This window comes from Telmatherina bonti (assembly GCF_933228915.1).
Source record: "Telmatherina bonti genome assembly, chromosome: 21".
Classification (NCBI taxonomy): domain Eukaryota; kingdom Metazoa; phylum Chordata; class Actinopteri; order Atheriniformes; family Telmatherinidae; genus Telmatherina; species Telmatherina bonti.
Window position 1 is genome coordinate 18175682 of NC_136630.1, and position 128086 is coordinate 18303767.

The 128086-nt window shown below is 39.8% G+C and overlaps 1 protein-coding gene across 1 annotated transcript; it reads left to right on the forward strand.

The window, feature by feature from the left end:
- Positions 1-1441: 1441 nt before the first annotated feature.
- Positions 1442-120547, forward strand: ankfn1b (ankyrin repeat and fibronectin type III domain containing 1b; the record flags this gene model as incomplete). Its single annotated transcript, XM_079260575.1, has 22 exons — positions 1442-1560; positions 9261-9442; positions 15791-16029; positions 71722-71762; positions 88149-88271; positions 102347-102566; positions 102840-103047; positions 107315-107512; positions 108013-108126; positions 108317-108414; positions 109344-109434; positions 113171-113278; positions 115564-115663; positions 115811-115943; positions 116430-116549; positions 116650-116865; positions 117896-118062; positions 118209-118359; positions 118562-118730; positions 118839-119005; positions 119127-120155; positions 120239-120547. The coding sequence occupies 22 exons, from the start codon at positions 1442-1444 to the stop codon at positions 120545-120547; spliced, it is 4302 nt and encodes a 1433-aa protein (XP_079116701.1).
- Between the last annotated feature and the right edge of the window lie 7539 nt (positions 120548-128086).

Genomic DNA, 128086 nt, shown 5'->3' on the forward strand with positions numbered 1-128086 from the left:
ATTTTTACTCAGACGTAACATGTTCATGTTCTGATGAAACCCAGCTTTCCTTATCTTGATCTGCCAACGTAACCAGTGATATAACTAACCAGGAGCCCCAGTATTGTTCCAGGTTAGTCTTAAAATAAACACTGGCAGTGTGATTTGCAGAATAAATAAATAAAAAAAAATGGGTGAAATTCCATGAGAGAGGAGGAAAAAGGGAGGATGGAAGGTAAAGAAAATGGAAGCATGTGTTGGCAGGCTTAGAAGGAGAGGTTGGCAGCTAGAGGGGAATTGGGAAGGAAAGGAGAAAAAAAAAGGGAGATGTGGTCACCTTTTTTGAAATGAAGAAAAAAAAAAGAACCTTGGAGGGCTGAAACAGATGAACATCCTGTATGTGGCTGTATGGATGTGTGGGAAGGAAACACTCATACTCACACACTAATGAATACTTCTCAAAGAGCCCTCCCTCTCCTCCTCTTTTCCTTCTCTTCACTCTTCCCCTCTTTCCCTGTTTCAATAAACATACAAAGCCATAAACTGGGAGGATTTGGGACAAGCCTCTTCACTCCTGTTTCATCGCTGATGAAATTAGAACTAAAGAGTGCATCCTCGCACACATCTGCAGTAAATGCAGGGACAACCAAGCCGTGGGGTGGGAGTTGTGATGGTTGAGCAGGTGCACCTCAGGTTGCATGTGAAAGTGTGTAAGGAAGACAAGACTGAGGTGGAGAGAGACAGAACGATGCGCGCCCGATGTTCTGCTATTGCCACCTGCTCTCCAGCTTTGATTGAAGGTTGTGTGTGTGCTCACGAGGTGATGAGCGGTGGTGTGAAAGAATTCATGCATGAAAGAAAGAGCATGAGTGGGCAACACAGACAATGTGCATTAAAGAAAAAAAAAAAAAAAGAGAGACAGAGAGAGAAAAGGAGCGGTGGTGGGGGGTGGGCTTAGGTACAAGCATCATAGCAGCTCATATTTTTTCCCACAAGCTCCGCTTCCTCCAGCACACGGGAAGAGCGACACTGATCCACACTCCTTTCATTTTCTCCCTCCCTCTCTTCCTCCTCGTCTGCACTCCAGTGGGGGGGCACGGCTCCTGCTGTGTCGATGGGTAGGCAGTTACAAACGTTACTATTTTGAGAGAGTCAGTGTATGTGCTCTGTGCGCAGTGGCAGACCATCGACAAGGGGAAGAGAGACAGAGAAAGGCAGAGCAAGCTAAGGCTCATTCTTCTGCACATTGAATATTGTGCAAAAAAAAAAGCAGATGAGGAGCCTCGGACCTGCAGCTGATACGAAACTCTGCCACTGAAGACCGGTAGTAGTAAAGGAAGGCAGACTGGAAGTCAGGAGGTCGCGCTTGTGAGGAGCTTTACACAGCAGAACCATCACACATATATATCTGAAGGGGAAATAAGGCAGAAGGACGCAGAAAGGTGGAGGCAAGCGGAAAAAAATGGCAAGTTTTGGGAAACTCACAGACTACTTTAATCGACGTAAGTCTCGAGAGGAGCTGCGGGTGGGCAGAAGCTCACGGCGGAGTGGCAGCTACTGCTGCACTGTGGCAGAGGCCAGGTAACCTTTGTGTATGTCTATAGGTTTGTGTGTCTGTGTAAAGGTATGCTTGCCTGTGTAGCTTTGTCCCTGGCTGTACACACTCTCCCCTACCTGTCTTGGTGCATGGATGCACATGCCATGTCTTTACCATTAACCATCACTCCTGACTGGGAGCCACGAGTCACACGTGGATTTGTTGCTTCTATGTTTGAGATAAACAACTATCAATCTTATTTGTAAAACTCAGCCTGCAGGGGTTTTGATGTGTGTTGTGTGTATTCACACAGACACAGCAGTCAGGCTTACAAGTGATTGTTGTGTGTGAGCATGTGTTTGTATGCATGTGTGTGCAAGCATTGTGTTACATAAGTGTGGAGGTGCAGTTGATGCATGCTGTCAGGCATGTTGGTGGGTACTATAGATTCTTCCTACTGACGCACACTTTAATGTAGAGCCTTTTTCTATGGATAGAAATGGAGAGGATACAGTCAATAATTTCTTCTAGAATGGAGGTAGAACAGAAGATGGAAGAAGGAGTCATGCACATCATGGTTTTTCACCTCCATCCTGCCTCTCGTGTGTCTCTAAATATTCTCACTGCATTTTTTTCCAATAGTAACTTTGCGCTGTTTATTTTTTAGATGCATAGAAAATACATGTATCAATCTATTATGCGTAAAAGTCAATCACAAAATTTTAATATCTATCTTTTGAATGAGAAATTTTAATTTTTCATTCATTCCCCACAAAATCAAATGTATTTTGATGGTCAACTGTCTGTCTGATATTAAAAGCCATTATTGTCAATGAAAAAACTTGATTATATTATTTTAGATGGTCTTAAGAAGCATAAAATAACTTTGTTAAATGAATAGTTATAAATTCATTCCTTTAACTGTTTATTTATCTGCACAGTGGGTCATTCTACACCTATCGACCATGAAAAGAAAGAAGGTGGATAAAGAATACTGTTTATGGAGTGATGAAGAAAGTGGTTAAAAAAGGGGTTGTGGGTTCTGTTTTATAAGAATTATGAAGGTGCGTTTGAGAAATGAAAGATCATTCTTATTTCAAAAACAAGGAACAATGTACCTCAATCAATGTCACAATGAGGCAAGGGGAAAAAAAGAAACTTACTGTTTTTTTTCGAAATTAAAATAGCTGGCAAACTCTTAAGTTTTCAGAGTGACACTGAAGTTACTTTTTTTCTCTTTGAGATGTTGCTTAGTTTACCAATAAAAATACAATAGATGTCTACAAAGTGAGTGGATGCAGCCAAATGAGTTGGTTGCTATCTCCAGTCTGACCACTATGTGTCAGTAATGGTTACACTGGGCTCCTTTTAGACCAGTGTTTTGCAATTCCAGTCCTCAGGCCCCCTGCCCTGCATGTTTTATAGACAACCCTACTTTAACACACCTGAATGAAATAAAAGGCTCGTGAACAGGCTGCAAAGAACTTGATGAGGAAGTTCAATAATCTGACTCCGGTGCTTTGGAGGAGGAACATGTCTGAAACATGCAAGGTTTGGGGGGGGGGGGGGGGGGGGGGGGGGCACTGTAGATGAAGCTGTCACAGTGCAAGGAATTGGTCTGGTGTATGACTTCGATTATACATCTTCAATTTGATTTATGTAGATACAGCGCCGATTACATTTTTTTAGAGGAACTTTCTAATTTAACTTTTGCTTGAAATATTTTTTCCTGACCTGAAAGAAAAAAAAAAAAAAAAAAAAAAAAAAAAAAAAATCCAAAACCATTACAAGGTAAGATCTGGGTCTTGTGGTTTGTTTTTGCACTAGTGACCCTCGGTGCCATAAACATTATGTTTAAGGGTCTTTCGTAGTATTTGCTAATAAACTTATCACATCTTTTCAAATAACACACTGTATGAATCTGTTGAAGGAGCTTGTTCGGATTTTGAACAAACTCTCTTGGGTTTCATACACCTCAAATTTAAGTCTAATCCCCCTCACACACACACCCCGCAGATTTTAGTTAAACTGAGATGTGTAAATTTAGATGTGTCTCTATTAGTAAGGTTAAAGATCCATTTGATTCAATTCTGCATTCTAATTCTGATAACTAACTCCTTAACCTGTTAATAAGTTGTTTATCAAAGCTTGTTGTATCTGTTATGTATGCACAGGATGTCATTTTGTGTCTGGAAATAGGTGATGCTAGGAGGGTGCTTGTGTGATTGGAAGAGGAAAAAGTAACATATTTTTGTTTGCAGGGCCTACTGTTTTCACTTCTACCCATCCAGTTATCGGTCAAGTAAAAGGGAACAGGAGTTTAGACAACACTTACTTTTAATTATTTGTTTGATGACAGATTAATATGTTATGTTATATGATCCTCAAATCGCCCACCGTGTCTTCAATGTGACCCAGAGATACATTTTTAGTGTATCTTTGGGTCAGTGTAAAAAAAAAAAAATCATGACAGAGGAGTCAACTTCACTGTAACATGATAACATGATAATGTCTGTCAAGGTCACTCTGTCTACTCAGAAACAAGGAAAGTTGGATGGAAACTGCAAAATTGAGGTCATTTGAGGCATAAAACAACAAGCTTATTATTTTAATGGTTGTCTGGTAATGGTATCCATCAAAAAATAAACCTTTCAAAATTCCAGGCTTGAACTAGAATCACAATAATTTGCATCTGAGTTAATGATGAATTGTATAACTAGGATAAAAGTGCATATTGAAACACTGGCGTAAAAGCCTCCCACCACCGCCACTACTCCAGTCTTTGAAATGATGTCCATCAACGCTCATATCATTCACTCACAGTAGAAGTGTTAACGTGGGTGGACATGGTGTTAAAAAAAAAAAAAAAAAAAAAAAAGACTGGCTGCCATTACGAATCCTGCATATCTCATATCCCCACAGTCTCTTTGTCTCTGTCTTTCCCACTCACTTGTTTTTTCCTCACATATCACCCCTTTCTTACACCCCTCCACATCTTCCAGTCTTCTCTCTCTAACTTTCTGTCTCTACTGCATCTCTGCTTTTATTACTCTGTCTCCCTGACTATTGCCCCTCTGTCATGCCTGTTCTCTGAGAACGTTGACTCCGCAAAAAAAGTAGTCGGATGAGTTTGGGGCTTGCAGGATTGCTATGAGACTTGTTGAACCTGGACCAGCAAAGCTGTGTTCTGCCTTCAATGTCTTAGCTTGAACAAGAAGCGTGCAATAACACAGTGATCAGTTCTAAAAGTTATTAGCATACACACTTGTTTTTTATCATGATGCATATCCAGTATGCATCTACATGTTAGGTAGAAGAGATTAAAAGTGACTGCAGCAGTGCCGGGAGTGTGGTCAGTGTTTGTCAGTGTCACAGTGAATAGATGGAGATGGAACTCATCCCCCCCATTTATCACCTATTTCAAACATTGCGGCAATGTCAAGTTAAACAGTGACAGCACGGTGTGCTTGTCCCCACTGGCTTTTCAGCTGTCTTCATTTTACATCTAATTGAGACATGAAGCTGCTTTAGTTTAAGTTCCCAGTACAACTGGGTTTTGGGACTGATGCACAACAAACCAACAAAACAAAGCAAACAGAAACATGAAACTCCCTCCCAAAAATCAATCAAAATCTAAGCAAAAAAGATGAAAAAACTTTAAATTAAATTGGCATAATTGGAATTCCATATTGGAGAGAGACACACTGTGGACTCAGCAGTCTCATGCAGAGGCCAGACATTCATTGTGGCCTCTTTTGGACAAAGCTGGAATGAATAGCGACAAGACAGACAGTCCATAGTAAAAATGAATGATGCTGAATCAGTCTGTGATGAACAAGTTAATGTCCTTCCTGTAATGTAGACGGATAAGTCTGCAAGTCTACAATTAGTGGCCTTTGCTCCTGCTTATCATTTAAGCTGCTCCACTCAATTTATTTAGTTTATCGACTCCCTGACCAATGTCTGCTGAATGACTCAACGTCATTAATCTGTCCATATCGTGTTGCACTCTTGCTCTCTCAAGCTCCCTGAAAAGCCTTTGCTACTTAGTGCCAAGACACACTGATGTTTGTTTTAGATTTCTTTTTGTAATCCCTGTGCACAGAGGATAAAATCTAAAATGAAAGTGAAATGGAAATGCAAAGTTAGAAAAAATAGTACCCAAAGAAAAAATTAGAAGTAAAAATTAGCATTGCAGTAAAGTTAACATTAATACTGTATAAGAGTTGTAATACATGTCTGTTAATGTTTATAAATGAGTAACCACGTTTTTTTTAACTGCAATAAAAAAAAGGCGAATTCTTTTGTTTACTATACATATAAATGTAATATTTAGTAATTGGAGTTTTGTACCAAAAGGAGATTAATCCTCTGATGAATGGAATCAATGCCACATTTTTTTCCCCACGTACATTGTTTTACTTCTCCAGACATGTACAGAGGTGCTTTTTTTGTCTTTAATTTTATTTGACTTTTAATTTAGTTCATTTATTAAATTGTATAGAAATATTTATAAAATAATATATTTTCACATTTATATGCTAAAAATATCTTATAAATATTGACCAGTATCATTTTCTTGTCTTGTTTATCACAGAGGTACACTTTGTAATTATGTGTTTGTGTGTTAAAGAACTGTACTGTATTTGTCTATTTTTTAGCGAGTGGCAGTGTGTTGGGTGACTCTCCTAATGTCCACTGAAGTGGCAACATTTGAAATGTACCATCCTCACTTATGAATTTACTAGAGAAAAACCTTTGAATAGGTGTCCACTTTAGTGGGCACGATGCATAAAAAGGTTAAAAAAAAAAAAGGAAATTAATACATTTTCAGCATCATGTTCCATGAAAACTCTGCAGACCTTTGTATAGAGCAAGTTCAGCACCATAGATAGTTCTTATTACAGCTGCTATGTTCTCCATCGTTCATGCAGCAGCCATCAAACTACTAAAAAAACACCTTTCTTCAGATCTCAGCAATGTTTGACAGCCTGTGCAGCAGCTGTAGTCAAGGTGCATGTTAGAGGTTGTTTGGATACGGTTAAAAGTGTCAGGGCTGGGAAATACTTCAACAGTTATGCATTGAAGTGAGGGGGTTGCATGTGCTACTTTTAGCTTTTAAAATAGGTCACTAATACAAACTGCTGTACATGTGTTGCACTAAAATGTGTTCTTGTGGAAGTGGGAGAGGAGTGTATTTTAGCCTGCAGCAGCGAGACAGAGAACACAGGCTTTTGTGAAGTCTTCTCTTCAGCATCAGTCAAGCACAAAAGGATGGAGCCTACAGAGGAGGGAAAACCGATGAGCTCTTAAAAGCATGTGAATGAAGTGATATGGCATGTGGTCTATCTCAAATAAACCAATCTTGTTTTTACAGGTAGTGCTTTTTGGCATGTCTATATCATCCTTTGAATCTTTTTGGGGGTTTTTTTTCTCCTCGCAGCCTGACTGTCATTCTTAAAAAACATATTAATCTATTATCACTTTTTCAGACATTCACAATATAAATTGCAGCTGAGAGGCAACAATAAGCCCCCCTCCCAGTCTTCTCCTGTCTTCTGCTCTTTAGTTTCCCCCCCATTTTTTTTTAAGTCAAGGTCGCTTAGCAACAGGTTTGTTGGATGAGTGAAGCCCAAATTGTCAGAGCGGCCTGGGCCGGCTGTTCAACCTAATGTGTTATCATCATGATGTGCTGCTGGTGGGAGGCCAACAACTGTGTTTGTGCTCATGTTGCTGTGTGCTTGTGCGTGTGAGTAAGTGTTTACCAGTGGACCCTGAGTTATTTCACCTCCTGGCGATTCTGAGAAAGGATGTGCACGTCTCTGTGCACGCTTAAGGCAAATACTTTTTCACACAAGTCAGTATGGGTTGCTGAGGAGTGAGAAACTTGTCAGATTTCATTACTATCAAAGTGTGTATGCGTGTGCCTCGGTTGCAATATATAGTAAGCATAACAGCTAAATTTGCCGTCAGACAAACCTGGGTTGTCTGTGTTTGTGTTTTGAATCACATCCAGGGTTTCTGTGATCCCTGGTCAAATATTCTCAACTTCAAAACGCCCACCTTTTCTTTTAGGTTTAATAGCTGAGAGTGGGCAGATATCAGTACGTTGCTTCGCAGACCTGTGCATGTGCTGACTTAGAGCCTGCTGTTGATTCACCTAATACGGCAGATCCCAGACGCGAGATAGCTCCGAGCACTGCAGTACATCTACTAATAAGTTGCAGAACAGTAAAAGAGAGCTGAAGTGTTTCATTCAAACCTGACACGCTTTTACACCCATGCACAAGCAGCTAATAATGCAATTCCAGTCTTTTGATAGAAAACAGGGGAGGGAACTTATCAGATGTTAAAACGGAGATTTGCTTGTTTGATGATGCCCTTGAGTTTTCTGAACTGCACAGCTTGCACTCCAGATAACAATACCGACCTCTTTGAGTCGAATGTTGAAGTGGCTCATAAACATAGTGGTGCTGAGAGGATTGCTGCCTGCTGTTTATTGAACATGCACCTGAATGAAGGTGCAGCATTGAATTTTCTTATCAGTTAATTAATGGTTGATTCTCTTCTGCTGGAAAGTCAATCAATCAATAGATGTAATTTTTCTCTGCAGGAAGGTGGAAGACTTTATTGTCTGGCTCATATAAAATATGTCCTGGCAGTAATACATGAATGTGCAGTACTTCAGCTGTTATGCCAGTGTAGGCCATATAGTAGACATTATGAGGGAAATGTGTGTGTGTGTGTTTGTGAGAGTGTATTTTGTGGATTTGGATTACATGAAAGGCTTAAAAAAAACTTAGTATATTGTTGAATATGAAGTTACAAACATTAAGACAGATGTCTTGTTATCTTCCTGCTTCTTGAAGATCTTTTAAAAATCACAGCGAGACAAACTGTTTTCTTATTTTGTCTTTAAATCCACCTAAATAGATGTGTTTAAACAATATACTGCTTAAATATGAATATAAATCATATCTCTGAAGATGTCAGGAGTCATTAGTGAAGGATAACTCTGTTAGTATTACCTCATCGATTTTCTACCTCGACTGATTTCCTCTGCTCCGTACACGGACTCATTGGGCAGCAGTCTGGAAGTCAGATGGCTCGCTGTCTGACAAGATTGACCCATGTCCACAACACTGCCTGCTTTGTTGAATACGATCACATCAAGCAGATCAGAGCTGGCGTTGGAGGGGAATACATGATAAACTTTGTGTTGTAAAATATTTGCAAATTTTATCCTAAAGAAAAGAAAAGAAAAGGACTTCCAGCTAAACAATCCTTGAATTAAAGAAAATCAACATTCAAATGCCATTATTTATAGGTTTTAAACAATTAAAAAAAAGCTATAAATAATCACATGAATGTTGTGGCAAGTTGCCCGTTTGATTGTGGCTATTGATTTCCATTAGACACTGTGTGGTATCGGCTGCTGTGATTAATCAGTTATTCTAGAGATCCAAATGACTCTCAGCCTGATTATGCTGAGCTGAAAGTGATTTCGCTATTGATCTGTAAAGCTGTTGCTCATTCCTCACTAATAACAAGCTTGGTTGGTGTGTGTGTGTGTGAGAGTGCAAGTACGTGTTTATGTGCGTTTATATGTTGTGTTGGGTAGCTATTTTGTCATAGATTTATTGCTTGCATGGTTCGATTTTTGCTGCCGTCCTACTGACATTTATGTGAGGTTATTAAACAAACTGATGAAATCAACTCGCGCTTTATGTTCCTCTTTATGCAGGTCGCTGGAGAGGAAGCTACAGAGACCCCGACTGGCAAAGTCACGTACACTTCCCAGCATTCCCCAGTCTCCAACGGTCTCTAGAGTCCACCCCTCTGATCTCATCGGTGGGAGTTCTCCACTCAGGAAGAATCCCCCTTCTGGTACCAGCCACTCAAAGGCCTGCACTCTGCCACCAGCAGGTAAAAAAAACAAAACAAGGAGCCTGCAACTTAATAGCTTACACGTGTTTGTTTCCAGTGGTTGGATATATGGCGCATGAGAGCTTTGTGGTTGTTCTTTTCATCTTTCATCACATGAGGCTAAGCTGAAGGGGTACATGTTTATTAAGTTGTTTGTTTGTTCACAAGATTGAGCAGAAACTATTTCCGACCCTCTTGTTGATCCCCGAAAACCTATCTCTGACCTTTGAGGCCACAATGTGGTGCAGATCCTGTAATAATGCAATATTGTAAAAGGCACTGCAGCTTAAACTTCAATCTCCTTAGATATTGCATGTCCAGCACAACGCATTTCATTCCCCTTTTAAACTTCCACACTTGCTCACGTCTTATATATTTGCCTTACATGACTGAGTACACACAACACCCAGTCGGTTCTGCAGCGGCGTGTACAAAACAGATAAAGGATGTCCTTTCCGCGCCTCTCTGTTCTCGCTTCTTGCTCCCCTTTCTGCTTGTAAATCAAGCGGTGTTTCCTTCACCTGAAAGGGGAAAGCTGTCACGGAGAATCCTGAAGTCGTGCTCTGCTGACAGAGACAGCTTTCATCTTGAGGACAAAAGTGATGTTGTTTGGGAAGAAAACATTCATAAGTGACATGAGAGAAGCGTCTAGAGTAGGGCTTTGATATTTATATAGATCAGAAAGGAGCTGCTCTGTTAAAAATCCGTCTAAAACTAGAATGTAAGCGAGACTTTTTCTGAGATAAATTTAGTTTAAATGACGGTTTTTCCAGAAAAAATTAAAAAATAAAGACTACTAATCAAGTATACGAACTATGTGCATTTGTGTATTAATTCAGTTTTAAAAATGACCTATATAGAGTGTCTCATAATGCATTTTTAAATTCTCAGTGGACGGTCGCACATTTGATTCAGCTTCTCGCAGCTCTGAGATGTTTCCAAAGTGGGTCATTTATGAAATAAACCCAAACAATCATTTAAGAGCTTCCAGCTGTAGAATCAGAGCTGGACAAATCTTCTCTCCTTTTGTCGCATGCTTTCACTGACAACCAGGATAATGTAAAGTCCGCAGTGGTTTTTCTTTACTGGTTGTGCTCGCTGAACTATACAACTAGACTATAAACTGATGAGGGTTGGAATTTTGAAGAAAAGTGGGAAAATGTTGCATTATCAGCCATATTTGTGATGTTTAAAACAAGAGAAGCAGGCACAGGAGCCTTCCACTTGCTGAAACAAGGCGCCGTCTTCTCTGCAGCATCTGAGAGAAAAGGAGTATGAAACTCCACAAAGGAGAAAAAAAAAGACACAACCAAACATTAGAGAAGGGACCTTATTAAAATAAGGAAAAGTTTTCTTCTTGAAGCAAACCAAAGTCCCAGTGGATTGACGGAGTGCTACAGGAGGAAATAACTTGGAAATAAACTCAGAGACGTTTTCACAAGAGAATAAAACAACAAAGTCAGAGTTCATATTCAAACATGCAGACAGTGTGTTGAACAGGTATTGTGCTAATATTCTACTTTCATTCAGCAGTGCAGCTGTTTATGATTAAACTGCATATTTTGCTGCAATGCTGAGAGGATTAAATATGAAAGATGCTCCAGGCAGGTGTCTTTTATTTGTACTTGTCATTTTACAGCATGTAGTACAAGAAGATAAGTGTGTATTAACTGTCATGCAGACAGCATTGGTTTTAAGTCAAATGCGTAGTTTATTTATCTCTCTGTTTAGGTTAACAACAATCTCCATTCTATTACAGCCAAAGCAAGTGCTACTTAGTTTAACTGTGAGGCCGTGTTTAAACAGGTTTTTAGCTTTTTTACTTTTGTCTGTCAGTGCCAGAGGAGCTTTCAATGATAAACATTAAGAAATGGAAGAAAAAAAAGAGACGCACAAAGACTGAGAGTGCACTCTGCCTGAGATTTTCTACGCTTTTCCCCTCTGGCCAAGTCTCCTCTTACATTTCTTTTGGTCATTAAGCCTCTTATTTGAAGGATGACAATGTTATTTTATCAATAAACTCACTTTGTTAGAGGGGATTAGACCCAACCTGCGATGCTCCTGTCCAATATAGACCTCCTGTTACAATGTCTAATGGTCCTTGACTGGACAGCATTGTCTGTGGTCAGCTGATTTGGGCTAAGTGCTCCATTTTAAGTCCCTTTACATCTCCGCTGTCTGTGTCTGTCTGTGTTGTTTTTCCCTCTGCCCGAGTGCTGCTCTAAGATGCAAATTTCAAATTAGAGGATTCAGTCTCACGTGGCTCCTTGTTGCCTAGCAACTACTGTCATTGACAATGATGCTGCCTCACTGTCTTCCTCTCTTTATCCTTCCAGTAGGAAGAGGACAACTTTTTTTTCATTGTTTAATAAGCCAGTTAAACTTCATTCACAGTTTTAAGCATCATGTTTTATTAGTAAGAAATACACGTCGTAGTTCACACCAGGAGTTCCTCACAAGTTGTTTTTATTGAGCTCAGCTTTGGAAGCCAGATGTATCTCAGCAGCTGCTTAGACATTAATGTTATTTGACATTTACAGGAAAGTACTCATTATCAAAGGTAATACCTACAATCTTTGATGAAGGTTATTATTAGCAGGCAACGTAAAGATTACATAAAAGAAACTTAATGTTGTATGTTTTTGTTTTTTTTTGTATGTGCTGCTCTATAATAAGTGGGAGAAAAAAATTGCAGCCCGCGTTAGTCCTCAAGTCCTTAGCTTGCAGTGAAAGTCAAATGATTTAGACAAGTAAACAGGCTGTGATATTTTAATGCTTTTTATAGCAGTTTGCACTGGTAAAAACATAGTGTGTGATCAGCACCATACACGTATAATATGTATGGGTACAAGTTAATTTAGGATTATGAAAAACTGCTAATTTCTCAAAAAGCTAAGGGAAAAAACGTAATTTGATAAAAAATAAAAGGAACTTGCCCATGGACCCATATCAATTTCTTTAAGTCTTCTCTTTAATTGATTTTTAACATAATGGAGAGTTGCCTGTCAGTCTTTATTATCCTCTAAAAGATGCTGTTAATAACCTTTCATGGCCTGCAATTGCTTTAGTATGAATCTACACTTGAATCTTCATTTTGCAAATGAATGGGACTTTATAAATGTTCTCATTTGATTCTGTCCATTTATCCAAGCATCAGCAGATGACTGTCCCTGCTTCGTCGCTGCAATATGAAATACAATGTCCACTTCTCATTCCAGGGTAATTCAGATGTCTCTTTCAAGAAGTGGAAGCTAAATTGTACAAGGTCACAAAAAATTGGAGGTGTCAAAAATGTAATGATTTCACTTTCTCGATCAATTTTAACAGCTGAGTGAGCTCAGCAAGCCAGGAGCCCCACTTCCTTTGTTGGTTGACAGACATGGCTGCTTGTACTCATGTTTTCAGCCAGATAAATGATTGGAAAAGTGTCAGACTTTGTAACTGGTTTAATGGGAGAAAAACATTTGTGACCCATTATTTTTAGTTTAAGTGGGACATTGCATGTCTAAATATTAATAAGCTGAATTCTCTGCAGCTGCAGTTTAACATGTTTGGATAAAACATGAAGTCATTCATTCACTCATTCCTTATTCTAACCGCTTAGTCCAATGAAGGGTCGTGGGGAAGCTGGAGCCCATCCCAGCAGTATTTGGGGCGAAAGGCTAAAACATAAAGTCTTACAGAATATTATTCTGAGCTATCACAACCATAAACAAATAAAGCCATAAGTTCTACTGCCCTCTTGCCATATCTAGTGCTGATTTTTTATTTGATTACTTGCAAATTGCTAATAAAAGTATAGTAGCTGGGACTCGTTCCTGGAACCTTCTGTTTTGACATGTATGCTGTATAATCTTGCCTTTCTGAGACAGAAGATTACTGCAGATCCATCCATCCATACGTCCATCCATCCATCCACCAACATTCAGGTTGTGGGGAAGTTGGAGCCTCTATCCCGGCAATACACCCTGGGCTAGTCGATGACATGGCCAGCTTCAATGAATATTTAAAGCAAAAGTCATCATCCATGTCCCAAAAGTCATACCCTTGTAGTGGTTTTTGGCTGTTTTAAGTAAAGTTTTGATGGAAATGTTTCAGGAATTCTCAAGAAGGAGCAGAAACAACTTTCCAGTTCACATCTGAACTGACAGATATTCAAATAACATGACTCACCAGGGGTTCCTGTTGGCCTGTGTTTGGTAAACAAGCACACACAGCTGACATCTACTCAGACATGATATAATATCCCAGCTATTGCCAGAGATAAAGAAGCACTTTCTCCGTGTTACCATAGTGGATGTCCACTGCAGTGTGTGTGGGTTATTTGTACTTATTAAACTTCTTTCTATTTCATTCTGCTATATCCAGAACAGCCTGATTTGTTCCAATTCATTGTAGTTTTTGCCTGCTTCAGATTAGCTTTACCTTTGGATGGAAATTCAGCTTGTTAACTCTCAAACTATGCCAGCAGCAAACAAAGAGCACCAGGTGTTCTGTTGTTACCTGAAAACAGGATTTGCTGTCAGACACTTCATGCAGCAGGAGAGCCAATGAATTTCTTATGATTCACACCAACATTATACAACAGAAAAGTCCCCCACATATGTATATTTACACAATAAACTTATGTTGACCATAAATGGGTGCTGTGACTTTTATCAACTGTAAAATGATTACTGTAAAAAAAAGTTCAGATCTTTATATATATTTTTTAATTTCTTTTTTTAAATTCATTTACATTCATTCATTTTAGCAACACATACTGCGACGTGAGGGAGGCAGCAGTTCCCTATCTCTACAGACATGTTTCCATTCATCTTAGGTGATTCTGAGCAAATATTTTGACAGGTGCTAAAAAAATTAACTTGGCTGCTGCACACTGTTGTTCAAAATCAGGTGTTGACACAACATTACTTTTTTTTTGCATATTAAATTGATTATATATGTAAAAAATTATTACCGTTTCCTGTTAGACTATTAAAAGCTATTAAAATTAATCGATTCATGTGAATAAAATGAATGAAATAATCCCTGCACCCAAACAGAATAGTAAAATGTGTTTTCAGAAAGCTAAAGAAATAAAAAATAAAACACATATACTTAAATGCATATTAAAATAATGTAAATACATAATTTCCTCATCAACTTTTCCTGCCCCTTTAAAGCCTAACCGATGAAAAACTTTGCAGACAGAAAGAAAATGACTTTTTAAAATTTTTTAAAAAATTTTTACCATATATTATCATGTAATAGGTCAAAATTCTTATAGTGTGTTATTCTGCTTTCTGGTGTCCACCAGAGGACATGAGACCAGTATCATATGATGTACAAGAAGGTTTTGAGTTAAGTTTCTACCATAAAGTGATGCACGATGTCTCTGAAACTGTATATATTAAATATGATACATTTGGCTTTAAAGGGCTAATGTTGTGCATCAAATGTGCCATTGATGTTTGTTTTCTTTTTTTCTACTGAGACACGACAACTGAAACAGTCTGTTAATTCATCTTTGTGAAAATGAAGTAATACCCTACACATACCAGTGCTATTATAAATGGTATTTCATTATCAGGAGATTAGGATGGCATATTTAAATAAAGATAAAAAACAAACATTACTAGTATTAATAGTTTAACAATGCATATATTTTTTTTTATCTGTGAGCAGCATGGTAAACATGTTAAATTGTCTCCTGAGCTCTACTATGTTGAAGAGAATTAAATGTGTTTGAATAATTCATTACCCTAGTCAAATTTGACCTCAGTACGTACGTTTTTTTTTAAATTTATGTCTAATTTGTTTTAGTCAATCTTCAAATGTATTTTCCTGCAGGTGCTATCTTGCTCATGCAGTGAATGTAAGTTGCCAGAACACCAGAGTCTGTCAGCTAAAGGGCCAGACAGTGCTTTTTGAGTGTGACTTTGGCAATGACAAGACATCTTACGGACATCAAATTCAGAGGAACTCGACTGTGATCAATGTGTCTGAGCTAAATTCTGACAACACGCATCCATCCCTATTGTGCGACTTTGAAAGCTCAGTCGCCGTGTCGTTGCAGCCCTTTGCTCTTTGTTTTACATCAGCTGTAATTTATGTCCTGAAACTGCAATCTTAATCAAGCTGCTAAGGAGGTGGACTAAGAAAAATGCTGTGGATGTAATGCGGTTGTAAAGTAATTCAGCTTAAAAGGGAGCTAAATTACGTGCATATTGAAATATTTAATGGAAGCAGTCAGTGCATGACAGTTTCCAGTAATTGCTTTATGGAATCTGTCATGTGCTCATGTATCTACATCCGTCTTCTTTCCTTTTTTTCATTGTTTTTTTTTTTTTTTTTTTTTTTTCACAGGAGAGTTGTGGCGTTTGGAGGATGACATGGAGGGTGACGACGAGACCGAACAGGGTAGCTGTGCAGAAGCCCGTCCTCGCTCCCAGTCGCCCTTTTCACACTTCCGGGCAAGAGCTGCATACCTTCGCAAGAGCATGTCAGCAGATGACCACCTGGACATGCGCTCAGACTACAGCTCAGGAACTACAGTTGAGGGCAGACTGAGTCGTGGCAATAAGGGAAAGCTGAAGAGGAAGTTTGTAAGTTTAATTCATTACTTCCTGCTTTATGGGATATTATTTTTTGTAACATCACCCAAATCCTGCTGCTGTTTTTATCCTCTTCCATCTTTTCTCTGTAACTGAGATTCCACCATCAAGCAGACACACATGTTTGACGCACATTATATTCCCTTCCTAACTATAATCTGCTTATCTTTTAATTTCATCTGCACCTTTGTGGTTATCGTTTTGTGACTCTTAGACGCCATCAAATTACAGTTTTCATACTGAAGGATAAAAAACAAATAACCAAAAAAAATAATGCAACAGACTATTTCAAACCGCCTAGAACAGCAAATATATACTTTTTTCCAGTTTGATTATTCTGGTATCATGCCGTGAATCAAGAGCAAGACTAGTAAACAAATGAAGGGAGAAGAGCATCATAAAAGATTAAGAAACAAAACATTTGGGGCACAACGAACACAAAACTTGTGGTAATTCAGTAAATCAAGTTGCTTTCACAAAAGTATGATTATGCTATGAATATGTGAGTATATGTTTATTGGTAAAGATAGGCCAGTAGTGCCTAAAACGTTGCATTTATTTGTTATTTCAAACATGTAAACCAAAAGAAAAAAAAATGAAAAGGACAACATTAAGAAATTAAAGAAGAAAGCAAATTCATACATATCCACAAAGAAGTGAGAAGTAGCATTTTCACAATCATAAATAAATAAAATCACGTGTTTTTCTTAACAGGCCTTCATTACATTAAGCATAAAATGAAAAATAACACCAAAATAAAAGGTAAATTAACAAAAGCAAGTAGGGAAGAAAAAGTGTGTATAATAAAAAAAACAAAACAAAACAAGATTTCCTGTAGTACCTGTATTACCTATATTTAAAAAAACAAAAGCAAACTTTTTTTTTATATACTCGACAGATTTGTCCATGTTGACGGAGAACATTCTCAATACCGGGGTAAAGTTTATTCAATTTTTTCTATTAAACGGGAGAAGAAAAGTCAGCAGTTAAATGAAGAAGTTCAAGAATATGAAGAAGCGTTTGTTTCCTCAGATCATCATATTTTGAAACGCTTCCATTCATCACAAGGACTTGCTGACTCGCCCGTTCCAGTAACCTCTGCCTGCTGTCCTGCTGATTAAAGAGCACAAAGCGTCCACTCTGATGCTGAGTTGAAGTGAATAAAATGCACACAGACATTACAAGCTTTAAGTACATGAGCACACAGCTAACGATGTGTCACTAAATGCTGATGATGGAAAACCTCAATCGTAATCACCCGCTCTGAGAAGATGATGGGATTTGTTTCTTAAGTTTAGACGTATTCACTGCAGGTGTGAGGTAGAAATGCTCAGCCATGTTGTTGACTGTTTAATGTGATCATGACATGGCTTTTGGTAATAACAAAAAATACCTTATAAAGATGTTTAAGAGTGGACAGAAAGCTGTTTGTGATCTACATTAAATTAAGCTGCTTTTCATGAACATTTGCCAGACAGGTGGAGATAAAGAAAACATTTCATGCCACTTTACAAGCTGATAAAGACTGAAAGTCAGAGTATAGTAACACCAGACTATTGCCTGGTTTCCATCTTATGAAACCACAGGACCTTGACCTCTTCCAGTTTATCTAACTGAGAAAGCATAATGGCCTTACTTACTCATTAAAATGTTCTCTGTGGGCTTTGTAGATGTTGGTTTGAGTGTTGTGGATGCAGCAGTGCAAGACATGTTGATGAAGGGACATTAAATATTGAAGACCCGTATATTGTCCCTTGCTCATAGGATCGGGTAACTGGAGCCCTCATTACCAGCCCCAACTTTGTAATTGATTCTCCAGTGTCACAGGTGCAACAGGACACCAGCAGAGGTGGGCGAAAGTCTGTTGGGAGAACTTAAAGAGTCTACGTTTTTCTGTAGCATACTGCTGCATGTTAGACTAGGCCTGCCTGCGTGGAAAAGATGATATGGCACTGATGGCTGGACCTCAAACAGAATTCATATGTCAGGAATCCAAAAGGACTTTTATCTGATGTTCCTTCATGTCCTTCAGCACAGGCTAAACCCCACTGTCTGGAGTTGGAGCACTTTCTGGGTTTGATCAGAGACAAAAGTCAAACCTCCAGATCTATCACTGAAGTTAAAAAAAAGGGATGTTCATTTTAAAAACTTTTTTATCACACTCCGTGGTTTCACTCTTGAGTTGAGATGGGAACGGCACTGGACCTGATGACCTGCAGCGTGTGTTTTGGGGTGAGAACTCATTAATTCTTCTCTTGTAACAGCATACAGCATTAGATGCATGATAAAAGATGCCTCATAATTCCTGTTTCATATTGCAAACATCTAAATCATAGGTCTGCAGTCTTACTCAGTGTAATACAGCAGGTAGAAACTTTTATTCAAACAATCCTTTTGTGCAACTCCACTGCCAGATGGAAAACAGACAGATATAAAGGCATATTAACAGACCGTCAGCGAGATGGGTCATAAAAGGCAGCAGTGTTTAGATTTCTCCATCTCACCAACACCCTACATATTTCTTTTAGTCACTCATAAGTAAGTGTCTCTTTTTAAAACTCGGGAGATGGTCAAAGAAACATATTCTTTTTCAGAGAGGGGATGTGTTTTATGTCTTCTTAATAATTCATTCATGCTACCTATCCTCTCTGGGTCTTGTCAGTTAGTCTTTTTCCTTTCTGTAAACTAAAAGCCAAGCAACAGCAGCAATGTTGGGATGTTTGTTATGGATGGAAGACGAATACATTTACAGCAGTGAGTTGTTGTTTAACACTTCCATGCCCTGCAGAGCTGCGCTAGCCTCATGAAAATTACAGCAATGAAAACAAGTGAAGGCTTACACTAGCATCCCTTGTGCTGTGCTGTTTACAGTTTTCCTTTGGAGGTTTATGATGACACAAAAGAGCAATACTGGCCTAATATCACAGCAGCTGCATGGAGAGATCCATGTCTATCTAAAAATGAAGGACTTCATGAGGGTATGTTATGAAAGAAAGATACAAACAGATGAGGCTTAGGAAGTTAAATGGAACTGTTTTAGATAAAATAGACCAGAAAAGGGTGGATCAGGTAACTGTGGACTGAGAAGATACCATTAAGCCATTTTCTAGATACTTATATGGGGTTGGGTCACGGGAGCAGCTGCCTTAAAAAGGAAGCCTAAACTTCCTTCATCCTGGCTACTTAATGTGTTCCCAGGCCAGGAGATGTGGTCCATCCACTGCATCCTGGGTCTTCCTCTGGGTTATCTCCCAAATGGAAGCGCCCTACCTCAGGCCTGGAGGTAGGAGTCCTTGGTGCCCAGACTATTCTTTGCCTTCGAAGGTCCAGGTCAGCATCACCAGCATAGGAAGGATATTGATGCTGACCTGCTTGCCACTCCTGACCCACTGGTTGGTGGGTCAGAATATCCTCTAAGCCATCTGGAAGTTATTGTCCATGTCCTCTTCAAACTTCTCCCATTGTGTTTCACTTACGTTGTGTTCAGACCAAATGCGTTTTTGAGCGTCAAAAATGCTCAAAACACTGAATGCTCGCCGCTGGTCACTAAACTGCCACTTTTGTGTCCCACGCCCAAAACGCTCCCAACGCTCCTGCCGCATCTGCCGCTTGTGTCTGGAGCGAGCCTCAAGAGAGGAGGGAGGTGGCGCTTTCCTTCCGGTCAGTTTGAATGATGGCGGATTCAGTAGAGAGATGGCATGGTTTTATTTAATAAATAAAGTTAGAGGACGTTGTCATAGGGCAGTTAGTCAGTGTTAATGCAACAAGAGCCGCACTCAGCAGAGAGCCGCCGCCGCCCCAAACAAAGCGTTGCCAGGCAACGTATCCTGCTACATTGCCAAATCAGTAACATTCAGCTTTTTAGCAGGGCATGGTTATCCTAAATATTGCACGGAGTAATCGCATCTCAGCTTCGTGTCTGGGTTCACCACAGGAATCCTCCAGGAGCTGCAAGCTGATCGCTGCGAGCTGATTGGTTGACGCCCCGCGTCGAGCGGCCAAAGTTCAGCTTTGTCCATCTTTGACTTTTGCCGCGCGTTCCACGCGGAATGCCAATGCCCAAAGCTCGACGCAAGAAAGCTCGACGCACCCTTGCCGCGCCTCCCCGTAGACTTTACATGGAAACCTGCCGCTCGTGACGCTCAAAACACGTTTGGCCTGAACACACCCTTAGGCTGCCAATACTTGTCAGCTAGCTCCAGTGTCCCACAGGCCAAATAGCCGGACGCCAGCCCTCTATGTCAGTGTGATGACCACAAAAGGCGCTGGTGACTTTGTGGCCACAGCTATGGTTGGCCGGCTCAACAAGCTCGGCGTGGAACACAGCTGGAGGTGACAGTTGAAGCTCTTTCTGACAGCGGGGTTTTGTCAGACATTCCCAGCAGACCCTCTTTTCACCAGGTGTCCAAAGCATACAGCTACCAGTCCAATGTTAGACTTCAAAATCGATCATCGAACTGCAGTATAGAGTGTTGTGGTGCCAAGTGCACATGTGGACACCTTTATGCCTGAACAATGTGTACATTATGAACAATCACCTGACAGTTGCGTTCAGTAAGAGAATGTTAATGGAGAAGGTAAAGAAAGGAAAGAGAGACGTGGACAGAGTAAGAAATAAGACAATATGGGACTGACTTCACTGGCTGGAAAGAGCTTAGATTATACTCGATATGCAAAATTTAGCCTTCATAAGGGGACGTCAGAATGTCAGAATGTAAAATTAACACAAAACGCAAAATTAAACAAGTGTGACATCGTCCCATAATGACAAATGCATGGAAATCGCCAAACCAAAGTCAATTACTTTCACTGAATGAATATTCTTGGAGATAATTAGTGCTAGATTAATTTAGTCCCCCGATTCTGTTCTATTAGCTGCTGAAGCAGCACTATAACCTGGACGCATATGATCCAAAGCAAACGCCACATAAAGTTTCTTCAATTTTAACTCTTTACGACCAACGGTGCCAGTGCACCTCGTCAGTTTTAAAAAGTTATCTGACAGCTTCATTTAGTGGCATCACTGACCTGCATCTCTTCAGGTTTCTATTTCTGAATTCCTCTATATTACTCTATATCATGAGCTAAATGAAACCTGCACATTTGAATGCTAAGTCTTTTGGAATAGGTTGCAGGTTTGGCATGGGTTGCCATGGTGATTTAGGCAAGTTAAAAGAAAGTCACCTACATGGCACTGAAAACTTGAAATTGCTGAGTAGTACAGTCCTCAGGCAATGTCCAGACGAGGCATTTGTGAGCTTAAATTCTCAATCCTTGTGTGTAGACCTGATTTTTGTAAATATGAGTTGGATAAAAGATTGTAACCTGAATGAAAACAGAGGAGACGGAGTGATCAAAGTAATAAAGCGGTGGTTGTGTTTGCAGTAAATCTCAGCAGAGGAAGAAAGGGGCAGTATGAGAGTGAGAGAGGAGACAGTGAATGTAACTGTGATTGACCGGCTGCCAAACTCTGCATTACAGTAAAGCTTAATTATCTACTCCAACAGTAACATCAGTATCATTTCCTCTCCTGCAGTTTTCCCTTTTACTCTTACACTGTAAGCTCTTATTATGCAAGGTCTTTTACATCTTAGTTTGAGGATGCAGTTTTTCCCATTGTTCTACTAGAGGCAGCCTGTATGTTTCAAGCGTTTTATTAAGCAGTTTTTAATAATAGCATGCTGAATCAGGCTATACTTTAAAACAGTGTTTCTCAATCCTGGTCCTCGGGGCCCACTGCCCTGCACATGTTATAGGTAACCCTACTTTAACACACCTGACTCAAATCAGTGGCTCATTATCAGGTTTTCATAAAACTTCGCAAGCAGTCAAGTTAATCTGCATCAGGTGTGCTGGAGTTGGTAGTAACTAAAACATGCAGGGCAGTGGGCCCCGAGGACCAGAATTAAGAAACACTGCTTTAAAACTCAACAATAGGGAGCAGAATTTTGTTATTCTTGTCAAAAGAAAAACACAGCTTTAAAATGTTCTGTTTATATCTGTAGTACAGCCAACATGTAAATACCACATATTCAGCATTACCGTATTAAGCACCCTGCAGCATGGAGGTCCAGTTTGGCTCTTTGGCCTCTCTGTCCAGCTGAAGTCCAGAACACGGAAACAGCTGAGTGTCTGCTCCGAGGTACTCGCCCTCCCAGGTACCTTACAAGGGTCCACCTGTTGAGAGTTGTTTCTTCACTGGCTGGTCTGTACACACCCTTAAGGCCTTTACACACCTAATTCAAGTAATAATTCAAGGCAATATTTTTTATTTAAGGCAATCATTGTTATCAGATTAGGTTAAAATTAATGGGAATGTTTGCATCAGCAACAAAATTCGGTCCAGCGATTTAACGAGTTTTATTTTTTCAAATTTTTGTTAAAATATTCAAATCCAAAAGATATATTACCGACCAATCATGGAAGGTATGTTGACAGATAGATCAGCAGTTGCAAGCTATGCAGGTTACTGCTATTTCATTCAAACTTTGTATCATCGTGGCCAAGCGTCTATTATTTAGTCTCTGCTTCTTAAAGCAAGCAGCTAGCTGCTAAAGCAGATCCCCCAAACGTCCAATGAACATCCTAAAGTTCATCCTGAATTCTCCTCTCTTTTCTACAATAGGAAGTAGCCATTGTGCTCTTCTTGACTTTGCTTTTCTGCAGCATCAACACCCTGTTATCGTGGCTTGATGTGGAATCCACCTTGCCACCTTGTGAGTTTTAGAAATTTCACAATTTATTTGCAATTTTGCATCACAGTTGGTGGGCATAGACAGACATGGTGATAGTTTACCCCCGAATTATTCATAATTTCATATTGCTTATTTGCATTGTTCCCAGATTGTAAAGGCCTTTAGACCGGCAATCAGATCCCCTTCATACGCTCTATAATCAGCCCCTCCCACTCTGCAGGAGAAATACATATGAACGTTAATTTATTCTACGATATTGGAAAAACCTGACATTGCAGTTTTATTCCAATCCTGCAATAAATATTGCGATATGAATAAATACAGGAAGTTTCAACAGATGACTTGAAGAGCACTTCAAGTTGTGCTTTACTGCTGCCATCTTGTTTAACCTGCACACAAGTTTTTTTTTTTTTCTGTGTTTGAGAGTTATTCTTGTTATCTTTTATTACTTCCTTTTATTGTGCCAGGTCCTGATTACATGTTTCATTTATGTCATGTGGAAACATAAATGATATTTATCGCGGTTGGCAATAAACAAACCTGTATGTCAGGTACCCTTGAAATTGATGAGAACATCAAGTTCATTTGCCTTCTACATTGCAGAACCTGCTATGTGATTATTGCACACATATACAATGAAATGACAATGCTGAATTGTTAGAATTTACATACTGCTCAACTGGCAGCTTTATGCTGCATTTATGTCTGCAGTAATTGCTGATTCAGCACTGCAGGGCAATTGTCTGTGCATGCAGACAATGAAGTATTATCTTATCTCTTAAGTTATCTTCTAACAGTCTTTCTGGGGAAGGATGTATTTACACCTGTCATCCTGGTTGTGACAGCTTGAATTTGTTGTACGGCTGCCACTTGCTTTAAACCAAGTTTCCTCTTGGCATTTCGGAATATTAGACTGACATTATGGCGTCACTGTCATGCATCTTGTTGCATCTTGATGATGAATGATTATTGAAGATAGAGTCTTGATGTCTTTTGAATAACAGAAGTCACCGCGTACGTCGGTGTTCTCACCAACCTTGATTTAATCTTTCAACATGCTGCAGATGGAATGTAAATCAGTGTTTTTGTTTGCCGGCGCATGTTTTATTTACACATAAATTTGGCTAATGTGCAAATACACTCAAAGCTTAACAGCACAGTGGCTGAGTAACCACATAATCAAAGTATAGACCGTATCATTTCTGTTGATTGGGTGGCTGTAACTACATAATGCGTTGTCCTTGCTTATTAGCAGTGCTTCAGTCTGACACATCCACTGATGACTCACAAAGTTTCTCTGTTAAACTCGATATGGGGGAGTCAATTTGCTCACAAAACAGCGGACGCGAATAATTATTCGTGACAATTTCTTGATTCCCTGGAAACCCACAGGAAACTCCACAAGAATCATCCAAACAAATCATTTAGAGAGATACATACTCACACATGTAAGACTCCTCTTACAATACAGGCAGGAGTCTCAGTGGTGTTGAGATTGTTCAATAAACCAGATTATATTCAGCATGTTGCTTTGCTTAAAAAGGCTCTGGGTTGTCTGGATTGGTTTAAAGGACATGTCACTGCTCCCTGTGGTTAAGCTCTCTAGAATCATTTACGCTGTAGAGAAACAGGCGCGGAGCGTGATCACGCATAATCGTCCATAAGCACAACTGAATGCACATGAAAAGAAGAGCCAGGGAACATCTTGCAGTTAAGTACATCAGATAGTGAAAAAAGGCACTGGCGAGCCTTAAATAAAGAGCTTAGAAATGAAACTGTCCCATTAGCACTGACATCTGTCTGCTGCCTGATCTGTTTGCAAATAAGCCTGTTTGTGTTCCAGCAGAAAATACTTTACTGAGAAAGGGGCTGCAGGGTTTGTTAAATAAAATGGCATTTTTTTTCCCACCACGACCATCTGCTCATGAAAGAACACATTAGAAAAATGTTAAATCCAAAATTGTTGCATATACATGTTAAGCTGCTTGTTTCAACAAGTTAGTTGCAACAGACGAAATCTCTTTTGGATGCAGTGTGTTGTTTTCCAGTACATCATAGAGATGTTGACTTGTTTTGCTTGCTAAGTCACCATCTGATGTGGCTTCAGATGGCACAGAAAGCTCATGCATGTCAAAGCTGATCACATGCAATGACTGTGCTCTGCTCATTTGTTGCACAGATTTTGATTTTGTCTTTTTTTTTTTATCTGTGCATTGACAATAAAGGCGTTCATACATTCATTTATTTGTTCATTTATTCATGCCAGAAAGGCTTTCTGTTTCAGTAGTTGGCACAAGTTTTCCCTTTTTAAAAAAAAAAAAAAAAAATGAGTTGAGTATCTATAATTCAGGGAAAGTATTCACATATGTACAGTTTACACTAACAGAGGAAAAGCCCAGAATAACATAAGCATCTCATTTTCCCGCTGTTCCCAGAAAGCAAGTCCAATATTTATTGTCCTCATATGGTTCAGCAGCCTCTTACAAAATTGGTTCCTTGTCTGGGACTGCTAGATATACGACTCTTTTCACTACCCACCCATTTCTATTGCTCTTGCTCTATTAGGATGCTGGGCAGATAATATAAAGTCAGCATTAACTATTAGCCAGTGGGATGTGTACAGTGTTGTATGGGAGCATCAGTAGGACCAGGAACATACTGACCAACACAGTGAATTGCACTTTTCTTATCTGATTTATTGGTGACAGACAATTGGCTCATGTACTCATTTCCATTCCTTTTTTTCCTCTTTTTATAATCCGACCTGGTCATCATACAGATTCATACTTTTTACTGCATTACATATTTATCATAATTTCCTTTTAATGACGTCACAATAAGTAGAGCTCTGTTAGTTGTTGTAGGTATGGTATGCTATGATGGGTTTGAGTTAATCTACCTCATGTTTGCACATTCTGCATTGTACCGCTCTGCTGACAGTCATTGCTGCCTTGATGCTGAAATTGTAAGTCAGTCTACTTTGTTTTGGTCCAAGATGCTCCTACGATGTGCAACATTCATAATGTCATAAACTGTTAACAAAGTACTCGTTGCATCTAAGGACTATAGATATTATTTTGTTATTTTGTCATAAGTTCTTTGGAAAATACTGTCATGCAGCTTATTTAGAGTTACATGTATCATAATTCCCTTTTCACTGTTTCATGGATGCTTACGGACAAAAGCACAGACATGGACCTCAAGTTGACAACCACTTGTTTTCTGATTACCGTCAGTAAAAGGTGAAGTGGTATTTCATGTTGCCATCTATCATCATATCGGCTGACGGTCTCTGGCTGGGAGGTCCTGTTGAGCATCATAGTAAAAGGGTCCTTTTTAATTGTACAGAATGTCACTTTTTACACGTTACAAGTACACACTTGAACACATTGTCTGAAAGACCAAGGATGACAGGTGTTCAACAGCTCACTGGTTGTAGTTTGAGAGCTCCAATATTCCCTTTAGCTGACTAAAATCTAGTGGCCTCAATCGAAATAGGAAAGAGGAGTGCAGCCTCAAGGCCTTTGCAGTATTAGCGCTGTAATTACTGGGGTAATTAGTCTGTGATTTTGGCCCACATGGAGTCAGGGGAAGGAGTAGTAAAGTGAACCTCTCCAAGTTGTTTTTCTTACTCTGTCTCCTTGTTCCCTACATATATTTAAAAAAAATAAAAATAAAATATATATATATATATATATATATATATATATATATATATATATATATATATATATATATATATATATAAAAGAACAAGTATATATATAGTATAACAAGTATATATATATAGATGAGAACAAGTTTGGATGGAGCATACTCAGCTGTTACACCTGCATCTTTTTATTCAAGCACCAGTATAAAAATTCCTCTATTGCATGCTTCTTTACCTTCGATTTTATTATTTGTCATCTGCTCAAATTGATCCACATTGCAGTTTTTTGTCCAGCCATGCCTTTAATAGTTAAAAGAGGGAAAGAGATTAAAACTAATACAGCAGGACGCAGATGTGCACAATCCTGAGAGAACAATAAGAAAGCTTTTTCACCTGCAGCAGCTCAGTCTGCAGTTGGGTTGCGACTGGACGTGACCTGCTGCTGTTGTTCCTCTACTGACCACATGGTGGCAGCATTATGCCACACTTTAGCAATCCTGCCTTCCAGTCCCATCCCTCACTCATCTCAATGCTGTCTTCTGTGTTTATGACTGAACTGGTACCTGGGTGGTGCCTGAGGTTTCACTCCAGTGACTCATTCATCCTGGGATGACTAACACTCTAGCGCCGCAGTGGACAGTCATAACTGCCATCAGAGCCAATGTTTGTCCGTGGACAGCTTACTAGTTTTCATTATCTTTGGACACTTCTGTTGTGAAGAGAGAAGCCAGGCCCTTGGCTGCTTTTATGAAAGTAAAACACTGGTGTAATTATTTGCTCAGCATTCCTGTGCTGAACCCTGGATTGACAATTAGAGCTGTAAGGTGGTGGCTAATGTGAAAGTTCAAAAGCTTCTGTGCACAGCAGCTTCTCAACCTCTATCTTTTTGTTGTCACTCTCCCATGGAATATACATGTAGATGGATAAGGCTGTAAAAATGATTAATGGGTATAAATAAGCAACTGAAACCACACTAAAATTGGATTTTTTTTGGGGTGTCTGTTGATGTAAACTGATTTCAGCACATAATTTTTCATTAACTGCATCATTGGCTGAAGTTAATTTAAAGCACCAAATAAAGTGCTGAGAGCTTGTTACAGTTTAGACTCCAAGTGAGGTTTGGCCTGGCTTTGAATAGGTGATTTTGTTTTTCTTTTTTCTAGATCTTTTACGGAACACTTCCAGACAGATAATTCATCACCATTTTCAGCCATCCCACTCACCCTTTGCGGCATGTTTTTTTGGCAAACCGCTCCTCCCTTTCTGTGTTCCTTCTCTTTGTTTCAGAGAAACGTTGATGGAGATGAGAACCACAATCTGGTTATTTTACATAAAAGCAGACAAAAACAAGAGAAAAAAAATGCTTTGAATGTGCTTGCTCAGACCTCTCTTTGAAACACGTGCATGCACACATGCTCATCTAAAAAACAGACCAAGAATGGCATGAGAATGTTTCGTGCAGCTTCTTTGGTTGCCGCTGGTAACTGTTGAAATGGCGTTCATTAACTATGTAGATTCAGAGTCGCTCTTCTGCTGATCTCTTTGTAGCTCTTTATCAGCCTCTCGCCTCCCTCTCCCTCTCTTTCTCCACTCTTCACATCTTTTCTTCCTCCTGTCAGAGCTGGGGTTTGCTTTTTATTAATATGGAAGCTCTTTCTGTGGATTAATCAGTAGTTCCCTTATTGTGGTTTTTTTTCTCTCCTTTTGCACATTTACTGGTTCCAAGAAGTCAGCCACATATTTGGGGCAGTAGAATTACATTTTGTACTGGATAACTTGGGCTATTTTCTCTGGCTTTACGTGCCATTCAGACTGTGCAGCCTTGACCAGCTATCTGAACAGTGACAGGCGTGTGGATATTCATGGCCACTCAAGATGCGCCTTGTCTTTCCTTGATCCTTAAATCTCCTGGAACATTTAATTTCCCATGACTACAGGGTATTGACTGTGGGCCTGCAGGGTAACATTGAAATTGGATGATGTACAGATTCACCATAAGCTGTACATTTGACACACTTTGAATCTAGACGACTCTTTGGTAGTCATCAGGTGATAATGGCATTAAAGTATTTTAACTGCTCTCCTCTACATCACCACCTCTCAGTACTCAATAGTTCTCTCCATGAATGCTTCATATGGAGTTTGAATTGGAAAAAGTTAGAGATTTTTACCTTAAAATCGTCATCCACTTCTCAAAAATTGAGAGTCAAGCTGTCATCATATTAAACTATCACGTACCAACCCCTCCAACGCTAACACCATTAAAGCCTTAGGGTGCATGTTTTTATTGCAGCGCTGTGACATAAAATGAAAACGATCTAGCACTGCGCAATGCATCATATCTCGCCATAATTCAGCTTGACATTTAAATATTTTCTGAACAAGGGTTTGCAGTCCCGCTCACTGGATGGTAAAACATGATTTGAGATATGTTGCTAAATTCTACCCGAGTTGTTTATTATTTTAACAGGCTATGAGTTGCACTACACTCACGCCCTCTTCTTTTTCCATCCAGAGTGAGAGGATAAATTTCATCGTTTGTGTCCAGTGTGTAATCTAGCAAGCTATATGGAACACGTTGCCTCTGAGCAGCTGTTCGACTGTTATGGTGATGGGGCTTTTGGCAAGCCTTTTTCCAGAGGCCCACACACTGACAATGTGAAGGCATTTCACATGCCTTTGAGCTTGCAGACGTAGACCCCCTGGAGCCATCTGAGTACGCTCCATCCAGTTTTGGAGGCTCTTTTTTTGGGTAAAGCATCAGTAGAAGATACCTGTTTGAAGTATTATGGGTTTTTGATTTGCCTTTTGATCTCTTGCTAATCTCACTCTGACATTTCAGTCAATGTAGATTTTCCTGGCTGCCTTTTTTTTCTGAATTCTTCGGGTCCCTTATGAATCTTTGTGACCTGGCTGAAAAATTGGGACAATTTTGGATTCAGGCTATAAATAAAGCTTCAAACATCCAGGTTATCAGTAACCAGTAGTTATCAGTGTTGCACAGCTTGTACATTGAACCAATCATAGAAAATGGAGAATAATGAAATCCACAAGAAGCATTGTTGTCACAGAAACCATCTTACAATATGTAACTTCAGTACTTTCACATCACTATCAGACATTCCTGTCACGTGTTTTTTCTGGCCGACAGCATCCAGGTATTCTCATGTTGTCTCTTTTGCTTGAAGTTGTTTTTAAAGGTTGCATATTTGGTTGTATGTTTGCTAGCGTTTTGGCAGCATGCTCCTTTCCCTGCGCTGTACCACCTGTGTTTTTAGTAATCCTGCACAGAACCAAGGACCCCCTTTACATCATTCATGTCACATGTGTGCCGTACTCATTATTTGAACCACAATACACTTTTGTACTGTTTCCTTTTGCCCTTCAATACTTCCTCTTCTACTTATGTGACCCTTAGCCCCTCATGGTCCCTACCTGTTGAGCTTAACTTTAAGTGGGTCTGATCCAGAGCCGGAGTTTAGAGTGGTTATCAGGGTATTGGACCTAAAAAAGCAGGGCCACAAGGTTTTTTTTTTTTTCTTTTCTTTTTTTGCAAGCATCAGGTCTCATTTCTTCCCTTCTCCCTTAAACCGGGCCTCCCTTCCTCCATCCCGGCCTCCCTCACTCCGTCCAGACTCACTGTCTGCGCTGACACTGCCTTTAATAAGGGGGTGCGGGGTGCACTGTTTATTTGTGTGGTGCGAGGTTAAAAACTTCCCCCTTAATTGACATTCCGGTAACACTTTCCAATAATGGGGCAAGCAATTTCCTTGAAATTGATGTGTGTCCACCGCAAGGAAAAACACTGCTTCTAGCTTTCACTCACCCATGGATGACCTGCACTTGTGCTGTGTCTTTGTCTGTGTATGTGTGTGTATTTGTGTCAGCGTGAGAAATTTCAAGCGTGGCCTTTGGCTGGCAGTTGTATCATGTATGTGTGTGGATAATGGGAGAAGCTCAGATAAAATGTTCTTTTAGTATGGGCTACATACATACTACATGCTAAAGCATGCAGGTGAATGTATACCTGTGCATCTGTGTGTGTGTGTGTGTGTCTTTTTTTGCAGTTTTCTGTCAGGTTATTTATTGCATGTCTACAGTTTATTTCTGAATCCAGTGAGCTGAATTCAATTCAAATAATTTTATATATCCCGGACATGAATGACAGTTGCACCATGTCAAAATGCTGAAACAAACACAGTAGATTTTGTCTACTTAAAAAAAAAAAAAAAAAAAAAAAAAAAAAAAAAAGAATTAGTCTATTTCACTATTTGTTTCTCTGCCTCGGCAGCGTATATATCTGTGAAAAGACACACAGACACAAACACTTACCTCTGCTGCTCGCTCCATCTTGGTTCTAACAAGTGACCACTGCATGGAGCTTGAGGTGTAATTACTGCTGGTGTTTGGGTGTTTGGGGGAGATAAAAAGTGAGAGACCGCATAAAAGACAGTATGTATCAATAAGTAGATGGTCAAGTATGCTAAATTAAGTATGTGTGTGTGTGTGTGTGTGTGTGTGTGTGTGTGTGTGTGTGTGTGTGTGTGTGTGTGTGTGTGCGCGCGCGTGTGTGTGTGGGGCTGCCGGCAGATGCTGGCTGGTTCCTGGCCTCGTCATTCTGTCTCCCACACACTCTCTGATGTGGTTTGAGGCTGCGGCTTTTACTGTGGAGGGGGATAGCCACCGCACACACTCACACTGTTCTCACATGTCTGTGGAAACACACATTGCGCAGTGGTATGCAGTCACATTCTCAGAAATGCAGACACACATAGTGAGCAAACACAACCACGCACGCAAGCACACACACACACACACACACATACCACGCAACCCTTACACGAAGTAACAACGCAACGGTTACTTGCCAGAGTGTCTGAATGGACGCCGAAGTGCACTCGTAGATTAACACGCGCACAGCGCTAGACGCCATCCGTGGTGCTGGTGGGCTCCCACAAAAAGCGGTTAGTTAAATAATATCAAAGACAGATGTTGGCACGGGTCCCATCATACTATGTGTGTGTTTTTATCATGTGTCTGTGATTGAGAATGAGAAGGGGAGCACTGATACACAGTTCCTTGGAAATTATGACATGTGCGGACTGTCAGTCATTTGTAGCGTTAATGCACAAGGACAATATTGATGTTTCAAGCTATAGGGGTTTTAAGTAGCATTACAAACACACACACACACATACACATATAGATGTCTAGATATATATACATATGTGTATATCATTTTCATTGGTCAGCCTACTGAGTGTCAGAGATCAGAGGCATTGGTCTTTTAGCATGCCTTGTAGTTCCCTGTCCTCTTCTTACAGGAGATTTTCCAGGAGATCCAATAGAGACTCAGTCTCATCAGAAAGATAAAGCTGCACGTTGGCTGCTTTGATATAAAATCTGTTCATGTGGCACCTTCTGTCCTTGTTGTGCAGTAACAGTCTGAACATGTTGCATCTCTTTGATTCATTACGTTGAGTTGATAACAATGTGCGTGCTCATAAATTCCGTTGCAAATGGAAAGACTTTTGCCTGAACTGTTATGCAGAAATTTTGTTTCTTCTTTTTTTTTTTTTTTTCAAACAGCAGAAAGGAGTGATTTAGAGGCTGCTCGGTAACACTGTTTTGCATTGTTGCTGTCTCTCTGAATATTTATTTGTATTGGCAGAGGAAGAGGCAGTAGCCTTCCCCAGGCATAATAAAGATCCCACTGCACTGAAACAAAGCCATCTTAATGCCATACCAATGTGTGATCATAGATTGCTTTCCAACTATCATGCAGTAAAACTGGCCTGTCAAAATCCAAGTTGTTACATTGAACGGAATATTCTCTCACAATGAGTAGTTAATATTTATGTAAATAAAATAAAAAAAAACATTTTTCTTTAAAAGCAAAATATGAGAATGGTGTAGACGATTTGTGACTTTAAATAATTGCTTTGGACTCAAATACTGCTGGCCAGTCAGAAATACTTCAATAACAGAATATAGATTGTATCTCCTGCTTGAAACTGATGTAAAAGTAACATTTTGTTTCAGTTATTTTGGTTAACCATTAGCTGTGTGGTTGACTTTTAAGAGAATGCAGCCTCGTTTATCAGTATGGTTTATTTTACCATCATATGTCTTGAGAGCAGAGTTCATCTCTCGGGTTGACAGGGCATCAGGCTCACTCAAGCTGCATGCAGACACACAGGCACTTAAACACAGACATACACTATATTCATGCACACGTACTGTTGAAAAAACCACAGTCTCTCGTGCCCTTGTATCCACAAACCAGAGAGGTTCTCTCTTTCTCTCACCCTCTTACAGACACAGAATCACTCTCAGCTTCACACACACATACACACACTTCACACACACACACACACATACACACACATTGGTAGGGAGCTGCAGCAGGGATTTAGTGTTACTGACCTCTCCTGGTTACACTGGGAGTTAGACATTCGGCATCACACTTAAAATGCATTTGCATGATATGAAAAGAAAATATTAATAACATGTTGCAGTTCAAATCCTACACCTGCAGAACATGGTGTAAATAATGAGATGAGGTTTAGGAGAAGGTAGTAGCATCACAAAAAAAGAGGCAAATTTTAATCATCAGTCGTCGGAACAGGAAATAAACCATTAATGCATTACGCAACAGCCTCTATTAGCATTTAGAGCTAATCAGCAGTCGTCAGTGGTGTTTATACATGGAGCTTATCATCGTCTTGCCTATTTTATGCAGTCACTTGTGTCCTTCTGAAACAGTTCTTCAACATGAGAACACGCTGATAATAACCATCTCATATCTGGGATGAATCTAGATGATGGATCCTTCCCTCTGCCATTCTCAGCCTTGTTTGTATCTCTGAGATGCTCCGTGAGGGGCCCTGCCAGCTCTTATTTTCTGCATGCCTGTCTCTTTAAGGTGCTGTTTGTTTATGCCGAAGTTCAGCTCAGTGAGACCTGTGCAGGCTCAGTGCTGGGCTCCTTTCATAGGGGCTCCATTTTGTTCTTAATAAAATGGCACTCAGTGGCTGGGGGACTGGCAGGCACCCAGCTCCTTGGGAAACCAAAGAATGCCGGCCTTCATTTAGCGACAAACAGCTACTGCCTGAGGAGGCTAGTTCTCCACTCTGCTTCTCAGTACTACTGCTGCTGAGGCCTATGAGTGTGCGTGCGTATGTATGTGTGTGTGTGTGTGTGTCACTGTGGAATGGGGCCACGGTTGAAGGAGTCAGGTATGGCAGATCCTCACATAGCTTGTCTCTTGTTGACGTTTGCTTACACCATTCTGTCTTTTCTGTCCACGTCCCGCATCTTGGCTGCCCACTTGAAAACATGCAGCACCACTTCTCCTTCTCATCCCCTGCCTCTCTGGCCCTCACTCTCTCCATCACTTGGTGTGAATGGTGGGAACAGAGCAGCCATTAAGATGCATATTTAGAAGTGCTTCCCCCTCCTCTTTCTCCTCCTCCTCCTCCTCCTCCTTCCATCTGCAATACTCTCTCATAAGACGCACATATACACACTGTAAGTCACTAAGAGTGCCTGTCACCAGAGACACACGCATCACTACACACTCATACACACTGAGGCATACTTGTTGGAGAGTTCCACATTATTGGATGTTTTGAGCTCAAGCAGGACTTTTCCCAATCCCTCCATCTGCCTTTACTCCCTATCCCTCACTCAAATATGTTAAAGACAGGAGCCACAGGTATTCTTTTTATTTTATTATCTGAATTTTAAAAGGAGTTATGCTGACAGACTAAGTGAACACCCTGGATGTTATCACAGGTTAGCAGGGATAGCTGCGGATCCAGTAACAAGGTTTTAAAGACCGCACGATACACTGACCAAGACAAAAACATTTAAAGTGAGAAGTGACAGTGAAGTGTACATCCTGCAGACTGGGGAGGTTTTCGTGATAAGAGCCACCTGAGCTCTGCTGTGTGTGAGACAAGTGCACAGACAGCAGGTAAAAATCAGTTTGCTGCCAAAATAGTAACTGAACCCCGAGTAAGTGATGCAGACAAATTATGTGGGATAGCAGATAAGAAAAACCAGGACACGAGAAAGGGGAGAAGAATTGACGAGCACAATGCCCGGGCACAAATGACATTTCTCTCCACATTTCCTCATTAAATGAAGGAAAGAAGAAGGCGCAGACTGACATTTATTTATAGAAAAGAAAGTAAAGAAATGGGGAAACTCGAGTGAAGGCGAGGTGAAGATGATTAAAGAGGAAATGATAGACACATGCGAAGAGCGCTGCGAGGGAACGAAATAGGAGGAAGAAGCAGAGGCTGGGAAAGAGGAGTGAAGGGGTGTCTTTTGTCTCCTCCTAATTTGACACATATGAAAGGACTTGGAAACAATGAGTCACCCCAGAACGGGACCATCGCCACTATCGGGACCAAGCAGGCTCTCGGTGCAAGATGATTATGCCGGTGCTTGTCATGTAGGCTCAGATCTTTCCCCATGGTGAAGTTGTACTGTTTCATCTCCCCCGGAGGCAATTTGGACCCCATTGCTCTGGTGATATGTGGTGAATGAACGAGGCAATGAAAGGTTGTTGCTTGTGAAAAATGCCGAAAGTCAAATCTTCACAAACAGTCTAATCGTTGCTGTATTGTTAGGGTACAATTGGAGAAATATTTCAGCAATGAGATCATCACAGGCTATACTGATAGAGATTGACCACAGTTGAATGTGTGTGAGTGTGGCTGAATGTGATGAGAGATGGAAGTCACAGCGATGACAGTCACTGATGTATAGATGGGCAGGTGGAAGTCGGACAGAGAAGGAAAGATGCATGTAAACCCATTTTATAGAGTTATCTGCTCTCTACTCTTACAGCTGCTGCACTCTTTCAGCATACTGCATTTCAAAACAAATCCTCTCATGCTCCATTACTGCCACACCCACATGCACATGCACATTCATGAATATACAGGCCCACACAGTCAGATTTGCACTCTTTATTCCCCACACTGACATTCTGTCAGTAGTCTGACTAGCTGACTGATTGCCAGTCAAAGTCCCGGTTGTTGCGCTTTCATTTTGTTCCAGCACCATAAAATGAGCCATCAGCCCTCCGTGCTTTCTTTTTAGCCATGGTGAGCCGTCATTGTGGTGACTGAGCAGCAGGCTTAGCTGATGGTACAATTGGTTATGTAGAGATGTAAAGCGATGTAGAGTGAGATGCAGTGTGTGGGTGGTGGCCTTTTCCACGGGGCCAATTAGTAGAGAGATTTCTCAGCAGATTGCTGCAGCTCTGTCTGTGTCTGCGGCTGTGCTTTGGTTTGATCCCATGAAATTAGGCTGAAACAATAGGGCTGAGCCAGCCGCCATGCCTCGATTTGCTCTGTCAGTTCTTTATCCCTCAATGTCTTCTCCTTTTTACCATCTATTTCTCCACATACTTTTCTGCCTTTAGCTCCGGTCAGCCTCCTTTCTGGTTTTTTTTTTTTTTTCCCTTTCCTACTCGCACTTGAACCCCTTACCCTCCTGTTTGGATACTTGAATCCCTAGTGAATAGAGGATAGTATGAGGAGGTAATGTTTTTCTCTAAAGGTTCATTACAAAAGAGAAAGACACGCTGATTTGTCTCATTGTCGAGCATTCACTTACTCTGTGTAATATTATGGAATGCTCTACAGCTTGTGGAAAAATTTCAAGGCATAAACCCCCCATTTACTGGAATTTGCAGACTTTTGTTCAGCAAAACCAGATACTTACTTTAAGAAACATTGAAGAGACAGATTGTAAATGGACCTTTAAGACTTATGCAGACTACTTGGAAAGCTTTGTTAATTTCTTGAGATTTAGGAAAACAATTTTCCGACACATTTTTTTAAATTAAATGCTTATTGTTTTATTAGATGCTTGGATACTAAAAATTCAGTTTGGAATTTTTGTATGTATAATAATAAGTTACTGGGTGTGTTTCCTGTGACATTTATCTGTTAAATTGGGCAACGTACGGAGTGTCTGTTTTGTTGGTTGCTCCATCTTGCAGTGGCACCATTACTGAGTCCTATTTGTCTCGTATATGCTGACAGCAACATGGATTGGCAATGTTACATGATTGTCTGCAGGTACTAATGAGGGTATTTCATCTGGAAATCTCAAAGTTATTCGGTTTTTCATACTCACTAGATATCAGTGCAGCAATGTAAACAATGATTTCACTGAGAGAAACGGGACAATGCTGATTGGAATATAAAATGCAAATCTTGTTATCATAAATGTTAAAATGTTTGCATTCACTTTTTACCACTGCTGTTTGAACAGACAAGAAATGTGCAAATTCTTCAGATTACCTTCACATTGGAAAAAAAAAATTAAGTTATTCTTCTCTGTTCTGTTATGATATGCACAGTAACGCCACCTCAGCAATGGCAGAAGGTGTACATTTGGATTTTGTCTGGATTTTTAAATAAATGAAGCTCTTCATTTATCATTTATGACATTTTTCAATCTTAGAATTGAAAGGCTGCTTTCTTAAAGCAATACTACTGCCCTTTCTGACCTTAAAACTCAGTGCTTCTGACTCGTTTTCATGGCACACTGACATTCATTATGCACAGTCCAAGGCTGTATCGCCTTGTAGGGTCCTGAGGCTGAGAAACTACACTTCACAATTTTTATACTGCAAGCCAGAACATCACAAGACTGCTGCATTTTGCTTTATGGTAACTTGATATCAATACATTTACTGTTTTGTAAGCGCACCATGGCTGATTCAGCAAAGAAACCTAAAAGGACATTATTGTTAGAGAAAATAAAGAGAAAAAGTTACAGAGCATGAGCTTAGACAAAGAGTCAACATCAGACAGACTGTAGAGTACTCAGAGAAGAAACAGGATGCAAAACGGATGATGAACTAAACTTTGTTAGGGTGTGTCATTGAGCAAAAACATGCCTAAGTTTTATAGTGTACGTTGTTAAGGGCTTTATGCCCCTGCTACAGTTACCCAGTTCAAACAGGTGTCTAAGGGAGGAACCAGGTCAAGTACGGCACAAAGAGATTTATGATGTTGACAAACATTAACACAGAGATTCACTTTCCAAGATGCAGATCACTGTGATCCCCCCCTCTAGTTCGGCACAAAGATGAGTGTTGGTGGCCGGGCCCATGAGGACCAGTCGGCCACAATTAGTTTCCCCCAAAGGGTAGCCAGGCTCTCCCGTAGAGATAGAGCGAGAAGCTCTGTCATCCAGGAAGGGCTTAGCTGCTGCTCTTCCGCATCGAGTGGAGCCAGTTGAAGTGGGTTGGACATCTGGTTAGGATACCTCCTGGACACCTCACTGGTGAGATGTTCTGGCCACATCCCTGTAGGAGGAGACCCCTGGAAATACTCAGGACATTCTGGAAGGATTATATTTCTCTGCTGGCCTGGGAACACCTCAGGATCCCTACTGATGAGCTGACAAATGTGAGTGGAGAGAGGGCAGTCTGGTCTTCCATGCTTACAGTGTGTTCAGACCAAACGCGTTTAGAGCGTCGAAAACGCTCAAAACACTGAACGCTCGACGCTGGTCACTAAACTGCCACTTTTGTGTCCGACGCCCAAAACGCTCCCAACGCTCCTGCCGCATCTGCCGCTTGTGTCTGGAGCGAGCGGCAAATGCGGCGGAAAAGAGAGGAGGGAGGCGGCGCTTTCCTTACGGTCAGTCTGAATGATGGCGGATTCAGTAGAGAGATGGCATGGTTTTATTTAATAAATAAAGCTAGAGGACATTGTCATAGGGCAGTTAGTCAGTGTTAATGCAAGAAGAGCCACACTCAGCAGAGAGCCGCCGCCGCCTCCAAACAAGGCGTTGCTAGGCAACGTATCCTGCTACGTTGTCAAATCAGTAACATTCAGCTTTTTAGCAAGGAATGGTTATCCTAAATATTGCACAGAGTAATGGCATCTCAGCCCCGTGTCTGGGTTCACCACAGGAATCCTCCAGGAGCTGCGAGCTGATCGCTCTGATTGGTTGACGCCCCGCGTCGAGTGGCCAAAGTTCAGCTTTGTCCATCTTTGGCTTTTGACGCGCGTTCCGCGCGGAATGCCAACGCCCAAAACGCTCAAAACGCGACGCAAGAAAGCTCGACGCACCCTTGCCGCGCCTCCCCATAGACTTTACATGGAAACCTGCCGCTATTGATGCTCAAAATGCGTTTGGTCTGAGCACATCGTTAGGCTGCTGCCCCCGTGACCCGACCCTGGATAGACAGCAGAAAATGAATGGATGGATGGATGGATGTTTTTTCACATTTAAAAAAAATAATTTTCTGTTAGTTGCACCTGTACTTCCCACTCGTATTCCTTTCTGCAATGTGAGATTTTTTTTTACACTGGCATGTGTATAACATCCAAACCCCAAAACATGGAAGACATTGATTTCTTTTTTTTTTTTTGGAATTATTGTCTGAAATATGGATTAAAATAAACATATTTTTAAATCCTCATCTATAAAAACCTGCATACAACACAAAACAAGGATTTTAAACAACATGATTTAATGTTTTTTTGTTTGTTTTTGTTCTGGCAATTTATTTAAGCTAGCCAGTTAGCCTAATCTGTCTTTTAATCAATGTGTCCTTTGCAAGTGCAATAAAAAAATGTAATACAAAAAGACAGTTTTAAGGAGCATGAAGATAGAAAAGATTTTTTGTTTTGGAACTGCTGTTTTGGTTACCTCTACTGCCGTTGTTGCTGTCCTGGTCAGAAGACAAAAACAGCAGGTTTTTCAGAGGCAAAGTCTGTATGTATGGGAGCAGACCGGAATAAGGGACGTCGGGGAGAAAATCATACCAAGGAATTCATGGATTCAGAATTTCACAATGACTTGGGATCCTTTTATTAAACTGTGTGGTGCCTTTGGACCTCATGTGGCACCATACATTTCATGCCCTCAGGTATTAGTTTGTACACAGAAACAAGCGGCTTTTGCCCTTTACAAACTGGCTTCTTGCTCTGTGTAAATGCAAACTAACTGTTTCTATTATACTTTTGTGATATACTTTTATATCAACAATATTTTATGATATTTGAGAGATTATTCCAAATTTAAATATGACCAGTTTTTTATTGCAATTTTTAGGTTTCGTGCAATTGCGAATGTATTGGAGACATAGCTAAGTGTTGTTCATAAATGGTAAACTGAATGTGAAAAAAAAAAACAGTGGACTGTCCCTTTAATATGTAATTTTTTTTGTGTACTGAAATCCAATTAGAAGCAGACAAATAAAGAAATCCATTTTTCTTTTTTTTTAAAAAATTCTTACTGCATAAAACCCTGTTGCTAGGCAATAGTTCATTCTTTGTGAGGACAGCATACAGGTCAAGGGACCATGTAGATGAAAGAAGTAAATAAGAAAAGATGACAGGGAGCGGAGGAGTTGTGCAAAAGAGAGCAAAACAATGTAAGGAAGGAACACAGAGGTGGGGGCAGGATGAAGTGATAATTTAGAATATAAAATGAATGATAGGGTGGGATGAATGGGGGTGGCCTGTGGAAGACCAAGCAAAATCTGTCCTTTTCCTGTTAATTTTTCAAATCTGAGAAAAAACAACCACGCTTACATAGCTGCATTAGAAGGTTTGCTCAGGATCACCTTGTAATGTCTGAAAAACTTTTTTTGTTTTTTTATTTTGTTTTTAATGCTGGGTTAATGGGTAGGACTTCTCAGAAAAGGGAGGGGCTGATATTTGTAGAAAGAATAGATCAGACATCTAATGTTCAGTTCTGCTCAGACATGAGCTGTAAAATGTGCCACCACAGGGTCAAACACACTAAAATAACTTTCAGGGGCTCTGACTAAATTTGACCGATACTACTGAAATCTTATTTTCTAATCAATTAAGAAAGTTTTATATAATTTTTTTAAAATATATTTTTTTGCTATATTGTCTTTAAACACTGCAGTTGAAACATACTGAACTTGAAATCCTCCTCTGAGCTTTAGGAGTGTCTGTCAAACTGTCCAAACATTTTTTTTATTCTTCAACATCGCAATGTAGAAACTGAGACTTATAGGTTTACTGAATCAGATTTAGTGGTTTAGAAAAAGAACAAATGAATGAATGAATGTCTTCCATAGGGAATGAAGAACTGAAAGTAGTTACCATCAATCATAGGTTATGAAGTACAGAGACTGGTAGTCTGTTGCAGATGCAGAACTGACTGGAAACAGTGTTGTACACTAAACTTATACACTGAGGTTGTCTATAAATAGGAAAAATTAAAAGATCGACACCCTGTGCTGTTCTTAAAGTTGAAGTGGGACAGGCAGCAGTTCATTTAGATTTAGATCCCTGCATAAAGCTGTCAGGTCAAATATAGCGCATCATTTGGAGACTTACATAACATTAACAAAAAAAATCCTGAAACTAAAGATAAAGAAAATATACACAAAAAATTAAATACATCGCTCCTTCTCTGAGCAGTGAGTTAAAAATGGTTGAGAAACCCTCATCTGAATGACGGATTGGCTGGTAAACTTTTTTTTACCCCGTGATGTCTTTGTACAGGGTTGAATTCATTTGGTTTATTGCAGATTTAAGCAGAGATGCCAAGCCTTTTAAGTCGTGCTAATGACTTAACACACACATACACTACAGGATGCACACGCACCCACACACGTCCTCATTATACTTTCTTCACACAAATGCAAAAGCTACCGAGTCAGACGTGTTTCCCCATCAAAGGAGTTCCTACATACACACATTACATAAAAGTCGGGTATGCTTTCGCCCTCCTTTTGGTTTTTCCTTTATCCTTCTTTTTTTTCTTACTGAGGACTTTTATAGAAGATCAGAGTAACAGCAGATACCTGCATCCATTAGAGCTTTCCAACACTCAACAGCAGTATTGTGAAACAGGATGATAGGCAAAGGGATACATTTGTTGCTCAGTGGCAGCCTAAGGGAGCACTGCTACCATCATGACAGATATCCTTTCTCTAATGCCTCCCTGGAGAGGCCTACCTGGTCAGGTGGTGACAGGGGGACAAGATAGCCATAGGAGGGGGGGTGTTGGGATCTCTTGACTGACTGCAGCATCAGTTAAACATGCTTTTATACTCTGTTAGTGTATTCCCCAAGTCTTGTGTGTGTTGTTCTTGCGTGCAGGCACTATGTGGGTCACTGACTTGCAGTGGGATCAGTTTTGTTGATGCCACACTTGGTTTGGTCCTTGAGAAATATTCATGGCTTGTTGATTTTTCCAACACAAAATGCCTTAACACCAAATAATCCTGTTGTGGTGACTGGATGAGATGGGATGAAATTTCATTGTTTTTCTTGGAACAGAAACGTAACCATATTGCACAAAAGTTTTTTTTATCATGTGATTTGAGGATGATTGTCAGAAGCCTCTTTGAAGAATAAGAGTGTACATGAGTTATTCAAGTTTCCTGGAAGAGTTAGCTTGGTACGGGTGCACCATCACACCTGAAATGTTTGTGTTCGTGTTGCAGTTCTTCATCAGTATTGTTCTTGTTCATGGCCATTTTTTTAATACTTAGATGTTAGAGGTGGCCATAAAATAGTTTTTTTTTTCATCATCATTTTGCAAGTCTCAAATACATTCACCATGTATTTTCAGTAATCTAGTGTATATTAACTAACAAATGTGTTCTGATGTTCATCTTCGGTCCAGTTGATTTTTCTGACAAGGCAGATGGGAAGATGATTTCACTGTGAATTTTGAAAATGTTAATTGCTACCAGAAAGTCTAAAGCAACCCAGTAATATTTCTTGGCGCTGTTTAATGATAATGCTACAGGACGCAACAGCAGCTTGAATGGGAGAAGATTCTTTGGCCCCTTTTGCTCTAATTTGCTGGCTGACTGCAGAAAGACAACACTGTCGCTTTAATGTGGGGAGGGTCAAAGGTCACTGTATTGCATTTGTAAGGTCAGCGGTTGAGGTCGTGCTCAGCTCAGGGCCTTCCTGCTGCAGACAGCTGGGTCATGCCACCTACATAGAGTCCAATTATCCCTGCCAGCTAATAACTCTTCAGCTCGTTCCATAGCACAGCACAGCACAGCACAGCACAGCACACACACACACACACACACACACACACACACAAACTCCCTGCTGTACAACAAATGTCTTTCCATACCTCTGTTTTCTTGGAGCAATCTTGGGCATGTAAACACAGCAACCTGTGCAAAACTATTGGAACATGTTCGGACATAGCCTCAGAACAATTTAAAATAGAAGAATGTGTTGAGCGAATGCACAACAATGTATTGCATGGAAGAACAATTGACTTCTTATAACTTCTTATATTTTAATAAGAAATTACACCTCTAAAAGGATAACTTTACCAAGGTTTAGACAAATTTAACCCATGTGCACTAACTGTTTGTAACGTTTTATGGAGTCTCCAATGACGTTTGCAGCTCCATAAATAAAATAGGGACGTTTATAATTGTTTTAACACTCTCTGTTATTGGTTTATTGTGTAAGATTGTGCAGGGCAGAAAGACCTGCACTGTTCTCCTCAATTTATTTATTTATCTACCTTTTTTTTTTTTTTTTTTTTTTTCCCCCAGTAAATATTCTTTAATTTCTATTCCAGATGGCCATTCTTAGCTGCTTTTATGTGAGGAATTTAAATACTATGGTAAATTCCCACTATTCATAAGGCTGCATGTTAGATTTAATGTGATTTGTGATAGACTGGTAACCTTCCGTGTGACCTTCTGCTTGGCCAGTTTTAGCTATGATTGTCTCCAGTTGCTTTGCAGCCAATTAAGTCAACAGTAACAGAAGGATTACCATGTTTGTCATGATATGAACCTTATTTTGCTAATAATAAAATCTGTTACTTTATCTCATAGATAAGATAATCCCCGTCTACAGGTTATAAAAATACCTGTAACTACAAAGCAATGATTAGTAAAGGATTTCTAGTAAAGGTGTAATGCACTCTAAAATGTTTTTTTGTAGGTATAAACAACATAAAGTGATAAAAAAAAAAACCTACTGTTAATTTTTTCCTTTTCAAACCAGGATTCTGTGGGTCAAAAATGACCCAAAATACCACTTACAGCTTAACAAGTTTTTGTTTTTTTCACACTAAAACATGATGTAGAGTGTATTATGTGCTGCTGTATTTGTTATCTGACATATTTCACTAGTTTCAGTCTTTTGGACTTTTACAGAACTTTGAAGAAAATAGTGCTACAGTCGGACAAATTTGTGCTTTTGTGGGGTCTAAAAGTAACATCAGTCAAATTTCCATCTACTGATCCTCATTTGGCAACCGACAGCAAGCTCAAGTTGTTACTGTGGCAACTTGCAGCAGAAATTCATGGCAGCTGCATCAGCCTGCTCCGAATAGCCACAGCCTTCCAGATCCTTTTGAAGATATTCCACAAGCCAGCGTAACAATGGCTCAGACTGATATGGTTCAATATTACCTTGTTGCTCCACCACTGTGTTGTATAGCTGAGGGGATTCGGTAGAATGAAATTCATCTACTTCATCTACCACTCTGTGGCATATAGGTGCTTTGTGGATCCACATTGCTAGCCGCTAAGCAGCTGTCTGTCATTCAAAAGTTTCTGCCTGTGCATTCATGGCCTGCCCTCTGATCACTCCAACACCTTGCACCCCACACCTGCATTTTTCAGCATTTAGCAGTGGGTGGAGTTGTTTATAAAGTACGGGGTGTACTTACACTTTCATGTTTATCAAGGTGGATTACAAAGGTGCAACCTACACAAATTTCTCCAAATAATAGAACTGATGTGGACTTGTGCACTATTTCCATCACCTAATATAAGTTAAGACATTGCAAAATACTTACTACCAGTAGCAGGTCAAAAGCTGTCTAAAGAATAACCACCATTCAGTGATCACAATGGAAAACAAATTAATTTGATAAGCACAATGAGCATATTCTTTTTGACTGTGAACTGCAACTATCATCATTAAAATGTCAGAAAAAATACTAAAAAAAAAAAAAAAAACAAATGAAAAAATGTAAAACAAAAATGAAAATTTAAAATGCAAGAGACAGAGTATGTTATAGAGAGGAGATATTTTGAGGTGTATCCTGACTGTCTGGGTCATGTAATGCCTTCTTCAGTGACGCGGAATGGCACATAAGCTCCCATTAATACGGGAATGAGTTGAATTTAGCTCCGTCTGCCTGCACGGCTGGTCTGGCCTGGCCCCCTGGCTTTCCATGAAGTGTGGGGCACAACACTTACTGAAAAGCTCTATGCTGTGCTCCGGCATGCCACACCCTCCTGACACCCCCAGCGCTTTCCTTTGTTCTCTAACTATAGCCGTAGCCATGCCAAGGCCCCCTGACTTAAATATTCCACTATAAAACAAGTGATAATGAACATGAAAAGCACCGAGTCCTGGTAGTTGACTGAGCCGCTAAGCACGTACCGCCATGTGCATGCACACTCATACACAGCCAGTGACATATATGTGCACGCACAAAGCCACATTACACGCAAAATGCACACACATTACCCCTCCTCCCCCACCTGCATATGCACTCTGATTAGAATCAAAAGGGAAAGTGAGGAGAGAGTGGATAAGAGACCTGCAGTGGAAAATGATTGATCCGTTTTAAGGGTCCTATAAATCCACCAGCTGATGTGAGTATAAATGGAGGTTGTGCACGTCTTTCCTACCTGGCAACCCATGTCAGCATCACAACAGTGATATTTATACTGTCCATCCTACAGTAAGACCTTGACAAATCCTTCACATGGACAAGGAAACTTGCATGTATCACTGCTCTCATAGCAACAGTTGTGTTCAAGGTTTTGGTGCTTTGTTTGTTGGTGTGAAGTACATTTTTTTTAGTAAAAGATTAATGTTCGAAATCATGAATGTTACTATTATTGTCTGTGTGTTTGAGAGTGAGTATGGCTATTGATGAGTGGTGAGAGCTTTTACAGTAAACTGTATGTAACTGACTGTGGAGTGTCTGTACTACGGGAGGCTCCATGTAAAGGTTGCCTGTCTCTGGAGCTCCCTGGAGTGCCCGGCAGTCAGGCACCTTTGACCAGGACTAGGCCCCCTCAGGCCTTTGCGCACACACAGCCACACACACACTCCCTTCTGTGGGCCCCCCACTCTCCCTGGGGTGAGATGAGCCCACCAAGGCCCCTCCTGGAGCTGTTCCCTGCACAGCCCAGGATCTCCACCTCTCTTACCAACAGCTCCACACAGACGTGGCCAAAAGCCAGCGGACGCCACTGTCTGGATCAGGGGTTGAGGCTGGTGGAAGATACGTGTGTGTGTTTAACCGTGCATGTGCCTGTATATATATGTGTGTGTGTGTGTGTGTGTGTGTGTGTGTATGAATGTGTTTTTGGGTGTTTGTGTATATGTGCCATCGACGGGTGGGGCTGGGGGGGGGGGTTATCCCCAGACACAAGTTGCTCAGTTTTTTGGAAAGTCTCTGGCCCACCCAAGAGGAAAGAGTAGGAGGAGAAGGTGGTGGTGGGGAGGGGACCAAGGCCTTGGGGAACAAAGCCTTATTTCAAACTTGCCGAAAACAGGGGTCTTTATGCTGTGATGCTGGGGCCCCCTCCTATGTAGGGAGATGTTATCGCAAAGATGCAATATCCACCTCTGCATAGGGCCGGGAGGCGGGTGCATAGGCCTCCAGTGTTACACTAAGTACCCCGGGGCACTGACCTCACTAATGAAGTCTCTCTTGACTGCTGCTAGCCACTACTGTACCCTCCTTTGTCTTCCACATGGAGATCTCTCACTCTGTTTGTCTGTCTGCCTCTTTCTGTCAGCCTGCTTGGCTGGCTACTAACAAAAGCTTTGTGTGTGTTACCACTGTGCGTATGTTGTCTACTTTGATAGTTTGTTTATGAAGCTTATTGTTAGTCTGTTTTGTTTTAGCCCAGCAATGTTTGTTTGCACGGCCTGCCGTCTGAAATTGTTCCATGATCCTTCTCTTTGTGTTTGAATGTCGGTCTTTCTTTGCCATTCATCAGCACAGCTGTCTCTACACCTTACTTTGAAGTGACTCACTGATTTACTGTCCAGCAGTCTCTTATATTCCCTTTGACTTTGAAGCTTTCAGTTATCTAACCATTGAGGCCTCCTCTTTTAAGCTCGCTGTGACTTTTATATGTGGCCTTGAGTTGCGTTTAAAGATGTTCCACTGAGCTCTTCAGCGAATCCACAAGTGGGAAAAGGGAAATTTGATTTTGCGAAATGGAGATTGGGAGAGAAACACAATTAAAGTGGACGACCCACATTCCTGTGTGGAGCCAGTGGCCTGGGGATAGGATTTGCTCAGTTTTCTTGACAGCTTGGAAATCCCACTGCTCCTTGGCTTGAGCCTGGTTTCAGCTTGAAGGTTCTGTCCCAACCCAAAAGTTAAAGAGAGAAAACTATATTTTCTTAGAGGAGGGACAGAGAAAGGTTAGGAGGTCACGAATTTGTGGAAGCTGACACTAAGAACATGGTGACAACTTGTTTTCACTGTAACAGTACTTTTAGGAAACATATTTCCCTAGGCAATGGTACGACCGGCTGGTGGTTTCCAGGTCCTTATATTGCCCAGCTTATTCATCTTAGTGTATCAGAGTAAAAATCTACCATAGACCATAACCTGGTATTGAATTAGCTAAATCATTTCAAGTAATGTGTTTTACACAGTAATCATACAGGCTGGATCTTCCTACTTTCTGTTGATGCGGCTCGGTTGATGGACAAGAGCTGATTGAATGCTTTTTAATAAAAGTAAAAAAAATTAATTCAACATTATATCTTCCTTCAGATTAATGGAGTATTTTTCATTTCGTATCATGTCTCTGAAGCCACCCCACCCCTCTGAACATAACAGGCAGGGGGGCGTGTCTTCACTCCACAAGGTACTTAAAAAAAAGGAACTGGTCTCAGTGCAGTTCTACTGTACCCAGACCCTAGAGAGTCAAAGTGGAAAGTTTGCTTTAGCGCTTGCTGTGTTAAGATGAAAGAGCTGTGGGATGACATGGAACTATGGTTGGGGGACAAGAGGGAGAGAGAGAGATAGGAGGAATTGAGCATTTGGGGGGGGCTTATATCTCTTTATCCTGTCTGGCATGCTGTGGATAGGTTTTACCCACATCAGCTGTCCACTTTTCTCCAGCTGCCAGTCGCTGTGTAGTCCAAAGCTGGCCTGTCTGCTGATGGATTACCTGGACGAATGCAAGTACCCCTCTGTTCCCTTTAGCTCTGCATATATGGCTCACACTACCCTCCCTGAAAGCCCTCACCTGAGCATCCCTTGAATAGGCCTGGGGTGCAGTTATAAAAAGATGAAGGGGGTCTGGGACTTGGGTGTGGTGGAGCAGGACTAAGGCATGGGCAGGGGCTTGTAGGGGGGCTCCTGCAGTGGTGTTTATGGGAGCTAGCCAGGATTAGTTGGTGGCTGGCGGTTATTGATTCAATTTGAGATGCTTTTTCATCTGCAAGCTGCCTAAGGCCCGTGCACATGCTAGCTTCCTCCAAAGGGACCTAATCCCTGCTGTTTATAAAGGGAATATGCCTTTGGTGTCGGAGGAGATGCTCTGAATGCCTGTGCTGCAGCAGAGGAGGCATCTGTCATGTGTGTGTTTGGTTGAGCCGGCACTGGGATCAGGGGGGCTTGGCATATTGGCTTCAGGTTTTAACTGGTGCTGAGAGCTAAAGTGGAGTGCAAATCGCCATACTGTCGGTATGCTCATGTTATTTATTCTACTTTTTCACCAAGCGCATGTGCATTTTAGCCGCAGTTTTTTTATTGTAGTTTCACAAAAGTAAGATGAAGGACAGAGCAGTGTTATTTGTCATTATGTTACAGCTGCCGTAACACATTAACACATTTGGGTCGTAACACATTAAAACAGAAAGTAAAGTCAGAAAATGGATTTAATAAAAAGAAAAAAGAAAAAAAAAAAGATTGAATTTATTAGTGTCTTTTTATTGTTATGAAAGTGAAAGATGATGTCGAAAGAAACAAAGCAACTGACAGGGACCAGAGGAGAGTCATGGGCGAGAAGAGACGCTAATGAGAAGACCAGCAGAGGCTGATGAGTGATGAAAGAGTGATTCAGCTCTTTTTCTCCTCCCCTTCCTCACTTGTGTGTATTCTGAGATTGTCATTTGTCATTGTTGGGGGAGCCTTTTCTTTATGTCCTGCCACAGCCAGCTCCAAATCATGCACAGACGGACTGGGAGTCCAGAAACTCAAATGGAGATGGAATAGAAGTGGGAGGTGGGGAGGGGACCAAGCCTTACATCCCATGTTTGATGTCTCTCCCCTGGGCCTCATCCGCTCTGTCAACCCCTCCCCTGGATGGTGCTGACAGATGGAAGTTCTAGACAGTAACACACTGGGGACAGTGACAGAAGTATGAAACACTAACAAAGATGAGTGTGAAAGATGAATGGATCCGTGAATGGAGGTTGATATATCAAAAAGTTTGAATTCTACTGTTTCACTCATTTAAAGTCAAGGTTTTATCATCTAAGTGATTGCTGTACTAATTAAAAATAATAAATAATGATAATATAATTTACATTACAAATCCCAATTTAGGGAGTTCAAGTCTGCATTTAACTCATCTATAGATGGACTAGAGAGCAGTGGGCTGCCATGTTTTGGCACTCAGGGAGCAGCTGGGAGAGTTAAGGGCCTTGCTCTGGGGCCCACAGTGGTTTATATTCTATTGGCACGCTAGGAAATTGATTCTGGGTTCTCCAGACCCAAGCCCACTGCACTAGTCTACCACTCCTCTCAACTAGGCTGCAACTCCCCCAATAACACATTCAGGTAAGTTTTCTATACCATTCATCCAGTAACACTGTGTTGATTGGACTCCCCTTTTGAGAAAAGGCATTTTTAACAAAGACCACGTTGAAACTTTGGTTGAGCAAAAGTTAGTTGCTCCCTGGTACTCCATTGACAGCAGAGGTTTTACAGGTTACCACTAGAGGCTGACAAACTGCTGTGAGCAGCCACTACAGCTTCCCACAGCTAATGTGTTCTACAATCACACAAATGAATTACAAACAATAAGATAATACATACATTATATTGGGTAAAGCATCCATTTTCATTCAAGCAAACCACCTGCCATGTTTAAACAGGCAGTAATGAGAGAATTTGAGATTTTTTTTCATTTACATTCTGAAGGAATTTCTTAGATTTTCTTCACTCAGCGTCTGTCATCTTTGTTCAAAGACAATTTATTATTTTTTAATAGAGCAGGTCACACATACTGTATAGATGGAAAGTGCAGCTGTGTAATCTGGAGATGATGCTGTCAGCGGTCAGGACAATTTTACTAAACTGTCAGCAATGTCTTTGAGCCAGACTGGAGACTTGGATGATAGCAGTCAGCTGCCTGGAACACACTTCGATTTAGCCTTTCTCTGTTCAGTCATCATATAGCAAGGTATTTTTCCTATTGTGGTGTTTTGACTTTTTTAAGTAAACACCTTAATGCAACCAAGAAAGCTGTACAGCTCAGATGATGTGATGATTTGTCACAATTTTTATTTTAAATCAAATTTTCTGAGACTGTTTCTCTCTTAAAAAACTAAAGAAGTGATCTTTAACAAGATTTTTTTAATCATCCTCCATTTTGGAGAATCAATGTTTTGGGCATTGATTGTCATGGGACGGGTTATTCCACTTAAATTTGGATAAAGAAATGAATATTTATGTAGATGAGTCCGAAAACAACCTCTGAAAATGCAAACTATTTTGACTTTAGTCTGGTGGCAAACTTGACAACATGTGTTCAGTGTAAGCTGTACTTAAATTTTAGGATGATTTAGCAGAGCTTTGGCATAAAGTAGTTCTTAGCTGATTTTGTAACATAATAAAAGACTTGAAATAAAAAATGGAAACCTAGTATTTTTTTCATTTAACATGTTATTGTCTGAGGCCATTGCGTTAAAATCAGTATTAAGAGTGAGCTATGGGGTGTAGGGAGCTGGGAGAGATAGGATTTAATTAGATCTAAGTACGAATCACAATCATATGTTTAAGTCAGTTCTAATGACTGCTAATGATATTTTTTTTATCTCACTTCCATCCATCCATCTTTTATACATACTAAAAATAAAGTATTGCAGAAGCTGGACTCTGTCCTATGCTGGACAAATCACAAAGGACTTTTGTCAAAGCCTGATGTTATGTAAACGTGTTTCATAGATATGGCTAATGGTCTTCTGCAGGTATCCTTTCCCCAGCTATTCATGTGGACAATGAGTGTCACAATGGCTGTCCATCTTGTGGCGGTGTGTTTTGAGTGGGTTGTTGTATTTTTCCCTCCTTTTTACATAACTCTGGAAGGCAATGATGCATAGTTCAATTAAACCCAATGCCCCTGTAAATATATCTCTAGGGACACACTCAGATGCTTTACTGGTGTATTTAAATAGCTGTGAAGTTCAACAGATTTGTTTATTCATTCATTTTAGCCTTAATTTTGATTGACTTGTTGTGTAATACTCATGCTTTTACCTTCAAACTTTGCAAGCTTTCAAAGTAAAAACTAGATAACCATCTGTTTTTTTTCCCCAACATTTCTGTTAGTTCCTCTTCCTGTTGCACATTTTTTAGGTTCACCATCAAAAGTTTACAAACACAAAGATTTGACATCTTTGCAGTGTTTTACTTTATCAGCTGGAAGAGTTTTAGGAAGGTATCTTCTACAGTAAAGGAAAGATTGTGCCATTACTGAAATCAGAATACCTGGCAACTGTGTTCATGTTTGGGGCCAAGGGGGCAGGTCAAGTTTAGCCCCACTGGCCTTTGCAGCATGGAGCTCATTTAGCCTCCCCCTGTGATATGTACTGTATTTCTCTGGCCTTTCTGATTACTGCTGCAAGCCTTGTGGCATGTAGGGCACTTATACACAGTTGTCATTGCAGTCTCATTCTTCGAGCTGCATGTGATGTGAGCATGTCGGTGTTTGTGTATTTATGCAACACACTTACAATAAACCAAAATCTTAAAGCAGTAGTTTGTTTTTTTCTTTGCACCATACAATAAATTTTTATCTCTTTGTCTCAAATGTCTTAGTGCTTCCCTATTTAATCTTTTAAGTCTTTTTTTTTTCTTTCATGTTTCTTTTATTTTCTCTCTTGCCATTATGACTGTTCTTTTTTTCCATAAACATGTTCAGCTAGACTTCAGGCTAGCCCATAAACAGACCTTGCTTCGGAAATCATGGCCCAAAATTGATTGAAATTGAGATATTGCAGCTGTAAATCACTCCTGTTGTTGGTCCTACAGGATTCCAGTGCTCTGCAGATGTCAATGAGGTACAGAGGAGAAACCTAAAGTTGTGCAAACAAAGGCAGAGAAGAAGAGAACTGCCAGTTAATAATGTTGAATTGAAAACAGTTAAATTGTTTTATGGTGAGGAAAATTGACTGAACATGTTAGGTAGGCCTCAGGGCATTTTGATGTGTCAACACTAACAACCTGCGTTTGTTTAAAAGAGAATAAATGTGAGATAAGCAGAAGACACTTATTTACCTCTTCAGCCTTTATGCATGCTCCCTGCTTTCTGCAGTAGATTTCTGGTGATGATGATGCAAGAACAGACCCAGATGCCTCTGCCCCTCTTTTCCCCTCCCTTTCCTTGACTCACTCCCCCCCCCCCCCCCCCCCCCCCCCCAAATCCCCAAAACCCCACCTCCTGAACCGACATGGCATCCACAAGGCTGGGGACGAGGCTGAGATTCTGAGGTGGCGCCCAGAGTCAGATTATTTACAAGAGCTGAAGCTCTGCAGAGACTGTGGTATTTCTTCTTTCAAAGGTTTGGAAAGCATGTTGTGGGGAACACTGAAAATCTTTGGCTTGATACTCTCTCCGAGTCTTCCCCTTGTTTTTCTTTTTTTTTTTCAGTTAATCTCTGAGTTATTTGTTTAGTCTCACAGTAATTTACTCACTTTTTACTGAAACTCAGCATCGAAATGCCACGCTTTCTGTTTAAAGATTAAGAGGATTAGGAGGCATGAGTGAGGCGAATGGAGTGGCAAACTGTTGCACTTTCTCTCAGCCAGTTTGGAATAAGATGCAGTCTAATGTGACAAAGCAAAATGTTCTCCAGGCTCTTTGACTGCAACCGGATAAGACACCTGAGCCAGTCTGCATAAATGCTTTAGCAGGAGATAGCTGGCGTGTTATGGAAGTCGGGTGCGCATAGGAGAAATCTCATGAATGCAATCTGGCATTGATGCCATGTTCCACATGCTCAGAATAGCTGGCCCGTCATGGATGTCTCAGTACACACAAACACTATAAAGTAGAGACCAGCAGTTGGAAAAAAAGACGGGTTGGTATGGGGGATACACTGGGTTTAGAAAGGAAGTAGTTGCTAAGAAGTGAGGACAACTGTAGGGTGGGTGGTTGTTTCTGGGGAGTGTGTCAGTGTTGAGTTTGCAGGGGTCAGATTTGCTGTCCGGACATCAACGCCAAAACAGCACAAACTGCTGAAACGATTAGAGGAAAGGAAGAGTGGGAGAGATGGAGAAGTCTCCGGTGTAGGTCTTGCACTTTCACGGCTCCTGGAACCTCCAGAAGAGATGAAGGCAGGCCAAAAAACAGAGAAAGAGGGGGCGGTGTATAAGACAGCATAGTGGATGAAATGGGGTGTGATGGGAGTCAGGGGATTGGGAAAAAGTTTGTCAAGACTTGGAGATTCCAGTCTTTTGTTTGTGCAAGCTTTGGTGTTGCTTTGAAGGGCAGGGAGTCCAGTCTGGCTGCCTCCTACCTGGCATTGGTTGGGGCCAGAATACAAGGAATGAACCTGTCACTGACTCCCCCCTGTAAACAAACCAAATACCGTGGGAAAGATGAGGTGTGAAGCAGAGGATGCTGCTGTCTCTATGCTCTGTCTCACTCCCCTTCTTGCTCTCAATCATCAGCCCCCAACTTTTTCCTCTTGTGTCAGCGAGAAATCAAATACCACCCCCTTCCTTCACTGATGTCCTGAACTAGTGAACTCTCCTAAAACCATGCGCCATTTTATTTGTTTTCCACGTGAAGTATTAGAATGGAGCTAATCCCTTTTAACTGCACAAAAAGTTTCAGTCTGGTTTTCATTCTTCATGATATATATTATGAGTAATGAAAGATGATATGGTTTCTGTTGTACACTTCAGTTTCTACATGGTCTGCTGGGGATAAATATAGATATCTGTCTTGCTTCAGCATAATTGAGTTTGAGAATTCAAGCTGGTTAGTTCCTTTAAAATAAAGTCCAAGAAGAAAGCAATATGCTTTGTATCTATGGCAACCACTGTCTTTATACATGTGATAGCAAACCTGACCATCAGAAGAAAGGGAAACACGAAGACATTTTTAGCTTTGACATTTTTGGAGGGATACCATTGCAAGTTAGTCTACGACTTCTCTCCACCAATCCAGCTACGAAACCCACTTTCAATGATCTTTACAGTTTTTGGATCCATGACTTTTTTCCCCGTGTTCTTGCTTATCCTCCCTTTCCTGACAGATCTCACAAACACAGGCTGTCGTGTCTAATAAATGTCTGAAAATGCGCTGATTTTTGTCCAGGAGAATCTAAAAATGACTAAGCAATGGCTGGTTGCTCTCTGGAGAGGCCCAAGGGGTGAGGGAATGGAGCTGGAAGGAGGAGCTGGCCCCCGAGACGCCGGCAAGCCGTCGGGATACACACTGACCCAGCCACAAAAATGAGCCTCTGGCCACCGTTGGCTTTACACTCTCAGAGTTGCACACACACCAGTGGAAAAGTGTGACTGGAGGTAGCTGAAGAGCATGCAGGGAGGAAGAATGATGATGATGATGGGAGAATTTGGGAATAAAGGGTCAAATTGGAGGGTTGGAGTGTAGGAGTAAATTCATTCATATTTCTCCCCCACCCTGCTCAAGCAAGCCAAACCTCAAAGGGTGAATCAGCGTTCCTCATAAACAAGCCACAAGTACTCAATGGCGCCTCTAAAGCTAACAAGTCAGAGAGAAAGAAGAGAGTGCAATGAGAAAATAAAGATGAATAACAAGGCACTCCAGCCGGTGAGGGGAACCTGTTCAACAATTCAAGGATGAAAAAAAACTGACTTAAAAACACCGGCTCTGCAAAAAACGTTCTCTAAGAGCGAAACAAAATCTCAAAGAGGATGTGAGATTATGCTGACATGATGTCAGATGTCTGGTGGCTTCCCTCCATCAAATGTTTGCAAAATGTTAGGTTTCTGCTGTTTTTATCTCCGTAAAATCATCTTTTAAGCCAACATCATGTTTATATGCAAACATTTGGCTCCAAAAAATTCTTGCGCAATTATAATGTAACATTTACCCAAATCCAAAAGCTGTACCAAAATCCGACATCCTGTGGCTTCCTAGAAAGAGATACATATTTCTCTCCATCATACTGTAGTCCTCAAGCTCTATCATGATTGCTCACAAAAGCAACAGGACCCTCTTAGGACTAATGTATTCAGATTACAGGCAATTATGGCTTATTACCATTTCGCAGAGAAAGCAGGGCTCATTTGCAGTATTTGTTCAGTAGATGTCTAATAGCGGGAAGAGGTGGGAGGTTTGTATTTCCTGCTGTGCAAACTGTGATGCTTCAGGAAAACTGCGTTGTAGCACCAATATTAATGACTCATTTCCTCCTCACCTGGAGGACAAAAGTGGAGGTAATCCAGATACATCAGTGCTAATAGCCTAAATAAATCACATGTGAGCTCACTTTGTGGCTTGTTGTCTTTTGGAAGAGCAGATATGGAAAGTCGAGTCATGGTCTGGTACTGATGAAAGAAATAAAAATATTTTTTGAACTTAACTTAAAACCCCTTTTTTCTAAAGAAAAAAAAAACACATTTAGGTTAATAATGGTCAGATTCAGAGCTGTAATGGAGAAAGACTCACTTATTTGCATCAAAGCAAAACACAGCATAAATAACTTTTATGTCATATTTATTTTACACAGCTTGAATTCTGTTTTTCCCCAGTTCATACACACTCTCTAACATTCCCATTCTTTTCACCTGTTGTCACCCAATTCTGTTTTGTTTTGCACCAAGAACCCATAATGCTGTTCGAATAAGCACAATGTTTAGACTTTAAATGGTCAGGATATAAAAATGATTCTGAACCAATTTTCAAAACCAAAAGCATTTTTAACCTCATTGTTAAATCATGAAGATTCATGAATGAATAATATAATAATAATGTTGACTATTAATGGGTATTTTTATGAAGTATTATGAAGCTATTGACAGACCATCTAGTAGTGTGTTATGTTTTATAAAAGGAGCAAGTATTATAAGTTTTTCCCCTTCTTCCTGCCACATTTTAAGCATGCTGGTGCATTAGTATGTGCTTCTGGTTTTTTTAATCCAGTTTTATGGTGCTTGTGCTTGTCCATGTCATAAAAAAAAGTGTCAAACCTAAAATAAAATTAAAAAAAAAAATGGTACTGAGATGTTTGCAATCGGTCTGCTTGTAATAACAGCTCAGCAGTTTACTGTTATATTAAGAAGGTTTACTATGTTTATCGCTTGTGTTGCTTTTTGTGTGAAATCTCAATTATTACAATGAAATTACGGATAAACAGAGATTTCCCTTTTACATCAGTGACACGATCTGCTTTGCATGAAATAAAACATCTGCCAAATGACACTAACTAACTGGCTTCTACACTATGCTGTCAAACTTGGATCCTTCCAGCGAAACCTTTTGCCACAAGAAATGCGAAGCATGAAAGGATTGCTGTGTAGTGCTGTTCCTTCAGTCTGGACCTTCTGCTGCTGTGCGATGGAGTCTGTGGCGGTATATTTAGGTGTACGGTTTGGGACAGGAAGAGGGGAAGCGCTGAGGTTATTTGATTGCTTCATTATGGTCATATATACGGCCATGTATTTATGTATACTTTGTTACGTATGTCATTACATGTACACCAGTGAGTGTTTGTTTGTTTGTGTGCATGTGCTTGTGTGTGTGTGTGTTTGACTGAGTAAAGAGGGCTCAGTGTTTGGACCACCCTGCGAGCTGGGCTGAGTGACAGCAAGGGCCTCAAGACTCTTGCAGCACACACACTCCTGCAGCCACACATACTCAAGCACATACAGTGCTCAAACACACACGTCAGCGAGCTCGTTTTTCAGCCTGTTTTTTACACTATTAATGTCTCACGACCAAACACGTATCATGCTCCAAAGCAAACATGGAGTATTAAAATGGCATAAATCATTTTGGTATCAGGAGAGAGTTTACATGCCCTGGTACAGCTCCATGCCACCTACTGTAGCAGCACCACAGCAAACATACTGCTGCTTTAACCCTAATCCAGCAGACCAATTCTGATGATTTGACAGCTAAAACATTCTCCCCTCTCCTTCTATAAATTTTAGAAATCATGTTAAATGTGGTAATGACATTAAGGTAGATTGAAATAAATTGTTGGTCATTTTCAGACCATTTTGAGGATTATTTCCCATCAGTCACTGGTTGTTTCTGTTTATGATGCTTATGCTTTAATGAATAGAGACATGAGCCCAGTTACCCACCACAGGGAAATATGATCCTTTCTAACCGTCAGTGTAAAAGCCCGAGTTAGAAATTACAAACAGGTCGTGCTGGGATGATGTAAGACATATCAAAGGCTTATTTCATGTCTTTAAAGCTGTTGTAAGAGTGTCTGTGGACCAACCATCCCTGCTATTATATCGATGACGATGATGATGATGATGATGATGATGATGATGATGAAAATTTATTCCATTCATGGTTTGCATCAGTAGATTTGTTAACATCTTAAAACAAAAACAAACAACTTTAGGGATTATAGAAGACTTATTAGATTATTAGTAGGCTTTGTAATTAATTCACCTCAATTTATTGCATTTTAATCACATAATATTTGAATTAAAAAGAGACATTTTATTTTTTTAAATGGATGATAATGGATGAATGAATCAAATGATCTGGGAAAAATGCATTTAAATTTAAAATAGTAAAAAAGAAATAAAAAATATCGGGCAAAACTGAACTTACCTAAAATTAAGATGTCAGTTTAGTTAACAGCTGTTATGTAGTTAAGAGTTAACAACATGTTACGGTAATTTCAACTTTTAAAATGTTTTCATTTACATTCTTTGTTAATAGAAATTCCTATCTGACAGTAAACTATGGCACCATCAATCAGTGGCAACTTCAGTCTGATCATGCAGCAGAGGTGATCACCTCCCGCTCTGTATGCAGCTTGAAGCTGGATGCTGCCTGAGGACTTTGCTTCTTGTGGTTCTTCTGATTGGGAGGGGCTTAAGCAGCTGTTGCTCCGGCTAACGGATAAGAGTGAACTATTTGTTATTTTCGGATCACTAAAGTTTTCAGAAAAGTCACTAGACTTGTTGATAGTCACTTTTTTTCAAATATACTCATTAGAGGGGGTCTGACAAAAAGGCTAAATATAGTACCAAAGTTGCTTGGTTTGTGCAAAGATCTTCAGTGTGCGTCAATGTAATCAATGCACCAGGAATTTGTGCAGTAACAAATGTCCCATGATTAAATGCATTATTTTTTTAACACATTAACTTTCCTGTAATTAATTCATTGTAATTAACATGTTAAAGTCCTACCTCTAGTTATCATATTTTGTGACAGTTATAAAAGTGCTAGTATGTTAGTAGAAAGACAATCTAACCCTTCTGTTTTTTTGTCTTCTGCTTGAAAACAGCGAACTAATAAAGAATAATTATTACAAAATTAGCTTTGCTTTCTTTTGAGAGTTTAGCCAGACAACGGACCGGACAGGTAATGCAACACAGAAGTCATCTACGTCAAAAGAGATCATCCAAAGTCTGCACCAAGATGCTGCATGTTCTGAGTCTGCTTTGGAAAGTGCTTTGCAGCCATCTTTTTTGGGCATCAGAACTGGAGATAGAAAGAAACTCAACAAACTGAACAAGAATTAGTTGTGAAAAAATGTAAAAGAAAATAAAAATACTATAAATAAATAAAATAAATATATAAATAAGGCTGTGATGGACTGGAAACCTGTCCAAGGTGTACCATGCCCCTCCCTGGGATAGGCTCCAGCTCCTCCACCACCCTTAATTGTACTAAGAAAATGAATGAAATGAAAACAAAACATAACAAAAAAAAAACAAAGCAGCAAAAACTACTGAAAACCATAGATTTTTTTGAATGGTCATATTCTACACAATGCAGAAATAGTTCAGTGAGAGGCTTCTGACAGAATGCTGTAAGAAAAACAAGGTAACAGAGATCCATCCTGGCATCAGCCTCCTGTACAAGATATCAAATGTAAATTTATTATCATTTCCTGATAAAAAAAAGATACACAAAAACCCAAAAATGCCGTTACCATTTCCCTTTGATGATTGATAAATTATTTATATTTTTCTCATCATTTAATTATTTGATCTATAGGCTGCATTGCTCTGATGACCAGGTTTTGTAGGTCTTTTGGATGTTTTTAAGTCTTCAGGGGGCTGAGAGGACCACAAAAAGATACTGCTGCAAATTTGCATTCACCAGTTCACAATCCCTCTCCCACTGCTTTTCCAAACATGTCACAGATAATGCAGTGGCAATGAGTACATCCTCTCTAAAGCCAGAGTCTGGTTGCACTCCTTTGGATTAATGTAGAGATACTGAGGGACAGTGGGATGCTTAAGACAACAACCGGTCTTTTGATACCTCTTGTGGTGGGTGTACTGAAGACTCAAGGAAGTGCAATATTTGGAAGTTGCCTGTAAGGGAACAATGATACATTTTTATGCACTACCATGAAGGAAAAGCTCAACCTGTGGGAAGCAGTTTCCACACAGTTCCAGAAACAAACATAAAGAAAGTCCTGGGAAACCTATAAAAGTTTGCTTAAGTTGGTTATACCAAGGAAACTAGGTGGTGGGGCCAAACTTTGCTCATCTGGCTTAGTTAGAACATTTTTATTCACAAGCAATAACATGCATATCTGCACTTTTTTGTGAGATTATTGTGAGATTTGTTCTTGTTTAAAAACTAAATACAACTATTATCAAAATTATCAAGTAACTTTTGTAAATTGTAGGTTTTTTTTTAGAATGCTGTAATTTTTACAATTGTGCTCCAAATAAATAATGTTATTTACACTCATTAAATACTACAGGTCAAGTTTTCAAATAGATCATACTGGCTCATCTGCCAATATCCAGTGGAACTGTTCAGATCACATCACTGGCTTGGGGAAAACAGAAGTGGTTAAAATACTGAGTGCAATAAACACCAGTTGACTTTACAAGAAGTCAAATGATATTTTTCCAGTGGAAAGCTTGTCACTTGATTGCTGTTCTGATACCAAGTCTCTCCCTGTGAGAAAATAACTACCTAGCAGATGTTCTGAAAATAACACCATGTAAAGGCATCTTGCCTAGCAACTGTGAACATGGACTGTCATGTGGGAGGTTGGTGTTGGGAGGAAAAGCTTTCAGATATAAGTCTTGAACTCCAATAGTCAAGAGTAGAAAAAAAAACCCTCCCCAGCTGCACGATCCCTGCATTAACCAAGACTGAGTTAAAAAATGCCAAAACAATCCATCTGTAGCTTAAGTGGTCACATTTAATGGTGTTGAATTTTCCTACAATTTTCATCAGTCTTCTTCTTTCTTGGAAATTTATTTATCAGAGTTCAGACCTCATTTTATGATGATGGACATATGGCTCAGTATGAAAAAAAATATCCTAGCAACACGCATCAGGGTTGGCCGCTGCTCCCAACGGCAGGAAGGAAACTGAGGAGAGACATCGACTTGCCGGTCGGCCAGCGGACTGATGAGGGACATCAAAGCAAAAGGAGGCCGACTCTGAGCTGCGCTCTCTGCAGTGATTACAAGCAAGGGCCACCATAATGTCTGGATGAACCATTTAAAACTAATGATGGAAAATAAATAGAGCCAATGGCCATTGGCATGTTAACATGGAGTGAATATAAGTGTGTGTACGTGAGCGTAATATGTACACAATCCACATCGCAGAAAAAGTTCAGGACTTAAAGCTCTTTAATTGGAGAACTTTTATTTCCTTCATTATTTATTGCTAAGCAGGTAAAAGGCGCACAGTTGGTTCCAAGGGTGCAGTTTGCATTTGGTAGCTGTTGCTTTGTAAATATTTAATAAATGGAAACAAAATAGAGAAAGGAATTTGCAAGATAAAGAAGTAAAATATATTTTCTGCAATGAGTAAAATATTTTCACTGAAAACGGTCTAATTGGATGCAACCAGCTAAGTTTGCCTCTCTGATCCATTAGATTCAATGTAAATGCATTAGATCGAGTTCCAAATTTATTATAAAGATCTACTTCGTCAAGTGCCTGTAAATGTTTTACCCGAGCTGAACTATGACGATGACAGTCGTCATCAACATTGACTCACCCTGTGCTGCCGTGCCTGCTTTAGTGTTGTGTGTGGTGCGCTCTGAGGGATGTACGCAGAAGGCATTTAGGTTTTGTGAATGAGTCATATACTCAAGATCACTTGTGCTTCTGTGACACTTACAAATCGGAGGATGTGGACGGAGTGAGGCAAATGACAGTAAGTGGTTGTGAAGTGACACGGGCACATCAATTTGCGGAGAATATGTGGGGCTGACAACAAAACCATGGCGCTGATTCATCAAAGGTGAAGGCTGCCGTCACTGGCGTCTATAAGTAAATTGTTAACGTCATAAGAAGCATCAGTACTGGATGCCTTGCACACTTTTATGAGTCATCGTAACTGTGCATACTGACTTTTTAAAAAACTTGTCCAAACTTGTCCAAACTTTTAAAGCTAATTGTAAAGGATGGTTATTTCAAGTTTCTCGCCACTCTTCTTTCACTATATTTCTCAGTTTCTTCTGTAATAATTTATTCCTGCATTTGATGATATTTTCTAATTTGCAGTTCCCTTTTCTTTGTCTCCTATCCCCCTTGTTGTCATCATTTTTCCACGTTCAAAGCTCATCTTATGCAAAGGCAGAGACTGCAGAGCTACAACAAAACAGCATTTTCTTTGTTGATAATCCAAGCGCTTGGCTGGATGATACGAAAAGCCAACACATCGTAACATATTCCAGGCTCCGTTCACAACGTGACTGTTTTATTATTACAAGTTGCATTTAGCATCGGAGTTGAGTTATTTCTCAATCAAGTGCTCCTCCAAGATCTAATGGGCAATTATCTGTGGGGGAGAAGTTAATGGGTGTCCCATTTCACAAAGTCCCCCGTTATTTATGTCAATGAGCACCATTGTGTGGAAACGTGGCACACTCGTGCTAACCACTCGACTTGTTTAGATTTTCTCCATGGAATCCCACACCCATTGTAAGCCAGCAATAACCTCAAAACCAAAGTGTGTGCGTGTGTGCGCGCACATGTCTGGACGTCAGTGAGTGTGTTTTATTTGAGTGTGTAAAGTGCGCTCCAAGATGTGCAAGTCCACACTATGTGTGTGTGAGTTCGTTCTCTTGCAAATGTGCATAGATCAATGTAACATAAATGCAGAGACATGATGAAAGTATGTACTGACAGACAAATCATGCACACACCCACACATTGGCCACCCCCGTACACACAATCCCATATAAACAGACATCTTACCTCCCACATACAACACACACACTCAGTCACCACAGACACTTACACAAGCAGAACTGTAGACCTACCACCACATACTCAGACACCCCCCCTACACACACGCACATAGCTTGAGACCCACAGCCACATATCCAGACATCCCCTTCCCCATACACAGACAACTCACAGAACCAGGGACCCACCACCAACATCAACACCCACAAGCTCAGGCTTGGTGACATCATGGCTTGGATGACAGCACGTCTTCCAACCCCATTAGTCTGATTGTAGGTGGCTCCGCCACAGTGATTTATGGGTAAATATCCATAGTCTCTGTGCTGGGTTGATTTATGAACCATGTTTTGGTCCCTTTGGTCCCCAGACCACAAGACTTGGGAGGGAGAATCCTAAACAAATAATGAAATTGTAAAAGTGGAGACAGTGAGGCAGATGGGCAGAAGACCCACCCTGTCACTCTCATCATTCAGTGCTGCTTACAGTTTATGACTGGTCGGCGTGATCTGAAGACGTATCACCTTATTGTTTTCTCTTTTTGCATACACCTGCTATGTGTACGGCTGTTTTCCAGCCTGTCTTCCTATTAGTCATCTATTCACTGCATTTCTGACAGCTACCACCAGCCCTTGTCCTGCAATTTCTTTCCTTCTTTTCCCTGTTACTTAGGTTTATGTGAGTGGATTTTTATACAGTCGTCTAACAAAACACTGGAATCTTTTATTTGCAAATGATAAAAATAAATGATTAGGTATTAAAAAAGGAAAATATTGCAAAACCATTTTAATTTCACATCCTTTGTTGTGACAGTTGCTGCTCTAGTACATGCTACTGCTGTCAGTGGCTCTTGAGATGCTTCCACAATGTAAGTGGTGTCAACTTGTGTCTAAATGCATTCATTAGACATATTTTGGAAAGAGTGACATCTTTCTCACAGCGGCTGGTGTATGCCAGAACTTCAGCTAAGCCAATATGGTGTAAATAAAAGTCATTAGAAATGCAAGACAGGATTTATCAAGGCACAAATGTATTTAAAAAAAACTAAGTAAATCAACGTTATTAAAATGTGCAGAGCACAGTAGCCTTAACCAATTTTCCTATATCATTTTTATAAAATATATTTTTCAGTTTTGCATTGATCATTGTAAATTGATTAAGAAAAACAACATTTTTAAATAAAAAGTATTAAAAACTTTTCCCCAGCACTGTATATTTAATGACTGGTGTAAAAGCTAACAGGTGTAAAAACATGATTTATTGTTGGAAAACTTTCTGTTGTTGTGTTTGTCCTGAGGCCACAGTCACACTTCTTTCCCAGATGCCTGAATCTGAAAGGTTTGCTACAAAGGCCACCAGGAACCTACTGGGAGCCCCACAAGGGATGTATGTTTAGAGCGATGTGTGCATGAGAATAAATGGTGTGTTAATTTGCATCTGCTGCTGTTGTGCTGTTATACCTGCATGAGATATAATCTGAAAAAACAAACAAAAAAAAAATTTTGACTGGCAGGTGTCGGGGGAACCTGCTGTGACCCTCCAGTCTCATCTCCAGAAAGTGGCAGGTGGATTTTTTTTTTCCTTTAGGAAATCAAGGATGCTTGGGGACATGGCCACAAGTAGAAACAGGAGGATATTAAAAGACAAGATGGCAACATTTGTCTGTAGCCTTTTAGCGTGTTGCCAGTATGCCTGACATTTTCCACCAGCTTTGAGCAATCCCTGTACATCTGTATGCTCAGGCAGCACACAGCACAATAAAACATCAAGAGAAAGCAAGACACTTACAAAAAGTATTCTTTTTTTTCCGCTTAGTTTACGTCTACAAACACTTTTAGTTCATGTTTCTGTTACAATCCAGACCGCAAAATAAGTTCCATAGGTGCTGAATGACTCATTCTTTATATATTAAAGAATGACTCAGTCTAAATAAATAACTAAAACGCAACAGTCGTGACACAGATGATGGAAATTGTCCATTTATGGTTTGCAGTGAGTTAAGAGTGTCATGGCCACATTGATGTAAAGGGCTTGCCCTCAGGATACCACAGGCCAAAATGTCCCATAAAAGGTCAGGCTAATCTGAAAAAGCAGTTCATGGTGTAAAGAGCAGCGTGGGCTGTCAGACTGCGCACGCCGTTACAGAAATGTTACTCTTCAGGCAATTTTAATCTGATTCAATCAACCACTTGATGCTGATGAACAGCGTCTTTTCTTTTCACAAAAAGAGGGGGGAAAAAGTCACACATTGGGCCAAACTTTATGTGAAGGCTTTCAACACTTTTTTTGCTCCTTTTTACAACTTCAACAATAGCAAGAGACGTCATAGGAGATCAGTTTTAATGTGAGTTGATAAAACAAACAAAAAATTGAGCTGAGGTTATTCTGTTTGGTCCTCAATGATTGTATCAGTTCTGTTGTTTTAGGCCTTTTAGATAATATCATCCTGACTGCTAGAAATCTTGGGGTAATATTTCATTCTAACCTTAGTTTTGATGCTCGTGTCAAACATGTGGTTCAATCTTATTTTTCCAGCTCAACACATTTCCTTAAATCATTTCTTTCAACTGACTTAGGTATTACATGTTTTTGTAATTGTAATGTCATTGTACTCATTTATCAGTAATTGTACTCATTATCTGTTGTGGCTCTGCGTCATCGGCTTCCTGTTAGATTTAGTATTAATTGTGGCATATTGCTAATAACCACAAAGCCTGAAGTTGCCTCATCCAGACATACATCTCAGATTTGAGCCGCTTTGCCACTCTTACCCACTCAGCTTGACTCGACCCTGTTTAAGTAGTTTTCACTACAGTTGAGTACCACCTCAGTGTGGGTCGGGCCATTGTAGTGAGGCTGCATGAATGTCCCATGCTATCATCTGTATGCAACACAATCACTGAGGAGGGCATTGCTGGGGTTGTAACGTTGGTTTCCGACAAAAGAACATTGTGCTTTTCCATCAAAGCCTAAAACTTATGGTACTCTCCTCGCTGCACTTTAAATCACCACATCTCTGAAAAGCCTTTGGGAATTTCAGGCTGATTGGCAGTCAAGACTTTGGACACGCAGTTACTGTAAGATTTAATGGAAAAGTTTATCCAAACCTTTGACTGTTAGTGTGCATATGTTATTGCTGGTAGTTTGGCTGCCCTTTGCCCTCCTTTCTGGATTTACAGTTTGTAGCTTTGTTTGTAGCTATATACATATATATATATATATATATATATATGTATGTATATATATATATATATATATATATATATATATATATATATATATATATATATATATATACATATATATATATATATATATATATATATATATATATATATATATATATATATATGTATATGTATATATGTGTATATATATATATATATATATATATATATATATATATATATATATATATATATATATATATATGTATGTATGTATATATATATATATATATATATATATATATATATATATATATAAAATAAACTTTTTAATAAACTTTAAGAAATTGTGAATCCAATTTAATTAAATTCTGAGTAATGATTTAAAAACTAATAAGCCTCCAAAATATCTTTGTGTATTATAAATTATATTAAGTATAAATTTCGTATTAAGCTTGACTAATGCTGTTAAAATTATGTAGCAGAAGTAAATTCAATTTTACTCGATATTCCTTATTGGCTTCAAACCAGTATGTTTGTAGATAATCCTGGTGAGTCTGTTTTACAGATTTTCCTCTGCTTTTATAATCAAATGTTCCTAAAAGCATATCATTAACTTAAATATACTAATCTGTGTGACAACAGTAATTGTCATCAGTGCAGCAAACCACTATATACTTGTGGTAATTTTACTTTTAGGTGAAAGTATGACTCATGATGTCAGTGAAGGAGAGTGACTATCTATGACTAAATCCATTGCCATTTGTAAACTGATGACATTATCTTTTAACTTAAACCCAACTGATGTGAATTCAAAGAAAATGTTTTATGCTTTAAATTCACGAGTCGGTACAATTTCTTTAAATTTGAATGTTATACCTGCAATGAACATTAGTCAAAGGTCCACAGAAATATAGCTCCACAGTTTCTCTTTATATTCAGAATTTATCTAATTTTTCCAAAGTAACTGATTTTATGGAGTGGAAAGCTCCAGTCCACCACTTGCTTATATGGATGGAGACTTTTCTCAGATTATCACAAATGCAAACTATAAGACAGTACATTTTTGCTCTAATTCACAGTTAAACTTATAATCAACGTTTCTAAACAGGCAATTTTATTCTTAGGTACTTGAGTTTTTCCTTTTCTAAACTTGAACCAGTCATTCTTTCATGCTCAAGCTTGCTAGGATTTGTGTGTTGAATTGACTGGTTGTTAAAACAGCTCACCACATACAATAATGCTGGAGTTACACTTCGTTTCTTCTAGGCTTCACTGCTGGACCAGTCTTCTGCTTTATTTGAGTTTTCATAGTTTTAAAAATCTTTTCTCACATGGGCTACTTTTAACCAGCTGGTTTTGTAACTGGAGGCTGGTGCATATTGAAATTCTGAATTTCCTGTTTTTGATCACAATACAATGAAAGACCACCAACTACAAGTTTAAATTTCTTGTCAGAATCCAGAACATTAAACAAAGTAAAAGTAGTGCATTATTAACTAATTTAATTTTTGCTGATGATAACTTAGTATGAAAGCAAACTTGGGCAGATTTTTTTTGCACTTTGGTGCCCCTTAACAAAGGCTAAACTAGCAACCTACTTGCATCCTTTCTCTTCTCTGAGCTCTTTCCGGCAAACCTGACAATGTACTCCTGTGTTTCTTTGCTGAATCGGCCATGGTGCGTGTTCAGGATGACTTGCGGGTTGTTACCCTGTTGTTGGTATGTGATGTCGTGCTGTAAAGCAAAAAACAGCTGGAAGAAAGTTGGTAAGTGTGGTTTCTTAGCCCCAGCGTGGAACAACAGTGGCTCCAGGAACGTGCCTTATGAATCTCAGTGTGGCATTAAAACTAGTCTGAAGCATAGAGATTAAATGCTGGAACTTATTCTGTGTTGCTTTAATACCAAAGCAATAAAACAATATCTTAAAAGATTTAATTAAGCTGAGATGAGGTCAAGATAGGGAGGATGGATTGTTTTACCTTTGAGGTGGGAGTGTGATGTTGAAATTTATTGCACATGTCCGATGCAGTGAAGGGAGACTGAAATCAGGTGGGGTTATTTTGGTTTTTTTTGGTTGTTTGTTTGTGTGGTTTTTTTTAACTGTCTTTAATTCATTAGCATGAATTCTTAAGTGCTATATCCTACTTCATTCATTTTTTGCTTGTTTTTGTGTTTGTTTGTTTTTGCTTACAATACTTGTGGAGTCAGGAATTGGTACTTAGGACCAGAATTGAATGAACGAACTTAATTAGCTCATATTATGCCTGCTGCTATATTGTAGATGTGAACGGTCCCAACACGCTTCACCGTAAGCTCATGTTTGACATTTTCCACACTTAATGAGCAGAATGCAAACAAAAGCACTTTGCCGCTCGAGCAGAAAACACAGATGTGAGTACAGAAACTCTCCAAATATTACTGTGCATTCAAAGTATTGATGGCGACCCTTTCTGAGGAAGTTGTTGCTCCAGCTTTCCTGGAGCAGGTTCCACGGATTGTTTCCAGTGGTAATGAAGCGGTTTCACCTGCTCTGAGAGATCTCTCTGCTCCATTCACGACTCTCATCTGTACAACTTCCTCCTCTCCTGCAAACCTCTCCCCTCTCGTCTCCCAATCATTCTTTCAAGCTACTGTGTCTATAACTAGCATTTCCTCCTCACCCCCCACCTATTCTCTCACTCTCTCCCCCTCCTCCCCTCTCCTGTCCTCCCCTCCACTCTGTGTGCAGAATTGGAGAAGCTTATCGCCTAGCAACCACAATTAAAGTACAACAAGTCAGTGGCGGTCGCAGCCACCATTGGAGCAAGCTTTCGCAAACCTTCGTGTGACGAACAGCTTTAGACAGAAAATAGAGAGTTGCAGAGAAACAGAGCTTGGGAGTTGAAGTTGGCCAGGTGTACAGCAGTCAGAGTCGCAGCTGAAACACCACATTGAGGACTTTTGGTGTTGGAAACGAGAGAAAAGCAAGGCAGGGGGAGCAGGGTGACGTTAGACGCTACAGGTATGCATGTGTGTGAGTGCTGGAATTAATGGATGCAAAGTGAAGGTGTTCTAAAAATATGTAATTTGTGCTTGCATGTGTGTTTGACCTCTTGTGCGTGCATTTTTAAGTTCTACTGCTCCTTCTGTGTTTGGTTTGCTCGTGTGTCAGTATTTGTAGAAACACATGCTAAGGGGATTATGCTTTTAAGGCATTTGGCATGAAAACTGCTTATAGTATCCTGTCAGTGTGATTTCACAGCTGTGAGGGCACGCCAAGTTTCTCTTGATGCCTGATGTAAAGGCATTTACACACCTGCTTCCCTGCACACATTCACAACGATAGATGCTGACTTCATCCTGTAGGTAAACCTCATTCCTGTGGAGCTTTATTATTACATTCATAAACACTTAAAAAAAACTAAATTTTAACCTTTCTTTATGTTTTCTATGACCACACAGGTCTAAAAATGGTTTCCAATGACTAAGTAAAGTGAACACGCTTTTATGAATAGTTCTGGTTTTTGTCTGGTCTGATGCACTCAGTAGTATTTGCTTATGTATTTGTTTGTTTATTTAACAATGTTTTCTGAATGGGAAAACACTTTGCATAATTTAATTAGATAAATTGTTATTTGCAAGATTACAATCAAATCTTGTTTGTAGTGGTGGAGCAAGGTGGAAATGCTGTTGCAATTGCCTTATGTCTTTCATTTGCAATTTCATTTTTATAAAAATGTGTTAAAAAAAAAAAAACAAACAACAGAAAACAAAATTGAAATCAAATTGAAATATATATAAAGTTAAAAAAAATAGTAATAAATAATATATGTGTATATAAACATTGATAATAATATGGTATCCAAAATACATCACAGGGTTGTTGTTTTTTTTTTTTTAATTACCTGAAAAATATGAATTACATATCCGAAGATACCAGAATGCTGTATATGCACAGTGAATTCCAATAACCAATATTAAGTAAACTCAAAATCACCATAATTTCATCATTTAACCAGTGTTTTTATATTACTATTTATGCATTGAATACAGCTTTGTCATGTGTTATACTCACATTCTTCTTCTCTCATGCACATTTAGCCAAAATATTTGTCGCTCATGTATGTTAAAGGTAATTCACATAATCTTTTTGTTCTATCATAAGCGTGAGCGTCTGTAAATAAAAGATAAAAAAAATATCAGCTGCAGTGCTGTCAGATAAAATTGCATATTCATACATATTTCCATTTCATGTACAGGTGTAAGCTGGTTATGTTTGTAAAACTGTAGCAACATCTGGTTCAGAAATATCCATGTTTGTTATTTACATTTGGAAGTTGCTGCTGCGACATTTTCACATGAAGTTATAAGGACTTCATGCAAATGCAAAGCTTGTCAAACTAAGACGAGCAGGATGTATTCAGACATCTTAACAATCAGCTCCAAACAAGTGACGAGCAGGAAGAAGGCATACCATCATCCAAGTGTACCATAAATACTTAATGAGTGTAGACACAAGAGGTTTAGCACATTTAACCATTCATAACTTCCTGAATAGAAAGTTCTGGACTTAAAAAGCCAATGTACTTCAGCTATTAGAAACTAAGTGGTAGTTGCATTACAATGACAGGGACGAAAAAGTATGAAGCAGCTCATGATCAAAATCACACATCATCCTCTGAAAAACTCGTGGAGACAGTTTGATAGCATCCCATGTATTGTTTTCAACAGCCACTTATGTTCATTAATGATATGACAGAAGACAGAAGATTAATTCCAAAGTGTAAACAGATGAACTGTCTGCTCGGATTCACTGAAGTACTGGAAAGTGTGTTCACAGGACAGATGAGTAATGAGTCAAACTGTGAAAGCAAACCCAGTCTTTGAATGCAGAATATTCTGCACTTGGAGAGTCAATCCACAGATACAATGGAAAAGCTGTATTTATACCTGAAAGAGTACACATGCAGCAGTTCAGATAGATATATACTGTACATTCCTCATTTGGAAGCCAAGCTAGATCACCTTGCAGGTTTTGAATAAAGAAAAAAATGCAGAAATTCTTAATAACGACCGCTTTAGACAAAACACTTGATATCCCACTTTAATGCTGCTGCTTATACTTTTCTAGCTGCACCTTTTCATGCTCTGATGCCAATCAATTGTTCATTCTGATAGATGGTCCTAAAATAGACCTCCTTTAGCCTCCCACAGGTCTTTCTGTCAAAAGAAGCACACCCACCTGTTGTCTTCCCTCTCAGGAGAGTGGTACTACCTGAAGGCACAGTGGGGAAGCTGTGGGGGGGTGAAAGGTTACCCCCTCTGTGCGCCATATCCTGTTACCAACAGGAGGATAAAACCATATGAAGGCATCGTATATGCACTGAGAAGTCAGGTGCTGGTCAAAATGCCACTGTACCACTCACATAAAAGCGCAAAAACACACACACACACACACACACACACACACACACACACACACACACAGAATTAAAGCAGCTGTTATCTTAGATGCTCAATTTAAGGTTTAAAAGAGTAAATGTTTTTTTTGTCACTTTTTCTCAAAGACACTACCTTTATGAACCTCACAAAGTGTCTGCGCTTGAACAGCTTCAGGCATTTCATACATTTTGAAGCTTGCCAGCACTGTTTTATTGTGATAATCACCTCTTTGAATTCACAAGACAGATGTCCTTTTCAAGAGAAACGAGACAACTAGCTGCCATCTTTTTGCATAGTTGCTCTTAACTTTTAACACAGAGCAGTTTGGTTCACAAATGGTTGACTGTACTGGTTCGGCCCACTCGCCATAGGCCTTAGTTTCCCTACCGAGTCCCAAGGTGTTGTCGTGATTTAGCATAGTAGTGGTTGGTGTAAGTTAATGTTATTTCCAAAATGAAAATGCAAAACAGCGACACAATAAGTCTAAGAATACATTCAGCCCAAGGCCAGTAAAGTCTCTATACATATGTGTGTCTGTCTTTTGCCCAGTTCAGGTTTGTCTCAGAGTGTATCGCCTCTAAATATTACTATTTGTGTGTCTGCATCTGTATGTTAAAGTGCATTTTTATGTCAGTGTGTGTGCGTGCATGTGTGCCTAAAAGGTTGGCTCTGCTGGAGGGTTGCATTTAAATGTACCCCATAGAGTCGAGCTGGCAGGGGGTATCAGTTTGTACTAGCAGTTTCTGAACTCAGTTGACTTCATATTTAAGGAAACAGTGTTTGTCGTTCCTTAATCTCTTCTCTGTCAGTTTAATTTGTCTTTAAAAAGAAAGGCATACAAGCTTTTGACCAAAAATGACAGTTTATAGATAACTGTATATGGTAAGACCACATTATAGGTGATTGAAGATATAATTGCATGGTGGCACTAACCATTTGATTGGCATGACCTGAAGGTCATGAAAGGAAAATTTAGACAAACATTACTGTCAATCATGTAAAAATGATTGTGAAATAATTAAAATGTATCATTGAAAAAAGTTACATTTATTGGTTTTACCTCAATTCTACTTCATTTTCATCACTTTGAATTGCATACTTGATTTTATCTCTAATGTCAATGTTTTCCTCTTATTTCCAGAGTCTGGGCTCTGCAGACCGAAAGGAGAACCAGCACAAGAAGTAAGTCCCCTCTGTTAACCTGCATCATCAGCACTCACCTGCATAGTTACCCTCCTCATTTGAGCTCTTCAGAAGAGCAAAAAAAGACCAAACAAATTGACACGGTTTAAACTCTAACCACTGGTTCACACAAACAAGGGACAAACCACATGTTACATAAATACACCACAAAATTGCCTTGCTGACCTCAGTGTTAGTAATTTGCACCACACTCTGACTTACATACTCAATATGTCTTAATATCTGGAGGTGGGTTACCATAGTAACCAATCTACAGTGTGTCTGTGTGCACTTATGTGACAAAAACAAATAACTTAGAAATTAAATCAGCCAATAAAGTGAAATCCATCCATCCATTTTCTTAACCACTTAGTGTGATTAAGGGTTGTGGGGAAGCTGGAGTCTATCCCAGCAATCACTGGGCAAGAAGCCGGGTACACCCTGGACAGGTCACCAGTCCAGCAAATGCAGGGCCAAAACAGAGGGACAAATAACCAGCCATGCTTGCATTTCCTAAGGACAATTTATGGTAACCAAAGTGAAACATTGTTTTTTCTGTTTTTTCTTCATGTACATCACCATTGCTTTACACATTGCATGATGTGGCTGCAATGATAGGGGAGCATTCAGTACTTGAAAACTGCTAAATTGCTTTGATAATAATAAGGTTCTTCTGGGTTTGTACAAAGGTTTGGGAAACACTTTAGTTCTGTTTGAGGTTACTAACCAGCATGTTAGTATGGAACTGTGCTTTGATTTGCAAGTGTGGCAAAGTCACAACATCACTCTGCTCGTTTAAGAATTTGACCTTCATCTGGGTGTCAATGCCATCGTATTTCTTTGAGTGTTTGAGCATGTTTCCAAAGCAAATCAGGATTATAAGCCTGATCCATAATCCGTACTGTAACAGTAATACTTCTCAGGCATTTGCTTTTCTCAGCGAGGCAGTACTTAGATTGAGCAGAATGGAAGTATTTCTGTGACAGTAAAACAAGAGTATAAAATCTTGTGTTAGCGAAAATATGCAGTCAGATAAACTATACTGTCCATAAACATGTAACAGCAGGAGATGAGAAGCTTTTCATCTGAGATCCTTTCTCCAGTTTAATTTCTTTTTATTATGTTAAAGAAGGAAACTTGCTTTATCTCCTGTTACCAGGTAACCACTCATTTTTGTCGTTTGCATTTGATATGAATACACAGTCCTCTTTAAGGACATTCATTGGTCTGTAGTAGAAACTTTTGATGTCAATAACCCTTTTAATTCAAAAACAGTCTGTCTTTGCTCTGAGCCATCGATGCTAGATTGAGTTGTGGTCCTGCAGAGTGGGACCCAACATTTAATATCAAAGTGGGAGCCTATCCGTAGCATGAGCTTTAATCATACAAAATTAGCTACATGTGTTACAGTTTCATAGCAACACGTGGTCACCCATACTTATCTTAACAAATGTACAGTGTATCTCCAGTCTATGTGTCTGAGTTTTTATTTCAAAGACAGTATAAATGTAGTTTTTTTTTTTTTAAAACATCCATGACTTTTTAGGTTTGTTCATTTTGAGCCTGATTAGAAATTCAGATTCAGTTCATTAGCTTGCCCTTTTAGAAAGTTATGTTTTTGGTATTTCATTACTTTGAGTGCAACTTTGTATTTAATCTTCTTGAATGTATTTTTGAGCTTTAAACAGCCAAGTGCTGTAAAAGCTGCAGATAGTTTATTTTTTAATATATGTACAGCAGGTATGTGCAGTTCCTGCTCTCATGGGCCACTCTCCTGCAGGTTTTAAATTATTTTCTGCTCAACAACTCTTTCTGATGAAGTGGACTTCCCAAACAGCTTGTCAAGTTTTGCATCAGCCAGTTTAAAAGGGTGCTATTATGGTATTTCGAGTTTTCTGAGCTTTCTACAGTGTTACAGTGTTGAATCCTCATCAGACATATGAACAACACTGTTTTTTATCACCTAAACGCATGTTTGAGTTTGAGTTTGAGTTCCAGCACTCTCTCCATTTGGTTTCCATGGCGACAAAAAACGCATCGTTTTAGAGAGTTTTTTTCTACTTGGAAATCCTTGTGACGTCCCCTGGGATAAGGTTCGGTGATTGGTTACCTTCTACTGGTTAACAATGGCATGTACAAATACATCAGGCGGGTGGAAAACGTGGGATAAAGTTATTTCCAACGATGACTGGTGAGTTTACCAAAGAGAGACATCCTGCTGCATTCGTTGCTGTGGGTTGCTGTTTTCCACTTTGTTTTCAGGCTCTGATTCAGGTTCCAACATGTAGGGCTGTATGCTATGTGTTGACATTGTATTTTGTTTTTTTTATTGAGTTCATATTAGCCTAATCCTTCTGTTTATGAGATGCTACAATGACGGCGAAAGCAGTTGCGGTGCGCGCTCCCGATGTAGTGCAGTGGCGGGAGGCGGGGCTTAATGCAGTAGAGTCTCAATCCACTCGTTTTGCTCACAGGCTGATCTGACAGCCTACGGAGAGGGTCGGTCTGAATAAATAAAGCGATTTGAGACAATAACTCGATTAATCTCAGCCCTTCTGGTCTCAGAAATAAAAATAAATTAGCCTGTAATGCACATAATAGTTCCACTTTAATGACCTGGTCATTTCAGTATTGTGTGCTGGTGTAGAGGTAGATCTAAAACCTTCAGAATCGTGGCCCTCGAGGTCTAAAAGAGATTATTCCTGAAAATACAGCTTTAAACATGTCTTTTGAGATTTGTTGGGCATTTTGAGATTTGCATCATGATTATAAAGAACATGAATTTTACTTACTTACTTATTACATTCATTCATTCATTTTCCGAATCTCCTAGTCAAGTGAAGGGTTGGGAGCTGGAGTATATCCCAGCAGTCTTTGGGCAAGATACTTATTTATTTATTATGTATTTTTTAATTTTGTTTATTATTGTTTCTTATGATTTTGTATGTTTGGCATGCCTTGTGTGCTGGTACAGTGAGTACTCTGTGCACCAGAGTTGGAGAAATCTGTTGCCAGGATACAAGCATCTGGGTTCCACAAGGATGACAAGTAATGGGAGTCTGCCCAAGAATAAGAATAAGGAAAAAGAGACTGCTGATTTAGGACAACACATAACATGTGAATAAATAAACAAGCAGCAGTAAAAATAGCAAACATTATATAAGTTCATATGCAGCTGCTTTTCCACCTCAAACTTATCATGTGAAACAAATGATAAGTAAAAGGATTCAATCACAATGTGTTTTTCCTTGCTTTTGGCTCTAGTGTGTGTTAAAAAAAAAACAAAAAAAAAAAAAAAACCCTCTGTTATCTTTTCTTCAGCTCACGTTTTCTCACCCATTTGCTTCCACAGAAGAGATTATCAGGTGTATCTTACTATTGCAATATTCATTACTCCTATTTCATTTGCATTTATTAAAGCATACTTTAAATGTAGTCACTTAAATTCCACCAAGATCAGTGTTCATTTCAAAACATACAAGGTTAAACATATGCATATACTGATTGTTAAGGTTGTCTCCCTAAAAATTCTCAGTTACTTTTTTTTTTATCAGCTAAGGAAAGGATAAACTTTACTCATGTTTCCATTGCATCCTACTTGGAGCTCTGCAAGTGCTTTTTCACAGGATGTTTCAGGGAATCATGGGTCATTAACTAGTAGGCAGGCATATTATCAGATGTACTACTACGTCTCATTTTGTTGCATTTTTTTTACTCTTTTTTTTGTGCTTGTATTCTGTATAGAAAAAAAAAAGAAATAAAAATAACGTGGTTCTGTATAACTAGAAGCCACAGATGAGTGCAAGATTTATAGATAAATAAGTTAATTTTTTTTCAACTCTTTAAAATTGAAATCTTTTTATTTCTTTTGTCATTGATACTGGATCATTTTGTTATTAAAATGAGCACATTTTAATAATCCTGGTCTATTGTCAAAGTCCGTTTTACACAGGTGATACAAGCTGCTAACAGCTGTCAGCATCCTACGCTTCAGTCCCATGTCAAATTACTTTGCTGTAGATGTGATTTATAACTGACGTCATCTCTGCTTAACACTGATGCTGACATAACATCTGCATGTAAATATTCACTTTCACAACAAAAAATGTGCACAGATAATATTTTCTTAACGGAGACACGTGTCTACTGACAGCAATGTCTCACAAGCTTTGAAGTTAACATCAACGACTTGGGGAAAATGCTCACTCCTTCAGTGGGAATTTAGCAGCAGTTTGTTTCCTATATTTAGCTAAAGTCATATTCAAGGGAATAAAAAAACCTGAAAGGTTGCAAAGTTTCCAACAATATGAAGAAATTGTGTGCTTTTCTTCTCTTGTGAAGTAAGCCACAGGCATCAAGGAAGAGAGAATTTGATTAGACTAATTCATTCACGGAAGCAAGCCAAATAATTGCTGTCATATGGAGATGGTCTGGAATTGTGTACATGGAAGATAAAACAACTTTCTCTTTCTTGTGGTGAAATTTAAATCTTAATACAGGATTAGTGTCATTTCATTCTATCAGTAGTATGCATGCTATCATTTATCCTATTTATATCACAGCATCTTATTTCTCTTTACATGATTTTTGTTCTGCACACAGCAGAGTTTCACCCCACTGGCACACACGCAAACAGGTGCATGCACGTACAGTTGCACACACTGCAACCAGTGACAATATGCTGTAAGGTTTCAAACACCTGGAAATCAGACAGAAATTCTGTTATTATAAGCTGTCCCAGGGAGGCGAAGATGGCAACACTCTTGTTATGCTGAGACCTTCATGTCCATTAGGGAGACACAGCTGAACAAGCTGAATCTTCTGCCATTGTATAAGAATATGAGTCATATCATGACTTAAGATTTATCCAAATTCTTTGTAGGTTGTATTAACATCCTGCGATGGACTGGCGAGCTGTCCAGGGTGTACCCTGCCTGTCGCCCAAAGCCGGCTGGGATAGGCTCCAGCTTCCCCGCGACCCTGAATTGGAATAAGCGGTTCGGAAAATGAATGAATGAATGAATGAATGTATTAACATCAAAACATCATCTGATAACTCGAGCCAGTCCACCCAGTACAGCTGTCTTTATTCACTTCATTGGGACTTTTCAAAGGTTTTCAGTCTTTTGTGATTTTTGTTTCATAGTTTGACATTTATGGGGAACTGAGCCTGCTACATACTCCACGAGAAGCGAGAACTGTTTTCTTGTTCTCGAGACCTCGAGAAGAAAATGACGTCATGTTTTTTCTTGTATACGTGGATGAAGACTGGTCCCGACAAATGACTGGCAGAAGCTTTTTATTGTTGGGCTCCAAGAAGTATCGTGTGATTGGTTGGACAATTAAAGGTGGGCGTGGTTAACATGGAAAAGCATGAAGCAGAAAGTTGCTGTTTTCACATTTTTGCTGATGCAGGAGTGTTTTAATAAAACAACTGATCACTGTGGTGAGAAAGCACGAAAAGCTTTACAGCGTGTGGCATTTAAACACACGCAGGTTTGCAGTCATGTGCAAACCCGCCGCATGGAAACAAAGTTTCTTGATAAATATGAAAAACAGGGTTCATTGCACATAAAAGCAGACATCATCACCTGCAGTTATCCCTGCCATGTTGCCCAAAGTAGAAGAATGTAACAAGCTTTAGTTCTTGATGAGGTCTACAAATGGAGGGGGAGAATTACTCACACTTTCTCTGCAGTTTTTGCATAAATGCTGTCCTCTCTGTGCTGACTGCTCTCCCCTACACTCTCCCTCTCACCTGCTGTGAGAATAGATAATACCAACCAAGTGTGGGAATGACACACATTGCAAATCCAATGTAAACATATTTGAAGCTGTGATAGAGGAGAATCCTGGCTGGACACATTTTTAACCCTCGAAATCAGGACCCCACTGTCTCACAAAAACGATGACAGGAAATACATCTGAAGCAAGTGGATTTATTAAACTGTGGATGGTGCAAGCTTGAAACCTGAGTTAGGTGCCGTGTAGCGACATTTGGTTAATCGCAACGTCTTAAATTGTGATTCAGATTGAAACAATTTGAAACAATCTCAAACATACCGTTTGAGATGTTCTGTGTAAAGCGTGTGTTGTTTTGAATGTTTTCAGTTTACTGATGCATTCAATGGGTTGCCGTGTTCTGGTTGCCTTTATCCTATCTTTTTGCATCAGTTAGAGATAAACACTGCTATAAACTCAGATTGAGAGAACAGAGCGCACAGATACTGATCGCAGACCCACCGCGTCACTCTATCTCATCCCCTGGAGGTACCAATCCAAGGCAAATCTAGCGGAGAGATAATAAGGGCTGAGGGTTCCCACCGTCTGACTAGACTTGACACACATTCCTTCATTTTTCCAGCCTTTTTTTTTTTTTCATTTCACCTCATCTTTTTCCAGGGCTCTGAAATCACAGTGTAAATACATGCTGAGGAGTATTTACAATAGTGGTAATGGTGGTCGAAAAGGGAGCTAAGTCAGCGGGATTGAGGAGACTGACTCTAGCTTATTATCTGAATTTGCTACTATTTGTACAGTTGATCTTAAGTGTGTGTGCACACATTTGAAGCTATAATATCGTTCCTGTTTCTGTGTTTTCTTTTTCTTTTCATAACATAAAGACAGCATTCTTATGTAAGCTGAATATATCCACCTATCTGTGTGTGTGTATGTGTGTGTGTGTGTGTGTGTGTGTGTGTGTGTGTGTGTGTGTGTGTGTGTGTGTGTGTGTGTGTGTGTGCGTGTGTGTGTGTGGGGGGGGGGGTTATTTGATGTGGCTTAGCTGCAATGATGTTGGGCTGTCTGAGTATTTCCCAAAAGTAGGCTGCTAGGCAAAAGACCTAAGAAGGCAGAGGCAGCCATTGTTTTGGTAAAGCATTCAAATAATTGTGTGTGTGTGTGTGTTCATATGCACGTTTGTCTGCATGTCAGAAAAAGAAGAGAGAAAATGAACAAACTTTGAAGACCAGCTTTATTATGTGAAGAATTTCTCTTTCCATTCTGACTTGTGTGCATTTACATTCTCTTGTCACTGCTAATCACACACACACACAAATGCAACAAACTGCACAGATATCTCACTCTTACAACCACATCAGCAAACAGATTTCTTTTTTGTTATGTTACATATTGATTCGTTATTGAAACCTCCCATTTGAACTGGTGCACATAAACCATCACTTTATCTCTGAAAACCATTTTAAGTACAAACATATGTTTTTTCACATGAACTTGTCATAATGAAGTAAATATTCACTGCATAATGCAGCGTTAGCTCTGAGCTTTGTCCCCTAAAGGCCTGGTTTCTTCTATCTGATGCGTTGCATGGATCCTCATCATGTAAAGGGAATGCTCCATTTATGACAAAAAGACAGTTTTGTTTTACCTGGTAGATACTGGTTGCTGTCTGCAGGTAGTTGGTATATTAGACGGTGGAAGAAAAGTGAAAACTTTGGAAAACATAAAAAGAATCCCACGGCCAGAAAATGCAAGAAAATATAGAGATAAAATGGTTGAGAAGTAAAGCAATAATGAATGTTACACAAAATGAAGTTATGGTGAAAACTGAAGCTTGAGAGGTTTTTTTGCACTGTAAAAAAATGACAGTTACACTTATACAATTTCCACTTTTTATTTTTTTAGATTAGTTGTTAAAGAAACATGACACAAGAGATTATTGAATCTAAAGAAATTATCTGTTTTGTCCAACGAACTTGAAACTTAGTCGCAAACAGTTGAACGAACACCACGTATACGTTCTCATCAGAAACATGCAGAACAGTCTTGTTTTGTGTCTGAGCATTATGAAAGCATTATTAAACACACCTTTATAACAAATCCACAACATGCAGATTTCGACAAAGCAAATAAATTTGTTTGTTCTCACATTATTCTTTGTATATGCAAGGCTTTTTGGCATTAAGCTAGTTTTTTTTTTTTCAGATTTGGCCATTTTTAGTACAAAGGTAATAAGGCCAAAGTGGAAAATCTTGATCTAATAAGGGGAGTGTTTGGAAATACTTTAAGCCTCTTTATCTACTTCATTAACTCAGACTGAGAATCAAAAATTTCCATCATCCTTACTTTCAGTAAATCTAAACTATTTACCAGCTGACCACAATGAGTCAGGCTCTAAATATTGTTTTGTAGGGTTTTTTTTTAGATATCACACCAAAGGCCAACCTAAAAAACAAAAACAAACTAGTTAAATTCATTGTTCATTGGCCACTGCCGATCTGAGTTATTGCCTTCATCATATTTTCAAATCATTGTCTTCAGTGTTAGCTTTCTGGAAGAACAATATTTGTATTAAAACACTTACACAACAGAAGCTGTTTACCTACTATCCTTGCTGTTTATCAGAAATATCTTTTTGGATTTATTCCAGCCATAGAAGAACATTATTCACACTCTTGTCAGATAAGCATATAACTTTCTTGCTCCTGATTGGACATTAATTTCTCTTTTCAACTTAATGAGGCTAAGAATGAACAGAAATTTCCATTTTTGGATTAACAGATTTATCTGTGGAATTAACAGTGAAGTGTCCCGGTCATTTTCTGCCAGGACATTTTCTGTTTGCTCAGGAAATGTATCAAGGGTCAGATACGGATCACAAATTATCCCACAAAGTTAAACACCACTGTTCCTGAGAAGTTGTTGACAATATAAACGTTAACAGCGGCGGTGCTAACCAACTAGTAGGATTTTAAAGGTTAAACACAGGTTTAATCCATATCACTAATGTCAGAGAAGTATGTAAGATTATGGCAATAATGACGTGATGCCACAAGCTTCTCTCAGCAATCACTGCAGCATTTACTTTCAAGGTTTTACGGATATTCAACTAATGTTTTGTTTGAAAGGAGACAGTAAGAATACTCACAGATATTTCTCCATTTCTTATCCTAAATATAGACATTTGGTTCTCACAAGTAAAGATCTTTTACAAACACTCACGTCCCTCTCCCTCCTTGAGGTTTCTTCAGACTTTCCAGCATAAATAATCCCTTCAGTCTGCTGGCTCAAACCCGATTGGAATCTCGACGCCGTGCACAATTGTGGCTGCATAAGGAGAAGTGGGGTGCCCTGAGCATGCTTGAATGTGTGTGTGTGTGTGTGCTGTTTATAAGGCCTTAAACATGATTTCAGAGAGATGTCCATCTACATCTGGCCTGGCTTCTAAAATCTTGTGCTCAGAAATGAGGCCTCCACACAGATCCTCACATACTCAGACACAATCACTTAAATAATGGCATATTTACTGCAGAATGAATCTACCAATGCAGGGGGATTAAGATCCAGGCACCACAAAGTTTTATCAGCTTTTCTCTGTCATGGAGGAGGCCAGCAGGAGTCAAGTGTAGAGTTTTATGGGGGGATTTGTTGAATATTTGGGAGACTCTGAATGGAGTTAGTGGGATAGAGCATCATGTAAAATGCTGTGATTGGTAACTGCTGTCAGGTAAAATTCTTACCCCAAGCTTACGGATTTGATCTGTTCATTTCAACTCCCTTTACATTAAAATGTTGTTTTGTTGCTCCAGCAGTTGTATTGTAGCAGTCACAGCCTTTGTTCATCTTGGACGAGACGAGAGTTTTTCACGGCTTCCTTCTGTCATGTGTTGATGCATGGTACTATGCAAACATCTATGCAAACATCTCCACACTATTAAAGCTACTGAACCCATATCAGTTTTCTCAAATAACATTTTACTATTATCTAATTTCACCCTAAACCCTAAGTGGCACTGGTTGCTTCACTCCCTCCTTTCTCGGCGGCGTATGGTAATCCAACTCCAGATTCTAGTAATTTACAGGCTTTTTTGTGCTTGTCATCTCTTTTCAAGATTAATTTGACTGCAAATCCATCATCTTTATATCTGACTGTGTTGTGTGTTGAGTCAGCCTTATGGCACACATCAAACACAGATGAGGGCGCAGAAGGAATGGTATCAAATCCAACACCACAGGGAGCCGACCAAAGTGAAAAACTGCATCGAATTCCTCCAATTTTTTGTTGCCCTGACAATTTCTATGTGCCGACTCTGTGGAAAACCAACGTAACATAAAAGAAAAATAAGAAGGAAGCAATGAAATGATGAGCATGACTCAGAGACGAAGGGATAGAAGAAAAGAAGCAGAGATGGAAATATCTCTGTTTACCAAAGTGGGTGGATGGGCAGCATATGAAAATGTGTGTGTGGGACGATAACAGAGTCCCTGTCTCTGGCAAGTGGCCTTGCAGATAGATCGTTAGCTCTTGATACTGAGCCAGTTATTTATCGCCTCTCCCTTGTGTTAATGTTTTTTTTTAAAAAGAATCATCTTCTCTCTGAACATATGTGCCACTCTGACTCGTTTTCACTCGAGCATGTTTTCATGTCAATGTCTTATTCCTGGCTATTTTAAAACACTGGAGCAAATTCATAGACTCAGGAATGCATCGGTATTATGCGATAACTGTGTTAATTCTAATGAACTAACCCACACAGCTTCCAACAGATTACACTTTCAGCAGTTCAGATAATGTTAGTGTATCACAACTCAAGGAAAATCTTGTTAGCTTGAAGAAACATCAGAATGTTTTATTGGTGAGACCTGAGTCCAAGTGAAATAAAAGCGGCCTCTGCCGTGTGGAGAGACGTACACACAGACATGGGTTTGGATGGAGATGGCGAGTGGAAAACAAGGCTTTCTTTGAGCCGATTTTAATTAGCAATGTTCATAGCTTGGCTGCATTCTTTATGATTGGACCCCTGAAAGCCTTTTTGTTTGTCTAATGAAACACATTAGGAGCATGTTCATGAGTTAAACTGTGCTTGTCTATGTGCTGTTAAGTATTTGCGCTACAATTCCTCATCTTTTTTTTCTTTTTTTTTTCTTTTTTTTGCTTGTATCTGTATATGGGTGGGCACACATTCTTTTGATGTATTTGTGTTCCATTGGCACAGATAAGAAGCTGTGGCAGCAGACAGAGATGAAAGAAATCCTTGCGCTTTGTTTTTCCTCCTCTACAAAATCGTTGTTTTAGGTAGGCAGCCATTGCCCATAATTACTGAAGCAGGGTCAGGAATTTGTCTGTCCAGCTCGTGATTTACTATATTGTCTGTGCCCTGTAATCTGAAGTAAGATCTGTGGTTGAAGAAAAGCTAACCTCAGACAGGCCACAAACTGTGTAATGCATAGTTTTAATGGGTTTCCTTTGTAAACACATCTCACGCAACTTATAGGTGCCTTGCATCTTCGTTATGAATCCTCTTTATATTAGATTATTTAAACTGTTAATTTGACCATACTTAATGTTGCCATCATTTCCTTAATGTTTTGTTTCGTCTTTACAGCCTAAAGATGTTTTATTTCACCTATTGTTAAATAGCTGATAACTTAATATCTATCCAGGAAACAGCTTGATTTAAATTAGTCTATGTAGGGGGTTTACATCTTAGAAAGTTGTCATTTCTTCCTTCAGTTTGGATGTAAATATCCCTAATTACAGCACTTCTAGCTCATACTCACTATAATTACTGTAACTTATTGGAAAGCTTGTTTTAATTCATTTATGAATACATTGACTTTAACACTTTGCCATAACAATGAATCCAACGTTATATAATTGCCTCGTTGGTTGAAGTCACATTGAATAATAGTTTGAAATATGTTTAATTTTTGCGTTAAAGTATTAAAAGGGATGATTATGCTCTGGTTTATTAGCAGGCTGTTGCCTGTAGCTTACAGTTTAATGTCTCTAAGCAGTCGTGGTTTTGCTAGAATTCCAGGCAGTCTTAACTCTGCTCTCAAATAGTGAGTTACTGAGGCTACGAGCCGGGTCAAAGTGCTCCATCAGTAGCTTTGTGTACTGTGAGTGAGAACAATCAGTTCTTTAGCAGAGCTCCTGCTCATGAATACCTCTGAACAGTTAATTGCAGCCATGGCAACGAAACAGAGAGGGAAAGTGACATTAGGTGTGTTGTTTTCAAGAAAGCAGTCCATCGCAGTGACACTGTGAATGTTTGTGCGAGGGCTGGAAGCGTGTATGTGAGCATAGGTCAACACTTTCTCCGTATCATCACACAAGCCGTTCATGACTGACAAAAGCACACTTGTGCTGCAGGATTGGGGAAAGTTACAGATGCTGGCAAGATCAAAATCTAAGTCACTTTGCAGAGAAGTGGTGTCAGACTTTCAATGAAGAGAAATATGAAGTTTTGGAATGGTCGTCACATCACAGGTAGATTAAAATGTATGTTTAAAAAATGACATAAATAAAGTTAATAATAATTGCAACTAATCAAAAAAAGGAGAATTTGTTAAAATGTTGAATTAGCTCAAATATTCTATGATATGATACATTATATTATATTATATTATATTATATTATATTATATTATATTATATTATATTATATTATATTATATTATATTATATTATATTATTTGCTTTCCCTAAGAATTGTTGCAGAAAAAAGAATAGATAGCGGTTTCCATTAAAAGTACTTCAACAATGCTGAAAAAAGCCAGCAGGTCAGAGACAGAAACCAGACTATACTTCCTCACATACAGTTCCACATTAATGAATTTCATCTCGTTAAACCCAAGGCTTTGTTGTCAGTTAATTCTTTTATACATTGATTAATTTAAAAAAAAAAAGTTTATGAACTGTTATGCAGCCAAAGTGGTCTTACATTGACTGGACAGTTCACCATACAGTTATTTCATTCGGTCCAGTCACCCCACAGTAATGTATGTTTGATATAATCCTCACATAGTGATATGACCATGTTAGGACTGCTCCTACTTGTAAAGCACAGATAAATATAGATTGTAAAACTTTTCTTAGGACTGTAATTGGAAACTGATGATGATAATACATGAAAAGTTTCTGAAAATCTGAATCCAGTAGCTACTGAAACTCTCAACTGAGTACCAAAAAATGTGAGCCGCATGGCGGATGGCAGGGAAAGTGAGGAAATTGGTGAATTCTGAACAATGAGATGCTGAAATAGTGCTGTCCAACAGTTAGATGTTTAACTGGACATATGACTAAAAAAGTCAGTACATTTTATACTTTGAACACCATAAGTATATACAGGACACGTTGGTATGTCCAGGAGGGTGTGTGTGTGTGTGGCTTTTTTTTTTTTTTTTTTGGTATTTCACTAGTAACAAACAAATTAACTAATCCCCCACCCGCACCCACCACTCTGGATGGGGGAAAGACAAATACAGCAGAAAGCTGAGTGCCTGACATGTGAGGTGGATATGATTGACGACTAACAAATTCTGGTATGCCAGCATACAGTACAAAGACAACATGGCAACCTTTCAGAGGTATTTGCACAAGCTTGTTACTGTGCATGCCCTTTCCTGGTGGTCTAGATGGGTTACATACTGATGGGACCCCATGATTTTATGATCCCTTCAAAAGTCTCTGTTTTATTTGGGAAAAGTAATCAGCCAGTTTACTGATTTTTCAAAGTGTAATCAACACCATGAAAACGAAAGAAAATACAGTTCTGATGAAAGGATAATTAATCGGGATATTGTGGAGTGCCTGCCGTGATGATACTATCAGGGACAGCTGCATGGGGTGGAGCCAGAGTTGAAGCTCCCTGGGAGCCAAGGGGCAGCCATTTGCCAGCAGACCCACCTGCTTCACTTGTGCAGTTTCATCTAAAGCCCTCAAAGGGATTCCCTGGGTCTTCTCCATGTCCGTTGCCCTCCATGCCTTTTAAAGTCATGATCCTATGTGTTTTCATGCATTACGGTTCTTATCCTATAGTCCTCTGGTCATGTCATGTCATGTGTTTGATCCAAAAACTTGTTTGAAGTTTCACAAGAGACTCTCATTGTTGGTATTTTTCCAAGGCAACACCAATTACTTCTATGTAAACCAAAGCAATCATTAACAACTGATAATGATCCAAACCAATCACTCTGGAAGCTCGTTTCTTAATCAGTTGTTCAGGCCACTAAAGTCAACTGTTAATGTAAATGGAGGTCCACATCATTCAGTGGCAGCAGCTCACATGCAGAAGGCAGGGTTGTTGATTTAATTAAAAGCCACAGAAGAAGTGACTGAAAAAGAAAAATGAGACAAAGCCAGCCTAGCTTAATACCATCAGTTAGAGGTCCCTCTGCCATCTGACTAAAATCCACACCCTATTTGAATGATTCACATAGGAAAATATGCCTCTTTGTGTCTGAGGTCAACCAACGCTTTGGCACAAGGGCAGGAAACAGTAGTTGATGGTGTAGGACTGGGAACACAGGCTCTGGGGCTGTGGGTTGTTCTCTTAGATAAGCTTTACCATGAGGTTATTTCGAATGAGAACTCCTATTTTCATCTGAGCTTATGGCAACGTCTCTATTGGTATTAAAGAGACATGTTATTAAGTATCAAAGATTATTTTTAGAGGTGGTTCCACCAGAAGAAAATGTATTCTATATAAAAAGAAAATCCATGTATTTTTATGATAGTGTTTGTAAAATGTGGATTTATAGTGGCTGTCAGAGGTGTGGACTGGTTTAAAAAGAAAAACCACTAGCAGTGAATCACAACGAGACATTTCTTGTCAGATTTTAAAAAAAGATTATGTTTCAAGCAAGGTAGAAGAAAGACCAGCTGGCATACCCAACTTTAAAGCATTTCACTTTCATTTCCAAACTCCAAAAAAATCTTTTACTCACTCTAGTGGAAATATTTACAATCATGCAATGAAGGTCTTGATCCAATTTCATCCGTTTGAATGAGCAGTCTCTCAGATCTGATCAAACCGCGATGGAAGCATTGGACTTGACGGGACACTGTCAGACCTTCTGTCCTCTTACTGCAGCAAAGCGGTCTCTTACATAAAACACACACTGATTTTCCTTTCATACATCTGCATCTGGGTGCCAAGAAAGTGCACAATGACATTATACCAACTTAGATGGTTAATTGAGTGAAACCAGCCAAATCACCACACTGTCCTTCATCCATCTTGTTGGGTAATCAGAGTAACAGCGTGAGCTATTGTGTACTGTTTCATAAATCTTGTTTTATCAAAGTCGCATGTGCACTGTTATTTCAGCAGCATCTCACATAAACTAATGACATCAGATATGAGTCGTGCTTTAGAGCAAAGAGAGACAGCGCCACAGTAGTCTGTACGGTATGATCCTCAGTCCAACCATTCCTTTGTCTCAAACATAGCTCACTGCGGACACTAAAATGCTTTTTGGCTAAGGTTGAGAGGAGATGTGTGTGAGTATCTTTGAGTCATTAAGGATGATTTACCACACTATAATGAAATGGAAACATGTGAGTGAAATTAGGAGACAGAGGAATCCTATGCAAATCCTGGATTTATTTTGACATTTTAAAGCAGTGTTGATGGCACGAGTCATTATTTTAAAGTTTTGTTATTTACAGTATTTCATTAAAACTTATTGGATTCTTGATGAAATTTGGTTCCATCAACTTAAAACTCATTACATCACATGCTCTGCTGCTGAGGCGTCCAGTCTATAAGCCTGGCTCCTTTATAGAGATTACTGCTGCCAAGACAGATTATGCATTCGCCAGCATTGGTTTGTCTAGTGACATAACTCAAAAAGTTATGGACAGATTTGAGTAAAATCTTCAGGAAATCTCAGACACAGAAAAACAATGATCAGATCTTTGGGGGTTGACCTGCACTTGGATCCAGGACTTCTTATTTAAAACACATATTAAACACAAACATGGCAGAGTGGAAATGTGAACCATGGCAACCACAGGAATATTACAGTACTGAGTCTCATGAAATGGGTTCTGGGATTGGATTGAAGAAATATTACATTTCCTGTTTTTAATTTTGAGCAAGAAGTTGAACAGGGACGCTGGCAGCCCATTAGACTAAATTAAAATGTGTGTGACCATTGTGTGAAAAGGATTTGGAGAAAATTAGGCAGGAAGTGTGTGGCTTTCCCTGAAATCTAATGTTTCCGCTGGTCACAAAAGCATTGTTTCATTGTTTGAAAATTTAATGAATTACATTTCATCCAGTAAAACATTTCTCCAGAACTCCTTGATAGGCATCAATGAAGCTAACCTAATTAAGCTAAGGCTGAGATATGTGTGTCATCATCCATATTTAGTCTCTTTACTTTATGATACACAAATATACTAAATATGTACCCACTTTATCTCAGTCCCCAATGTGTTTTCTTAGCAGCTAACGTTTATGTTATTCTTGATTAAGGCAAAATGTTTAGTGCTTTTCAACTCCTGTGCAATAACCTCTCAAAGTTATATGGGATAAGATATATACTTCCTTGAATACTAGCCAAACCGTGTTTCAAGATCATTAAATAAAGCAATCTTTTTATTCTTAAGATGATTTTTTGTCATTCTATCCAACAGGTCAGAGTCAGGAATCTCCAAATTTACTCATCGCCTATCTCTAAAAGAACGTCCAGCAAAAACAGAGAAGACTTGCTCGGACAGACCGCCATCCTACAGGCGACGATCTCTTAGTGTGGACTGGTAAGATTCTTTCTTTCGGGTTACATGATTATTTCAAGAAAATTAGAGGTGAAAAACTTGATGAAGAATAACCCAAAGATCTGGAAAAGCATCAATATGAGTTTTAGGTTTATCGGACTGTAGAATTGGGAAATTGACAAACTATAGAAGCAGAGCTTTTTAAATTTGTAGATTTTGCTTGTTATAGTAGAAATGCAAATTTAAGATCCAGTAAATAAAACTCTTATCATTTCAGTTTAGTTTTGTGTTTCTGTGTCCTGTTTGCAAACCCAAGACTCAAGGCAGAGTGGACCAGGGGCTGCTGTTTGGGTCAGGGGGCAGAAAGTGGGCAGGGTGGTGATAGGGTCCTTCCCTGTCTCTGGGTCTTGGTTTCGTTTAGGAGCGCCAAGCAGCTCTCGTGGCGCCGGCTCATCTTGCTCTTGTAAAGCTCCAGTCTTCAGGCAGCCGATGAAAGGAGTTTGAAAGCTTTCCATCGCGAGGCTGCCTTCCTGTCCCCACCCATGGGAATCCTTCTCATTCTCCCTCATGTTGCCTGACCTAGACTCATTTATCTACCCATTGATCCTGCTGTTTTTCCCCTCTGGCTTCCCCCACTGAGTTTCCTGCTATGTGTTCTTGGCTCGTTCTTTATGCTTTTCTCACTACTTGTAACATGCGCCTGGGTTTGAAATAATCTTTTGCTTCCTTTGCACCTAATTTATAAAGTTAAACTGTGTAGTCACATTTCCAAACAATCTTGAGGTTTTTTAAATGCTGTGCCAGGACTACAGTAGCTTTTCACTGGAGTTACTTTGCGGTTTGTGGTGCTACAGGTGTGTCATTCTCTGAGGTCCTATCAAATCATGCTAGGATCTAGTGTGAGGTCTTATAGGGTCTTTTGTTGGCCTTATGAGACCAACTGTGTGGTCTCGGACTGACACTGCGATGTGTGGTCCTCCAGCAGAAATGTGGTGTTAAGTGTTTGAGCTGAGGTGTATGTGCAGTGTGAGGTCCTTCACTTTAACAGTTCCATGTTTTTCTCCCATGTTGCCAGAGAGGGGACCTGGCCTTTAAAGTTCAGGCCCTGATTGATGTGGTCTGGTTTTAATGAAACACAGTGGGTACATTGGACATGCTCATTTACAAGAGAGATGGCGGTAGGTGGGGGGGGCTTCAGCTACAGCTGGAATCAGACTTTCTCCCGGCTGAGCCACCGTTACAGGAGCACGACTCAGCTTTTGTGACATCATAAATATGGAACCCCAAGAGGGTAGATTCAGGGTTGAGGGTTGAGTCATGCTACTGGGAGGTGAAACAAGGTTGGTTCAACCCCTGACATGACCAGAGCGGCTCCTCTGGAATGCACAGTCATCAAAGGGAAAACATGTGTGCTACTAGCATCTATTGAAAACATCTTGAGTCAGTTGCATATTTGAAATTGTTCAACATAAAAAAAAAACGTTTCCTGTTGTCTGTCTCCGTAATCCAGCTTGTATTACTTTTTAATACCGGGAATTTTACTGATGAAAGTGTCACGGCACTGCTGAAATGATGTGGTGCAGCTATTGTAAATTAAATGGGATTTTAAAAAAATGAATGTTTGTGATACTTTTCTCTGTCTAGTTTTATTTCCTGGCTTCAATAACTGTCAGAAGTGTTTGTCACTTTGTGTATATAATGTAGTGCTGAAATTCCAGTAGAGATCAGCTACATCTAAATAGGTACTTGTTTTCTAAGAGCCTCTGGATCCCTTTCTGACAGTTGATAAATCTTCTGTATCCTGAGACAGATATTGTGTAACAGTTAAAGAAAGCTCCGAGTGTGTTTGCCTAGAAACACATTCCAGTAAGTGAAATGTGACAATGCAGGGTTTTTATCCACCGATGTGTGCTCTTAAAGTAAGGTTAAAGTGAGTATCTGTATGCTGCTCCCTCTTTTTAAACTTAAAATTGAATGAATTGAGTGTAATGTGAGACAAGAGACACATAAAACATGAAGCTGGAAACCTCCCAGCAGCCCTGGGCAGGAAAGCAGTCTCAATTGGCTTAACACTTTACTATCTGTTCAGTGGACCATTGCCATGTATGTCTATTCAAGTCAGACATTCAAACAAACTACAGCTATTAAGGGAATTCTGAGGCTGTGCTGGTCACGCTTGAAACGGGAGCTGTTTTGTAGGTTTATCAAAGTCTGTGAGGGCTGGCAAGAACTTAGGAAAATGTGATTATAAAAGATAATGGCAATGTCACTAGTAATGATTTTAAATAGACACAAGGGGTAAGGTTGGAGAAAAATGGGGAAGGAAGGAAATAGTGAATATTTATTCATTCATTCATTTTCCAAACCGCTTAGTCCAATTTGAATAATGAATATTTAAAGTGTGGTTGCTACATGCAGATCAGAGATTGATTTGTCAGCTATTAGAATAAAATGTAGCAGAAAACAAAAGAAAATAAACCACTGATTAGTAAAATGGACAAACTTTGAAAAATGGATTACAAAATCATAGAAAAATGGAGACAATTCTCCACTCTGGGAGACTGTGAATGTGTTTTCTGATTGATAGCTCTCACACCAGCTCAAATGAACCACACTTACAGGGTAAGAGTACCTGAGTTTGTTTTGATTTAGTCAAACAACTCAAATATTTAAAAAGAAGTACACTGCAGACGTTAAACCTATATAACTTGTTGTAGCCAAGTCAACACTTCTATCAAACTCCACAAAAAGCTTTTACTTACTGTACTACCAACAGTGTAACATAACTTGTTGGTGGTATAAAGTTGAGAAAGTGTTTATGTTAGCTCTTAACAACATATAGTCCCAGCTTTCACTAATAAAGATTTTTAAACCTACCTGGTGATCATGAGTTGCTCTCTCATTTACAAAATCCACCCAGTGGACATGCATCCAATGCATTTGTCCACAAAACTTTTAGAGCTGAAACCTTTTCAGTCCTTCCAGGAATTTGCAATGTTTTGATCACAACCGTCAAGGCAAATCCCTGTAAATTTTGCACATCCTTGCAATTTTCTCAAATTACAACAACCTTGATTCAACTTTGACCAGTCACAGCCCTTCTCCACATAATTTCATTTGCACCCTGGGGAGGAATGGTACTGTCTTTTTGTCACCTCATCATTTTTTGTCAATATTTCCAGTCATTCCTTTAATAAAAATGTTTAGAATATTATTTCTTAGTTTTTTTTCTTGAAATTTCACCAAATCATGTGCAAGTCTCAGTCCCAATTTTTAGAGTATTACAAATACATATTTGATACCGTAATTAAGCACTCAAGTCTAACACAGATCTGTTACAAACTGGTGTGTATATTAGTTTGTTTCTTTCCTGCGCATGATGTGGACACAGGAGACATCTCGTAGAGTCTGAGACTTGAAACTGGAGGCTATAAGGGGACAGTGGTTCTGTTTCTGCATAGGGACAGCTAAATAGTCTTTATTGCCACATCCTCTCAAGGTGACAGAGAGGCTGTTTCTGCCCTTTGCCAAAACCCTTGAGCACAATCGAGAAGCTACTAGACATATCGGCCTAGTAGTCTTTATTTCCCAAAACAGTTTCTCTGTGTTGCTCTTGCAGAGAAACTCTATATCCTCCTTAAGTGCATAAAAATTCACGTGCAATGTAGCATTCAGCACTCAGACCCATATACACTTTATAAATAAAAGTTGAAACAGAAAAAATAAAGTTGGTACCACACCAGCAAGTGTTTGATTGAGAAGCATGTGGTTGTGCAGTATGCACCGAAGACCTTAAATCCTCTCCATCCCCTGAAGGCCTTGTGCTCTGCCTGGTGCCAGCCTGTCTTCAGGGATAACCCCATGCTGACAGCCCTCAGAGGATGAAATCTTAACTTTGATGTCAGGAGAGAAACTGACCTGCCTTACCCTCAGACGTTATATTAATACAGGCACACACTCCAAGAGTGGCAGAAACTCGTGTCTGCACGTCTGATTTTCTCCTTGATATTCATGCTCACACATATACAAGAGCAAACACACATTGTAATGCTTAGCACTGTGTTGGGTTGGGTGCACAGGGGGGCAATGGGGGTAAGTGCTAATCCTTATGAACTGTGCACAAAGGGAATATAAAAGAACACAGAGAAATTGCTAATTTCTTGGTGGAAAAAGAGAGGCAATGCTCAGAAAGCCTGGGTGTAAAGTGGTTTTGGACAGTCTGCCACTCGCCTCATTTGGTTGTAATTTGGTTTAATATTACCCACGTTTTCTTTTTCAGTCTCTCCTTAGAGTTTCTCCTTTCTTTTACAGCTGAGCGCCATCAGTTCAAACAAAAAAACGACAAACAAGAAGGGTATAAATGCCAGTCATTTTCTTCTTTCGAATTTGTAATCAGAACACATTAAAGAACTATTAAGGAACAGAATGGTCTGACTCTGCTTCTACTGGGATGTTTGACACATTTTTTCTGTTTTATGTCTGCTTTAAAATGTATTGGAACATCAAAAAGCTTCCCCAAATGCAAGCTGCTTGTGTACAGCTTAGTTTGAAGTATCTAAAGTCAATAAATAACTTGACTGCAGTTCAAAACCAGATCATTGCATCACTGAAAATATACAACATTTCTCTTCCAGCGTTCTTTAAGTAGGCCTATTATTACAGGCGCCTGATTGCAGATATTTGAGCTGACTGCAGTCATTTTGAATAACCATCATAATCATCTCAATTCACGTGTATCTAAACAATGAAATGAAAATGAGCAGAAATTTCCATCACTGCTTCCATATAATTTTTCCACTGTTTTTGCCTCCTTCTTCTTCTGCTATAGTTTAAATGACATCAATAATTAATCTAGCAGCAGTGTGTATTTTCTAATGTGCTGCAATCTAATGATAATGATGTAATAATGTTGAGACTTTGGTTGGAAAGCCAAAAAAAATGGTAATTTTTTTATTTTAACCGAAAGCAGCAAAATGTCATGAAGGTGTTTAAATGTTCCTCTATAGCCAATAGTGGGGCTTGACCTAAGGAACACAAATAAATACTGTTAAATATTTATTATTAATATTTTGTAAGACAGCTATGAAATTAACTTTAACAATAGGGTTTAATGAGACTTGTAAGATAAGATTTTATGGCTTTTTTTTTTTTTTTTTTTTTTTAGTCCTAAGGTTTTTGTGAAACACTTTCCTCAGAACAAAACATTTATCCTTGCCGTTTCAAGTTTGTACATCAACTCCTTCTTAACCTGCAGAATTCATTTGTTGAGGCTGAGCTTCTGGCAAGATGAGTGACCTCCGATTCCACATGAGGGAGCAGAATTTCTGCAAACTTCTCTGGTCTGGATCAGTCCTGATCCAGTGCTGTTTTTTTTTATCTTTGTCCTTTTTCTTTGTAATCCTTACCTACAAATGCACAAACTCCCACACACACAGACACATGCACACACACACACACACATATTGAGATGTATAACACTCCATACATGAATGCACATTTGTAAAATGTGCCACAAGTAAAAATGCATGTGACATCAAGTACTTATAAAGGGCATGTGCACACCTGTATTGGCAGAAACGAAAAGTCTCTGACATGTAGACATACACACAAACACACATGCACAAAGTTTGTGTTTTTGACTCTGGATGCTGTGGGCTGCACTCAGTGAGATTTATGAGGCTGGCTCCCTCTTGTCCTGTGTGTCTCTGACTTGATACTCTGGTTTCCACTCCAAACCTCAACTCAGCACACAGACACACAGAAATGGTGGTGGAGATGGAGGGCAGTGAGAAAGAGCAAATGGAGACAGGCAGAGAAAAAGAGACATTAGGGTGTGACAGGAGATGTCAGAAAAGACTGAAGTAGGTAAGAAGAGAAGGAAGTACTGAAGAAAAGTGGAGCAGAGGGGGATGTTTGTGACGGAATCAGATGAAAAGATGGATTGAAAGGATGATGGAAATAGTCAGCAAAAGATTGATGAAGATCTCTGAAACTGGACCGAAGACTTGGAAGGGTGGGAAAATATCTGGTGAATGTGGTCTACATCACATGTTTATGTGTGTGTGTATGTGTGTGATTGCACGTGTGTGTGTGTGTGTGTGTGTGTGTGTATGTGTGTGTGCAGAGACATACAGTCAGTAGGTAAGAGGGTTAGTGGCCCATCATGTATCGCTAACAAGGTGATGAAAGGCAAGCAGCGCTAATGGAAATACACTTTTGTTTGTTCTTGAAAAATGTTTCAAAGAATAATAAGGAAAGCACAAGTACAATAGTGCTGACATCCAGGTCTGTATCAATGTGGATCATGTTTAAGCCTAAAAGTTTTGTTTATACATTTGATGCACATAGTAATGAATGAGGATTGTCTCCCTTATATTTATTTAACTGACTGCCTGTAATTGCCCCATTTACGCCATCCCACCAGAGTCACCATATTGGTCATTGTGAGATAAAATTTAGATATCAGCACAGTGTAATAACCATGCAGCAAGCATTGCTACTGAAAGAATTACACTGCTACACTGTAGAAATGGCACTAAAAGCTGCACATGAAGGTTTCTAAATATAAGAAAAAAAGAGCTTAAGTCTGTCCTTTATTGTCTCCTTTACCATAGGAAACAATAAATAATCTTGGGACAAAAAGTGATTCCTTCCCAAACTTTCTTGCAGACACAACTTTAAAAGCATTGCAGAATTATTATTATGTAGATAAGAGGGTGATGTAATTTTGTTTAGTACCCATTTTTTCCTTTTTCTTTCAGTTTGAAAAATTTTTTTGGATTCACTAAGTAATGAGTCGTTTGGTTTTCTGATGTTGCCACCCTTTCCACTGTCCCTGTACTTCATTCATCCATTTAGCAGTGTGTATGTGTATGAGTATGTATGTTATCATTTGTGCAAAGCATTTACAAGAATGGTGTTCCTGCTTAACCTACCACAGATAAATAGCCGTGGGACTTTAAACATGGCGCCCGGCCGGCGTGTGACTAAGAGAATGAGCCAACTGGTGGCTTCAGTTGCCAGGGGTCGCCCCCACCCTTCCCTCCCTGGCTGGGTGGGTGGCATATGGTGGCCCAGGCAGGGACCCCATTGGTGTGACACACATACACATACTCATAGAGACACACAGAGCCTGGAGCCACCCAGGCTGGACCCACGATCGCCGTGGGAGACATAGTGTCACCAAGCCTCTGATAGAGGAGGGGTTGTGTGTATGTTTATATGTGGGTGATCCCACCTTGGAAGCACCCCACCCTCCCCCTCCTGAGAACGTCGGCCACTGCTCGCCATCTCATCCCCATGGTGACTCCACTGTTGTCTCTGCTCATCAAAATTAGAGAGATTTACCTCTGCATGCACACACAACACATGCACACACACAGAGCCAACAGGTGGCAGGCCTTGCTCAGCACAGCAGGCCAGTTTCAAAGGTTAAACATACTGCCCACTCTTTCTCTCGCATTCTCCCAAGGGAGCGCGACGGAAAGTGAGAAAAAGAGGACAGGATAAAAGATAGAGGAAAAAAGTAAAAGACAGCACCAGTGTGTTCATACAGGAGCATTCATTATGGTGTTAAATTTACTGTGATCCATGTCGGCTCTACACACATGGCTGTAAGCGCCCAGGTCTGTGTTCAGGTATTATTTTACTAACTGCTGCACCGAACATGAGCGCAAGAACCAACAACCAGGACATGAGTCACCTGCTTAGTCATCAGCACACACTTTGGCTTATCACAGTCAACCAAGACTTTGATTTTGTCAGTTTTGTAACAGGATAGGTCACAAAAGAAACAAATACCTATCTTATCTGCTGTGTGAGCTTATCAAAAGGAAGTTCAGGCCACAGTTAATTACTAAGTGGGAAAATAGGAGACAGTGGGAAAATGTTGTTTAGATTCTATAAATTTGGTGTTAACAAGTAGCTCTGTATTTATATTCTGCCTGGTGTGAGTTTTACTGTCTGACTGACCCATGTCCTGGAGCTTGTGATATGAAAAAAGACAATACAGACTCCTCTCTGTTAGGCCTGTCGCAATAAGTCAATTAATCGCACGATTAAAAAAAAATGCTCACAATAAGTTTTCTGGACGCAATAATTAGGCCCGAGCACCGAAGGCGGTGCGAAGGCCTCTTGAAATGCAAGCGTTTTTTTTTTTCTATTTGTCTTTCTTTTCTGCCTAATTTGTTTTAAGACAGTATTAACTAAACATGGCAATACAACAAGCTTCAATCTGCACTTAAAACACAATCATCAACTGCAGTTTTCCCAGCTGGGTAAAAAAGACCTTAACAGATAGGCTAGCTCCATCTTCCCGATAGTACGATCACTGGGGTGTCTAACGGACAGATTAAATACTAACAGGACAGTGCAACATGACGTGCACTCAGACAGCTTGGTTGGTAAAGCGATGCTGCCCTTTAATAATGTAAAAAAGGCGACATTTTGAAAAATGAATTGCATGGATGAACATACGTGTTACATATGGCAAATCCACAACTTTACAATGACATGAAAAATGACATACTGAAGGCCATCAAAGACATTCAATTTTACTGTCCCACCTCTGGTCCAGTCCAAACATGTCCCCTTATATGAGCTTGACCATAGACTACGTAACTGTTACATAGTGCTTAGAGACCATGTGTTCCAGATAACCACATTGCCAAAACCCCAGGAGAAATCCTGATCTGTTGTAGCAGACTGGGGGCTGGATGAGCATAAACTAGTCTGCACATTGAGCTAAATGTCCTTTAGAAATTAAAGTATGTTGATCTTTGAAAGGGTGTACTTGCATAATTATGGCATTATTGTTATTTTAGTTTAAAATGATCTCGAAATGACAACAATAGTTGCGTAGCGCAATATTATCGTCTATCGCAAAAATTTCTGAGACAATTAATCGCAAGGCGAAGTTTGTTACTGTGACAGGCCTACTCTGTTCATCGGGCACCCACCTGTTAATATTAGTTCAGCTTTTTGTCTGACATCACTCAGTGCTAACCAAGAAGCACCAGACCCAGTGAGATAGTTAAAGGGATACAGTGACTCATGAATTTGCATATTTTTATTTATATATTTGCATTTTCAAAACTTTTGGACAAAACACAAGACTTTTGGGCTGTGGAAACTTCCTGGTTTCCATTGAAGACCAACGTCTTAGTTCAAACACTGCAAATTTTGTCACACCCAATCTTCAAAAACACCAGCTTTAGTTAAAGGAGTTTTTTTTTTTTTTTCCTTTTCTTTTTTGAGAGTGACTGGTGAACGCAACAAGAAGTCTTGCCACGAGTAGTGTTGAGCTAAACCAAGAGGCCTTTAAACCCCCCACAGGGGCTAAATAAGAAGACAAAAGCTGATGGCTTCCCGTATTTGCATGGCGCGTGCCACACATTTGACTTTTAAGCCAAAGGAAAAAGGGGGGTTCAATATCCCAATGCACAAAGATGCCGTTACCTTTCATCTAAGTCCATAAAGAAAACAGAGAAAGTTATTTGAATCATTAATATCCCTTGTTTGTGCTAGAGTTGCACATTAGGGACCAGTCTGCTACTTTTTGCACTTCTCATTAATAAATCCATCCACATTGGGTTGTTTATTGTTGATGGTTTAAGGGCAGCAGGCACACCAACGCACACAGCAAAACAAATATCATCCAGAAAGCACAACTCTAAGGGCTCATTACTGTTTTAACATGTGTGTATCTGTGTATTTATCTTCATCTGTTGCATGCATGGGAAACTGCAGGTCATGGTGCTGGTGTGGCCTCATGTTGTCTATAAGCTGATAAGAGTCAAGACAACTCTAGCACTACTGACCCCCTCCCTTCCCGCCATCAGCCCCCTTTCTCTCTCAGTCTCTCCCTCTCTGCATCCAGCAGCCCGGCTGCTTCCAGCCTGTCTGGTGCCAAGACTCAGATTTCAGAATTTCCTTCTACAAGCCACATTTAGAGCGGCTAGTGTACTCTGTGCATGTCTGTGTGCTCGCACGTGTAGGTGCAAGTGTGTGTGTCTGTGTGTGTGTGTGTGTGTGTGTGTGTGTGTGTGTTTGTGTGTGTGTGTGTGTGTTTGAGTGAGTGAATATGTGCAAGTTTCTGCTCTCAGTGCCTATCTCTCTCACCCCCTCCAACACCACGCTGTTTTCAGAGAGCACTGTCCCAGTGCTGCTCTTTGCCTTCCCCGCAGCTCTTTCCATGCTTCCTCCAGTCCTCAGTTTATCTTGTGGAACCTCATCTATGCACACCACAGATGTAATACATGTCTACTAATTTAATGTTACTGTGTGTTATAAACATGACTAGCCGCACATTAACATACGGCTCAGATTTATGTGTTCTCACAGCACTGGACTCGCAGCATTGGACTGGTGGTAATGAGGTGTTTGGAGGCTGACGAGTCATTGTGAAACTCTGGTATTTGTTGACAAGTGATGTAGTCAGGTTTGATATGGAGGAAAAGCAGAGAAATGACCAAAACAGGCTGGAGGCTGGTGTGATGGGGGGAAAAGGGTGTTGAGAAAGAAAATAAAGGAAAAATAATGGATCATTTTGGACTCTTGAGTCCATTATGCAAAGTTTCCCATAAAGAGAAGTCTTCTGCAAACCTCTGCACACATTTTTTTTTAAAATCAATTTTCAGTTTTCATTTTCTTCAATTCATATCATTTTCTTTTATCATCCTCCATCAAAAGATCCTTTTTTGTGCCACAGACACTCCTGAAGGTGGGAATTAATGACCCCTGTATGTTCATGCACTTAACTATACCAGTTTATTCTGTATGTTAGACATGTTGAATTTAACATTGTTTTTATTTAGAGCAACACAAACCACTAACTGAGGAACATTTTGTTTTCTAAATGTTTTAAATCTTTCTTTAACTATCCAGTCAGGCTGAAATAAATCACCAAAACAGAAGTTGGGTGTATTTAAGAATATTACAAACATTTGAATCACGTTTGTTCTTTTTGCATATTGTATAGTTACTCTGATACTGTGAACGACAACTGCATGGATTCCTTTGCTTTTAAAGCTATTTCAAGAAACTGAAATTACTCCGATCAGTCATTTTTTATTTTCCTTTTTGCTCAATACTTTTTATATTTTCTTAGACATGCCCTTTTCCATAACTGTTATTAGCTGTTGTCATGCGTACTTGTGGCCGACTTTTAGCTTGAGCAGAAAATCCCACAAACTGTGCACTTTATGCAATCCTGGAGCCTACAATTATTTAAAATATGCCTCAATCATAGGTTTTCCCCATCATGACTTTTAGTCAGTAATGTCTAGACTCTCGCTGCATGTTTTTGTTTACATCTGAGTCACTGACACAGAGGCCCGAATAGTTTTTTTGTTTTTTTTTGTCAAAATGCTGATAAAACTAATAAAGCAGATGTGTGTTTGCAACTGGGGGGTGTTGATTGTTTGTGGGTGCATTTGATGTGGGATTGATCAAGGGCCAAGAATGGAACCCAGATCTTGGAAGAGACGTTTGGTTTCCGAGAAAAGCTACTTCCTGATTCTCTAGCCTGGTAAAACTGTAGGATATTGTCTGCAATTTGTTTGTTCACTTGTTCATGTGTATTAGCTTGTTTATTTTCCCATCTCTTGTTCTTATTTTTTATAACATTGAAACAACAATGGTCCACAGCGATGAACAACTTGTCTTAACTGCTTTAAAAGTGTTGTAAGTTTTGATGTTATATGTTGTAAATATAATACTATAAACTGAAGTAATGTTATAATAGGATTAAACCAACTCCATCCATCAGCTCTAATATTTTCACCTTATTGTTTTAGTGTTTTTGTGCCTTCACAAAAATCTGTGTTTGCTTCTTCTTTTGCCTGAGACATGCATGCCAGCGCATTCCTTGTCAATCATGATTGAAGCCAGATTTTATTCTGTGGTTTTTGGAGAAGATTGTTTATTATAGGTTGATTTTGTGTAGCTTGTTTTTAAAATTTATCATAAAAGATGTTTATTATATCTTTAAACTTTCTTGGTGGCAGGGGGCATGTCATTGGCAAATAATATGACAGTCTCACGTGTGGCATGCAGCATCGCTTTGAAAGACCAGACATACACACGCTATGCTAACCAGATCCTAATGTCGTCAGAGAGTGATGGGGCACCGTCCTGCCGACAGAAAAAAAAAGTAGTCTGTTCCATCTCAGGCAAATAACAATAAGCCTAGGGCTGCATTCCAATGGGCTTTCTCTTTGAAATGGGATACCAGCACACGCATTACAAATATATCTCTTGTTTTATCTTCCGGGCCAGGCCCATGGAAAAATTATTCCAAATACCTGCCGCGCTTTATCTGGAACCCTGGAATAGGTTAGGCCCAGCCGGGAACACGAGGATGTCTAAAATAAGGCCTCTATTACGGGATGGAGTGGAGATGGATGGGACGGAGCGGGAAGGGATGGGGATCGGGGGTATTTTAGGTGTATCGGCGCTGTGAAAAAGGCCTTGTTGCGAGGGCTTGGGGCTGCTTTAAAGTCTACAATGTGGGCCGCTGTCAGCTGTTGTACAAAATGCATGTGATGGGGGAGGGTTTGAGTGCGTATGCATGCTCATGTGGGCTTACACATTCATTGCAGACCGAGAGTATAAATAACATTTTTCCTACAGATGTTCTCACCTTGACAAATCTGTGATTGGCATGTAGTATGATGGGCCAAAATAATTCCTTTATTGACTCACCTCAGCATCTGTCTGCTTATGTTAAAGTTATTGTTTTTTTAAGATGCACATGTACTTTGGTCAAACACCTAACATAATAGCTGTTTAAGGGAAAATATAAAAGCTCTCTTTCAAATCAAATGTGTAAACAATCTTCCTATGAGGCTGTGGTATCAGAATGATGTCATATATCATAAAGTATTGGCATCAAATGATGATTCGGTGCTGAATATAGTGGTGAAAAAATAAGGAAAGTAGAGATATAATGTAGGAGACGATGGGAAAGAAATGAAGCAATGAGGAGATAAAGTGTAAGAGTGAAGGACCAGGACCAAGTAGAGAGAGGGATGATGAGAGGACAAACAAGTGCCAAAGATATAAGGAGTGGTGAAACAAACTACAGCGAGAGCTGTTGAAAATGGCTCATTTGAGGAATTCATTTATCTTTCTGTTTCTCTTTGGAGAGACCCAACACGGAGTCTGTCACCAACGCCTGGAGAGTCCTGCTGACAGTTCCTTCAGCAGTTGAGTGTGTGTGTGAGCGCCATGGATCAGACTCGAGATGCATGTCATCTACATAGTTGTCATAGCAGAATAGAGAGGTGCAGTATAACCAGCATACCAGTGATGCCAAGAAACCCGTGGCAAGAGATGGGGATTTGTGTTTTTTTTGTTTTTGGGGGAAAAAGATGAGACAGCAAAGTGGTTACAAGACAGTAATTACTACTTCAGAATAACTTTTATATTATGGTACTTATGAATGAGAACTAAAAACGAATGTGTTCATCTGGCATGTGTTTGAGGTTGTTTAGTTAGTTTAGATAAGAATTGAATGGGATCTCTGCAAAGTTGGCTAAATAATTTTAAATGCATTTAGATATGTGTAAAGAATCCATGTTTACTGGTTTCTTGAAGCAGCAATGACAACAATAGCCATGCCCTACGTGAAACATTTGTGTGAAATGCAACTCTTGTGTTGTTTTTTCCAAAAATCTTTCAAAAAGAAGAAGAAAAAAAGCTTTAAATCTCCTGTTCACCCTTCTGCATATGCATCCTGTAAATGGGAGCGACTAGTAGACATGGCTTTGCTTCATGGGGCCCAAAAATGTTGACAACCCTCCACTGTCAGCTATTAAATTTTTTAAACTGCTTGTATGCTGAGTGGATCCATTGCACAATGTAAGTCATGTATGTATGTAATTCTTTGGGACATTAAACAGTATCCCAGGATTTATACCCATGAATTTGTACAAGCAGAGTTGCAGAAGCAGAGTGGCTTTGCAAGGCCGCTTAAATAATTAAACAAGACTTTATCTTTTCTATCTAGCTATATTTTTAAAACGTGTCTCTTTCTGTCACAATATACTGGGTCAGATTCTTTTCCCCACTTCTTTCTGTCATCCATCACTTGTGTTTCTCACCCATCTGTCCTCCAGGGCTGACTCTGCCAAGATGACGCAGCCCATGAGAGGGGATCAGTCCCACCAGCCAACTTCAGCTCACAAGTCAGCCGGCCTGTCCTCACCAAGCGCAGCTCGACGGTTATACCGCAATTTGTCTGGAAAGTTCCGCGTGGGCACCAACCCTCCTGTTCTGGAGGATAGTGTGGTGTCAGGACGGGGAGGAGACAAGGAGAGGCTGCGTAAAATCACCATAGTAAGTCAGAGAACGAAAAAACTATCATAAGCCCAGGAAGAATTGGAATCTAAAGATGAGAAAGAGTAAAGGCAAGCGAGTTGATCAGACAACCCCATGCAGTGAATATACACCTATTAAATGACTATGAAGCAAAAATGACATAATCTGTGCAGAGGTTGAAAGATGTTCATTACTCAAACTTTTACTGAGGTGTTGGTTAGGCTGCTATGTCTCAAAATACTGAGCTTTGGTTATGTTCATCCTAAACTCTATGTTAACTTTGTGTCCCAGTTCCAGAGTAATGAAGCTTTGTTTGAGGCAGTGGAGCACCAAGAGTTGGACTTGGTCCAGCTGCTTCTGTCCCAGTACAGTTTGGAGGAGCTGGACCTTAACACTCCAAACAGCGAGGGCCTCCTGCCTCTTGATATCGCCATCATGACCAATAACGTACCCATGGCCAAGCTTCTGCTACGAGCTGGTGCCAAGGAGAGTCCCCACTGTGAGTAGAGAGGCTCTGTTGACTGTTTTAAATCTGTGTGAATAGTAATGGAACAAAAAAAGGCTACAGTTTCTATGTAAATAATACGCAACATAACTTTGCATAGGCAAGGCAAGGCAAAGCCAATTTATTTGTATAGCACCTTTTATGTACAAGACAATTCACCACTGGACTTGCTTCAAACAAACAATAATGAGATTAACCCCATTGCTCCCAGGGACTTTTTAAATCACTTCTCCAAGTGTGGTCTGAGAATTTATAATTGTGAATGAATTATAATGGTAGATTTACATTTGGTTTGATTATACAATTTGAGCGGAATTTGCAAGTGAGGCCAAAAATGGTATCTACTATTTACTGACAGCCATCTGAACCTTTGTTTCCTTTGCTAATCTTAGTATATAACACGAATGGGAAATTACCCCAAAAGGATTTGTTTGCGTTCAAGAAGTAGCTTGCAGGCTGAAAATTAAACCCAATGTTAAATTGCCAAAAACAACAGCAATTCATGGAAAGGCACCTTGAGTCGGACTTCAAAAACAGGTCATTCCCCATATGTAATGATAGGAAGTGCTGTTTTGCTGCATAAATAGCCTGGAAAAGTTTTTTCCTGTCTTTATAGCTAATTTCCCCTCTTCTGTACGACTATATGGGAAAGAAGTTGAATATAACTCACTCCTGTAAATTTTACTTATTTTGGTTATAATTTAAGGCAGCTTTCTTTGAGTGTAAGGTAAGGACTGTGGCCTCTTCCCAAAGGAAATGTTTAGCATTCCTGTCAATCAAATCCAAATAGTCATGTGAAAAAGTAAGTACACCCTCAGGTACAAATTTTATTTATCAGGAAATTTGTTATTTGTTTATTTTATAAAAAGTAAGCCAAAATGCCAATTCAGTGTGAGATTTAAAAAAAATCAAAAGCTTGGTAAATCTGTAGAGTGATTGACTCCAACATGTTTAGAAAATAGCCTCATAACCATTCTCTGACTGATGGGCAGCAGAAATTGCTTTCTAAGATCATACCTTGTGTTTTTTTTTTTATATTGTTGCATTGTGTTAACACATGCCTGACCACATGACACAAGCAACCTATAAGAACTGATGTTTTTATCGAGGTGCTCCAGTCCTTTCTGATAAAAAATGAATGAAGTTTCTTAGATTAGCAGCACCTGGCTTTGACTGTACTTATTCTTTCATTTTCCAACAGAATCAGTAAGGGCAGGCTTGGCTTTAAACACTTCGCTGCTGCATTGAATTAAGTTTTTTATAAAAACAGATGATGACACTGTGATGTTTCATGTGTTGTTCATCAGAAGTTTTGTCTACTCAGTGTTAAGAAGCGGTATGAGAAAAATCATTTTTACATGTCCGAGCATGTGAAAAGAAAGAATAATTTGTTCCCAACATGAGTTATGGTGCTTTTCCCTCTAATAATCCAAGAAGGTGACAACAGGTCAACCATAACTTGTTCCTCTGCATTCCTATCGTGGATACAAAACCTGTCCATTACTCTCTCATCACCTTTGTTGCTTGAAAAGGCTGTTTATCAAACTCAACACCAGTGACCATATCTAACATCTGCCTTTGTACAGAATTGGTCATCACTATTCTAGCTTTTCCTGCCATAGTCCCAACATTCATATTCCCAGCTTTCAAACCCAGCTCTTAGCTGTCCTTTTTCTGTCTTACCATTTATAAGGACACACCCCTCTCTTCCCCTTCCTCAGCCCACAGTAGCGCACCTTCCATAGTTACCCCAGCACCAACAGGGGTTGTTAATCTTGACCAATCTGGTATGGAAAACATTGAACTGATTATACATTGGATGCCCCTTCAAAGCACAACTCTGAATCTATTCAAACTTGGGATCAACATAAAGAGGACACTGGCCTGGTCCTCCTTTGGGATTGCATTTGACCCACTTGATAAATGTATCTGAAAAGTTGTTGTCTTTCTTTCACATGCAGTTTCAACTTAAAAATATATTAACTGAGCTAAAAATATCAGCAGCCATCAGAACAACTGCAGGTGTTAACCGTAACAACAACAACACACACTCACAAAAATTAATTACACTAAAAAAGAATTTATCCCCACTATTCTGACAGTCACACGGTTTCACTTTAATTGTTTACAGCTGGCAGTGAAACAAAATCAAAGTCAAGGAAGGGGTGGTAATTATGATGCAATATTAGTCATCTTCATAAGCACTTTTCATTTTCTGTGATCTCTGAGCCTCCACTCCCTTCCTCTGTTAATGATTAGAACTCGCCAGTAAGGCTCCTAGGCTGTTTGTGTTCATTCGCGCGCACACACACACACACACACACACACACACACACACACATTTTCAAGAGCTGAGCCAGACGTCTTATAAAGGTATTATTAAATTGAAAACACACCAATGGAAAGTTGTGTTTACTGAGGCTCTCTCTTTGATTTTACTTTGTACACGGTGCCGAAATACTGTGTAAGCCGTATGTGTGTGTTTGCAGTCCATAAGACTAAAGAAGAGAGAAAAGGAGCAAAGAGCGGCATGTAAGGGAAAGACAAAGCTTTCTGCTGTTTTCTAAGGCATGCACTAATCAAACTCCATATGAGGAAAGCAGACACTGTTGATACTGCAGACTTTTCCTTGAACTTTAAAATAATTGATTCTGATGCTTATTGATATTGCCACGCTTCACTTCACAGTGTGTGTGGTTACCAGAGAGACAAAGATGATCAAACAAATGCTTGAAAAGCAACTTCACAGTCGCAATATGAATCCCTCAGTGGCCCTCAATAAGACAAAGCTGCTTTAGTGAGCTATTGATGATTCCAGCCTTGATGTGAAATAAGGACACGTCAAAACAAACACACACACTGGTGACAGCATATGGACATATTTCAAGGTCTAGAAAGCCTAAATATATAAATCAGAATACACTAACATAAATATTTTACCCTTCTATCCGTCCAGCCTATAGAAAAGAAAGAAAAATCTAAACTAAACCAAGACTTTATACCTTAACTCTGACCCTCAGGCTCTCTCTTTTAAAAGTGACAAAACACCCCCCTTTAGGTCTTCACACAAGTGGCCGAAGAGAACACCAGAAGTGACACTCAGAAGAGACGCTTGGATTCAAAGACAAGCTGAGGAGACACAGAGAGAGCCGCAGAATTAAACACCCAGATGGACTTTTTGACACGGAGCTTTAAACTTACTGTCAACAGTGGAATCTAACGCTCAACAGTGGAATCTACAACGAACAAACACAGACCACACAGACTAAACACAGACACACACCAGTCCCAAACACTCAAGAAATGACTAGCCACCAAAGAAGTACTGTACGCTACTGTCTTCATCTGACTGCACTGCTGTAAATTACCTGTTCTATACTGTTGTTTAGAATAATCTGCACGCATACGCAGTTGGGGTGTCTGAGTTCCTTTGATCTCTGCGTTAAACCACCATAAGTCACGATCACTAACAGCGTGACTGTGGTTTAAATATTTTCATGGGATGTTACAGCTCATCTATTAAAGCGCTGCGTTTCACACATCCTTGTTCCCAGTGTTGTAGTAACACCCTAATCCTCCTGAAACAAACATTTCTCTTATGGCTATATGAAGCTTTGGGACACAGTATAAATAAATCAGTTATGCAAAATTTTCCATAAGTTCTGCAGGGAAAATAGTTTAACAATGGCAGTCTAAACTGATGCCTATGCATGCTGTCACCACTTTTGTTCCTTTAGAACCGCATATGAGGAATACGCCTCCCTCTCTAACCCCTCTCACTTTCATTGCCCCATTTTCTGTCATTTTCTAGGTGATGTCATCTCTAAAGAGAGACTGCTTAGTTACATTAAGTGGACTTTATTGAGGAATCTGTCGCAGTATTTTGGAAAACAATTAAATTAAAAAGAGTGGCCTGCAGAAGTCATTTGCAACACTGCAGGCAGTGGCAGTGTTTTTGAAGGGCTTGCTAAAACTCAATTGACTTTTGGATCGTAAATAATTTAGTGATGAAACTGTTTCGTTCCAGAGAACATACAATCATATAAATTCATATTTTAAATAGCAGTGTTTGTACAGGAGCGTTTACTTAACAGTTTTTAAATTCAACTCAAACATCTCTCATCTTTGATATGCTTTTAACTGTCTTACAAAACACTTTTTCCAGTTTTGTTGAATTCATGAACTCAAGTAATGAACCTCTTCTACTGTCACCAGCCCTTTCATTGCCTGAGCTTCCTCATTTCTCCCATGTCGCTTTTAGTTGTAAGTTTGGAGGGCCGAGCGGTGCATTTGGCCACCCTGGTGCAGGAGGCCGAACAGCGGGTATCTGAGCTTCAGGCCCAGGTGCGGAATGAGGGTCCTGCTGAACTGGAGGGATCAGACCGGGAGAGGCAGCTGAAGGCTTGGGAATGGAGATTACGACTCTTCCGGCGCATGCAGACAGGCTTTGAGCATGCTAGTAAGTTTTTAAAGTGAATTTGATATTCTTTCGCATGCAGAGCAGCTGATAGATATTGTTACTCACATTGCTCCTGCAGCCCAGGGTTCATCTTTTGTTTTTATGCTATGTCTTCTTTTTCACAATTTCACTTTATTTCATAGCTACGTTAAAGGCTTCCATACAGGGAAACCTAAAATATGATTATGTACACCAGCATTTCATATGAATTGTGTTTGTGGTCATATTCTCACTCGCTAACTAGAAAGGTAGACATTTCATTCTTTCTACCTGAACTACTACGTTTAACATAAAGCCACAGCTTCTCCTGCTTTATAATGCAGTTCAGTTAAACAGCAGTTCAGTTCATCTCCTAATTCCATTTTGTTATAAGCGTGCATAAGTGAGATTACAAGCAGATAATGTAATGTGTAACACATTGTGGAAGGCTTTAATCTGCTTGCTGCTGCCAGTTTGTCACATTGCCTGTTGGCTTCTTTGTGTTTCCGCCGCCTCCTCAGGCCCTCCAGATGCTCCCAGTGTGGTTCGCCTGTCTGTCAGCAGCAGCGCCAGTCTACAGGTTGACTTCCAGGAACCTTTTTGTGTCAATTCAGCTGTGGTCACCAAGTACAAAGGTCAGCCATCATTTCATTGAGTGCAAACTAGTCACTATGACAACATTTTTAAGTTTCTTGTTTTGGCTAAATCCTAATCTTTTTTGTAGTAATTTTAGAGAATGATATTTCTGTTCTTTTAATGAATGACCATCATCTTGCATGTTTCTGTAGTTATTAAAAGATTGTTGATACTTGTGTGTGTTTGAAGTGAGTTGGAGCAGTACGCCATCATTCAGTCCTTTGGATGGTGAAATGCTAGTGGAGGATACAACTCTGCTACAGTGCAACATCACTGGATTAACTTCTGTAAGTTTGGCTTGAATATTTGTCTCCATTAAACGATGGGTACTGTAGATGATGGCCAACTGTAGAATCAGAAAGTAAAATCCCCCTTATTTCATCAAAGGATTTTTCCGATAGACCTTATATTCATGTACATTTAATCTCCCGCTACGCAACTACACAGCTCACACCACACAAAACAATTTGCACATGCATCTGGTCCAGCAATGTTTCCTCTCACTCCAGATAAAGCATAAGCAGCCACGCTTTATTTGGTAGTTTATGAATGACTAAGGAACACAAAAAAAGCCACTAAGCTGTAGCTTCTCCAGCTGTTCTTTCTGACAGACAAAAAAATTTGTGGGAGGTTACGCTTCCCCATGAAGCCCGTCAATAATATTCACACACAAGCGTGAAGGTTTTCCCATGCAAGGCCTATTTATTTTATAAATCTATCTCCACACATGTAGCCATGACAGACTTATCACCCTGAATATAAGACACTTAGAAAACTCTTTAGTTGTTATTTGCTGAAGGTCTTGGCTCCTGGCAATTCAGCAAAATGATTAAAAAGAGCAGCTTGGTAGCCTGCAACCTGATTTATGTTTGGCATTTTTAAGTGGGCATGTAGATAAATGGACAATATGCTTGTTGTTTGTTATTATATGAGAGAACCCCCCCCCACCCCCCCCACCCCACCCCCCACCCCCCAAAAGGACCTCAGCCTGAGTTCTCTCCTGTCACAAGACAGGGGTCAAGGCGAGGTCAGTAAGTGTTGGCGGCTGGTTTGATTGATTTGGCTGAGAAAGGAGAGACAGCGGCTTGCTGTCTGCAAACTAAACACAGAGACAGGCATACACAGATAACCTCAACTGCACACATACATATAAGGTTGTATGCACGTGTATAAACCACAAAACTGAGCTTAACTGTCAAATTTCCTGCCCTTCTAGGGGACATATTACTATGTACAGGTGTCAGCCTACAACATGAAGGGATGGGGGCCTCCAGGAGTTTCTATCCCAGCCTGTGCTGCACCTTCCAGTAAGTGTCCATTGTCTTTAAAGACGTTTGTCTCCATGTCTGTCTACATTTCACAGAAAGCCTTGATGATACAGTGCAGTGCATTCAAGCATGTTCCCCTGCAGTGTTTGTATTCTCACTAAATGAACTTCACTGCCCAAGTTTTCACACTATCTATCTATCTATCTATCTATCTATCTATCTATCTATTTATCTGTCTGTCTGTCTGTCTGTCTGTCTATCTATCTATCTTGTCCTCAGTGTACTTATACAACTTGATTTCAGTTTCTATATATATATATATCTATCTATATATATCTGTCTGTCTGTTTGTCTGTCTGTCTGTCTGTCTGTCTATCTATCTATATATATATATATATATATATATATATATATATATATATATATATATATATATATATATATATATATATATATATATATATATATATATCTATGTCTATCTATCTATCTATCATCTGGGGAACATATGAACATGTTTATCCTCATCATCACGTAGTGTTTTGCAGCAAGTGTGTGTCTCCATCTTAAAAACTAGGCTTTCCCCTTTCTGTCTCTCACTTTTTTTCATAACCATCCCACCTCCCTCCCTTGCTCCCACTCTCAGAGCTAATTTCGATGTTGCGTGTTTGTGTTTTCCATTTGGTCCTACCACTGGAAATATTTGCATGTCTGTGCTGTAGCGCGCGGCGCGGCCCCAACAGTGGGGGCCTTATACCGGGCCGTGGACGCCCATTAAAGGGCCCGCTTGTCTCTTCGGGACAGGCACCTTTCCGGGAATAGAGCTCACCGTGTTTCAGCCTTGTGCAGCCTCTCTCGGGGGCTCTGGTGGGGGGGTGGGGGGGGACGCTGATGGTGTTAGGGGGTGGGTTATCGCTGACACATCCTCACACAAGGTAGAAAGCTCTGCAGAGCCAGTCCATCATTAAGAGAAAACTCAAAATGGGTGTTTATGATTTTAAATGCATGTTTTCAGGGGTGTGTGTGATTGTAACACAAATTAAGAAGCTCTTTTTTGTTTTTTTGTTTTTTATAATGGATTGCAATTACATGTATATTTATAATTGAATCAGAAGAGCAAATTTATCGAAAAGACAGACAAAAAGAATAAATTGTCATCAATAAACGCTTTAAATTATAACAATTAGCAATTCAATCAGAATTTATTTTTCTTTTTTTAGTTGTAGTAAAGTGTTTTAACTTCTGTTTGCCAGTTACATAGGCAGCCATACTTTGTGTGTGTGTGTGTGTTTGTTTGTGTGTGTGTGTGTGTGTGTGTGTGTGTGTGTGTGTGTGTGTGTGCATTCATAAATACTGAGTCCAAATATGTGCAGTTAGCTATGTCTCTCCAGCAATGCAGCTTTCTCTCAGAATGAACTGTGTCGCTTTCACTAGAACACGCACAATATGTTTGCAAAGTTGTGTATTAACTGAACCGCACACCACTTTGACTTTCATCCAAAACTTTACAAGACAGACCAAAATAGAATATTTTTCTTTTTAAATGTTTTGCTTTGACCAACATAACCATATCAGAGTGGTCATAATGAGACTTCATCAGTGATGTCATCAGTCTAGTCTAGATAGATAAGTCTTTTTACTGCAGTGAGAATGATAACCTAAACAAAAAATAAAGTCTCTTTTACCGATCCACCTCTCTATCCATTATTTCCAGTTATCTGGAAATGGATCACATCGGTAGTTACCTCAATAGAGAATCCTGGACCTTCCTCTCCCTATTCAAGTTTTCTGGCTCTTTGGTCGGGACACTGAGGCATTCCCAAGCCAGCCGAGAGCTATAATCTCTTCAGTGAACCTTTGGGCCGTCCCAGGGAGGGCATTCAGAGGGCATCCAAACCAGATGCCCAGACCACCTCAAGTGGCTCTTTTGATGCATTTGAGCAGTGATCCCTAAAAGTGAATCCAGCCAATCAGAAGAAGAAGAAGCTCATATTGGCTGCTTGTGATTGCAGCCTCTTTCTTTTGGTCAGTACTCATGATTAATAGCTAGAGCTTTGGGTTGAAATGTACAAGTAAAGCTACATTGTTGCCTTCTGGCTTGGATCCCTCTTTATAGACTGGAAAACTAAATGAATATATATCAATTTGTAAAGTAGTCTCTTTACACAGATTGATCCAACATCCAAATTACTGCATATTTTCCTCCAATCCTACATAGTCAGTTTCCTGCTGTTTAACCCCAACTGAAAATATTTCAACTTCTCTGTTTGAGGAAGAGACTCACTCCCAACCCAGAGTGGAAAATCTACCCTTTTCTGACTGAGGACCATGCCGTCTGATTTTAAGGGAACTCATCCTGGCCAGTTTACATCTGTCTAAAAGCTTCCCCAGTGTTTGGTGGAACTCCCCACTCGATGAAGCCAACAGGACCAGATAATCTGCAAAGAAATATAAATTCAAATCCAATTTAGCTGGAAAGTCTCCACCTCTCAGCTCAGTTTAGAAATTGTTTTCATGAAGGTTATGAACAGAACTGGTGACAAAGGGCAGCCATGGATATTTCTATGTCATAGATAAATATGAACTCCCAGGAATTTGAAGGTCTGTACCCTCTCTACACATTCACCATTGACGTACAGGGAGGCGGCGGCAGCACTGTTCCTCCTGAAGTCCTACATGATTTCCTTGGTTTTTGTTATGTTCAGCGCGAGGTTATTCACTGTACATCACTCACCAGCTTTCAGAACCTCACCTCTGTCTGCTTATAAGCATATGTAAGAACCCCACCACCACCATGGCACCATTTGGGTAAGGATCATAAGCCCTCTTGTAGTCCTCAAAGCATGCCTCCTTATTGTGCTGGACTCACAGCTATTTGCTCACTAAGAAATAAATCCACAGAAGGTGTGGTTTCTACCATTCTGCATGTCACGCTGTCTCATATTTAGAAGAAGAAAACCTATGCCTGGTTCCTGTTCTTAGACTTCAGCAGTGCCTTCAACACCATCATTTCCCAGCCACTGGCAGGAAAGCTGCAGCTGCTACAGGTGAACAACAGCATCTGCAACTGACTCAGCAGCAGTAAACAGTCAGGATGGGACGCTGCACATCACAGCTGCACCATTTACTCTTCAGACTGCTCACTTTTAACTATACTCCCAGACTCTGCAGCAACTATATCCTATAGTTTGGAAATTACACAACACTGGTGGACAACAGCAAGTCTGCATACAGGGAAGAAATGAAACAGATGAGATCATGATGAAGTTCCAATAACCTTTTCCCTAATGTGGATAAGACCAGTGAGGTTGTTAATGATTATGACAAGCTCAGAGAAGAGACAGGATGCAAGGCGGAACCTTAATTGGTTTTCGCTATGGGGCTCTAAAATAAGAAACTCTTCTGAAGGGGTTAGCTTTTAACAGGCTTCACATCAGTCAAGCGCTTAATGGTGAAAAAAAATTAAATGTGAAGTAAATAATCAATTGTGATATATCATCATTAAGGGATATTGTGACTGCTTTTTCATTTCACTTGCAAAAAAATCACAACATTAATGTAGTGGAAATGGTAGGCTGGAAGTTAGGTTATCACTAAATTTCACAGTTCTTCCAGTATCTGCCCATAAAAGTATCTGCTTATGAAGTGTCATCCATCATTTTAATGGTGACAAGTTCATCCGAAGAAACTTCTTTTGTAATTTTTTTATTAGAGCTATAAATCTAAACAATTATAAACAAAGATAGTTAATGATATTTTCTTCTTTTCCCTTCAGGTTGGAGGGACATCGACGGCCGTGCTCCACGCCAGAGAGGCCAGAAGGAAGCTCTTGACCAGCTACTTGGACAGATAAAAGAAGCTCATCGCAACTGTGTTTGCCATGGTATTTACAAAGTTCGGATCAATATGAATGCTTTGTTTGCACAAAAATGAAATGGTAATATAAAAACCTTAAACTATTTGGATAGTTGACCCAAGCTAAAAGTTCAACCTGCAAAACTAAATCTGTTGCGTGTGAGTTGCTGTTCTCTTTGATCTATAAACTAGCACAGGTTAGAACATGTTTAAAAAACAATCTTAACAACTACAAATACACCTGACCCTAAACTTAAGATCAAATTTAATACGAGTATCAGGTGAAGCAAAGTGCGGTTGTATGAACCTCTGACATTTACTGAGGCTTCTGTCATTTTCGCTGCACTCGCCACACAGAACTGCGTTTTATCCAACCTTTGCATTCGTCCTTCAGAAACATTCTTTGGGGAAATAAAAACATCAACGGACAGTTCAATTCACAGGTGCAACATGTGAATTAACATGCGCTAATTGCTGTGTTTCATTTCACCTTGACAGACACTTTACAATCTGAGGCATGACAAGTACTTGAGGGTCCATGCGCACTAAGATGGCATACCACCTCCCCTCTGTCTCAGCAACACACACACACACACACACACCCCTCTGAGTCTTTCCATGACTCAGCCCTTCCTCTGCTGAATACCTCTCTCTCTGTGACAAAATGCAGATCAGCGTCTCTCGCACTCAAGCTGTTTATATCCCCAAACACTGCCGGCTGTAAGCGGGTCCCATAAGTGTCAAAACCTGTCCACATTGACTCCTTCATATGACGGCAAACTGCAGTTAGCATCGGCCAAGTTGTCTTTTTTTCTTTCATGCCCAAACACACTCACCTACTTACTATTGTTCACTGTGACCAGACCGTGTTTGCAACAGAGCGAGATGCAATATAATAGTCAGTATTGAGTGGCTCTTGGGTCGTCAGACGGGGGCTGATTGAGCTTGAGAGTTCAGGCACGGTAGTCAAGGTGGCGTGTCCCAGGGTCATGTTTGTTATTCCTGTAACAGACAAGTCTCGGGCTGGAGTCTGGAGAGGGCATAAATTAACACTGACTACTGCTGCCCCTCTCTTGCAACCCCCCGCAGCCTGCCAGTCGTATTGTCTACTGTCCTCACATATACACTTGCACGGAAAGATAGACAGGCTCACACACAGGTATGCATGTACATGGACAGACACAAATAATTTCAAGCACTCTTCTTCAACTGTGACTCTCCCACGTGTCAATGTACACCCCCCGCCCCCCCCATCACAGTCCGGCTTACGGCCCACACCACCTTCTACCTCTTGTCCAAACACTATTAATTAAACTGTGAAAGAGGCCTTGACTAACAGAGGCTCCCCAGCAGTCGGCCCTACTTGTCTGTCTTACTCAGTGTCAAATGGGGACTGAGGCCAGGAGGACTGGAGCTGAACAGAGTTGCGAGTTGGAGTGAGTTTTGGGGAGGTGAGAGGGGCCTGAAGGGTGCTGTTTTTTCTTGTAACTCCCCCTCTACTCGTCTACCTGAAGAGAAAATTAGTTCTTTTTTAGCCCCTGAATGAGGAGATTTATTGACTTTTAAGTGGCCTGGGGCAGGAGAAAGATCACCTGGGAGTCTATGAAGGGTTTTTGGGACTCAGTGCTTTTAATGAGTTGGGAGGTGCGTTATCTCACCAACAAGAACCCACACAAACACACGCATACATATATACACACACCTCCCTCTCCTGCCTTCAACCCCCTCTTGGCCCTCTAAAAATAAACATGTCCCCACAGACTTAACTGACCTCACTGTCAGTGAGTGGCAAAGGGTTAAGACACATACAGACAAACACACACAAATTACTACAGCTCCGTGGCTCCATGCATAGAGCTGAAGGCATGCTGTGCTCCAGCAGCTATAGCCTGTGTGGGTAAACACACACACACAAATACATATACACACAGTTAGTGCTCCCCTGAGACCTGAGAGCTAGTGGTTCCCTCTAGGCCAATAGTCTTCTGTTTGCAGTCAGCACAACTGTCAAATGGTAGTGCACCGCTGGAGAGCACGAAAACGTCAAAAAAACATTCAACCATGTTGTTGGACCTGTCAGGTTTGTTGTCAGTAAGGTAACAGCCTGTCACTGAAAGAGATATTTCTGGAGTTGGTCAGCACAGAAGTATCTATTGGTTTAGCAGGAAAATTGGACAGTCAATCAGAGTAATGGCACAGGGATCCTAAGAGCCCTCATTTTAAACATAAAGACCATCATTCAAGTAATCAAACTCAAGTCTGTTATAATGGCAGCAACAGACTCATAAAAAATCTGTTTTACTTTTCACACAGAGCAGTGCAAAGCTCCAACACAAGGCAGGAAGCACTCAGTATCCAAAAGCCTGCGACACCTCTTCCAACCCACCAGCAAGTTTGTCAAAAGTTTAAAAAGGTGGGTAAAGATTGATCCATCAAGTGTACTAGAGCTTAACGTTTCTGTCAGTAAAAATAGTCTTTCAGTTTGTTTAAGATTATTACTATATGGATCAACATTTCTGTAACACGTCTGCCTGTTTCCCCTCCCTGCCCTTCCCCTCAGAGGTCTCTATCTGACAACCATCTTCTACAGAGATGACAATGTGTTGGTGACGCCAGAAGATCAGATTCCTATTGTGGAGATTGAGGATTCTTACTCCAGTTCACTCATGCAGGACTTCCTTTGGTTCACTAAGGTAAACACACATAATAATAAAAAAAATAACAAAAAAGTTTGCCAGATCCTCTTAAAAAAAAAAAAAAAAAAGACAAAAAGAAAGACAACAATCTCGACACTTCATTGAATTTATGTAAATTTTCTTTCAGAAACTAAGACCCCATGCTCCCAGATGTCTTACAAATAATATATAAACATATATATATATATATATATATATATATATATATATATATACATATATATCTGTATATATATATATATATATATATATATATATATATATATATATATATATATATATATATATATATATATATGTATATATATATATATATATATATGAATGTAAAAACATCAAAACATACATAATATATATATATATATATATATATATATATATATATATATATATATATATATATATATATATATATATATATACATATATGTATATATTATGAATGTTTTGATGTTTTTACATTCATGAATCTCCCTGCAACAGGTGTCATACTTGTGGGAGGACATTTCCTGGCTCCAGCAGTGCCTCAACCCCTCCCAGTCATCTTGTTCATGCACTCTGCAGACTCGTCTGAAGATGCTGCAGGCTGTCTCCCAGCTACAGGTAGTACAAGAGTTTTGTGTTGAAGTTATCATCTTATTAAACTGAAAAATTCTTGTCACTATCATCACTTTATGGTTATTTGTGATTGCCTTTTTATTAGGGAATTCTGGGAACCCAGGACCTTGGCCAGGTATATTTTGAGCCAATAAAAGACAAGCATGGTAATGCCTTACTAGTGCTGCTGAAGGACATGAGCACCTGTTCCAACCTGGATGGGGTACGGTGGACGCAGCTTTGTAAACTACAACTCCAGCGCAAGTCCATCTCGTCCCCTGAGGAGCCCACTGCATTGGACATGCTCCTCATCACGCTCCACGTGAGTCCTACAAGAATACACAAGCAGCAAAGTCTTCTCAGTTCTGCAAAATTGTCTTTTTTTTTTCCCTTTTGGCATTGATGGAGAGCTGTCAGCAATGCTTGTTGCTAACATGGGCTCATTCTTCGCATTTTTTCTATCACCCAGATATTTGGCAGGATTTAAAGGCGTAATGTAAGAAACATTGTCAACAAGAAATGATCCTAAACATTTAATCACTGGGATTTGCTGTCAAGTTTTAAAAACTCTCATTCACAGAAAACCAAACCTGACATAACAAACATGAAGCTTTGTGGCTGAAACAATGCAACTGTAAATTGAAATGTGCTTTCAATTACATTTTGCTGCTTGTGTAGGCACTCTTTATTTAGACAAACATTCATCATTGTGACGCTGCTCTTCCATTCCTCACTGTTATTGCTTGGGCACTCATTTTCTATTCAAATGCATTAAAATGCCAATTTTTAGGTCAGGTCTTAGACAGCTGCCAGCCTTGTATGAATTACCAACACTAAAGCTCCTTTCTTTAAAGTAAAGAAGCTGACAATTCAACAGGCTGGACTTCATGATGATAATCATCTAACAGTGTAACCGTTGTTATTTAATGTTATATAACTGATGTTATGTTGCCATTTTGTTCACAGAAACCATAATATGGAACTAAACCACAAGTTGATTTTGTCTACATAGTCCAGTAAACCTGATACTATTGTTGCAGTGCTGTTTGGTCTCCAGTGTGCACTGGTTTGGCCATATGGTTCTAAAACAATAGTGAAGTCTCTTCTGACAAAACCACAGTTCACTGAAATATTTGTTTTGTGGGCCGTTATGGACAAATTGTTTGATGAAATACATAAAAAATGTGCTGATGGGCTATTTTTTAGCGCCGACTTCCTCTTTAAACATGTTGAAATATTTTAGACTGAAGGCCCTCAAGAACAAACTGACCTAACTAACATAAAAACAGCTCAATTTAACAGAGTGTAAACCAACATAGCATCACTTTACTCTGTTTACCTGCCGTTCACAGGAGAAACTGGTATATCACAGACGTAGCAGGAAGCTTTTATCTCCAGGCTTATATCTGGGCTACCTAAAGCTGTGTACTTCAGTGGAGCAGATAAGAGCACTGGTACCCCAGAAACTCCCCAACGTCCTCTGTCACACCAAAATTCGGGACAACAGCAACGTGTCAAGGTGGGGTTCATATGTCATGATCATGTAGTGCAATAGCATGAAATTCCATAAATCACTGAGGTTGATTTGACAACACTGTATGATGATATTATGAGCTAGACGGCTCACTTCAACGGAATATCTGAAGTTATCTGTAACATTTTTAGGGAAGAGTGGCAGTGGCTGCAGGCCCTCAGCTCCCTGGAAGAGTCTATTGAAATGGACCACGACGTGCAGAGTGCTCCCCACCGCCTCCTACACGACCTGCGCAGTGCCATCAAGGACCTGATGGCGCATATCAACATCCCTGGCAATCAGGTAAGAATGATGCCAGCATCAAATGGACATTGCGTCATCATCAGACAGTAAGCCTGGTTGCTTTCTAGTGAGTGGAGTTTGCGTAGAGCGATTGCTTTTGAGTAACAACACCGAGCTCTTGAAAGGATTCTCATAAATATATTCATTTGTGTTTTAATTTTTTATTAAAGACTCACTGAGAAACACTTGTCTGTGTGTCTAGGCACAAGATTTCCGTATATACAGCCAGGAAGTGTTGGAGTTTGGGGAGAAAGTGTCCTTCTTGCTTCTCCTACCACCTTCAGATGAAGTGTGCACAGCTCCTGGTCAGAACAACCCGTATTCCCCCCGCTCCGGTTTCCTCACCCTGCCCCTACAGATCTTCGAATTGGGTCAGTGTATCAAATGTTTGGCACATTCAAATCACATCTAGCTTCCTGCAATCAACGGCACAGCACTTCCTTTTACTTTTGCCTAACTTGATGTACTTTCTATTACAGTGCACTTTAATGCCTATTGCCCCAGTTTCATCGGCCAGTACTGTAGGGTTTCGGCTTTGCTGGAGCTGGAATCCCTCATGTCGCAGCAGGCATTGCGAGAGGCCTTCTCTGAAGGAGAACTCCTTGCTGCTAAGAAGAAACACCAGCAGGTTCAGGAACACATGCAGGTATGACCACAGATTGCGTCCATTGCATGCACAGAGAAATAAATACAGCTGGAATACTTTACTACGCCTGCTCAGATCCTAATGAACTTTGTGAGGTAAACTATCATGACTGTGCAAACAGCAAATGGAGGAGGTGTGGCGGGATGCAAGGTGGATTATGGATGCCCTGCAGTATGCCCGGTACAAGCAGCCAACAGGAGGAATTTCCATAAGCTGGATAATTGACTTCTCCAAGGAAGTAATACCAGACAAACCTCCCTCCACCTCCTCTCAGCCAGACTTCATGCCCTCTCCCATGCCTTCACCAGAACCCTGCTGCAAACACTCAGGTCAGACACATTTGCAGGAATGCAGACTCTCTAATAAGAGTAGAACTTCATCTACTGAAATTCTCAGACTGTCCTTTTCATCACATCGTTCAGATTTCCCTGGTCTATCAGATGAGGAAGGTTCCTCTGAAGTCTTCCTCACCACCGACAGCGACTACGACTCAAGTCGGGCCCAAAGTCCCCGTGAGCTGGACCTGTTACCCCCCTCACCTCTCTCCTCCACTGCACCCTTTGAGCCCCGTAGTTTCCTGCGCAGTGATGGAAGCGGCCCTGGAGGAGGGATATGTCTCAGTGGAGGTGGACGTGGGGCTCTGCGGGATTCAACGCCAGACGTCCTCCAGGCCTCTGAGCAGCAGCTGGGCAGGGAGGGTGACAGGTGCGGAGGTGGGGGAGGAGTTCGGTGTGCAGGAGAAAGGCGTCGGGGGGCCCCAGAACTGTTTGACAGTGACTTCATCCTGCCTAGTCGGCAGATCGAACTGTTGCACATCACAGAGAAGAGGCAGGCCTTCTGTGTCAGAACCAGCAGTCTGGAGTTTCCCTCCACCAAATCATCGCACCACCAGCCTTACTCTCACCACACCACTTGCTCATCTCCCTCCACTTCACCTCAGCAAAGGTGGCACAGGCCCTCTTCGGTGGACCGCTGCTGTTCTGGCGAACGCTGCCAACCACAGCTTCCACCAGCACGCACGTTATCAGAGGACAGCGGCACCCAGAGACTCTCCTCACCGTCACATGCTGTGTTCAGGAAAGGCTGTCACGTCACACTCACAGTGTACCCACAGTATCGCACAGGCCTGCCAAAGGAGACCAGTGTTAAGGTACTGATGCACAGTTATTTGATTCATTTCAAACTGCTGTTGCTTTTCATGCTGAAAAAAATGTTTCTTTTTCTGCCCTTTAGCTTTGTGTGACTCCAGGCACAACAGCTCGGGAGATGGTCCAACTGGTAGTGCAGGAGATGAACGTTGTGTCGCGGCGCATGCTGGGTAGCAGCAGAGGTAGCGACGAACAGGAGCGGTGTGTGTACTACAGCCCTGAACAGATCAAGCACTTTGGCCTTGTGCTAGTAGTGGACAACAGAGAAAAGTGGCTCCAGGACGACTTCTGTCCCCTAGAGCTCCAAAACCCCTGGCTAAGGGGAAAACTCTGCGTGCGCATTAAGGAGTATTCACCACTAGCACTCAAATACAGCCGAGCCACCACAGTGTGACACTTCTCATAATGGAAAGAGAATGCTTTAGACTCTTTTGATGAATGTGTGCATTAATTATGGAGTTTCGTTTTGTTTTGTTACTGTGGTGACACTGTCCTCAGCTGCAGCTATAACATATTTCCATCTTTCCTGCTGAGTTTTTTTTTTTTTTTTTTTTTTTTTTTTCATGTGAGGTCCTCTGAGAATCTGTTTCCATGAAATGTGTTCTCCAATACGTTGAACCCTTTTATGAATATCACCCCCTCATATGGACACCAAATGAACAAGAACAAAGTAGAAACAAAAGAGAAAACCTTTTTTTTTTTTTTTTTTTTGCACTGTCAGAAATAATTTAGCAAAAAGTTGTGATACTAAGCAAGGTTAGCAGAGCTTCTCTCTGACTTCTTTTCTGATTGACGTCAGTACATTGGGCTGAGGGTGCTGCCAAAATGACATGGGGAGTACCAACATCTTCCGAAGCCACACACAGAAAGGGCTTTTCCTATGAGCCTTCTTATGGTGTCATCCCCCAAAAGCTGTCGGCTTCAGCCGTTTAGCCCCCATGTTTCCAGGATGTGGGCTCTGGACTTTTCCCAGAATACTGAATGGATGAGAGAAGCACAGAGGTGTGTAGTGTCCCCACTTGGGATACATCGACCTGGTGATTCAGCACTTAAGCCTGTCACCCAACTGCTTTTTGGCCACAATGCCGTCTGGTGCCAAGCAGTCAAGCATGGAAGAGAAAGCATTGGCATGAATTTTCTCTGGTGCTCTTTAGCAGCAACAAGTCCTCTGTAAAGCAGACTCAGTCGTAGCATAGTTGACTAACATGATCATGTCATCTTGTGGAAAAAACGAACTACAAGCAGCTAATTTGGGTTTTCAGAACAGAGAAGTAAAAAGCAATACTTTCAACTTTCTGTTTTTCTACTTGATGGGAAAAGCATGTAAACATTCCAGAATTGTTCTTAGTACATTTAAAGTACTGTAGTCAAGCTGTGCAAAAATTTAACCAGTTCAGTATTTTTGTTGTGATTTGTCTAGTAATATTCACAAAAAGCTCTTCAGCTTTGTGCAAGGTTTCCCCAAATAGATCCTAATGTAAAAGGCATGTGTGAAGTTGTTAAGAGGTTCGGCGTTTCTAAGCAAATCACACATAAAGACATATCTCCAACACTCTCTTAAACAGCTTCAAAGTGAGGACTTCTGAGACGTTAGTGAGTCCAGAGGGAGCTGAAATATCTGCTTTTATTTAAGTTCAACAACCAGAAAGGTGATATTTTTTTAAAGTGACAAAAGCAAAGGCATGAGAAAGGTAAAAAAAAAATCTATATATTATAATAGTTAAGTATAGTCTTTGATGCTATGAACAACAGTTACAAAACTTCTGTGCAAGACCTCCACCAGGTCCTCTCAATTTTTTTTTCAGAAATACCACATAATGAACAAGACAAAGATCAAAATGCCTTCCTGAGAAAATGTTTCCTCTCAAATGTGTTCACTGTCTTAGATATAAAGTGGCTTCATACAAAAGCCCCAATGGTTTCTGGCACAGTTTGCAAAGCAGTGTATGGGGAACCAGAAGTAAACGAAATCACAGGCAGCCAAATGACCCCAGTTTGCTTAAAAAAGATTTTATTATTATAAGAATATAAGGTTTTTTGTTACTCTAACTAAATAAAATGAATTTGAGATACTACAACTCTCTAATGAAAAAAATACTAAAAATGTAAAAAAAATAGTCATTTGTGGTGCTAAGTAAACCAGTGTGCTTCATTGACAACACACAGCACACCATGGTGTCAACAGAGACTGTTAAACTAAATGCATCATTAAAGAGTTACTTTGTGTATTTTTCCCCTACAGATATGGCCAGACCAGAAGAATGTCCTGAATCTGTAAACTCGGAAGAGAGAGGCAACAAAACACATAAGTTAAATAAAACTTTGGTACATTTAGATTTCAATATTTACTCATTATCTCGCTTACCTCTATTACTATACAAGGTACCACCAAAAACCCAGTCCAGTGTTGACTTTTGTCTCTCGCTCTTTACCTCAAAATAATGTTCCCTTGTGGTTTTTTTTTTAATTTATTTTTTTTTTTATGAATGAGCCGCAGTGCATTCATAACAGCCAGTGTACTGATATCAGGTTGCTGCCGTGTGATGCAGCGCGTAATGCGAAGCTCAGCTGTTGCAAGATGCTCCAAGTTAAAATGCAAAGTGCAGTTTCTCAACCTTGTTGTGTGCGATTCATCAAAACAAGTCAGTAATCTGTTTTTGGAGGTTTGAAAGTTTCATAATTTGACTTTCAACTACACCCACTTATGAGTCTTAGCATTTAATAGTAGTGTATTTTTGTTGTTTACACACACCTGTGAGTGTTTTCTTTTTTGTTTTTTTGTTGTTGTTTTTGAAATGGTGTGTTTCCAGCAGCTAATAAGATTTCTGGCGACTGATGCTGATTTGCACCACTGTGAACAGGTAACTTCTAAAACTTTTTGATGTAACTTAATAGCATATCAGGAAACGTGTGGGATGGGATTTAGAAGACCATCTTGAGCTTCGCCTCCCAGGTGTAAGGTCCTTGGTCTCTGCTGCAGGCTCTGTGTGGCAGATAGGAACAGTACACTCAGTTATAGTAAATAGCAAATGGACTGTACTTTACATAGCATTAGTTGACCATTCAAAGCACATTCACTGTCTTGCCCAAGCCCGCACTTTGACAGGCAGTTTGGAGAAAGCAGGAATCATCCCATCAACTCTCTGATTGGTCGAAACAGAGAGGTCCAGTTGACGGATGTGTTGAAGTCAGTTCAAACAGGAGAGCTGGGAGTGTAAGTGGAAATTTGACAGTGGACATAGTCCGGCCAAAGCTACCAGAAGCAGTGTCCTAGAGATAAAATGTCTCTTCTGGCTGCTCTCAGACTCTCTGTAGTCGAGCAAACTTTTAAAGAAAATTTGGCAAAAATAGGGGTATTCAGATACCTTCCCACGATGCGATGCTGTCCGACAGAGCAAGCTGAAGTGGGCTTGTTTTGAAAATACTTTTATTGTATTGACAATGCACATAAGATAATATCACAACCACGACCAAAAATAATCTAAGAAAAACTAACATGGCGTGGTCTGATTGCAAAGCTGTTTTTATTTTAGGTTTTCTATTGACTTACAATAATATGGAGATATTGAAATTATTCTGGTCATAATAATTGTGCAATGAAAGCCAGATATTATGACAGCTCTATTTAGAATCTAACTTCTTTGTTTTTGTCTTCATTCTCTTTCTTTGCTCACGAGCCCTCCACTGCCTGTCCTGCAGTTTCATTTCTACCACAGTATCTGAAACCGAGTTTGCAATCATTTTGGTCTTTGTGTTCACATATTTCACAAGCTATGACCGTGAGATGATCAGAACAGAAAAAAGTGAATAATTAGTGTGAGTTAGTCTATATGAAATATTTAAGGTTGCTAGACTTGTCGTTAAAAAGTTCCCTTCCCGACATGTTTCGTTTTTAGCACTAAAATCTCAATCTGGCATTTTGTTTTATCCATGCTCCTTATGTTGGAGATACAGGGGCTTGAGGACTTTAAATAAATGTCAAGTGATGAATTTTAGCTAATTAGAAAAAAGGTCTGATTACTGAGCAAGTAGAAAACTTTTCATGAAAGGAAAATATAAAAAATGTGAACGGCCAATGCCTCATTTTAAAGTGGCACTAGAAGCAGTGTGACAGAATTTCACACTGTTGGCACCCCTTCACAAAGGCCAGTTTGTCATCCACCTTGCATGCTGTCTCTTCTCTGAGCTCTCTCCAGCCAGTAAAAGTCAGTTTGATGTGGTCTCTTGCACTGTTCTTTTCTCGCTTTCTTTTCTTCAGTTCCTCTGATAATGTCTTGTTGTGTTTCTTTTCTAAATCAGCCATGGTGTGCAATAAAAATGGCCAATGTGTTGATGTCCAGCTTCTGCCATGTGATGCAGTTTTAAAGGAAAATACTGCCCCCCCAGGCTGGAAAAAAGCTGTAATGTGCAGCTTCCCAGCCAGGATGCTGTGGGGCATTGACGGCTCTAGGAAGGCGCACGGTGAATGTTATTGCGGCATTAAATCGAGTCAGAAACAGAGTTTGAAGTCCAGAAATTTAAATTGTATTATTTTAAAATGACCTTTTTTATTTCTGTAGTGAATTTTGTTTTCTGATTTAAAAAATTTGTTTGAATTCATAAACATAAAAGGAAACCTCTTAACAACTTAAACATCCCTTATGACTCAGTTTTAAACATCACTATTGAAAGTTGTTCACAATTCTCTCAGTAACTTACATGAATAGAAACGTTATGCTGAAGACTTGTATTGTTTTCTTTTTTTAAATTTTATTTAACCACATGATACATTCTTTTTCTGCTTAGGAAATTCACCCAGTATCAGCAACATTAACCACTGGAAAGCCAAAATGAAATGTAGCATCAGAAAGGTCCCAAAGAAGAAGAAAGCTGGAGGACCTTGCTCAGTTACCGTAGCATTCCAGGCTCACAGGATGTTGAACCTGTCACAGGGGAAGCTAACGGGGGTGTCTCAGTGTTTACAGAGTTTACTCTTCCTACACCTTTCCACGTGTTCACCTGTAACTACTGTATAAAGATGTATAATAAGTTGTAATTGGTTTTGCTGATGGCTTGAACTTCTGTGCTTGCACCTAGATGTCCTCTTTATTTACATTGTTTAAAGCAGTTCATTAGGAGGGCCATGTGTCAAAAAACAAATCACTCAGCCTGAAACTGAACCATGTACATAGACAAAGACATCCAGGGGATGAATGTACTGTATCTAAATGTGAAAGTAAATGAGCGGGGGGCTGTTTCTATTATAGAGTTCAAATGTCAGTGAAGTTGCAGGCTGAATGGGAAGAAGGGGGTTTGAATTTCCTTCCCAGTGAAAAAAAAAAAGGGAAAAAAAACAAAGCCCCGTGTTTACAAGGAGTCGTTGGCAGATCCATCAAGCAAAGTCATGAAGGAGACATCACGTCACTTTTTTAAAATCTATTTTTATTGAACAATAAATGAATATTAAAGAATAAGTGCCTTTGTTTTTCTGTGGGTTTCTTTGGTCTTAATGGATTGCCACGCACGAGTGTAGAAAGTTTCTGACCTGCTCGTTGTCTCACTGAGCAATAACATCTGACATTCTCTTTTAACACTTCCTGTTTCAGAGGTTGAACCATTTAAATTACCACCCTGCCACCCTTTCTTAGTTTAAAAGCTGAATGTTCACCTCACTAGTCTGAAGGATGATAACTAGATTATATTTCAAGTTTTCCCGCAGGCTTAATCTTTTGTCTTGGAGTTTCATCATGTTACTTTCCTTAAAGCTATTCACTCATCTAATAATAATGGAAATGACAAATAGAGGGCTCTTGTTTCTGCACATGCTAAATTGCAATGACTTCAACATTGTTTTCCATCTAGTTGATGAAAACTGAATGGTGGGCAGCTGCAGACGGAGTCTCAGACACTGGTGAGCATTGCCACACGAGGCCTAGAGAATCACCCACCTAAGATGAACAATGATGTCACTATTTTGCAAGTTAAGGGCAGTAAAATCCTGGTTTTCTCACAGGTTAATTTACACTTAAAGAAAAAGGCTTGACATGACTATAAACATCATGTCTGCAGAATTACGCCTAAAATCTGAGCACTTCTGTTGTCACAACATACTGAAATACATGCTTCTGTAAAATGAGCAACACAGCGAAACTGGAAAATGACCCCCATGCAATGTTGATCCTGCAATATTCTGCTGTTGGTATTCACTCATGTTTAAAGATTCAGGTGTACCTGAATGCCGTTTTATTGATAAACATATCAGAATGAGATTTTAGAGCCAGTGGCGGTCCCTCATCTGCAAGATCAGGGTAAGAAATAAACAATACAACACAAATTTCCTTACTTTTTCTGCTACACTTACATGTTATACTATACTGGCAAAGATTGATCTTGCCTAATGCTGACTCACCATCCATCACTATTACCTGCCATCCAGTCTTGACTTCTCCTCTGTACTTCATTGTGTCTGTTTTCCTCTGTTTGAGGGTAAATAATCTGTAAAATTTGGCATTTTTTAATGCAACTTTCCCATTTTTTGAAAATGTCATCAAATCTCAGACGCAGCTAACTGAGAAACTAACCACCATACTTAATGGGATTACCTTTTCAATAGCTTTCTAATTGCAACATTACAACATTTTCAGATGCAGGTTTGATACACCAGCTGCTAATAAGAATTGTTATATTCAAACTGACAACAGTCTGGCAGCATGACACAAAATATGTAATTTTACTGTAAGCGTTATAAAATTTTTATGTTGCACAGTTCTGTTTATGTACAGTGTGTTTATATGTTTAGTTGACTCATGATCCCAGGGTTGAATTCTGGCTAGGCAGCTTGCTTTCAGCGGGCTCATATCACAGCGTTCCCTTGCTAGCACCATGTGTTTTTTCAGCCCTTGAGCAAATAAAATGCTGCTTCCCTGTCAACAGATCCTACAAACACTAATGTTGCGAGGGACACACAAACATGCACACTGCACACACTCAAAATGTTGATATATGGACCTGTGAAAATGCATATGTGTATCATTCAGAAGCTTTACACTTTAGAAATGTACCAAGACAAATCCACACACACTTTCTCAAGCAGCTTATCACACACAAATCATGCAGTATAACATCCTTGCCAACATACTATACCTTTAAGAGCCCTTTACCGTTTATTGACAGTAACTTAAGAATTGTACTGGAATTCTGACACCTCCTAATTTTAAACCTTCTGACTCCAGGAGGACCCGAGCTAAATATAACCACTGGCATATATCTGTATGCATATAAAGAAAACATTCCAAAAACACCTTGAATAGTGGCTATTCATGCTTATTAGAAATTCAACGTGGAGTGTGTGCAGTTCTGGCTCACTGAGTCATGACTCATCAAATTACCTGGATCTAAACAGTCTCAGGGTAAGGTTGGGTATCTGGGAGAATCATTTGATAGGTGTTTTCATGAGCTCTTCCGTTGGCAGAGAAGTGAGATTCAGATGCTGATGTCCATGCTCCAGATAAGTCCAAAGTGTTCTTTGCCTGTTTGCCTGCTCTGACTTATGTGCAGCCAAAATGGCCCACTTGAAAAACAGCAACTGGTGCAGCTTGAAAGTGATCAGACTTCAGGCCTTAATCTGCTGCGACTCCCTGTGCCCCACCTCTTGACCCTTTCAGAGGTTGTTGAAGATTAGGGGCCAAAGAGTTTGTCTGCATCCTGGCCAGATAACTTACACTCACACACACACACACACACACACACACGTACACATATCCTTTTAGCTTACTTTGCATAAATTAAAAGTGGGCACACTTACCTAACACTTGACATGAACTTAGAAAAATGACAGAAAGTAGACACGTATTCAATCTCTTGGCTTAAATTCATGCAAAATGATCAACAAGTCCTCAAATCAAAACAACCAAATAAGCTCATAGCTCATATTCTCATACTGAGGTTCTAATGT